This window comes from Streptopelia decaocto (genome assembly GCF_964273445.1).
Source record: "Streptopelia decaocto genome assembly, chromosome: 7".
NCBI classification, from domain to species: domain Eukaryota; kingdom Metazoa; phylum Chordata; class Aves; order Columbiformes; family Columbidae; genus Streptopelia; species Streptopelia decaocto.
The window spans coordinates 36,922,097-37,043,992 of NC_138661.1; the positions used below are offsets into that span (position 1 = coordinate 36,922,097).

Genomic DNA, 121,896 nt, shown 5'->3' on the forward strand with positions numbered 1-121,896 from the left:
CAGGATGTTTCAGTCCCTGGTGTAGAAGAGTGGCTCCTGCTGAAGGACAGGGCTTTGGCAGCTCCCCTGGTTCTCACAGCCCCAAGGCTTTGCTCTCGCACAGAAGTAAATTGTAGAGAACAGAAGGCAGTGCCAGCCCTGCTGCCTCCCATATGTGCTGCTCCTAAAGCAGAGAAAGTGGACAAGAAATGGAAACTGCCCTCAGGGTCAGAAGTCAATAACAAAAGGTAAACGGTTACTGGTTCGTGACATGCATTGCTGTGCACAGCACTCAAGGGACATAGGATGGTAGCAATTTTCAGCTACGGTGTGTGGCTTTATTTTAGCCCAAGATGATAGGCAGGCTTTCTACTTTGGGAGTTAGTGCATTACTTAGGATGGTAGCTTTTCACAGAAGAAGTTTGTTTTTAATGTTTTCCAGTGCAGTCACTTTGTTTGTGGGGAAGCAGGCTTCTGCTGTGTCTAGTAAGGAGAAGTTTGCTCTCAAGAAAAGGTGTCCATGCTCTGAAAGTTTTGTCCAAGGCTTAGTTTCAGGCAGGTCCTGAGGCTTGCCTGGAAACCCCATGGTTTTTCATACTGTTGTGACTGCAAAGGATGCCATTATTTTTAACATCTTCCAGCTGATATCCTTGGCATAAGGATGATTCTGCAGTTTTACACCTGGTCCATGCATGATTTGCTATCTACCTGGCCTTAGGGTGGCCACAAATGGAAGAAATGAAGGAGCCATGGGCTGTAGTCAGTCACCTGAGAGCTGGGTCTGAGGTGGCCTGTCAGGGTGACAGTCACCACGAGAGGGGCCAGGTGGGACCATGAGGTCGGCAACTACATGTGGTTTGTTGAAAACCTGCAGTACTTTTCTGTCCACTTTTCTGCCCTCTTCTTCTATATTAAGTAACTAATCTACCTCTTACTGCAGGCTTAACTCTAAATCTGAAATGGAGAAAGAACCAACTGAGTACTCAGGTCTGTGAGTCCTTTCTGCTCCTTTTTTCCACCAGTATTAACTGCAGGATACGCTGTAGTGCTGGAACCAACTTTTTAAAGTGTTGGCAGATCTGGCACTTCAGAGGAAGAAAAATTATAAAGGCTATTTTGTGGGGGTAGCAGAGGCACCTTTTGCTAATTCAGAGGTGTTGCAATAAATAACTCAGCAGGATCACATGTTCTTACTTTGCTGTATTATGAAAAGTGCAAACTTCACATTGCTTAAAATAATAAATGAACTCTGCTTACCCTTGAGTTCTTTTTGACTGCACCCCTGTCTCTAACCTCCTTCTGGAAATCACCCAAAAACAGAGGAACAGGTTAATTCTGGAACATTGTTAATTCTGCAGGCAGGAAAGAGCTCCTGTTTTTTTTGATATGTCAGTGGCTGCCTGTAGGAGATGCCAACCCCTGCTCCTCCAGGATCAGGAAAAGAGGTTCTGGGCTTTGTTGGTGTTTGGGTTTTCTAAGTTCTACAAAATAGGAGTAAATATTTTTAACATCTCCATTTTAATAAGGGGGCTTGAAAGTAAGTTTCTTATGGTGGGTGTGAGAAAACTGACTTTGTGCAATGGGATTAGGCCCTGTTCAAAAGACACACTGGCTCTCCCAGCCCTGATGGACATACGGCTGGAGGCTTCTGTTAGAGTCCCTGCTTAAAGCACAGCCACAAACGTGGAAATAGCACATGTGGCAGAGATCCGTCTTTGGGAGGGTTCACAGGCATTCAAGGGCTCTGGGTGACAGAGGCAAGCTGTGCTCTTAGGTGCACTCATCTCAGTGGCACGTGAGGCAGTGAGATGAATTAAAACCACATGGTGAGAAGGCATGAATGCTACGTTTTACATAGCAAGATAGAGGAGCAAAGATTGCCAGAAAGAAGGGATTGCAACTCACTTGGGAAATAGCTGCTGCTTTCATTTCTCCTTTCCATTCCCGATTCTGCCAGAGACACAACACTCATGCTTGCTGCGGGCCAGAAGAAGGTAAGGAGGCTTCACCAGGAATGAGACTGAAAAATAGGAGGTGCTCAGAGAACAAAGGGATCTACAGCTAAGGCCCTCTTTTCCTCTCCCCAGCTTACTGCTGCTGAGCAAGATGCAGTGAGAAAACACAGCTGGGTGATACAGGGATGTGACTTATGGTTGTTCTCCTTTGCAGGTAGCTGTGTGTATGCAGTGGCTGCTCGAGGGGCAGAAGTCAGTCTTTTTGTGCTGGAAAAGTTTTGGGTATTTGAGTGTTGCCTGGCAGAGGCTGGATATCCCTGCAACTCTCAATGGACTTCGATGTTCAGTAACTCCTCTAGCCTGGAGCCAGCAGCCCTCTAGATCCCTCTCTGATAAGTCTGCAGTACTTCAAGCAGATGCTCTGACCCATAATGGGGTGCAGGGAATAGCAGTGAAGCCAGACACTCTCTCTTTCTGCTTCTGCTCCTAAATTTCTTGAGTTTTCTCCTCAAACCCAAATACAGAGTAGGTATGGATTAATGTGGAATTTATTTCAGATTAAGAGAAACAATGTAGGCTTCCTGTGCAGGCAAATCTGGCTTTCTTCCTTATGGAGGGTGAATGAGGGCTCCAAAATGAGGACAGAAAATTCCCAGCCATTCAGAGGTATCTTGGATGGGTAAGTGTACTTATCATATGTGCTAGGCTTGGATGGGAAGGAGTAGCAGGACACACTGTATTCAGAGTTTGAAGCCAGCCTGCAGTAAAGGAAAAATGAGTTTGTTTGGAGAGGGAGATGTCATAACCCCTTCCTTTTGCTGATGCTGAAGGAGCTGGAAGAGAAAGTGTCCACCGAGCCCATGTTCTCATTTTAGCTTGTAGCTGGCTCCTGTTGTGGGCAAGGGGTTAGGTTTGGTGGCTGCTCATTACACAGAAAATGCCTCCACCTGTGATGGGCTGCTGCTGAGTAATAGCTTCATTTCAAAGCTGTAGTGGTGGTTGTGGCCTCAGGAACCACCCCCAGACCTGTATGCAGCAAAGGACAAGTGTGACACCCCTCCCAGCTAAACCTACAGGGACCCAAAGTCACGGGAGCCACTGGCTTGCCCTTGCAAGTAGACACGAGCCCAGCTTGCAGGTCTGGGCTGACACACAGGAGCAGAGAGCCCTGTGCCCACTGCTTGAGCTGCTCCTGCATTCCAGCCTCCCCACATGCCAGGGCAGACTTCTGCCACCAGGCTTTCATCCAGCAGCAGCAGCTGGAAGGAGGAGAGCTAATGAGCCAGCCTTGGGAAAGGCCATTGACAACAGGTGTGAGAGCCATCCCATCCACTTCCTAAAGGGACACCTGTCCCCATGGTGCTCTGTCACAAGTACTCTGTTTGGCTTCTCAGCACAGTGCAGGCAGGACCCACTAGTTGGCTGTCAGAAGAGTTGTACATGGGCTCTGCTTCATTCCCAGACCTGGACAGAAGAGACGGAGAAGGAAGAACAGCTGTTTTCCAGGTTAATTTTAAAGGAAGAGGAGATCTTGCCTGGACACAGTCCTGTGTAGCCTCATGTAAGTGTTCCTGCTCCAGCAGGGGGATTGGACTAGATGATCTTTTGAGGTCCCTTCCAATCCCTAACATTCTGTGATTCTGTGTAATAGCTGTTGTGGATAGTGCCCTGCAAAGGAATAAAGCACCCTGATAAGTTGTCTCTAGGCCTCAGTTCTGGTGCATTCCCTGTACCAGGAGGTTTGGTCCTGTCTGTACTTGAACAGGGCTACAAAGTCAGCAAACAAATTGCTTTACATGAGGAATGTCTTCTTCCTTTCTCTTCCTGGTCCTCCAATCTCCCCAGCCCCAAACACAAAGGGCAAGCCAGCTTCTTTCCACCTTCCCCTCCAGCCCTCTCCATCAGCTTTCTGTTTGCTCTTCGTTGGCTAATTGTGGCTTCCTCCACGAGACGGGAACTGGTGTCACCCTGGCATGTGGGGCAGGAGCTGGCCAAGGAAGAGGGAGCTGGCCTCACTGTGGCGGAGCCAGGCATCCGCTTCCCCCGGAGAGTGCAAAGGAGGTGAGACATGGCCTGCAGACCATTGTAGCTGCTCATGCCTTTTTCATAATGCTGGCTTTCTGTCTAGAAAATATTACGCATCCTACTTCAAAACTCTTACAGACTTGAGCATTTCATACAGAAAATGCGCAGAGATGGGCAGTGAACACCCCGGGCTGTTAACCAGGCACTTTCCTTCCCATCACATCTCACCCCACAGGTGGTCGTGGGCCAATCTCTGTGGGTGCAAAGGTGTGCAGGGAGGTGCCTGGCACCCCCTCATTGCACGCCCAGCAGCGCAGACCCTTTTGAGGTCTGTGCCCAGTGTGTTTCATGGGGCAGGCTGGGAACTGGTGCCGCTGCCGAACTAGTCTGAACTTTTGCTCTGGGGAGTTGGCTGACAACATATGTCCATTGAAAGCTGCTAACTAGCACTGAATCCGACTCATCTCTCCCCAGCCATGTGTTCACACACGCATACATACATCTGTGCACATGCATACATATGTGAAAGGATAATGTGCGTTAAATGTATATCTCAAATGTGTATAAGATAAATACTTCATAATGAGGGTTTTTTTTTTTTTTTTCCTGAAAATAATTTCTAATTTTTCCTCTGATATTCTATCCTCATGGGCAGAGAGCAGACTGGAAGGTTTTACTTTCAGGTGAAACATGATGTGCCTTATAACTGAAGAGGTGGTGTTATAAAGAAATACTTCCTGACTTAAGGCACTGAATACATTTTAATTATTTTGCAGAATAATTGGCTTGCACTTATTACAGCTGTAACAGGATAGCCAGAGAAGCGGAGGTTGTAGCTGCTACTGCAGCAGGAGACATCAATTATGGAGGAAGGAGGATGTGCTGTATAAGGTCAGGAGACAGGAGGACAGATGGTATTATATTCTGCTTTTTCTCTGTCTGCCCAGGTGATGTTTGCCATGGTAGGGTGTGAGTTCCCAAGGTAATACAAAATGAATCCTGTCGCTTTTCTAAGGAGAAATGGGTCAGTATTTGCCATCCTTACAGCCCAGATATCACAGCCTGATGTGTTATGGATGCTAATTCTGGTAGTGAGGTCATTACTTCAGCTCACTTTCTAGAGGCTGTGTGTGAAGAAACGTGAATTATGCAGAAGCGGAATGTGAGTATTCATCTTTGGGTAGACAGCTGTGCCCAAGACAAATCAGATTTTATTTCATGGAATCTCCTCTTCCTTAATCTTCGGAGATTTATTGAAAAGCTTAAGGTTAGGAAAGACCACTACAGTCTCTAATCTCTTCTGTCTCTCACAGACAAGTATGTTTTACCTGCTTATCACTGGGTGAATTTTAGTGTTGCTCTAATCTATGGTGAGAAAGGTTTGGGAATGAGATCTGTGGCACATTGTCGCTGGAACTTACTGGCGATTTCCCCACCTGCATGAATGCTGCCTGGACTGACACACACCTGAGCATGCCCCAGCATGGGCCCTCCAGGAGGTGTTTGGGAACAGCAGCCTTTATGTGCAGATAGCTCATCCAGGTGCCTTGCGGGGCAGGCAGGTTATCTATTCCTGCCTATAGTTTGCTTAAATATCTCTGTGTCTCTGCTGTGCCTTAACTGTTGGACTGGAGCTGTCAGAGGTGAGTGTGTGGAAAGGGCAGGATGATTAATAGAATCATAGAATGTCCTGAGTTTGAAGGGACCCACAAGGATCATTGAGTCCAGCTCCTGTCCCTGCATATGACAACCACACAATTCACACCATGTGTCTGAGGGTGTTGTCCAGTTTCTTCTTGAACACTATCAGGCATGGCGCCATGACACCTCCCTGGGGAGCCTGTTCCAGTGCTCTACCAACCTCTGGGTGAAGAACCTTTTCCTAATATCCAACTCAAACCACCCCTGGCACACACGTGACCTCAGCAGGCCCTTCTTTGGGGAACATGTGCTCCTTGGAGGCAACACATTCAGCTCAAAAAGCTTCAGCTACCCACTTGCCCATCTGGCTTGCTTTCCTATGAAATGAAGTGTTGGCAGTTACTCTGTCTCTCCCACCTCCCCCCAGTTGTGACCGCTGTCCACCAAGCTTAATAGAGACACAGAGATATCAAAGATGATCTGACCCTTTATGTTTCAGAGCTGAAAGTAATATAAACTTTTTTTTTTTTTTTTTTTTTTTTTTTTTAATTCATAGCTGAAGAACAGTGGAATTTGCCAAGCAGGGTCTGGGCTAATCTTGTGCCTCAAGGTGGGAGCTGCTTCTCTCACATCCCACGCCAGTGCTTCAGGAAATGTCTCTCAGTGGGAGGATGGAGGAGAGTGGGGCCTCTGGCTGCAGGGTGATCCATGCTGTTCACAGGTAAGGCACAGGGACTTGGCAGGGTTTGGGTAGTTCACAGACAAATGATAACAACCATGGTCTTTAGGGAGCAGCTGGACTGCAGAAGGCAAGATGTACCAAGGGAGGTGGGAAAATGTCCTCTAATTCCTTAGCTGCTTTTGAAAGGCACAACAAGGAAGCTTTAGTGCATTTGTAATTTCAACCAGAGTCTTAGGAACCTGGCCTCTTGACTGAAGTGGAGAGTTGAGGGTTCCTCCTCTGTAGTTACTCTCATATATGTGATCTTGAAGGAGTCACCTGAGGAATTGTGAGCTATTTGTATCACCCAGCTTTCAGTAGAGAGCCTCATCTTCTCAGCCTTTTTCTGTAATCTCATTTTATACCTTCCTCATCCATGATCTTGGGCAGCTACCAGGCAGGGGACAGTGGCTCATCCTGCCTGGATGTGCACAGAAGGTCCCAAGGTGCTAACAGCAAAACTGCTGGAGCTGATGCCCTGTGCCAGGAGTTCTCCTTGCTTTTTTATGGTGGCAGCAGACCTGGACTCCTTATATTTTAATCTTGAAAGAAGAGTTTTTTCACCAATGACTTATGTCGCTCTCTTGCAGCTCAGAGGGCTGCCCCTGTATAGAGTGAGCTGTGGGGCTGGCAGGCCCTGCAGCTCTGCCCCAACGGGACAGCTTACGTGGTAATGAGACCCCCCACCTTCTGCTGAAAATAATGCACAGCACCCTCTGAAACCCTGTTCCAAGACATATGTGTTTCACCCAAGGTCACTTCTTTTCTGGGCCAGACTTAGGGCTTGGTTAATTCTTCACAGTCACTTAAAAGCTCTTCCTGTGTTAATGTTCTCTCTTTAGTACATGGTGCCAAATATATCCAACCATCAAAACCTTTTGCTCTCAGAGGGACAGGTTTGGCATAGGGGGTGTTTATGGGAGGGGGATATGTCTGCACAAAGCTGAATACCATTTTTCCTATGTTTGTCTTCCCTTGCCACCAAGAGGCACCTCAGGGCAGGTGGGAAAAGTCACACTGCACTTTCATAGCATCTTGGTGGCATTACTCTCCCAGAAACAGTAATAAAGCAGTGGCCTGTGGGCTTGCAGTGACGGTTAAGCTCCTCATTTTGTTCCAAGTCCTGGCTGTGTTATCTGTCAGGAAGATAATTCCTTGACCTTGTGGTCAGGGGATGAGCGCTTTGCTTAGTGATTAAGCCACTGCAGTAGATAACACACTATGTTTAATCCCTTTGGTCACTGGTCCCAGGAAGAGGGGGGGATGCAGAAAGGGCTGCAAAAATACAGAGGCTTGCAATAGGTCTGGAGACCTCAGAAACAGTGGCAACAGAACAGAAACTGTGACTGTATATGCCCATCCTCCTAAGTTAATTTGGTGGCAGACTAGGAACAACCAGCCTATCTAGGGCACTATTTTATCAAGTGATAGAGCCATATGGTGCAAAAACCCGCAGCCATCTGAGGGCTTAGGCACGTCAGAAATCAGGGAGTCTCTGTGTGTATTGATCCTGTCTGCTAGCTGGCATATATAAAAAGAAGGTTTATAATTATTTTTCCTCTGCTGTGTCAATGGGGGAAGGGATTCCTGAATAACCAAGTAACCCTTGCTGACTCGAGCCAGGGAAGGATGAGATACAGCCTTTTCTGCTGCTTCAAAGTTGTGTCTGGGATGTGTTTGTGAAGCACATGGCTGGCGTGCTGGAGAGCCCCACAAGCCTGCCTTGATGCCCAAGCAAGTGCAGCAAATACTTCAGAATGTGGAAGTACGACAAGGTTTCAGGGTTGTACAAGTCATCAAGGGTTGAAGTCCAGTCCTCTGGTGATATTTAGGGTCCTGCCTGCAAGTGAAACCAGAGTCAGAGGTTTGACCGACAAGGTCTGACCTAGGAGGTTTCATCCTCCCAGCCAGCCGTCTGTCCCCCTTCCTGCTGAGAGTCTGCTTCTTGCCCCTGCCAGAGAAGGAGAAAATGGGGACATGAGCCAACATTCAGCCTGTCACTGGTGAGGCACTATCTTTCTTGAGGGTGACCCATTGTTTTTTGAGCAAGCCTCTCTTCCCATGCCATCACCACATAGTTGAGCATTATGATTTGCCTTCAATCTGTCTTTTCCCTTCCAGAAGGTCCCTGCCTTCCTTGGAAACAGCTCCAGCCTCAGGTTGCCTTTGGGTGTGTTGTCACCTCTGTTCGGACACAGGAATGTGCTAGTTGTCACCATGTGCTTGCCTTTGGGCAATTGACCTTATCGGGCATAAATGCAGCCCTGTGGTCTGGTGACTGAATCGAAAGGGCTGCTTGCTGATAAAGCTGTTCATGGATCTGGCCTTTGTGTGAAACTGCCAGCCAGCCCCACAATCTCCTAATGAGCATGTCATGGGTCTCTACCAGCCCATGTCAGTTTGATGTTAGATGTGGTATGTGAGGAAAGAAAAAAATAGAAAAAACAGAATTAAAACAAGCTTCAACAGAAATGTGCTTCTTCATCCTCTGCTCTTGAGCTAGATACCTCTCTTGCAGCTCACCCTCCTGATCCTAGCACGGACCCACCATAAAATCCTTTTAGTGACAGCTCACATTCAAACACTAAGAGAAATGCTCCTCATCACCCTCTGCTTCACAGGAGCCCCCTGTGCACCCTTGGCTGCTGCCTGAGAGCCCAAAGAATGGCAGGTTAGCTCAGGCTCCCTCCTGCTCTACTGTCACAGGGTGCTGCCTGCCAGCCCCACCAGAGCAGCACCCACGCAAGCATGGGATGGGAGAAGGCACTGAGCTGGGGTGCTTCAGAACACATGTCCCTGCTAGTGTTATGGGAGGAGTCTTCGACAGGAAGGAGACCTCAAAAAATGCAAAATTCATTGTGACTCTCATCTAGGATCCCGGTCCTATTTTTGTTAAATTGTCCACTTGTTTAACTCCTCCATGCACTTATCCCAGCCAGCTTCATGGAGCTTGTTTCTCTTTCTCCTCCTTACTCTCACCACTCATTCAGGACTTATTTCTTTGCTGTAGTGGTATGAGAGCCATCATCACTGGAGATGTCTAAAACAGCTTTTATACATTTCTCCACTCACTCAGCTTTCCAGCCGCTCCCAAACCTTGTTGGAAAACACCTCTTCTTTCTTACCTGTGGTCCTAAGTACCTTCCACCTTTCTTCATTCCTTGAGGGTATCTGAAATGTTGTGCGAAAGGAGCTGTTTGCCATGCACATTTCTGTTGCACGAGACCTAGAAACTGCATCACCTACGATTTGAAGGCTATTTAAATCTCCCATTTTGCCATTTCTTTCTTCTCTCTCACATGTACCAATTCTTTCCTTTCCTCTGGGAAGACATTTTATCGCTTTGGATTTGTGCCTCCAACTTCTTCCAGAAGACAGAAGACATTGCTAACATGATACCCTATACATCAGATACACTGACTCCCCAGCCAGCCTTGCCTGCTTGCAAGATGCCTCACTGTACCTGAGAACATTGTGGTGTGTTGTCATGGAGAGGATCCAGGCAGCGTTGCTAGGTCAGCTGGTGCCATGCAGTATGCGAGTTTATAAAGTGCTGGCATCAGGATGGAAGGACAGGTCCCCTGCAGATTCCAGGAGACTCTGCAGAGATTCCCCTGGTAGCTGCATTACAGTAAATTTTCTGTGCATTTGGGGACTCATAGGCTGTGACTGAATCACGTGGCATCTGTGTTAGAGCACAGTGTCTTTGCAGGGAGAGATCTGCAGGTTCCCAGAGACTACAGGAGCTACGAGAATTATATAGAGTAGGACAGTGTGGTCTGTTCAGGGACACTTGGAGAGGACAGTAGCCCTGGGTGCGAACATCACTGCCATCGTTTTCTACTTCCACAATTTTTTGATCAACCCATAAATAAAATGCATTGAAATACCTGACTGCAAAGAAGTACGTGCAAGTTCTTAGAAATGCTGTAGGAATCAGAGAAAACAACTGTTACAAGACAGAGTGCCTTCTGCCTGGAAAATATTAGGACTCGTAGCACCCAAGAAATGTGAGTCAGAGTGACAGCTACCCTGCAAAATGATATGGAGTGTATCCACAGCAAACCTAAGATGTCAGGTGCTCTATCCAGTGTTGCATAAAGCCCTGAAGCATCCCTCGGCCTGCCCACCCGCCTGGCATTTTCTGAGAGCAAGCAGGTCAGCTCTGGTTTTCTAACAATCCTCCCTGGTGCAGCAGCAGGTGAAACTTCTAGCAGAAAAAGCAATATCACAACTGAGAGCTGTTATGATATGTCTAAAATTCCCATCATGACAAGTCATGCATGCCTATACAAGCTAATTATGAATTTCCTGGCAGAGCTCAGGATGGGTTGAAAAGCCCATAAAGAGAAGCTGGAGAATACTGGACCAGTTAGGCCATCCTAGGCTCTGCACTGCTAAACTGCTAGGGGTGACTGAGCTAGCCTGTTTAACACTGACTTGGTTATATCCACACCTCACTGTCAGTCATTGCAGTGGTGTCTGTATCTCAGACAGACTGCAACCCCACCCCAAAGCACAGGCAATGATGACTGCAGAAAGGAAAGCTTCTCTCTCATGCAAGAAGGGGCACCACTTCCCATGCCAAGCACTGGTCTAACCATGGAGGGCAAACACCTGATTTCTTCTAGTGCTGCTAGTGCTCACCCCATTCATGTTACACAGTCTGGGAAAGCAATGCAAGGGAAGCAAATTAGCAGTGGTGCTGCTATTTAAGTCAGACAGTAGCATCCCTTTGCTATGCCACAATACCTTAGTCCTTCTGTAGGTTTTCAATCTACACTGCCCAAAGCTCAGCTTCAAACAGTTCCTGCAGTTGCCCACACACAGGCATGCCTCCGTTTAAGGAAGAACAGAGCATATTAATTGGCTTGAAGCCTCTACAGGCAAGTGGAGACTTGGCTGCACCTTGTGGCCGGCTCCCCAGGTACCAAGCTGCAGGTGTGAACTAGGAAATAAGGACAACTTCAAGCTGGTGGGAGCAGAAAAATGTGCAGAGGCGCTTAGTGTTTGGATGAGGGCTGCAGAAATCGCCCCATGAGAGCGAAGTGTCACTGCTCCATTGGGTTTCATGTCACACGTGGGTTGAGTCCACCCAGGAAGGCTGTGAAGCGGTCCCTCCACAGTGAAAATACTGCTTTTCTGTTCATGGATCTCACTTTGTGTTTCTTTGATCTCACTTTTTTTCTTCAAGTCTGAGGAAGTAGCTGTTACTGAGAGGTAAATATGTAGTGTGGGCAGGAGACAGGTGCACAAGTAGCAATGCTTGTGAAGACAATGGGTTCTCTCCTAGGGTCTAACAAAATGAGTGCAACTTGGCACTTAACAGAACTCCCAACTGCTAGCATAATGCTCAGGGCTTTTTTCAAGAGGGAAGGGAAAACATCTTTCTGCTTTACCTACACATTATGTTTTGAGTTCCCTTCTTCATTTATTTTCCCACCTCTCATAAATGATTAAATAATTGTCAAAAATAGCACTGCTTACTTTGGAAGTGATTAAAAAATAAATTATCCTATCACTCTCTTACAAACCAAAACATTACTACTAGCATCTGACAGAGCCAAATCTCTTACTCCCTACTGTTTAGCTTGCTGTCTGACAAGGTGCCCCTGTGCCAGCTGCTCTTCCCTTCAGCTGTGCTGAGCTGTTTAAGCAGACATTGCTTTGCAAACACCCAGGAACACAATGTGCAGTATGGGGTATTGACAAACTTGTCACCCAGCCTAAAAATAACAACTGTGATCTTCCCAACCCATTGCCTGGGTACAGTGTAAGCAGGGGGAATTTCCACCAAGGTCTTGGAAGCATAACCTATCCCAAGCCACTATGACTGAAATGAATAATAAAAAGGTTAATATATCTAGACTGTATTAATTCCTGGAGTAACTGCTGGCTCTATGTAGGTAACTAACGGGATGAACTCTGCCCTGTAACTTTAATGTGCCGAAAGTAAATGTTATTGTATGCTGTCATACATACGGATGTAAGCAATTCTAGTTAGCCAGGATGGTATAAGGAATCTCAGTTCATGCCTGTTCTTTCATTTCTGCTAATGCACATTACTGCTAATGCACATTTCTCCCACCCTGCCTCTGTCCCGAGTTCCCAGTGCAGCCCTGTCTGTGCCAGTCACCTTCAGTCCCCTCATTTAAAAGCCTACAGATAAATTTCATTCCATTCCAGTGCTTCAGGGTTTGAAGGCAATGCCCAGAAGTGGTGGCTGAAACACCATGAAACACCAGCTGCAGAGCAGGAGCCACAGGAGCTGCCACAGCAGGGGCACAGGGACGTCCTTCCCTTGCAACCAGGAGCGGTTCATTAGAGGGCTGCTAGAGGAACACGGAGGATGTGAGAGCTCCAGCTAAGAGTGCCAGCATGGCCCGGGGCATGTCACATCAGTTCTTTCTGCTTCAGTTTTCCCGTACTTAGGCTGCTGGCAATAACTAGTTTAACTCACAGCCAGGTCCTGAGATTGGATGTGGGGAGCTGTGTAAAGCACGTAAGAACAAAATAGCACTGGCAGTTTAGTTTTGTAATACAGGATATTTCTTACTGCCAGAGTGGATTTTTAATGCAGGGGATTTCTTGCTGAATGGCAAGCATGTAAGAGATGAATGCACACTTGCCAGAGAATTATTTGGGTCCTTTCAGAGTAGAATGCTACAATAACAAGCTTGTGTTTCACAGCAAAGAGCAATGCTTCAAGAATGGGCTAAAGACAAAGAAGTCAGACCTAGAACTGAATTTTTTATGCCCTCACGTTAAGAGGCATACGGGATGTGGGGCACATCCCATTATGAAGGCTCTGAGCACTGGCCTTCCCCAGAGTGGTGGTTGCTCTGCATAAATGGAGAATGTGTTTCCAGGTATCATGTACAGAAGAGTTTTGCATTTTTTGCCTCTTCCCAGTGTTCTCCCTTCAAAACACCACGTAGTAACATCTCACCAAAAAGAGGGACAGAGCTGCCTCCCGCCTAGAAGCAGGGGCATTTTGATTTTCTCCCCATGTCTCAGTACTGGCTCTTCGCAGTGGGTACTACTTGCTTGCCAATGGCTTGTGGGGCTGCACTCCCACAAGAAGTTGCATTAGGGGCCCCATCACCTCCCCTTAGAACATGCCTGTACTATGCTGCAAAGTAGTGTCACGGGGCTTATTTCCAGAGGGACTGTGATAAGCCAGTGTCTTCCTGATCTTTGCCTATGATAGCCTTCTTTTCCAACTGTGACAGCTAAGTCCAGTCCTAACTAACTTAATTCCCTAGGACCCTGACTCAGCAAAGCATTAAATGAGCTTTAACTTGTATGCTCTGAAGGGAAGCCATGTAATCTGAGAGCACCTCTGTCCCCCTGGATGCCGTGGCTGCTCTAATCCCAGGTCGGCAAAGCAAGACTGTCTGCAAGGAGAGGCACAGTCATCACCTGCAGTGTGCTGCACCTAACTAGTTGTGTGTCTCATTCTTATAGTCCCCAAGTGTATCTGCTTTACGAAGAAAAACAAACAAAATATTAAAAAAACACCAAAACCACATACAACCCACCCCCCAAAACCCAAACAAAACAAAAAAACCCTTGCAAAATGGCATTCTAACTATTACATTTTTGTCTTGACAGAGGAAGAACACCCACAGCTGAAAGCAAATCTCTTATTTTGTGTAACAACCGGTGGCAATGAGAAGCCATCCTCAGGTAGGACGTAATCAGCCTGTCTCTCTCTGAGGTTATGTCCTGGAAAATGTCACTTCCTTGAAGAAGTCACTTCCCTGATGACAATGAGCAGAGGTGGCTCTGGGGCTGTTTTTAGTAGAGCTTCTGGAAAAAACAGTGGTTGATGGACTTTGTATTGCAAATTCTGTGTTTTCCACATCTCCCTGTCCAGGTTTGGCTTAGTGAAGACATGCACATGAAAATATGTCCCCCCTCAGACCTGTGTGCACTGCATATTCAGCATTTGTTTAGTGAACAGAATTCCCCTGACATCAGGAGAAATTTTAGCACAGAACAAGCTTGGAGCTCCATAAACATCACGAAAGAAACACAGTAGGTAACCAAGGTGAGAAATCTAATCCTCACATCTCTCTTATCCATGCAGTGAAAGAATTTATGATAAACTGGGTTCAAAAAATACCTTGTAATATATTAATAAGTGGTGGTGCAGCTGCTCCTCCTAACAGCTTTTGCGTGTGTCTGCCAAATTCAACCTTGACAGAGAGATTGTTTCAGTGATGAATTTTGTGAGAAGAGGCAGCATGCAGAGGAGACTGTTGGCACTGTCACTGGCACTGAAGGGCTCCAGCTTTAGCCCCAATGCTGTTAAAAGCTAGACAATCCACACTCAAAATGTATGAAAGATTCAACCAGAGGTCAGGGAAAATAAACTGGTCTTTAATGATTCTCCCCCATGTGTGAGTTCTCTGACGTCTAATACAAGATGAACTCATTCTGCAGCCTTGGTTTCAGTGAAGTGAGAATCACAGGGCACCTGTCTGTGTTGTAGACTCTTCCAATACTGTGTGCTTGATCCCGCTGTCTCGCTAGGCAAAACATTAATATGTAATGATGGGAGTTTTACCTGAAAATGAATCCCAGGACTTGGTCCTGTAGTTCTTTTTAGAGGTGCATCCATGTGTCAGTGTTTGGCTTTAGATTTGAATGTTTAGTGGCATTAGATTCAGTGGTTGTCCCATTAGGTCTATGGGATCCAATGTGAAATGGGGAGCTAGACTCCAAGTGTTTAGCAATTGAAACCTGGGAATTTGATCCTTGATGGATCAAAGATGTGTTATCGATCACAGAAGTTTCCTGGCAATTGTTCTTTCGTTGCTGTTGCTTTTAAAGCACAGGTATTTCAAGGTCTAGTGGTCATTCCGCAGCATGCACGCATGTGGCCTAGAAGCAATTATAATACAGCAATAGCCTAAAACATGTTTTCTAATCCCAGGAGAGGACCAACCTAAGTTATTTTTCTGCAGGACCTAACCAAATGCCAGCAGCTGCTCCTCTGCTCTAAATAAGCCGTGATCTACTTCTGAGCTGTGAGACAATATGTAGCTTGCTTTGATTGTTAGTTCTCCCTGACCTGCAGCTCAGTATCAAAACCATCATATAAGCCTCATCTAAAAGGGCCGTATTTTTCACATGTGTCCCAGGGTTTAATTTCTGTTCCCACAGAAATCCAGGAGTAAAACTCCTTCTCAATAAACAGAAGCATAAGCAGACCCAAGAAATACCTCTCATGTATCTGCTCAACTTGCTGACTTAATTTTCCATGCTGCAATTTTAAACAACTTATAAATTCCATTGACTTTCATAGACTTCGGACTAGAACCACAACAGAAATAAAAAAGTATACATACACAGATCAATGTATTTTGGAAAAAATATTTCTTCTTAGATTGCACATTCAAAACTTGAGCTGCACACTGCATGATACAGGAACAGTAGTTTACCAATCCAGTCACCACCGTGTAGGTGTGTTTTGATTAGTTTGGCTGTAGCCCCAAGGTATAAAACTCAGTCAGCAGCAGGAGATGGACCCCAGGTATAATTACAGTCAGTGGCCAAGACATCTCCTGGACTGTACAATGTTCTCAGTCAACACTAGAAATGCCCTGACAGAGGGAGGTTTGGATCAAGCCTTCACGTAGATTGCAGTAGACCACCAGGTGAAAACTGCTGTTTCAGTCAGAGCCTGTGTCTGCTCATTCACCCACCACATTTTGCCTTCTTTCTGCTGTTTTCCAGCTCTCCCCATTTGCCATCTGCTAAATGGACCAAACAGTGAACTTCAACCACAATGCGATGATGAGGAGCAAGAGCCCTTGGCTAAAAACAAGATGAAATGTTGGCTATGCTGGAGTCACTGCAGGTTTTATCCCAATTCCAGTGCTGTCAGGGAGCAAGGGAAGTTTTGTGCAGGCTGGATTTGGGCCTCTGGACACCTCTTTTCTAGGTCTTTGCAGCTACAAGGGCACACACGGACCACTGCAGTACAAACAACACGTGAAGACAACTTTTTTATCAAGGACATTCTCTGGTGTTACAGCAGGACTGGTTTCACTCTTCAGACTGATTGCTGTTTTGAGGACGAGGGTGAGGGGACAGACTCCGAGCTGGAAACAGTAGCGCAGCTGTCTTTCCCACAGCTACCAAGATTTTTAGATTTCAGTGTTAATCAGTGCTTTTCACCAACGGGTATGTTTTACTTTAATAACCACTTCAAATAAATAAATAAATAAATAAATAAATAAATAGACAAACAAACAAATAAATAGTACTTTGTGCTTTGTTAGCATCACTTGTCCAAAGTCTTTGAAGTGTTTTTCTGAGTGTTACTATTTCCTGCAAGTCCCAGCAATCCCAAGAGCCTGACTCTGCTTCCATTTATATCAACAGGAGCAAGCTCAGCCCCTGGGGACTTGCCTGGGATTACACAGTGAGCCAATGACTGAGGGAGCAAACGTCACTCAGGTGCCCTAATTCCTCCTTTTGTGCTGCCTGTCCTCAACAGCACCAATTGTACCATGATTCAAAGAGCAAGTTGCATCAAAATCAAAGAAAATCCCCACTTACTTCATTTTCAACACTGTTTGTATAATGTCTCCAGGCTTGCAGGGTACCAGGGTGTGTTTGGCTTACTGTTGCTGCTGTTCATTTAACACCTTCCTTAAAGCCTTCTAAGAGGTTTTTGACCTGCTGTCACCTCCTGGGAAATTCTCGTAAGCAATCTATGCATGCAGGACTGCATGTCTGTGCTGTATGTCAACCTTCTGGTTTTCTCTTCTTCTGTGCTGTATGTCAGAGACATCCACAAGGAAACAAGATCCTGGCCGTTCTTGCTGCTCCTCCGCGTGCCAGGTCTGATGCCGTCACCACAGCAACCCAGCACAACATCAGAAAAAAAAACATCAGGGAGCACCTCATTTGGATGTGTGCTAATAACTGCAACCCAGCAGAGCATAAACGTGGAAACCTGGAGCAGACACTGTTTTCTTGAATACTGTGCAGGGGGTAGGTAGGCTTTTCACATTTCCAGGGCATTAATGGCAGAAGGACTCAGTTCCCTCTAACCCATATTGAGTTAGAGTTATAAAAAAGCTGTGCTCCTCATCTAAGAGAGTCTGTAATGTACCTTATTTTGTGCATCTACTCTTTCTTGTGCCCTATATAAGAATACAACTGTTAGCACCAGTGGACAGACAAATGCTGCCCTGCTTAGTAGACTATGATAAGAGCTGGGTAAAGGTCTCATTGTATGCAGCTCATAGAACCATTATGTTGGAAGGGACCTCTGGAGGACACCTGGTCCAACCTCCCGTTCAAGGCAGGCCAAGTTAGATAAGGCTGCTGAGGGTCTCCTAAAGTTTTGAGAGCTCCCAAGGGTTGCAATTTCTTTATGTAATCTGTTTGCAGATTTCTTTTTACAAATGATTGACAAGTTTGCCACAAAGGCCAGATTTCACTCATTTTTATATCCTAATGAACAAGCAGGTTGTGCAGGTGCCTGTCAGTTTGTGGATTGCCCACAAACTTCTCTCCTTCTCCGCCTTCTCTGAAAGAATAAATTGTACAGATATTTGTAAGAGAAACTTTGACAGGAGAAGGAAAGGTGAGGATGCCTGGCAGGGGCAACAGTTGCAAACAGCAAAAGTGAAATTGTGTTGTTAAGCACTTCTGACAGCTTCTGCCCAGCTCTGATCATAGTGTCTACTTACATGGTGTTACAAAGTCTTGATCTGTGCTTTCTCTTGCTCGGTACCAGCAGCAGGTGCAGGGGCACCCAGGAGCAACCGACGTTCTGTACTCCAGCCCTCCTCACCTTTGGCATGGTAGGGCAGCTGCTTTGAAAATGCAGTTCCGTAACTTAAACCAAGCTGCCTGTCACTCAAGCCAGAATCAGCTGGGGTGGTTTTGGTTCTTAGACAATAGGCTCTAGTAGTCAGTAGTTTCTGCTGTCTGCATTTCCAACTGAAAAGAGTGCAACTGTAGTCAGCTCCAGTGTAGACAATCAATCGGTAATTCACAGGCTTCAAGGAGACTACTTGTGCAGCCCTCTCTGAGAAAATGCATGTGCTTGTGGGGTGAAGGACATTAAAACTCACTTCCCCTCTATAAATATGACTGAAGTCAGTCCTTAAAACATGCCTGGAACAAAAACATATTTTAAAAAGTATGTGAAATAGCTGCCATGTTTTTGTGCGGTACCCTGTTCCCTCAAAATAATTAGGGTTGTTGTTGGTTGCTGTTGTTTTTTAAATGTTAATATGAAGGAGCTTTCTGATGCCTTATCATGGACAACCAGTGATGTACCCCTGCTCATCCATGACAAGACCTTTCATTTCTTATTCAGGTGGGCATGCAGTTCTGCTTCCAAGGCCATCTTGTCAAAGGTGCGCATGTTCGTCTCCTCCCGTACTTTTTCCCGGACATGGAAGGATGCCCGAGCAACAGACCTGGCATTTTCTAAAACAGTCTTCTTCTCCTTGAAGATCTGCTCACTTCTCTCCAGCTTCCTCTCTATAGAGAGGAGGATCTCCCTGCGCCGTAAGTCTTCATACTGTTCCACCTTTTGCTTGTTCATCTTCTGTACTTTCTCCTTCTCCAGACGGCTCAAGACCACCTTGCGGGCTTTTTCTTGGACAGCCTCTTCAGCCACTTGGGCAGCATGCTGGAGCTTTCTCTCTGTCTCTCTAGCCAGGGCTTCCAAGTGCTCTTTCTGCTCTCTTTCCTTCTTCTCTGCTGCCAGTTTGGCTCTCTGGATTTGCATATCCTCCCGCCTGGCCTTCTCCCTCAGCTCCTGGTTTCTCTTCTCCACTAGCTGCTCATAGTTCTCCTGAGCCTTGGTCAAACTCATCTCCAGGGAGGCCTTCAGCATTTCCTTCTCTTCTGCTTCTTGCTTGGCCAGTTCCTTAAGCAAGGCCTCATGCTTCAGCTTCTCTGCCTGGTTGAGCAGTTTCTTCTCCTTCTGCAACTGCATCTCCTTCTTCAGCCTCTTCTGCGCAGCCATGGACAGCTTCTCTTGCAAGAGCTGCTCCTCTCGCTCCCGGTGCTCCTTCTTGCCATCCTCCTTTGCCTTCAGGTTGTGCTCTTGATGGAGCTTCTTCTGCTTGTCCTCCTGCACAGCCCTCTCCAGCCTCTCCCTCCGCAGCCGCTCCTGCTTCTCTGCTTGCTCCCGCCACCTCTCCTCGCACACCAGGCGCTGCCTCTGCTTCAGCAGGGTGACCTCCTCCTGCTCCTGGCTCAGCCTCCCCCGCCGCTTCTCCACCTGGCTCTCCCACATCCGCTGGCCCTGCAGGAGAGCCCGCTGCTTCTCCTTCTCCTCCTGCTCCTTGCGCTGCTCTGCCAGGCGCCGCTGGCTGTCCCACTGCAGGTGGGCCGCCTGCCGCTGCTCCCGCAGGAGACTGGCCTCCTGGTGCTTGGCGATCATCAGCGCCGCGATCTTCTTGTCTCTCTCGGGCACCTCCGAGAGGCCCTTCCTCCTCTTCACCTCCCTGACGATCCTCTCCACCCTCTGGGCGGTCTGGGGAGAGTGGCTGAGGTCGCCCAGGCTGAAGCTGCGCCCCAGCAGGGCGCCGTTGGCGGCGGCTCCCCCCCGGCCCCGGCCGCCCCCCTTGCCCCCGCGCTCCCGCAGGCTCTCCCCGCTGTAGGAGGACGAGGCCCCCGACTCGGAGGAGGTCTTGCCCCAGCTGCCCTCACGGCGCTTCTGCAGTGAGTCCAGCGAGTGGCTCTTGGCCTTCGCGCCCCCCGCTGCCCCGGCCTTCCCCCCGCCGTGGGGACGGGGCCCGCCGGCGGTGGCAGCGGCGGCCCGGGGGGCGACGCGGGCGGCGGGCGAGGGCGGCAGGCTGCCGAGGGGCGCCAGGATCCGCCTCTTCTCCTCCCGGATAATCCTCTCCCGCTCCTCCCGGCACTGCTGCAGCTTGCGGCGCCGCTCCCGCTCGTAGGCCTCGTAGAGGCCGGCGGCCACCCGCATGGAGCGCCCGGGAGCCTCCCGCAGCAGGTCCCCCAGCGCCCGCGGCAGCAGCTCCACCGGCCGCACGGCGCAGCGGGCACAGGCCTCCAGCGACCGCGGGCTGGTCAGCACGTACCGGCTGCCCTCCGCCGCCGCGCAGTCGAAGTTGTACAGGTCCAGGTGCAGCAGCGGCGATTGCTCCCCGGGACGGGCCGGCTCTCCCCCCGCTGCTCCCGCCGCTGCCCCCCCGGGCGCCGCCGGGCAGGGCTGCGGGGGAGGCTCAGCCGGCGGCTCCACCATGGCTCGGCCTGCAGGGGAGAGAGCGGCGGCGGGTGAGCGGGGCGCAGGGACCCCTTTTGTCTCCCAGGGAAGGCGCAGGGGCAGGGCGTGCAGGAGGAGCTGGAGAGGGGCCGCGGGGGTCTGCAGCGGGGGTGCCTGGGCTGGGGGAGTGCAGCTGGGGCGCGTCTGCAGAGAGAGCAGGACAGGTTGCAGGGGGTGTTTGGGGGGGCACAGTGTCTGATGGGGTGGGGTGGTTTTGGGGCGGGGGGATGTTTGAACGGTCAGTGGGCGTGTTGGGTGTGTATGCTCAGGCACGGTAGGGTGATGGGGGAGTCTTTAAGGTGCGTGGGTTGTGCATGGGGATGTGCGTGGGGGCGTTTGAGGTGATGGAGGTGTTTGGGATGACGGTGGGGTGCGTTCAGAGTCCCTGCAGTATGTCTGGGCTGTAGGCGCAGGCGTGTTTGTCTGTGAAGGGGGGTGCCGGGGGTGCATGGTGTCTGCCTGGGCCAGGGGTGCGGGAGTTTGGGTGGGGGTGTTGGGCTATGAACGAGGATGCCTGTGATGCTCCGGGTTTGGCAGAGCGGCGGGCGCGGGTATTTGGGGCGGTGGACGGAGGTGTCAGGCAGGACTGGGTGCGGGACCGGGACCTCCCCCCGGGCCGCTGCCCACGGCGCAGGACGGAGCCCCCCGCCCGCCCCGGTCCCCCGCGGCACTCACCGGGCGGGCGCGGCGGGCAGCCCCGCGCTTTGTCTCGGTGCCGGCAGCCTCGGGGATCAGGCGGGCGGCGGCGGCGGCTCCTCCATGGCACCCCGGGCCCCGCGCGACGCCCCCACCTCCGGGGCGGTGGCGGGCACGGCGGCCGCCCGCAGGCTGCGGCGCCCCGCGCTGCCCGCTGCAGGCCCCGCGCGGGGGGCGGGCGGAGGCGGGCGCGGGGGGAACCCGCCCCGCAGCCCCGCGGTGGGGCCGGGCCGGGCCGGGCCGGGGGCAGCGCTGCTGCCGGGCGGGGATCCCGCCCCTCGTCCCCCCCACCGCGAGGGGCCGGGCCGGGCGCTGCTGCGGCAGGAGCGGCGTCGGGGCTGGCTCAGGCAGCGGGCAAACGCCCAGCCCGCCAGGCGTGTGTCCTTCCCTGCAGGCATCCTCCATCCGTGTGCGCATCCCTCCATGCCGGCGTCCTGCCTGCACCTGCCTCTCCGTGCACGCATCCTTCCCTGCAGACCTTCCCCATACGACCGGCATTTCCAGGGTCGTGCCCCCTATTTTGCACTGTGCCTTCATGCAAACAAACCCATGCGTATTTACAATGAATATAAGCGAGGATAAAAGGGGTGTAAGAAGGAGGAGGGGATGCTAACCCGGTTTTACAGATGGCAAACTGAGCCACAGGGAGATGAAGGTGCCTGCCTTGGGCCACCGGGGGGAATTCGTTCCAGAGCTGGAAAGGAAAGGCACTGCTCTCAAATTTCAGTTCAAGGCAGTTTCCAGCCATGAAACTCTATTCCTTTTAGCGCTAATGCAAGCTATTGCTTGCTGCAGGGATGTGTCAGGACTGACAAAGGGGGAACTAGAGTGACATTATAGGCAATACAATACACCTTTTCAGGCACTCACTTTGAACATGCTGGTTGCAGTTACTTTGATAGATCCCACGTCTTTACAGGGATCCTGGGCTCAACAGCCTCTGTGAGGTTGAGGAATGCCCTGCTCTAAAAATATTGTTCAGCAAAAAGGGGATTGTTGCTGGCTGTGGAGCTGCAGAGCATCTGTGCCACGTAGTGGAGCAACTCTGATTTTGTAAGGCAGAGGACAGTAGTAGCAAATGCACCATTAGCCACTGTGTTACAAGTTCAGTGCTTTTCAGCAATTTCTCATTTAACCTCTACAGGCACAGCCTTAATCTGTTTTGTTTTGATGAGGAAGGACCTGGCACTCACCAAAGGACTTCCAGGATGGCCTAGGACAAGGATACAGAGCAAAAGAAGGATCCAAGAAAGGCTTAGGGAGTCCTTGGGAGAAAGCTGAAGAGCTGCAGGTTGGTTGTGATTTCAAATTGTACAGGCAAAGACTTTGAATCGTGCTCATCTCTGTGCTGATGAATGCAAACAGTAATGATACATCTGCAACAACTGGGCAAACTCCACCAATAAACCATATTGACTAATCTGATCTCATTCATTCATCATCATAGTCTGCAGGGGACGATTATAAAGCTTGGTAATTAATTATGTGAAAAATCCTCAGGCCAGAGAACAGCTCTCTGCTGTCTGAAGAGCCCAGCTCACTGGCTCATGGGGCTAACTATTAATACTAGCTGTAGCACTGTAGCTGTCAAGCTGTGGCTGTGTTCCCTCCTTGTGGAAAACGCTAAGCTGGTAAGTGTATATATCAGGTAAGGTGTGGGCTTCTTGGGGCTTTTGGCAGGTTGCTGTTTCAGCCTCCAGTGAGGCTGTATTTGGGGCTTGAACTTTCAGGCTTCCTGTGGATCTTTAGGAGTCCCATCAGTGTTCTCCCAAATGCAATTGGAAGGGGATTTATTGGGAGATTTTAGAAGCAGCTGGACATGACTTTAGGAGACATTAACACACACTATCTGAACATGGAGTCATATCCCTACCTCATCAAGACTACAGGAGATTTGGGATGGGGCAGGAGGAGATCTGTGGAGAAGCTCAAAAGTATCACTGCTAATAAGTTATTTTCCCACACACATAAAACCTGGTTCTCTGTTGGCTAGAAATGTCTAGAAATCCACACACTCAGGCAGAGCAGTACTATAAGGTTACACTCTTTCTTTAGTAAGTATTTTCCTTCTTTGCATTGCTGTTAATGATAGCAAGAGAAGCAGGGCAGTGGAAAATTTGGACTACAGATTGTGGGGGTGGAAATATTTGTATCACTTCAATAAATTCTTCTGTATGCTCTTCATTGCACATGTATTAATTTCTTTCTTCACATCCAACTTTAAAACTGCTTGTGCCTGGGTTTTTCCCTGCTCTCCTTGTGAGAGCTATTTCACAACCTACTAGAGCTCATTGGTAAAATGTTATTCATTACTTTCAGCTTCAGTTTTTTGTCTCTTTGTTTTATCTTCCCTAGCAACTAATTTGTTCTTCCTCCTGCTTGGGTTTATGCCTTACAAATGTTTGTAAACTGTTTCTATATCCCCTCAGAGCCAAGGAAAACATATTGTCTTTGCAAATCAATCCCCTGTAGTTGCACAAAAAGCTATCACCTTTCTTCTGACCTCCTCCCAGTGTGTCAGGCTCTTCCAGCAGCCGCTGCCCTGAACCGAGCAGTGGGCTCCTGCCCAGCACTTGCCTCTGTGCTGCGTGGCACAGGATAGCTGTGTGCATGGTCCTGGTGCCAGTGCGTTGCCTTCCTCCTCGCTTGCATCTCCTTGTGTCCCCTTCTCTAATTTGCTAGCCCTCCTAAGGTTTACTCAACACAGTTTGATTTTCCAAAACTTCCCCAACTCTGCCATGGGGAACATTAGTTGGTGAATTATCTCCTCCTTGCTAAATAGCTTTTGTTTTCCAGGCCGAATCCTACCTCCATCTACTTTGCATTTTGTACTCTCTCTTTCTCAAGCTGTGTTTACACCGTTGATGGGAGGACCCTGACCTAGCTATTGTTTAGCTACTCTAGCTCTCACCCTACTCTCTCCTGTTTAGACTCCTCCTAGTTTTGTACCAGAATATACCTGCTCCTTATTGAACTGTGAGGATAGCCTTGTGGAGAGGAGACTGCAGCCCTCTGACATAGCTACAAATTGCTGGTATCTCCCAGGCATGGGATCCTTCCCTTTGTAGCTGCCAATGGAGCATGGGCACCCAGTGCATTCCCAAGCGTATCCCTTCCCTGCCCAGAGGCAGCTCCTGCACTCCTCCCAGATACACCAGAGCCTCTCCAGCACAGCCTTCCTCTGTCAGCTGGATGGTTTAAGAACTAGTTTAAAACTTTAATGAGAGGCTGAGGTCTTACTGATCCCTTACCTCATGATACCCTTGGTCCCCTCCCTCTAAACAGCCCCTTGCCACATGCCATAATCCTTTGTTTACAGTCTTCCACCTGAGTGACTTGGCGGCCCTCTCTGAGCTAGTGCTGGACATGAAGTCCCATGAGATTTTACATACTGGCCTTGCCTGGTAGCCGAGGCCTGAAACCCAGCACACCACAACATCAGTGTAACAACCTGACAAAAGCTAAAGTCCTCCTCCAGGAGATTTCAGTCTTGGATCTTTTTATCCATTCCTGTGCTTTGCTTTTTGCTTTTGTCATTCCCTGCTTCTGCTCTGCCCACAGCCCTGCATGGCCTGCCTGTCCCTTCCTCTGTAGGATGGCTATTTGCTTTCCCCCTTCTGCTGCTCAAAGTGCTTGCCTGGGAGATGCAGGCAAAGCCTCCCTCCTTCCCTGGGTTGCAGGTGTTGTTCTGCAGCCACTTGCCAGGCTGTTCCAGTGAGCTTGCAGCACCCAGGGCAGCTCAAAGTAGCTGCTCAAAGCCAAGGCACCATCCCCTCCTCTCACAGCCCAGAGGCTCTGCTTAGTGTTGTCATCTGTGGCTGAGCTTCATCCACTTCATGTGAGTCTCTAGGGAAATGGAGCTTCTGGCTGGGGCAGATGTGCAGAGCAGAGAAGCGGAGAAAAAACAGTGCAAGAGGAGGTAGCTGTAGCTGACGACATATGGCGAGGAACAATGCAGAGGGCTACTGCCAGAAGCGAATTGTTTGGCAGCCACTGGGGACAGACTTGCATTACAAATACTACGTGCTTCATTCTGAAGCTGGAGTCTAAGGCCAGCATGTGAACCATGCTGATGGTGAGTTTTTATTAGTGTTCATCTTGCTGGGTGACACTGTGTTGCGTGCTATTTGTTGTCTCACCAAAACCACTTGGTCCTTGATAATGAAAAGGTTTCACTGGTCCCTGGCTGAAAGGAAATTGATGCCCCATCCCTGGAGACATCCCAGGCCAGGCTGGATGGGGCTCTGAGCAACCTGATGTAGTTGAAGATGTCCCTGCTTATTGCAGGGTGTTGGACTAGATGACCCTTGAAGGTCTCTCCCAACCGAAACTATTCTATGATTGTATGATTCCATGAGCTGGCGCTCTCTGTATTAAGGACTGGCAGCAGTGTTGCTGCACTGGTGGTTTCTTGGGGTCATAGTGAAGAGGTCTTTACTCGGTTTCGTGCAAGTATTTGGGTAAAACCTGTGCAGTCACCAGGGCTGTCTGAAAATATATGTTAGCTTGGCAGAGAAAATTCTGAAAATGAAGGAAAAATACTTGTCACTGCATATTTCCATGGAAACAAGTATAGAAGTAAGAGTGGATTTTATTTGCTTTTGGGGATATTGTGTTGTCAGTGATTATTTTTCGAGAAATGAGAATACTAGCATATTTTGGCCCAAACTGAATCCAAGATGTGGCTGTTGAACCACATACACTCAGTTCTCCTGTCAGGCTTGGCTTTGTATGGAGAGCTCATGGGTCACGAGGGAACTAGGGAACCCTTGCACATAGTGAATCACAGAGGATAGGTCTGGCCCCAGGGTCACAGAGCAAACTTAAGATGAAGTAAACAAATACATGAATCACTTCGAAATTAGTGTGAAGGAGTCTTTGTTATATGTGAGGCCAGAGTACACTATTGGAGTGACTACAGACTACATTTCCATGAGCTACTATCCACACATAAATAGTGCGCTGACCCAGAATAGTCTCTAATAATCAAGTGTCATCTCAACAGGAAGATTACATGGTAACTCTAGTTACATTTTAAAGCTGAAGCTGAAAAGCAATTATGTTCCATTAATTTACTTGAAAACTGTTGGTTTTAAGCAAATGATCAGTCTTGCATGCTGCTTCAGTTTCCAAGCTGTGCTATTTATTCTAGCACAGCCTGGAAATCACAATGTGAAACTATTGGAGAACAGTGGGAAATACAACATTGCAGGGGAAATAAAATGCAAAGTGTAATCAAACAGAATAAACTGTTAGATTAAGACTACAGATTTAAAATTATTTTTCTTTTAAGTAATCTGAGATGTTTATTAGCTGAATAGTAAGAGATTTTTTTCTCTTCTTGCGTGATTTCTACCTTGACCACAGCATGGATTTTATCAGTTAGTTATTTTTAGGAGAACTGAATAAATGTCACATTAGTCCTTCTTTTGCTGTCAGAAGCCACACCAAAACATAGTTTTCCAGGGTATAGTATTTAATGTTCCATTCTAAATACGAGCTTCTTTTGCATTCCTAGATTGTACTTGTTCTTGCCAAGGAGCTCACAGACAGAAGGAAGAGATTCGCTGTTTGTTTCTGCTCTCATCTGGGAGTGAGATGCTGCAGGGAGCACGAGAGAGGGGTCAGGAGTAGGGAGCTGGACCCTTCCTCACTTTGTTAGCCACATAGCTGTGCATATGGAGTGTAAAAGAGATTTGGGGGCCTTTGCCCTCAGCCTGCATTTATGTACATTGTGGTCTAAGGAGAAAGGCAAAAGAAGTGTTGAGCCCATGACGCCTGCCTCCCTAATTCAGGAGAACTGAAAGACGAATATGACACCCGTGGAGGCAGAGCGATCACACACAGGCAGAGTCGCATCATGCACCCACATGGGGTCAGCACAGTGGTCGCCTAAGGCTGAGTTGCCCCTCCTGTTCTAACACTGTTTAACAATAACCTGAGCTACCCAGTCTGCCTTGACTACAGCCAACCCCCTTATGAATAATGCTGCTTAATTACAGGCTAATGTCTGCAGCTGAAGCCTGCTACTCATAATGACAGGATTACATTTAAATTCCTCAAAATTATACCTATATCTGTATGTTTAGACTGTGGGGGGGATAAACTCTTTTGTTCATCTACAGCAAGAGCCTGATGCCTAATTCTTTAGGCACTGAAGAGTATCCATGCTGAACCCCAGAGGCCGTACCAGTTCCAGTGCAGTTAAGATCCCAGCATCTGAACCCCATGTCATCAAAACCTCCCCAGGAAGGGAAACTGTTCTACCTGAAGAGTGAGAGACTGCAGATAGAGACACTGCCAGATTTTTCTTTTCCCTTGGGCTGATATCTGGGAATTAAGCCAGCTGGAAGACTGCTGGAAGGAAATCTTCCTAACTCTGATCATATTTGCAATCAGTTTTTATGCCAGATGTTGCCTCAGAAAATATGAAAATCAACAGACAGTAGTTTTAATATGCAGCTTTGCAACTTAAAAAGGGCTGAGTTTTTATAGAAAGGAAAGAAAATGAAGATATACTGCTTCCTTGAGGTGTACCGCGTCACTGTATGTAGCCAAACAATGCAGCATCATGTGGAAAGAACAGATGGGAATCCAAGAAGTTAACAAATGTCCCATAACAAAAACCTACTGTGTAACAGGAAAGTTTTCTGCAGCTGCCCTTCATTTTAAAGAAGAATTAGTCAAGAGATGCCTGACTTAATAGAATTTTCAAAACTGACAATAAGAGAAGAAGCCGAGCATAAATCAGGCTGCTTTTCACAGGAGATCCCAGAACATGAAGTGCTCGTTGGAAAGACAGAATATTTGAGGACAAGGGGAGTTAGGCAGGAACAGGTTCAGTTCTTTGTTTTGTCATTTTTTTAACCTAAATAAATGCTATGACTGGATATCTTTGAGGATCTGGGCCTCCCCCTTCCATCTGTGAAGAGGAATAATTGCACCTTCCCTAAGCAATGCAGAGCCAATGTGATAATGAAGCCATATATTAAATATATTAGCTAAGTTTGGCAGTAAGAGGATCTCAAGATGGTTGGAAGGTAATTTAAATCAATAATGGGATTTTACAATGAAGGAGATTTTGTCCTTCAGCCTCACTGAAACAGAATCCCTCAGACAAGCAAAATGGTATCCCCTGTACCTCTTTCTTGTAGCACATTGGCAATGACACAGCTACAAAAGGCAGCCTCCCTTGCTGGAAACACCAGCACTGTTGAACAGATACTAAAGGGGGCAGGATGGATACTTTCCCATACCAGTTCCGTAGAACTGGTATTTCATATATATAACTATATAGGTCAGAGTCTGTGCTTTCTCTGCTTCCACCAACAGTTTCACTGGACTCAGTAATTTTGGTTTTGTTGTGCCTTTGTTTTTCCTCCAACCCTCATGCTTTTTAGCACAGTGTAAGGATGAGATTAATGAGATGGTGCTGGACAAGCTGGTACAGGTCCACTGTAGAATACAACATGAAGATACCCATGCAGGATGGCTGCTGTACAGTGATGCTGTGCCCAGGTGAATCGTTCTGCTGGGATTTGGGTGTAAATCTGTTGGACATGGGGTAGGTGCTGATTGCAGGGTAACTCTGAGCTACTCATATGAAGCAAATGCTAAGAAGTCCAACATGATCTTCTGGTTTATTAGGCAAGGTGTCTCTGGTAGAGATGAGGGTGTACACCACCAGTTTGTGAGTTACTGAGGACACCCTCTCCAGAATGCTGTGTGTTATTCTGGTGTTAGGAAATTCTGCAGGCGGGACCCTGGTGTTAAGATTAAATGAAGTTTGAGACAGCAGAATGAATCAGGATGATCAGCAAACCAGTAAGCTAGCCTTATGACAGGACACTACAAGAGCTTCAATCTTTGAGCCTGTAAAATGAGATTTGAGGCAAGATGTGGCAGATCTTTAAAAATACACAATGGACCAAACAACTTGCTCAGCTGGTGCCTTTCAGGTATCCTGCATTTTGCTGTGCCCAGGGGCATGTCACAGCCAACCTCAGAAATGCAGGCTCCGAAGAAGCTGTTCCTGTGAAAACCAGAGTGGTTTTGTTGTTGACTTCAACACGAGCAAGACCTACAGGAAACTCCCTGTTCCTTGCTCTGAACATTTAGCCCTTAAGTGAAGTGGAATTAATACCATTGTGCTGTGTGGCTTGAATCTAGCTCAACTGGAGCAGAAGTCAATTTGCTGTATTTGAAAGAAAATTAATTAAAGCCTCGTTTATTTCCCTCAGAGAGAAAAGCTCTGGGTAGTTTCCAGGAGATTTTTTTTTTTTTTTTCTGAGCTCCTTTGGTACAGGCCTGTATGTGCAGAATAAATGTCTTACAGCTTCAACCCCCAAATCCCTATAAGCTCCAGGCTGTGACCTGGGTCTTCTGGCTCCCACAGCGGTGTGACAGCCCCAGTGGCTGCTCCTAACTGTGTGCTGCATTTCAAGGCACAGAAAGGGACATTGTAGCTCAGCACAGTCAATGTTGGCAGTACTCCAAGAAGGGAAATGTCGTGGCAGGGATGATGCTTATAGCCTGGTTTAGCCTCACCTGCCTCTTGTTGGTGGGCTATGAACTACACAGAGAGTAAAGCGAAATGGAGATGGTGTGCCAAGTTTCCTGTTTTACTGTTGTTTTTCCCATGTTGCTTTGGTAGTCTTTTGGAGTTGAGCTTTTCTATTTACATCTAGTCTGAATATTAATAAATGAGTAATGCTCTGCTAAACATGAAAAATGTGTATGGGTTCCAATGTATGATCCTGGAAGAATAACAGGGCTGGCAGAACAGGAGATGTGTGCAGAAGGGAATGGGAGAAAACACAGCAAAACAGGAGAGGTAAACCGTACAGAAGGTTAATAGGCTGCGGGGATTTCAGGAGCACTTAAAAACTGGTTTACTGCTGTACAAATCCCACTTCAAACAAGTTGCCAATTAATAGATCACAGAGGTGTTATCAGCAAGAAGGTAAAGGAGCAAGACCATGTGTGGCAGTCCTGGATGCCCAAGTGGGAGATGCTGTTTGCTCGAATCGTGTCTGGCATGCTGCCAGCTCCAAGGAACAAAAGGCACCTCTGGTGTGATGCCAGCTACCTACTTTCCCACCAGAATCTGGACATGGGGGATTGATGGAAGCAGCAAAAGGAGAGTAGTTCTCCTGCATCTTAGCAGTAAGAGTTACAGAGCGGTCTTACTGAGGAGGAAAGGTCTGTGAGAGAGCCCTGTGAAGCCAAAGAGTCTTCGGTGGCTGAGCTGGGTGCTGAAGGATCGCTGTTGCATCTTGTTCTTGAAATGAAAGTGTCTCAGTCTTTTGGCTTGTTGGCTGGGCAGCTCTGCTCACGAGAGATCGAATGGTGTGGAGCAGGTACAGCCCTCCCTCCTTGTCTGCAGGAGCACAGAGTGCTGGGGAGGAGGATGTCTTACAGGATGGTAATGTCACCAGGGGCTCATGAGCAAGGGTGGGTTGTATCACAGCCTGAGATTATGGTATCTCTTAGGCTATTTTTTCTCCTTTGATAGTGCCGAGACTCTCAGGAGACATTTTCCAGCTGAGCACTACCATCAGGAATCATGTTTTACTTGTGGCTTCTCTCTCAGAAGGGAAATGAAATTGCAGTTGGGGTCATGTTAGATATGCAGTGCCTGGACAGACATTGATATCCCGTCCATTGGGATGGAAGGGATAGGTCGGTGTTTGTGTCAGGGTGAAAGGTACCATTTGTTATCATGAGGATGTGAAGGGTTTCCAGCAGTTTGAAGGAGAAGATAAGAACTTCACGGCTGGGATTAAAAATATGTGTTTTTTATAAGAATAATCCAGTGGCAGGTCTGGATCGAGAGTGCAGCAACTGTCCCTGTGAGGAGAAATATCAAGGCATGCAGAACAGCATATGTTTGCTGCACTGGAAGAGGTGCTTTGTATTGCTGTAAAAAATGGCCTCTCCCCAGGACATAAGCAGCTTGGACTCCCCTGTGATCCACTGATGCAGGCTTGCCAAGGGGACCAGGACGAAACATGGTGTGGGGTGCCCCACTGTCACCATGTACGGGCTGCTGTCTTCCCCCATTCCGTGCCAGTGGGTCACAGCCCAAACAAATGCCCTTTGGCATCTCTGCCAGGAAGGAGTGTATTGATGGGCTGGGACATTTGTGATAGTTGTACTGCCTCTGCAGAATAAAAACAACATCCATAACCACCGGATGAGAAATTGTTTAATCAGATGGGGCTGCATGAAGTAAGTGTGCTTTGACCTTCCAGTGAAGTTTGGCAGCTTTCATGCTTTAAAATTTCTGCTACCCAAAATTAAAAAAAAAATATCAAAAATCAGTTATTTATTTCTTTTCATTTACATTCAAGAAACCTGACAGCCTTTGAACATCAGGATAATTAGTATGAAAATACCTGGGTTGAGACTGTAAACTTTTCAGCTGGGGGAGAGGCACTCTGGTGGTGGCAGCTCCCAGTCTTCCTTCATTGACACGTGTGTAATAAAGGGAAAATATCTTACCTCCCCATTCAGAACCTGAAGCCCAAAAAGAAAATAAAACGTAGGTCATGGACACAGGGTCGTGAAAAGGGAAGGTACCTGTTTTGGGAGTGATTGGTGGCATTTACTTCCTCTGAATCATCGGCTGTTGGCTAATGCTGGAAATAGGATATAGGATTAGACAGATTGATGCAGTATGGCAAATCCTATGTAAAAGGCATTAGTTAATGTCTATGTGATACACCGGACATACAAGATAGTCCAGATGCTGTTTTCTGTGGTTCCACAATACAAACCAAGCAAACAAGCACAGTCACATTAGTGTATCTGAGGCTCCAAAGGAAATATGTATGAATGAGAACTAAGGAAACAAAGTAGCATAGAAATGAAAAAGTACCTCTAAAAATTTAGAAACATTAACTAGTTGAACCCAAAAATGTGACCAAGCCTCCAGTTAGAGGTCATTTTAGTGAGGATTTGTCAGGAGCTGCACTTTCCCGTGTGCATTAATGCCACGTGCAGAGGGGGCAGTGTGGCAGCTCCTCACTGCTCTTTTCTTTCAGAGGTATGTGGGTTTCCAAACTTTCCTTCTAGGTCCAGGAGAGCTGCACCAACGGGTCAAACCGGAGCAAAATGGGAAGGTGGAAAAGACAGAGTGAAAACATTGGCTTGTGCCCAAGATTTCAGAAAAGAAAAAAAAAAACAAACAGCTGTGTGAATCAGCAGGTTTGTGTGTAGCTCTTAGCTCTCACTCTTCCTTCCTGCCTTCAGGCATGTTTTCCAGATGACCATGTAGGTTTTTCCTGCTTTTTGGTTCACAAGGGGAGTATTTATAGGGAATGTTTTGCCATGGATGATATTACCATCTCACATCTGATCAAGTGATGGTAAGACATTTCTATAGCCTATTATGGGCTTTTACTATGAATGATCACTGTGCTAATATAAATAGAAAAATAAAAAACTTCCCTCCACCTTTCCCGTAGAGCTACATATGCTTCCCACCACATATAAGGAGAACAGCTCACACTCTGTAGCAAAATGTGAATAATGTAACAGATCTATAGAAGGTAAATGTTAATTCAAGGAAGACAAAGGAAAGCAAAGAAAGAGCTCCTTCTCCATTCCTGCGTGCACTGTTGGATACAGAAGCGTTCTCTTGGGAGGGGCAGTTAATAGCAGATGAAGAGGCAGGAGGTGGCAGGAAGATGCAGAACTTTGCCCTACACCTGTGTGTACCAAACCGTTCTGAGCGTGTTCTCCTCCTCCAGCAACGGCTCAGCCTTGTACCTTCCCACCAACACCCTGCGTGCTGGTGCTGCACAGCAACTCCGAGATATCCCGTCTGCCTGGGAAGGAAGGGTTGAAAACGCAAAGAAACTACTTGGATGTTGCAGCAGCGTTCTCTCCTGCCGCCGCTGAGCAGTTCCTGCTCCGGGAGCAGCGCAGGAGGAGGCCGACGGGGCCCCGTCTCCCCGCAAAGCCGTTGTTCCCAGCGCTGGGCCGGGAGCAAGCGCCACGTGTCGGTGCAGCAGCCGCCGCTCCGCGGGGCGGGGGCTGCAGCGCTCCCGCGGGCCTCCTGCGGCCGCGGTGCCCGTTTGCGGCGCGGCTCCCGCTGCTTCGCTGCGGCTCGTACACCAGAGGCGGCAGCAGCCGGTGCTCCCGGCCGTGAGCTCTCCGGCGGGGCCCAGCCCCGATCGCAGCCCACCCGCGGCGGCAGCGCCCCCCACCGGCAGCGCCCCCAGCGGCCGCCGCGCGGCCCCTTTAAGGCCCGCCCCGCCCCGCGTGCCCCGGCCGGCGGCGCGCGGGGCGGGGCGGGGCCTGGCGGGCGGCGGCGGCGGCGGCCGGGGCGTTGGGCGGGCGAGACGCCGGGGCGGCCGGGGCGCGCGGCCGCCGACCTTCAGCCCTGCAGCTGCGGCACCGCCGCCCCGCACCGCCCGCCCGGCCAGGCGCCGAGTGCGTCCCGACACCCCCCGCCGAGACGCCCCGAGACTCGCCGCTGAGCCACCCGGTAAGTTACTGCGGGGGAGGGTGTGCGGCTCGCTCCGGAGGCTGCGCCGCGGAGGGGCTGCTCGCTCAGTGCGCGGGCGGGGGCAGCGGCCTGGCTCCGGCGGGGCGCGGGGCCGGGCGCCGGGCCTGCCGCCGGCGTGCGGAGCGGCGTGCCGCCTACCTGCGCGGCGGCGGGTGCTCGGAGGCGGCAGGCGCCGGCTGGGGCGGAAGGTCTCGGCGGCGCTTCCCCTGGCGCGGGGCCGCCCCGCGGGGGAGAGACCGAGACCGAGACCCGCTGGTCCCTGCACGCGTGTCCGCGGGACGGTGTTCGCTTTCCGTGGGGCTGCGTGGGGGCCCGTTCCCCGCCCGGGAGGTGGGCGCTGGGTTGTGCAGCCGGGGCTGTTACGTAATGTCACCTGTGGTCCCTGCGTCCCTCGTGTCACAGCCGTGTGTGGCCGCCAGCAACAGCCGAGTTGTCGTTTCTCTGAGATCTGCGTTCTTTACAGTGAAATGTTCAGGCTTGTGGATCCGCCCTGGCGTGGGATGAACCTCTGGGATTTAAAAACCCCGAGAGTAACAGCCGAGAAGTGTTCATTGCTCTCTTCTGGCTTTTCTTAGTAGAGCTTGTGGGTGCACAGAGAGACACTGAAGAAAAGTGGTGTCTGAAATGAAGGTATTAGTGAAGGCACTCCTGCAGATGATTGAATGTGAGAAACTTTGTATACACTAGGGCTTCATCTTTGGGTTCTTATTTCCGGTGCCTTAACAGTGCCTGCAGGTCAGAGCTTCCCAAGCAGCTGCCTTTACACGTGTGGCAGTGCTTAAGCTGAACCTGTACAACAAATATATCCTAAATCCCCTGGAGGACCTGGAACTCAAAAATAGCCATGCTGGGCTCTTGACAACTGAAAAGCAATAATGGTTGTAAGTATCCCTGAAGCTGAGTAAAAGATGAAAAATAGCATAATAAATAGTTCTTATTTCTAGCATATTTACTTAATGCAAACAGTGATACATTTTTTCATCTTTATAGTCTTCTTTTAAATAGATTAATGCAAATATTGTAGTTTCAAGTGGGCTTATTCTCAAGATGGTTGTGTTATTGTTGTGAATGGACTTCATCTCAGTGTAGTTACAGCAAAACAGGTTTTGTTGGGTTGAAGGAAGTAAACATATAATTTTAAAATATGCTGAATTTGTCTTTGGAACGGTTGAGAGCTAAACTGAGCTGATGGGCAGAGAGGATTTTGCACTTGTCTGGTTGCGCTTCCTAGTGGCTTTTTGTGTGTCTTCCCATAAATGCTATTATGTAATGGTGCTTCTCTTGGCAGGAGTCTATTGTCACCTAATTCCTGAGGTTTCTGAAGCAATGCAGCTCGTTCAGGAGAGTTGTGGTCAGAACAATGGGAGGAAAAGTTCTTAAGAGGAGGTTTTAACCTCTTATATTTTTCATGTGGTAGGACTAAGCTCAAGACATCTGGATCTCTTCTGGAATGTCTTTACTGTCCTCTGTTCAGCTTGTCTTTCTCTTCTGTGCTGCACTACAGATACCAGGCGCTAGCTTGCTGCTTGCATCCTGCGTCAGAGCTGGGAAGACATTGCCTCTCTCTTTTAATAATAAGAATTTTTATACTTCTCTTTTTTGTGTGGCTTTTTTTTTTTTTTTCTGTTCTGAATAGAAGCAGAAGTAATATAGTTACTTTCAGAGCACTTTACTGTTGTTTAGAAAAAAGCACTTGGGATAATGGAGAAAGTGGACTCTCCGGAGTCTGCTTCTCTAGTTAGAACTTGTCTATATACATCAAAGGGAGGCAAAACGTCTAAGCAGAGAGAGAATTTGCATATTAAATGCCTGTGCTCTTAAGGATTGGTGCTTTTGTGTCTGCAGTTTATCGCTGATTTCATCCCCTGCCTTCTCTTCAGTTGTCTGTAATAAATCTCTTTGCAAGCCTACCTTCTACTTTTTATGCTGTGCTGTTTTTGGGGGGCATATTTCTATGCAGAGAGGATAATTCTTTCCAGTATTGTAATCTGGTGAACAGTTGGGACACTGGCAGTTTTATAGGTCACGCTTCTGTCTTTTTATAATTTTCATGTTGTTTCTGGTAATGAGTCTGTAAGCAAAACTCGGAGAAGAAAATAACTTGTGTGTGTTTGGAGTTTCATCTGCCCTCTTGGATTTACCTGTCCTGTTATATAAATGAGTATTTTATGCCTGAAAGTAGAAGGTATGTTTAAGGGGCTACTAGGATGAAGAAAATGTGCCTGAAAGACCTGCAACCTAATCTAAGTAGCTTTTGAGATCAAAGATAATTGTTATCACTGTGGTGTGGCACCTCATGGTAGAGCAGAGTAGCACATGAGAAGGGAGCCATAACATCCTCTTAGATGAGTCTTTGTCAAAACCCAGGTGGTGCCCTCATCTTCCTCCTTTGAGCAGATGCTCCAGTGAAGTCTGGGTCTGGGAAAGTACTGATCTGGAGGTTGAAATTTCCCAACCACAGTATTACGGTAGCAGAGACTTTGGTTCTGTCTCCTTTTTTCTGCTTGTCATGCAAATTGACCACCTGTGCTCTTTGAGGACCCAGTGTCCTTGAGCTGTTCAGTGCACCATGTCTTGCTGAAACCGTTTCCAGACAGTTATCAGCAGAGTTTATATTTAGTGCAGCATGTGAAAGCAGACTGAAATGGCTGCTGGAGCTCATGAGCTGCCTGGGGAGGCAACAAGCGGTGGTTAGTGAAGTCACTAAGTGTGAGTCCTGCCTGTAGTGTAATGATTTTGATGGGGTTAGTTCTGTCCTGTGATGATGCTTGTTCTCCGCTGTTTTATTCCTGCCTGGAGAATTGTTTCAGCTCTCAGTAAGAGCAGTCTGCATGGGTATTAAACTCAGCTCCTCAGCTGTGCAACCTCTTAGGTGCAGACTTGGGTTTCTGTGTCTGAGGTTGTTCCTGTTGCATCATTTCTGCTTTTTATCAATGTGCTCACTCACACCACAGCCATCTACTGCTATACCGCCCAAACAAGGTCTCTTGTTCTGCTTTCCTGAGAAAACAGATGTAAGCTGCTGGCCTCTGTCAGTCCAGGAAGGTTTGACGCTGCACACAGAGTCTGTGTCAGGCCACTGCTGCTTTTTTTTTCCCTTTTGAAAGTTCCATCTCTTCTTGCTAACCTGACATCCTCCTGGAGAAGCCCATTGCTTGCCCATACGAGCATGAAAGGTCAGTAGCTTGGAAGTCTTGCTCCAGTGTTTCCCAGTCTGTGTCCTGTCATGCTTTTCTGCCTCATACAAGGGCTCTCCCTGCAGCTCCCCTGCCCTCTGAGCCACTTGTCAGCTGCTATAACCAGCTGATCCCAGCTGATCAGGCTTAGCTGGGAGAGTGGCAGTCTTTCACTGGCAGGACTGGGCCCGCTTGCCTGAAAGACTCAGGGAGGGGCGAGAGGCAGCAGGAATTGAATTCTGCTTTAGGAGTATGTAAATAGAAAGATGAAGGCATTTCCTAGAACAGGAAAGGGAAAATTTAACCCATATGTAGCAAAGATGCTTGCTCATAGTGAGGTATTGTTACAGTAGATCTCTCCTGCCAGAAATACAGTAGTCTGCAATTATGTTTATCTAGTTGTCATGCCAAGTGTAATGTCTTTAGAAATCCAGCCATAAACGTTTAATCTGTGTTATGAAGCTATTCTGGATTCAGATGGAATTACTTCAGATATAACTGTGTAGCCCCCAGCACAGAGAGTAGCAGTTAGGGACAGGCAGATGACTTCCAAGAAGTGCTCTCTATCTTTGCAAGTCCTTCCTGGGATTCACCCAGCTTTGCTGTTTGGTAGTTAAGCAGATAGTATTTTCCTTGACTCTGCTAGCAGAGTCACTTGCTGAGCAGCTGCAAAAAATTATTTTAAATTTAATCAGTGGAAATGCTTCCTTTAAATTTCAGGAAGTGAGCTTTTGTATGTAGCAAGAAATGTTTTCACCCACCATTGGTATGCTGTTTGTTTTGTTGCTGAGTGGTGGCATCTACTCAATCTCACAGGAAGCTCAGTGTTCTTGCACGGCTTACTTGCTGATGCAGTCTGCAAACCAGGTATTTTCAGACCAAACCTACTGATGCTAATAAGAGAGCAGCGGAAGCCTGGCCTGTTGTTTGCTTGCTTATTTATTTATTTCAAACTGATGATATTTGTGTGTGATAATTCAAGGTAGTTTATTGAGGAGGCTCACACTGTTGAAGAGCTGCAGGACCAGAAGTTAGAAGTGTAAAACCCCTGCCTCTTTCCCACTGCTTCAGTTGTCCCCTCCTCCAGCTTCTGCCTTTCTCTGCCTGTGTGTTGAAGGGTGGGCAGGCTCCGAAAGCCAAGCATGCACTGAGAATCTTCTCCACAGCGCAAAGGATCAATGTGTCTCAGTGTGTCTCATGGCTCTGGTGGCTCCCCAAGGGAGGGGACCTGCTGACCTGGCAGTCAGCCCACCCAGCAGTGGATTTGTTTCCTGGTATAAGTGAGCATTGGGTGGAATGGGTTGGTCATTGCCTCTGCAGCAGTAACATTGCAGGCAAGATAAACTACAGCTTTTGCATCTGGTAGAGCAGGGTAAAGGGGGAACTGACTTCTGGAAGCGTTTTTATGGGGAAGATGAAACACTGCATCGTATTTATGGTATGGACTAGAATGGATTTCAGCCCAGCAGCGTTGGGCTGAACGTTCCATTCCATTTCCTATGGAAATTCCATTTCCATAGGAATGACTTCCTTGTAGATGCATGAGCTTCGCTAGGCTGAAATGTGCACTATTTTAACCTCATGCTCAGAAGTGCACCAGTTTTGGTATTGGGTGTCTCTGTCCATAGCTTCCTTCGCTTACACTTTAGAAGCTCCAGAATAATTCTGAAAATTTCAAAACTGTTTACATTTTCCCTGCACTCATTTTCCCCCTGGTTTGTAATTAAATGTTGCTGTGGTTTGCTGCTCTTCCTGTTTTTTCCCTGCATTGATTTAATGGGGTTTTGTAATAAAATGAGTGGGAGCAGAAAGAATCTGATCAAAACCAAGTTTGCATCTTGTATGGGAATGAAGACAGACAAGAAGTTTTGTTGAAGTATTGGGTCTCTTTCTGCAGGACTCTTAAGGGAGCTTAAGAGGGAAATCCTTTTCATACATCAATCTTGTTTAAAAAGAAGGGGGGGAAAAAAAGGGTGAGGGTGGGGGCGGGCGAAGAAAAAAAAAAAAAAAAAAAAAAGGACAACTCCCACCACCACCTGAACCAGACAACAACCTCCCAAACCTGTAAGTTCTGTAAGTGAGCTTGAGAGTGATATTCTTGCACTATATAAAAATATAGATCTTTCAACAGTTAAACTTGCAACTTGATTTTCAACAATAGGTGTCAAAAGCAGCTTGCTTTGAAAGGAACTATAGTTTGTATGTTTAGTTTTAAATGCACAGATTAGTGAAATATTTGAATGTTTCTGACCTATTTAAGATGACCGGGATTTATTTTCTTCTTGGTAAATAACTTCTGGTAAGTCTTCGAGGAGTAAATATTGAAGCAGCCCACACTAATACAATTATACTGTGGGATGTGCCAGAATCTCCTTTGGGTATTAGTGTCCATTTGTGCCAATCACTCTCACAAGGCACTTTATTTCTTAAACCTAGTAAAGTGCTCTAATGTTAATTAAAACCCCTTAAAATGAGGGGTAGGGGGAAGGTAAAGATGCATACTGGGTGTGTGTTGCTCTCTAATGAGCCAAAAGGCAAAATAAAGCTAATGTGTGGTGAAGAAGACATAATGGTTATTTATTATCCTCTGCTGTGTGGGGTTTCATTATACTTGAAAGCTGAGGCAGAAACTTCCCCCAAAATAGCCTGTATAGGTTATCTTTCAGTGTTGGTATGGAGCCTGAGGAGAGCCCCTTCTGTGCTGAAACACCAGCCTGGAAGGGTGATTGACATCTCTGCTTTTCATGACAAGTGTCAAAGTCACAGAGCATTGCTCAGAGGGCATGAAAGCTTCACTTCTCCATCTGCTGCCGCTTATGCTGCTGGTGACCCAGTGGCCATATGTGGGATCATCCCAAAAGCTTTAAACCCAGCTCCTTTCTGAGGGCCCCTCACTGCTTTTGAAAGTGTAAAAAGGGCATGCTGCTGGCTTCAGGAGAGGGAGGCTCCTCTTTTCCCCTTGGGAAAATCTAGTGGTACATCTTTGTAAAGCTAAAGCATTTTTGCAGAGAGCTGTGTGATCCTGAAATGTTTCGAACTGGTTCTGTGACGTGCAACAAAAATATGCTGGAAACTTGTTGCAGGCTTTGCGAGCAGAGACTAGAAAACCTAATAAGCCTACTAACAGAGATCCATTAAAAGCCTCTTCGTGGGTATGGGGACCAGGATTGTATGACTGGGGTTGTCTTTTGATGTATGGCTAAGCTGAATGAGAGACATGAAGAGGAGTTTGCTTGGTTTACTTTTGATTTCATTAGCTGTGAGAACTTCCATCTCAAGTGTGTTTCTGATTTGCTGTCTTGCAGGGCTTGCACACTTTGAGACTCAAAAAGCTGTCATTTAAATGTGACAATGAAATGTTTAACAACAAAGGAGATCCTTAGGTAGGCTACACAAAAATTCCTTTCAGCTGCACGTTTTACTTTCACTTTTGGATGACCAGTTTGCCCAGTTTTTAGTCCGTTGCTATGTTTTCCGAAGTGGAGAAGTTTACCTTATTAATAACAATATTTTCTTTTTAAGTTTTGGAATTTTTAGTATTAATTCTGAATAAAAAGGGTGTGGAGGGATAAGAGGACAATAAAACATACCAATTTTTTTGACACCATAGAGATACATTTCCTTTCTCCTATGCTTCTTTGGGAAGTACGCAGTATTTGTGATTGACTAGATTTTTATTTGTAGAGGTGTATGTGTGTATCTGGCTGATCTTGATGTGGTTCTAATCTGTGTTTTTCAGGTAACTTCTCAGAAGTTTGTCCCATTGAAAAAAAGACAAACCAAAACAAAAACCCAAACCAAACAAAATCAACAAAAAAACAAACAAAGCTTGAGTGCTGCTGAAAAACGTTTTCAGTGACACTCTGTTTGAAACTGTGATCTGTTCTCTCCTTACACTTGCGATTTTTTTAAACAGAATAAGTGAGGGTAGTTTTTAATGTTCTTTGTTTTTTGGGTAACTTGTGCAGTGTATCTCAAACCCACATCAGACTTTTGCGGGTAATGACTGTACCTGAAACAGAGCTGTTTGCCTGTGTCCTGAAAATATAATAGAGCTGCTTCTACTGCTTAGCCGTCAGCTCTTTAGTGTGACAGAGTGCCCTCCTTATCCCATATGTATTCACAGCTAATACTTACTTTTTTGTGTATTCCTAGGTGTGTGAATCAACCTATCGTCACTGAATCATCACTTTAATCATACTAACTTGACAACCATTGTATGCCAGCTTGTCTCAACACAAGGTAAGATGAAAGCTAATGCCATTACTTTATTTTTCCTGTCTCTTTGCTTTTTAAACCTGTATTTGTCCAGATGCTAGTGACTTTGCTGTAGATTTAAGGCCAGAATGTGCTGCCTGCATTGTCCATGTTCTCCTCCTGCAGCAAGACAGCCACTAACCGTTAACATTGCTTCCTATTTTGAAAACTAGTGTTCAACATTTTCTTAGGGTCTGACTCCTTTGTAGCCATGCCTTAGCATTTTTCCTGACACCTCTGTTAACCTGCTTTTTGTGGTGTTCAGTTTCCACAAGTTGTTTTTTCCCTTGTGTGTTTCATCCACTTACCACTCCCTGGTTTTGCTGTAGGAACTGTTGAGCTCCTGCCTTCCAGAGTTAAGCATGCATGATAAGCCACCAGTGCTGATTTTTTTCTCTTGAACAGAAAATGGGTTTTGTTTGGTTTTGTTGGTTTTGTTTGTGTTTGTTGTTCCCCCCTCCCCCCCCCAAAAAAGGTTACCTTTGAATACCTCTCACAGAAGGATCATACTTGTGCATTTTGTGTGTTAGTGGTAAGAAACTACCTGGATATGTCTTTTGGAGAACTAAACATAAAGCTGTTTTTTGGACCTCGGTCTTTTATCCCCTTTTAGAGAAGGGGTGTAGACTGGGGGTGGAGGAGGAAATATCCTTCTAAGCTTTCAACAAGGTTATTATTCAGTACTCTAGGGAAGTCCTAGTGCTCAGGAACTAATGTGAGCCTTTGTTCTGATGCTAATCAGAATAGGAATAATTCCTGACTACACCCTCAGATTCCTCTAGCAGTGCTGAGGCATTAAGCTCCTCTGCTACCACTCTTCCTGCTGTGCTGGCTTGTTGTACTTGATTCCTGCAACTGCTATCTTGAGAGCAAAAGCTGGAGTTTTGACGGCATTTCACTAGGAGTGCCCATTTAAAACTTCTGAGATTTTTTTTTGGGGTGCTTCTGAGTGGTACTTGTATGCTTGAGTTAAATAGGTAACTTGGTGTATATGTGTGTCTTTTTTATCATTAAATAAGAAAATAACTTTTTGTTGATGTTGTTGACACTTTGGACTTGAATATAGCAGCATCTTTTGTTACATGTTGGAACATGAAACTGAAAGAATGCATGTTGGCATGTAGCTCAAACTCAGAAGGTATTTTTCCTTCTATCTCTTCTTTCTTCCTTCTTTGGCCAGAGCAAACAAATATTGTTTCTCAAATGCTTTTAAATACCCTTAAAGAGACTAACTTCTGACTGCTAGTACAAAGAGCTCTTTAAGTTTTCTAGGATGAACATGTATACAACCTATATATTGTTTTGTTTTATGCCAATGATCTGCTCCCATTCTAAAGACAGACTGCACAGTAGTGGAATGAGTAGCTTGAAGCCTAGGTATATAGTGAAATATGACTTTGCATGTAATGCAACACACAAAAATAGTCCATTAAAACTGTCTCTTCACTAAATCATCCTTGTGCTTCTAAAAGTAGGTTTCCTGGTACAGCCGTTTGGTTTGCAACAGTGGGTTCTCTGAGGATAGTTGGTGGCAATCCTCTGTGGATAATCTGTCCTGAGTCTGACTGAGCTGGCCTTCTAGTGAATTTGTAAATGAGTTAGCTGTCTTTCACTAGGGGCTGTTCACTCTGCAGGGTGGTTTGAGATCTTTTTTAGTATTAGTACAGAGTAGAGGGACAGGAGGGTTTTAAACAAGCTAAAGAGCTTCCCTAGAAGACAGACTGATACAGTGCATCCACGCAGTTAGCATCTGCATATCAACACAATTATCTTGGAGTGTTTAATTTTAATGGAAAGTGTTTTTTCCTAATACAGAATTGGAAAAGGCCTGAAGTAGTGATATAAATCTGATCTTGTTGCAAATTACACAAGTTTTGGCTATGTAGACATAGTGTCTAGATGACCCAAGCTCAAAAAAGCATGTAAGAAGGTATTGGGAGGAGGGAGAATGATTTAAAGTGAAACTTACTTTTTTGCTGGTGACTGTATACAGGTGGGGAGTGCGTGTTACAAAGGTAGTCCAATGTGGCTCCCTGGTGCAAACCTGTGTGGAAGCATTAGCTACGCAAAGGGGTTTATGAGCACTTCCAAACAGGAATTGTTTATTAAGGTTGATTCTGTTGACAGTATCCTGAAGAGACATCACTAATAGGTGCAATGTGACACATTTTCTGTGGGTAAAATTATGGGCTGGGTGTAACTGCCTTTGCCTAGAACTATTAACCCAGCAGTTGTTAAATCCCAGGAAATGCTCTTTTTCAGGGTGGTGATTGCTTTTATGACCTGAAAATAAAAACTGGAAGGCAAATGTGTTTTGTTTTATCTTTTCTTTACTCTCGATTGGCATATGCAGGGCATTTCCTGCAAATGAGTGCCCTATACTTAGACTTACTCATATTCTATCACTTCAACATCTTGCTCATCTTTTACGATTTGAAACAATTATCTTGAAATGGGGGGGTGTGTGAGAGACCGCAGAGAAATTGCAGTACACAGCACAGGATTCCTCTCCCCAGTTATTTTTAGCCTGTGAGGTGAGAACAGAAGGACAATGGCAAAAGCATTTCTGAACAGCTCCTGTGCAAAACTTCCCATAAGGTCTTGAACACTCTGTAACCTGTGCTTTCTTGTCTATTCCCTGCTTTATCTGCTTGAACCATTTGTAATGTGGAAAACATAGCACCCAAATGCTTGTAACAATGGTGTCTGTTCGGGTGTGGGCCAACATTCACCTGCATCCCTTCATATGTCCTGGGGTTTCTCCTTTGTGTATATTTTAATTTTTGTTTTATTCTGGTTTTTGTCCAAGTTGGCATTTCTTTTTCTGGCAGTGTGCCATAGCATGAAACTCTGGGGGCATACAACATTGTTGGTATTAAAAATTAAGGAAGCGGTACAGAATACTTAAAATTGATTGATTGTTTGTTTTTTGTCTACAAATATATATATATATATATATATATATATTTTTTTTTTTTTTTTCTGCTCCACTGATAGATAGGAAGCCAGAGGGAACTTTCTCTGCCTTTTTCTTTATGTATAAGCTGAGGGTATGGAGCCTAGATGAGAGCGATTTGGGGTTTTAGCAGGTTTTTTTTGTGTTTATTTTAAGGTAATTTGAAGACCAGTTTAACTCTTGTGACTCTCTAGTTTAATCTCCAGTAGACAGGAAGGAAGAAGGGTCTTCAGTAGTCACCATGTCCTGGAGACAATACGTTGTTCCACTTAAGCTACGACAATCTCTTTTTCCCACCACCTCTTAACGTTCTTCTACAACATTTTGTGGAACAGACACTTCTTGATTTTAATTTTTCATCTGTATTTTCCCCTTATTGTGAAGCTAGAGTTTTTAATTAGCATAGTGTAGTCATCAGCCAACACATTGCAAAAAGGCCGTTTGACTTCTGGTGTGACAATTTGCTGTGTGTGAGATTGGAAAGAGGAGTCCCCCCACCTGCCCAGTAGCCTTGTGGTCACTGGCCAGTTCTCATCCAGCTCCATTACATTAACAGCCAGTTGCATTTCTGGGTAGAGCTCAGCATCTTCAGGGGTGGTTGAGTTGAAGTAGCTGGTGACCAGGTATCTCACCTAACCTTGGAGTGGCAGGTTGGAACCCTGGGTGCTATTTCAGGCTCTGACTGTAGTAGGGGGTCAGGCTCTGGCCATATGCTCCTTAAACAGGAGCTGCAATGAGGCAAGCTGGGTTCACAGGGATGTATATATTGATGTGCTTCTCCTTTACAAGGATGAGTCCTTCAGGTGAAAATGATGGCATGCCTGGGGGAATAGGTGTTACCAATGTGCTTACTGTGGCTGTTCAAGGAAATTGGCATTATAGCTAACCTATCAACTCACTTGCTTAAATCCTCTCTTCTCTTTGCCTTTCCAACAGAAAGGGCTCTTCAGTTCATGCCAGAAAGCAGTCCTCCCTAGTTCAGCAAATCTGTTGTAGAAGTCCCAAGAAAAGACAGCTCTTTGTAGTGGGCATCAGAGCTATTAATATGTAACTTGCTTTTGGGTCAAGGGATTTGCCTTTGTGTTGCTACAGAAATCTGTTGTAGTAAATCTCCTGTTTGAGATGTATGTCACCTGAAGATAGACCTGTTGCAGGGTCAGAATCTGTCAGTGCCTGTGCTTTTTGTTTTAAATGATTCGCAGGAAACACTAAAACCGGGCTGCCCTACATAATGTGCTAGGCAGCACAGGGTGGTGGGAAAGGAGATGTATATTGTACTTGCAAGACTTTTGAAAGGGCCTGAATGCTGTGACATTGGAAGGAATTGAAGCATTTGAGCCACTGAATGTTAACCACTGGCTATAAGATGCTTCTGACCTCTGACAACAAGGCTAAGAAAATAGTCCTGGTTACCCCTTGTAAGTCAATCTTTATTGCTTCGGTTGAACTGTGTACTTGTGCCCCACCATCTCCCACACTGTACTAGTGTGTTGGTTGGTGCTGACTAAAGAGGAGGACTTGAATCAGAAATATTGTTTCCTACAGAAAGGTACATGTGCTGCAGCCTCTCCAAGTGCTGTGCCAGATGACCCTTGCTGAGTTTATAAGGTGTTTGGTTTCTTTTTTTTTTTCTCTGAGGTACTTGGTGGTAAGCAACTACATTTGCTGAAGCAAGCTGGTATTTTATAGTCCTCCTGTGCTGTGCATTTAATTGCTGCATAACTGATTCATGCTGTCTCAAGTGTACATTGATTTTTCTTTTTTTATGCCAACTGTTTAACAGGCTTCTAGTACGTAGGGGAACTTTGCACCCTTTTTCTGCATAAAGTAGTACTTGGAGCTGTTGAGAGATATTTTTCAGCTTAGACAATACAGTACTGTGTCTTAACAAGGGTATGTGCATATCCTGAATTCTGTGGAAGTATAGCTGGGCACTGTCTGGCTGCTCAGATGTTCAGGGCGTCATTTTCTTCCCTTTCCACACCTCATGCTGTGTGCTCAATTTGTTTAGTCCCTACAAGCAGTGTATTTTATAGAATGGATACAGTAAAGAGCACAGAGAGGTTTGTTTTTGTTTTTTCTCCAAGTGATGAAGATCAATAGTAAATGTAAAATCAGTAAATTCTATCTAGATTTTTTTTTTTTTAATTCTCTAGCACTCATTATTACCTTACCCTTTCTTGCCTTTGAGTTCTTCTGTCTCCTTTTTTGTTATGGTGCCAAAAATATTTTATGTGACGATGGTAGAATTTGCTTTAAGTGCAGAAGCAGCCTGTTCTGCAAGTTGAAGAAAATTTTTTGACGTAGGTGAGTTTAAGGAGGAGCTGATAAGATATTTTGAGCAGGCTTTTTGTAGCTGACTTAACTCATTAGTTATACTGGGATGAGCCCATGACTTCAGTAATTTCAGACTTACACTGTGAGGGTCATTGCAGTTACACCCTCTGCCTCACGTTTGCAAGACTACTGTGGAGATCCTCTACCCTTTTTGGAGAAAGGAAGAAAAATAAGAATATTGCAAATAGAGCATGTGAGGTCACTTGGCAAGTATGCTCAGCAGCATGTGACACTCTACCTGTCAGCCAGGAATCAGATGCTGAGCAAGGTATTTGAGTTACGGTGCCTGCAAGAACAGAGACTGACAGCTCTGGAGGCTGAGGCTCTATTAGTCCTTAAGAGGGGAAAAAAAAGGGGGTAGGGGTTAAGAAAGGTGGTTAGCATAGACAGCATTAATGCAAGCTTTTTACAGTGCAGTGAATGTTGTGTAGTTTTTGCCTGGGCTCCTCTACATGCGTCCTGCCTGTCAAAGCCTCTAGCATCTGCAGGAAATGGAGCAGTGAGCTACATGAGCTTATTTTGATCGCATGTGAATTTTTGTACACCAATATGTAGGCAATTTTTGAGGGTAGAGCAGTTTCCTCAGCTGTGTATCTGTCTATAATCAAGATGTAAGCTACAGTGTGCTAGGTGGTGCTTTTGGGTGCAGACACAAATCACAGTTTCAGACCAGCAGCATGCAGTGGAGGAAGGCAGGGAAAAAAAAGTACAGAAAAACATGCAGAAAAATTAAAACTGAACTAGGCTGTTTCTTTTATGTGAAGCTACTCCTAGGAAGGTGATGATCGGAGTACCTTTGGGAAAACAAACCTTGCAACAATATACTGGTCTCCTTGTGTTCAGGAGCTAGTTTGGGAACAGATTATGTCACTTAGCTTCCTGGTGAGAAGGAATAGCTTTGGTTGTGAAAAGTCAGACTTGTAAAAGTTGGACCTTTGAAGCTACTGTAGACCCAACCTCCTGCTCAGAGCAGGCACTCAGGTTAAGTAGATGAGGATACAAAGGGTGGTCTGGATGTCTTGCATAATGGCTTGGTCTATATTTAGTAGGTGAGTGTCCCTCATGAGACCTTCCCTCAAGAGAAATGCTGAGCTTCGTTTGAAATTAGTTCAGTCACTGCTGCTAGCCAAAGGACATCAGAAGGTTCAGAGGAGGATTAGAAAGGCTTCTCTGTTCAAATCCACGTGTTTAGATGATATTCAGCTGGCTGCTGAGGTCTGGACTTTGAGGCCCTTTATTATCCTCTCTGTCTTTAAAGAACCTAGATATGGGAAGAAATGGTAAGAGGTTGTAGGTGTCCTCTCAAGAGAAGTTGTGGCATTTGTTTAACAGAGGGGGAAGGAGGATTTTTTGCCTTGAGTTCTTGTCTTGTATAAAGAAAAAACATACTTGCTGCTCGGATGTGTCAACCTCTCTCCCTCCTTTCCCACCCTCTTTCACCCTCCAATGAAAGCATGTATTCCAGGATGTACATGTCTTAGAATTTCCATCCTTATGAATGTGATGTTTTGAAACACAATTGCAATCTCTCATGCTGTCCATGGTGTACCCTGAGGGTATGAGTGTTATTGTATGACCATAGGTTTTTGCCTTGTGGCTGTGTTTGGCAGCCTAATTGTGTTAGTTCAATCCAATTTACTTCGTATTAATATTAAGAGCTTAAACTACATTCATTTTCTTTGGTATTTCCATGGAGAAGACATTGCTGGGGTGACACTTGCACTTGTATAACTTGGCTGTGTTTTATAGGTAACACTTTGTAACACAGGATGAGTTTCTCTGTCTTCTGGAACAAGAAGAGCTAAAATAGCTAAACTACAGAAGCAAAAACTCATCGAGTGAAAATGATATGTGGATTTACTTCCACAATTAATGACTGTTTCCAGTGTAACAGACTGTAATGCATGGCTGCTGCATGCCTTGCACTATGATGTGCAACTTCATTGTGTTGTGGTTTTCCCAACGTGTGGCTGTAAGGTTGCCAGGCTTTCAGCTGCTGGTGCCGGGTTGTGGCAGCCACGCCTGGCCAGCAGGAGAGGTGGTGACCTTGTATGCGTGTGGGGCATGGGCGGCTGTGGGGAGGACCAGAGTTTATGTACAGCATGGGATGGGGTAGCAGGTGTTGGTGTTACTGCAGCCGGACACAGAAGTCTTTATTCATTTAGTCATTCAGTTGCAGGTAGGAGCCAAACTTGGGAATATGGGGCTGCTGCCTGGCCTGGAAAGAAAAACAAAGTCTCGATGCAGAAATGCTGTTCTTGGGTGGAAAATGTGAAGGTAGAAAGGTGCCGAGATGGGTTTCTGCTGCTGCTGAGCTGGTAGTGGCTCCTGGAGTGTCTTGCTCCTGATGGTGTTGCAGGCTGTGAAGGTGCATGTTTTGCTGTAGTGGGCATTAAATCAGTGGCTCCATTTATGTAGAATGCAAACATGCAGTGATAACCATACCACAAAGGAAGACTTTTATGAATCTCTGTTGAACAGAAACCCGAAATACTTCCTCCAAATGTCCAAGTTAAGAGTGTGTACTCATCTTCGTTCTATGGGAAGGTAAATTTGTGGATCTCTTCCCGCAGTAACATGGAGATAAACCTTCTCTCCTTTTGCATCAAATGGAAGCCCTTCCTTGCCAGGATTAATTTGTGCATGAGAGCTGCTGGGACACTCTTGGTGTTCAGAAAACAAAAAAAATCATGTTGTTCTGGGGTTTCTGAATGCCTAATGAGCAGTGCCTACTTAAAGAGAGCAGTGCATGCTTAAAGAGGCTGGGAAATCCTACCTTTGTCTGAAAAAGTTCTCTATATCTGTTCATGCAAGAATATTAAAAAGTTTGGAGGGTGAAATGTTAGTTTCTCTGTTCAGGTGATGGTGTGCTTATTTATATAGGCATGGTCATTTTGATATCCCACAGAATAAATCTGGATCTTTCAGTTTTGAAGGCTTGGCTCTACTTCTGGTTTTCTTCTCTGTAGTGCATGAAGTAATGAGCAACCGAGCTATCATGAGTCTAAAGTTCAGACCATGGCAGAGCAGCTTGGGGGAATCTCTTAATACCTAAAGCTCATTTTAATTTGCAGAGGGGAAAAAATCCTTTAATTACTGGATAGATGACAAATATGAGGATCAAAGTGAGACTTTTGAGGCAATGTTTAACTGCTTGTAAGATGGAAGTAATCATGGCTCTCCTTGCTAATGAAGTTTGCTGTTAGGACTACAGAGCTGAGAAAGCAGACTTGGGAAAAGACAATGTGACTTATTTTTTGTCTGCTCTGTGAAATACCAGCCTTTCCCCCTTGGCCTCCTTACCCTCAGCAGAGGACAGGTGCCATGTGCAGAATCACTTTGGCCACTGCCACTTCCCGCAGTCTTGTGTGCTTGCGTTGGGGTCACCCACAGGACTGCTGCTCTGCTCTGACCTTCTCAGGCTTCCACTGCTTCATACCCCAGAGTGTAAAGGGGACACCACATCCAGCTCTGGATTCAGGTGATCCTAAAGTGGATAGGCTGTCTTAAGTTCCACACAGGAAAAAAAAAGAATTTGTTTGTCTCCATAAAAATCCACCTTTCCTGAAAACAGTAGCACAGCTGCTGTGGTTTGATCACTGTTAGCCAGAAGCAGAGTTTGTGATACCGGACAAAAAAAAAGTCTGGAAATGTTTGTCAGGGAAGTCTATATTTAATCTCTCCCAGTGGCCTTTGACTTGCTTAAAGCTGTGCTACCGTCTTTCTGATTTCCAAGGCTGTTGATTGTCCCCTGTATCTGAAAATGCATTTCATTTGGTAATGATTTTGCTAGCAATATGTCTTCATTTTTACACAGAAGAAATGTAGATCTTGCTAGAAATTGATTGGGAGTAACTTCTGGTGGCATGGGAAATCTTAAATAAGAATAATATAAGATGTGTGCTGAAGCCTGAGTTGCAGAAGGCTTTAAGGTCAGAAGCCTACATCAAGCTTTCAGCTTGCATAGGAGGTTGCAACACTCATTGGTGCACTGTTTCTGTTGCTCTCTGTTGCTAAATGTATCTTTTTGTTGTAGGATCATCAGTAAATGTAATGCATAAGGAGGGCAAAACATGGAAGAAAATGACACTTTGTCCTACAAACTTATCATCAAAAGCTGGCTTTTATAAACAGAAAGATTAAGTTCCTGGTCCTAAGTTGAGACTACTAGCCACTTCTCTCAGTAAATACTTAGCCTGGCAACAGCTAAAATTCAGGTATTGTATCTATTTCCCTCTGGCACGTTTTGGCTGTGAGACTGTTAACCAGGTAGTTACTGTCTGTGTCTCTTCTGTGCTACATTGCTTTTCCCCTTACTGCTTGTGAGGAGGCTGAAAAAGCCTTGTTGTCTCAGCAGTGGACTTGAAGTCCTCAAGAGCTATGCACCAAGCACCCAGGAAACTGCCTTTTTGTCTTTCTGTAGGAAAATTCTTGGCTCTACTTGAGACACTTATGGATTGCTTTTTGTGTAGGAGTGTTCATCTCAGAGTTTCTTGCCTAAATTCCCTTCCACAAGCAGAGTGTGAATATAGGGTTGAGATGTGTGGGTCAGGGCAGCGATATACCTGGACTCAGACTGGAGTGTTTTAAAGGATGGAGCAGGGAGACTGGGACATGTTGTGACCTGGATGGATCTTGGAAGTAATGCTAGCACTAGTTAATCTGGCCTGTAATTTTCCATCCTGTTTACTCCTGACACTTGATTGTCAGAGTATACTTTTATACTCTGTGGCTTGTGGCTTAGGCTGCTCAGCACTGCTGCAAATCCTTCTAATCCTTTTTGCCATCCATCTCTTGTGATGAAAACTCAACTGACCAAGTGAATACTTGAATTTCAGAGAGCAAGTGTGGATTCAGGTTTGGGAAGAATGAGCAACCAGCAAATGTGGCCAGAACTTGTTGGGACCGAGGGCCTCTTACAAGAGCTGAATTAACTTGTGTGGTGTATCTTGACAGCTGTTGATGCACTTTGCTAGTTAGTACCAGGGGTCTTATCTCCTTGCACAACACTTTGACAGCTAAATGATATCCACCAACAGATGCTCAAATAGAAAAAGACCTCATTGATCTATTTTTTTAAGAGATAAGGAAGATGCATTAAGATTGTCCCTCTTGACTTCTGTATCCTCTATTATAACTTAGATGCATGGCAGACCTGTATGTGAGGAAGCACTGATGAAGCAGCAGCTTTTCCAGCTGGTGTGCCTATATTCTGCAAGATATTAGAAAGCACTGCTGCCACATGTCTGGCATCACATCTGTTGAAGAAGTGTTATTGGGTGCTCCAATCTGCACCAACTGTGTTGGTTGCAGTTCTGGGCAGTGCTTTCAGGAATTGAAGATGGCTTCAGGATAGCCGTTGAGATTTACTGTACTAAACCATGCTTACCACTGCCAAATGCCTCAAAGCTCCAGAGCATTACTGTAATCTGCTAGTGACAGAACTGGTCTTTCAGTGTTGCAGCTCTGACTGGGCTGTGGATAAACTAGGCTCATGTTAGGGCAAAGCATAACTCCTACAGGAGTGTTCTCATCCTCTCATGAAAGGTGCTCAAAGTTTGACTGTCTGGGCCAGAATACTGGCAGCATTGGTTCTTCAGAAAGCCAAATCTGGGCTGGGGATGATGGGGCTGAAACAGTGGAAGGGGAACAGGCATTTTCTCTCTTATCTTGGAAGGAGTGACCAATTACTTTTGCCTTTAAATATGAATGAACTCATTCTCTCTATCTCAGATACTGACCATCTGGTGTTTCTGGTAAAAGTAGCAGATGTTCCTCTCTCACTGTATTTTGCTTTGTTACACAAATTCTCTTTGTTTTCTTTCTACCCTGTCTGCAATGTGCTGTTACAGTGTTCAGCTCCAGTGTATCAGGTGTTGCTCTGAATTTCTAAATGTGCATTTACAAATAAGACAGGGGCAGCATAGAATGTTGCCTGATTTGTGGATCTGGGGTGGGGAGGGGCTTTGTGCATGGATGGGTGGTAACTGAACCCCGTGTTCTGGGTCAGTATGCACAGCTGAACAGTTTCTCCTTCTGTTTTGCTATTACTTATGGCCTCTGCACTTTGTTCTTTGACATTCTCTTTGGGCTGTAAGTCACCTGTGATGGTGCATTTGTACAGTGCTGCTTAGCATGTGAGGGTTTGTAGTTGTCACATTCAGTGAGACAAGGTGGTCTTGCAGGAAGCTTTAACTGCAAAATACTGTGACTTGCAGGTAGTTCCAAACTTAGTGTGGCCCCTTGGCAGAGCCAGTCAATGGGCCACACTGTTTTAAGTCTCTGTATGCGTAAGCGACTGAAACCTAGAGGATGGTTTAATGGAGGAAGGGTGCATTTGAGGACGTCGGGATTAATGGCAGAGTTATTCAGTTATGATAGATTGCTTTACAGTTTTAATGCTCTTTTTGGAAGACAAAACCACAGGAGTGGAACCCGCTGATAGCCGTGTTTGAGAGCAGGCTGAGGTTCCTTGAGAATTGTACTGGGGCCAGTTACAAGAATGCAAGGAGGCTCAGCAGTTTCATCTTTGTCCTTGATCAGAAGAGGAACAGCTGCACCGCAGGTGGTAAAATGCAAGGAAAGGCCAGATAAATGCTAAGACAAAGAACAGACAGAGATCCCTTCTTAATGTCTTGTTTGTATTAAGAAAGTTACCACAGTCTTCAAGGTTCTGCCAGAATGTATACCCTTTGAACAAGCGAAAAAGGAAAAAACAAAAACTTGAACTTGGCACAAGATCAGTGTTTAGGATGACTGGAGCTGTTATGTAGTGAATCTGTGCTCTCTGTCCCACTGCTCTCAGTAGTTTACCCTGTACTGCTGTTGCAGCACCCTGTTGTCTGTGCTGCAGGCATGCTTTGGCTTAGTATCAAACTTTGAAAGATATGTTCAGCAGCAGCTCTTCATCTTAGCCAGGAAGGTGGTGTATGCTTTTGCATAGGATCTGTCTCTCAAGGAAGCATGACTAAACTTGGGGAACAGTTTAAAAAAATAAATAAATACACCCCCACTTCTCATTCACTACCCCCTTGCACCCAGAAACAAACAAACAAAAAAACAAAACAGAAAAAAAAAAACCCAAACACAAACAACAACAACAACCAACCAAACAAAAACCAACCACCAACTAAACACAAAACCTACACACTTTCTGAAAGTACATCTGGCATGGGAGAGGAGCCAGTTTGCTCCAGTTTTTCCCTGGAGCAGGGGGTTCCTGTGTTCTCAGTTGTGGTTGTTTAGGGAAGCCTGATGCAGGTATCTGTAAGGCGGTGATAATCGCTTGCATGAAGGAATGTGGCCTCCATTACTAGTCAGCAGCTCATCTCTGCACTGAGCTCCAAAAAGCAGGAGTACAGCTCAGCCCTTGGCAAGGGCGTGGTGTGCCCCCACAAGTCCCAATAGGTTGCTAATGCTGCAGCTGCACAGGACCTTTGCAAAATGCACAAAGTAACTGCCCTCAAAACCTCGCAAACTCATTCCTATGTGCCCAGGAGCGATTTTTTCAGTAATGGGGAAGTCCTGGAGACATATTTAATGAGTTCAGCTGAGGAAATAGCACAGGGAACTGTGAGAGGGGGAAGGCTTGCTCCTGTGTGCAAAGCATGAACTGGAGTGTGTGTGGAGGTAAGGAGGTGTGGTAATAATCTTAAGAAGGAACAAAGGAGAAATGAAAGCAGAGAAGAGGCTGTGTTAAGACATGAAGGTGAGGGGAAAGAGCTGGAAACTGGAGAGGGAGAGCCATTGGAAATTCTTAGTCTTTAGTCCTTTCATAAATCTGATTTTTATAAATTAATAAATATCAAGCTTGTGTCAGTGACTGTAGCTGCTGAAATAAAATGGGAGTTAAATATTTACTGATAAGAATCTGAGGGAAGCCTGTTCCCAAGCAGTCTTCCTCTTTTGATTCTTGCTTCTGAGCCAGATTATTGGCATGTTCTGGGACAGAAATAACTCGTGTATCTGAGGGACCTTTTAATTTCCTTTTCAGTCTTCTGAATCCACTGTAATAAACAAAGAAAGCATTAAGAACAGGCGTGGTGCAGATTTTATTGCATGTTTGCAGTAGACAGAATAGCTCTGTATTTCTGAGTGTTTATATAGCAAGAACCAGCTGTGAGAATAAGATCACAGGGAACCAGTCGTGGTTCAGATTAAAGAGGTGGTTTCTCTGCAAGTGATGGTAGCTCATTATATCTTTGTAGCAGTGGTCTTTTTTTGTTCTGTGTTTATACAGCACCTAGGACAGTGTGGTCTGATTCTTAGGCTTAGGTTTCTGCCTCCTTGCCTCATTAGCATTTGCAAGGCAAAGGAAGTGCTTGTGAAGGGCTCTTTTTGCCTGGTGACATACCTATCACTTACCTGTCCGAAGCAAACCTTTGTCCTTTGGCATGTGCCCCAGGCTTCCTGCCTGCATCTCTTCCCTTGCAGTGACTTCCGTAGAGAGTCACAACTAACTCTAATGTATAAAAGAGGATGTTAAAAAGCATATGCTAAGGAGAAGGGGATAAGAAATGACATTCACCCAAGAGGCTTTTGTTGGGTGAGGGGATGACGGAGGTGCCTGCAGTGGAGGAAGAAGCAGCATGAGATCAGTGGGCTTTTTATTGCACGCCACAAAAAGATCCCCCAACTAACATATGATCTAACCTTGTCTTCCTGTGTGTCTTACAAGAAATGCTTTCTGTGTAAGGCACAGGAGAGCCTGCTGTAAGGAAGCATGTGGCTGTCATTTATTTCAGAAAATGTGCCTCAGCATTCAAACGTAAGGAAACCGACCAGATAGGCCTGTGGTAACTGCAGCCTTTATTGCCCACATTTATGCTATTTAAAGATTGGTCTTCTGCAACTTTATTCTAGTGAAATAACAGGCTTACCTAAAGTCTGCTGTCTGCTTGTAGGTGAGGAGAATAAGCCAAGTGTTTCTAGGGTTAGGCCTTCACATTTCTCAAGTCAACATAATTGTATTACCCACCTGATGGTAAGCTGAAACCCTTCCAGAAGGCTTCTAGAGCTCTGGTTTGACCACCAGTAAACAATTTCTTATGCAAGTCATCTATACACAGCAGCCCGCAGTTCAGTTGTGGTTTTAAAAAGAAGCATTGATTATGTTAATCACTTATCTGAAGTTTTTCAAGACTGGTTCATTCCCCTGCTGCACTTCTTCCCTCATTTTTTTTTCCTGGTATATAATAGTGGAGGAAAACAGTTTCTGTCTAGGAAATAGGGATTCAAATATTTATTGTATAAAGAAGCAGATGATTCGTTTTTCCTCTTGAAATGAAGGTTTGCCAACACTGGGTTAATCTTCTTAATATCTGAAAAATAATTCCAACCCTTAAGATTGGCCAATTCCATGAATCAGACCCTCCCAATGTTGATGTTACTAAGACAGTAACATGCATGTCCCCTCTTCCAGTCTCCTTCTCCGGCTTTTTTTCAGGCTTATGCAAAGTCTGAGAGTCTCATTGTATGTATTGTGCATCTTTCTTATATTGCAATGTCTTTCACATTACTATAATAGCATAGGTCTTAATTGACCAGTCTCAAGCGTTTTGCGTGTAGACCTGGGTGAACACTTGTAGAAGTGAACTGAGATCCCTCTGCATATCATCACCTGTTGGTGACTGGTTTTTAGGTGAGCTCTGTGGCCTGCTGCTCTCAGGAATGTGCAGTGGGTGTTGAGCATTAATGTGCTCTGAAACGATGTGGCCCTCACAAAGGCTGATTCTTTCCTCTTTCTGCATTTCTTGATTCTCATCAGATCAAGAGTCTGATGGTCAAGCATATTTTCTCATAAAGGAAAGCAAGCAACATTTTAAGGCTGTACATCTTGGAACTGCTGAGAGTGCAGATCATCACCTGCTCTGCTTGTCTCCTTGCAGGTGGCAGTACCTGCAGTGTTTGCAAGGAATAGTTTAGTGTTCCCTTGACAATGGTGATCTTGAGGGTGTACCTGTCAATTCTACAGAGGCCTCTCTCCTGAGAGCCTTTGCCTCTGAAGAGAGCCTTTGCCTCTTTGCCTTTTTATGTCATGCCATGCAGCATTCTGAGATTGAAACTTACTGTTTGTCTAGTGACAAAACCCAACAGCTTTCTTTGGTCAGAAATAAAGATTTCTGAATGTGAATGCCTCTTCAAAGAACTGAGACTCCTGCCCTGTTACACCTGTTTCAAATGTAGCCTAAATATAATTAGCTTCTTCAGATTTGGTTTGTTTGCAAGGAACTATTGAAGATTATTGATGCCTTTGTAAATAAAGCATGGCTGTGCTTGACAGTGATGATGGAACTTAACCTTGGTCACTCAGAAGTAAGTTGTTGGTCTCTGTCCTCCCTAGCAGGTGGTCCTGCCTTTCCAAAGGGCTGGTAATAGTGTTTAACTGGGATTTCTTTCCATTTGCAGAGGTTGTGTGACAAAGCCTTTGCAGTGATTCCCAGCAGCTATACTCAAGCAGATGGTGACGCGAGGTGGTGGGGCTGCTGGAGAGAAAGGTGGAGGCTGCTGGACTGTTGCTGGAGGCCAGGAAAGGGGATGTGGCTGTTGGAGAAAGGGCTACTGATAGCTATTGTGCTCTGTACTATGAGCTAAGGAGGGTGGTTTCCTCAAAATGTGCCTTAGAGCATCCTGTGGAGCCTTAAAGGAGCTATTTATTTTCCACAATGCAGGCTTTTCTTTGTCCTCCCCCCACTTCCCTCTGCATCTGAAACAGTGACGACTTCATGAGGAGAGTAAGTCTTGGAAATGCAAAGGGGAGGCTAAGAACATAGTTTGTTGTCCAGAACCAACTGTTCCTTACATCTGTTAAATGTCATGTTCAGCTCATCCAGAAAAGCAGTTCTAGGTGAACTAGAATGTGTATAAAAGCAGGTGGAGGCTTGCCTTTTCACAAAATTAAGCTTGTAAGTGGCCTTTTAAAAGTTGCTGGTGGAAGCTGGGAAGTTGCAAATTACAGACCACCAGCTTCTCCGGATGCTGCTGCTGTACATGATGTTTACAATACAATCTTTCCTTGAACTTTATAGGTGGAGGTACAGATGACATCTGTTTTTCTCTCTCTGCATTTAGTGAAAATAAGTGAGGTTAACTTAAAAAAAAAAAAAAGCTATTTGTAAGTTTCTATGCAGGAGCTCTTTCTGGAGACTGTGCATAATATTGTTGTTGTTGTGGGTTGGTTTTTTTTTTTTTTTTTTTGTTTTTTTTTTCTTGTGGGTAAGATTGAGAAGCTCAGTTAACCTGTGCATATGAGACAGATGCCAGTCTGTTGATGTTTAGACCTTTCTGCAACATACAGGTTTTCTTATTTGTGAAGGATGCCTTATTTTAAGTGGTTGTTCTGTTTCTTTTAAACCATTGCTCTGCTGTTACTTCCTATTAGCTGTTCGAGAGATGCCAGAGAATTGTCAAGCAAGTTTCTGATACTGATGTCAGGCTCTTTGCTTCCTTCCACACACATGTGGCATTTGTCGAAACTATAACAACACTTGTGTCTCTGTATGGTTTTTATATAAAATGTTTGGCCTTAGAGGAAGAGGAAAATGGTGACACTGAAAGATGGAGCGAATGGATTTTGCCTGTTGTTTTGCAGCAGGGACTTATACTGCAAAAGAAAAAAAGAGCATTGGTGAAGATGACTGCTGACTCTTGAAAGACTAAATTGCATGTCAGATTGACAAAATGGGGAAAACAAATTTCATCTTAAGAGTACAGTAATAAAGGGATTGGGTGAATTCCCTTTGAGAAACTCACTTGAACATAGATTAAATGAAAATGAAAATCATCTGCTGTTGAAAGACATTTTAAATCTTTGTCTCACAGTTTGGCAGGTTTTGCATATTAATTTTGCTATCTTGTAAGCTCTTGTAGCTGATGGCTTTGTGCTGCTGCTTGGATCATTATGTTGCAGGTAAAAACATGAAGTGGGTGACTTTTAAACTAGCTTGCTTTATACTAATTCTAATAACCTTTATTTAATCAATTCACTCTGAGGGAACCTTGTCTCCAGAGACAGGAAATTGCTGGAGGATTACTGGCTGTAGCAGGACCTTTGTATTTATTTGCAAAATGTCTGGGAAAAAATAAAATGTAATCAGTCTTCCTTTAAAGGAAGTTGGAGTTGCTGTGCTTTACCCCTGGGGCTGAGTAGAGGTCACTGAGAATTCTGTGGTATAATGTTTTTTCCTGCCAAGTAGTTTGATAATTTGATGGCTTGCATGTACTTACTTGTGCAGGATGCTTGGAGGCCCATCAAAACCCTAAGCAAAGCAGAGAGTGAGTGACCTGTTTCCCAAGTTATTCACTTAGCCGGTAGTGGCTTGACAAAGTTGTTTCCTGCTCTGCTAATACTGAAGAGTTAAATGTGCCTACTCTAAAATGTTCTTTTTAGGGGGAATGGAGAAGAATGTTCCACTTCTTAGCTCTGTGTGCAAGATGAGTGTAGGGAAGAGGTGTCCGGGGCAGCATGTTCATGTGCCCAGCCTGTTGACATTTGAATATAAGCGTGCTGGAGAAGTAACAAAATGCAGAAATCCAATGAAGACTCTCTACTCTTTTCCTCTTCTTGCTTGTGTTTCATGGCTGCTTGCCTGGTAGCTGGCCCATACAGGGGGTAGAGGACTATGATGAGAACCAGGAGAGAGTCAGCACCTGGGAACCATGTGCTTGGCTGAGGGACAGCAGGCAGTGAGTCTTGCTTTCAGGGAGGGAGCTGCCCAGGTCACTGGTAGGATACTTTGCTCTAGCTTCTGGTCCCAGTGATAAAGAGGCATTGCCTGCTCCTTTATCTGGGGTTTATCTTTGCACATGTGAGTGTCCAGAGGGAATATGATCTCTGGGAGGGGTTTCACTGGAGTTTTGGCGCAGACTGGACAAAGCTGTGCTTATGCGGTTCTGGGTGGTCTAGTGAAAAAGCCAAGGTGTGAAGCAGAAGGTTAAATAATCTCTACCTGACTTCTGCGTGTATCTCCTTCTTGCCCTAGCATTGGCAGGTGAGTGATTCTTGCCTGTGTGTCACAGCACTTTGTAGCTTTTCTCACTGTTGCGTGAAACTCAGATTTACTGCCAGGGCAAGTTGCTGACTTCTGCTGTCCTGCTTTGTGCAACTTTTCCCCCTCTTTTGACTTAAATTTCATTTGACTTCCTCTAACTAGGCAAGCCTTTGTTGCCTTTGGCTATCATGGGGCACTCTCACGCAGCTTTCTGGTTTTTAATCTACATGGAAAACAGGCTGCTCAGAGCCCTGATTTAGGGAGAGGGTTTAGGTCTAGAGCAAATTTATGCATAGTAAATTAGTTCTGCCACATTTTAATATGGATTGAAGACTGAGCTGTGATTTTAGGAGCAAGAAGCCTGTGCAGTTACTTGGCCCAACATGTAGTACAGGCTACTTGCTTAAGTCAATGGTTCCACAAATTGTAGATTTAAGCAGCAAAACTGAGGTGGGAGTTTCTTACCTCTCCCCAGCTGCTGCTTCCACTGGCCTCAGAGCTGTGTTAGTGCAAGGACCCAGTTTCCCCAAAAAACCCAAAAAGTTGCATCAGTGTTGTGGAGGAGATAGTTAGCTGCAAAGTGGGAGTGGGAACAGCAGCATGGGGGTATCTGGTCACCCTTCATGCAAGACAGCAGCACAAGTCTGTTAGTGCTCAGCTGGTGGAGGGACACACCTCAGCCCTGGCCCAGCCTTGCAAAGGAGCAGTACTGATGTACAAGCGGCATACTACATTACAGGTCAGTAAAAGCTGAGGAACTATTGCCGCTATCTAAACAGAGCACTGAGAACTGCTGAGTGAACAGTTACTACCAGGCAGTGTTCCTTGGCTGCCTCAAGACCCTTTGCCCAAGGATTGCTTTGAGTTTCTGTTCTGTAGCAGCTCGGCAGGAGCCCTTCCTTGAGGAGTGGAGGAACAGTGATCCTTGTGAAATCTGCAGGGCGGGTGCTGTGGGATGGGTGCAGGAGGCTGTGGCTGTGCTCCCCCTCCTTGGTGCTGCAGGTCAGGGCATCCTGGGTCCCACTTCTGGGCTGTCCTGATTTCAGCAAACAATATCCATATAGATTTATTTTTCTTTTGCAAATAGGCATGGTTTGTAAAGTGTAAATGTCACTGAGTCAAGTGAAGGAAAAGTTGACGATTCAAATTGACCTTCAATTGAGATGCAAATTACAGGATTTATTTATGACAGATTTTATCCTGCAGACTCTTACTTGTCTACTCTTCTCTCCAGCGTGCTGCTTTTCTCCTGCTTCAATCTAATTGTGGAAATATTAACATGCAACCCTGGAATGGTGGCTGTAGGTCTCCAGGAGCTGGTTTGCCACCCTATTAGAAGTGGACCTGTCCTGGGTTTTTTTTTCTTAGAGTGCTTTGTCTCAGTGCTCTGTGTGTGTGTATGTCCACCCATGACAAGTAATGAGCAGCAATCCTTCTTGGAGTGCCTCTCTGGCTTGATGCTCCTAGCTTGTGCTCCTCAAATCAGAATATAATTACAACTGATCCCTTGTTAGAAAATCAAATTAAGCATAGCCCATTGAGGGAAGCCAGTTAGAGAGAAAAGGCTATGGGGGTCTTCTGCCTAGCGATGTGTGCTCTCTGTGAGCTGGTAATTGCAAGAGTGATTTAAGAGAAAGGAAGCTGTTAGGATTCTATTTCTCACCCCCATCTTTTCTCAGCTCTCAAGTATTGACTTTTGAGATTAATTTATGGCACTTTGCCTAGAGTCTGAAAGCTTCAGGTTGAGTATTGGTGCAGATGCTGGCTGCTCGTGAGGGTTCCCAGCCTGGGAGCCTGCCTGGGCCACCTTCTGCAGACGCCCTTGACCACACAGGAGCAGGTGTACATGCAGGTGTTGTGCTGGTCATCCTATGCTTTGAGTTGCAAGGGGTTTGAATGCCAACGTAAAATTTGAATTTTCCTTTTTTCAATGGTATGCTGGCAAGAGTGGTGTGGCTGGGCGCTCTGGAGTGAAATATACCGGTTGCCTCTGTGATTGATCTCTGCCACAGTGAGGGTTTGTGGCAATATATGGATATCTGTGATGTTTGCACAGTGCATCCTAAATACGAAAAGAAATAGGAAACAACTAATGACTTTTCTGCTACTAAAAAAGAAAAAGTGAAATAAAGAGATAATAGATACAAAACTGAGCTGTGGTGCTGAGACCTTTTGAAGGCCTGCTTCTCTTTACCCTGCCTTATTGAGAAGCAGTCCTGTGTTAGAATGCCAAATTCTGTCTTGAAATCAAAACTAGAATCCGAAACTGTGCTTTTTAACTTTCTCAGTTGGTCAATGATAGGTTGGTGGAAGATGAAGTTTTTGAAGGACTTAATGGGCAGCCTTATTTCTCAGAGTTTTTGTGTTTATCTTTGAGAAGACCTTTGTGCTGTCAGGCATCCAAACATTAAGGCTTTGTTAGCCTGGAAGATTCTGATATTACAACATGTCTGTTGTGGGAAACTTTATATAGAAACTGTGATACAAATAATAAGCACTGCACAGAGATTGTCATCATCCCTTGCAAGTGGGTGACTGGATGTTTTCATATCTGGGATAGCAGCTTCTAAACTTGAGTTGTGTCTCACAGCTGTGGTTTTCAGAATATACATAAGTCCCTCCATCTTCTAGTGTAGCTCCTTAAATGTCAGACTGGTTCACTGAAGTTCACATATAGAAGGCTTTGATAGGAAAAAGATTTCCCAAATGAGTGTCCTCTTCAAATGACTCTGCAGCCTGCTGTTTTTGCAGCTGCGTGTGTAGCAGACTGATGCTTTTAGCCACATCAGTTGAAAAGAAAGCACAAGTGGTAAGGATGGGGAGAAGCACATTCTAGTAGTGAGGGATTATAAAATAAGTCTTTATTGTACATGGGTTGTGTGATGCATTCCCTGAAACAATTAACACAGCTGCATAAATGAGAAAAGCATTCTGGATGTACCAGTGAATCTACCGATCCCCTGCTGCCTTGAGAACCCCATTCTTACTGAAAGTAACATTTCAAGCTTGTATGTGGTTTCAAGAGGTTCTGCCTTTGCATGGCTTTTCTTTATTCTCCTCCCCTGAAGCCATTTCAGTTTACTGTGAGTTTTCTTTTTTAGGACTTATTATTTTTGGAAAGCGTTCTGGAACATTTTGTGCATATGGTCCTCTGTAAATGTGCTGTTGTACTGATTAAAGCTAAAACTATGAAACCTAGTCTTTCTGATGCAGTGTGGCAGGGGGAAAATGCTGAAACAGTAGTTTCCAAAGGGAATGCTTTTCCAAATAACGACGTATTAACAAAACAAAACCTGGGAAAGATTGCGTGTGAGATGTATTCTCTACTATCCCACAGTCTCTTTCTCCCATGGATTGCATAGATGCTAGTATGCTTAAAAAAATCCTTAAAGCAGATCCAATGCTTTTTTAATAACTGGTTTCTCTTTATTCACTGGTGATGTGACTGCATTGCTATAAGCATTTTTGTAATAGCACAGACATCTGCGATGCGTTGGTGTTGTGTGCATTAACCTAACTCTTCACCCTGGCCCTCCTCGGCCTTGCTTCTCCTTCCTGCTGTTCCCTGGAAGTTCAGTGCTGGCCCATAACCAGCTTCTCCTTCCTTATTTGGAGTGTGAATGGAATTTTCATCTCTTATCGTTCTCCTCCCAAGTTTTCTCTTTTAAAAAGTTTCCAGTGAAATTTTGTGACTTTCAAAGAAACTTAAAATTTGGGGAGCTAATGGTATCTTGAGCTTTCTCTCCAACTTACCGAGGCAAGGAGAGTTGGATTTTTTTAGGTTATAAAATTCTAATCTATGACTGTGTCAGACCTGGCAATACAACCACAGTACTTGGAAATGGACAAGGATCTTCACAAGACTGAGACTGTTTCTAAAAATTTGTCTCTGACTCTGTTTCTAAAAGTATGAGAGTGATATTTGCAATAATGGAACCCGGATCCTAGAGGAAGCTCTGCTAGTTGTGGCTGCTTCACTGTGTCACGGGGTGGGACACCAAGTCCATGGAACAGGAAACATTTCATGGCTTCAAGGCTGTGATGTGAAACAATGTAACTGCATGTCGATGTATCAGAGCACCTTGCCAACAGTTTGTCTTCTGCAGTTCTGTGTCTGAGGGAGTCCATCCTAAAATGAAGCGTGTGTTTTGGAGGTCTGTTCTGATGTCTTCTTGGGATGGGATTTGCTGCAATAGTGCACAGATTTATTTAGAAGACCAGTGTGGCTGCCTGGTTAGTTCTTAAATCTTTAATATTCCATGCAAAAGGATGGTTTAGACTGTAGGAGACACAAATCTGTGAACTATGACTGACAATGTAGTAATGGACCTTTAAAGTGTAGAGTGAAAATTTGCTTCCTCTGGTTTCCTTGAGGGACCCAGAAGCCCTTTGCTTGGCTGACTTATGCCAAATGAATTCATCATCTATAAAAAAAAAAGTCTTTAAAACACATGCACACATCTTTTGCCTCTGTCAAGAGGATACTGCATATAAAATTGCTGGGAGCCAGGTGTTGGGATGTGAGGTGTCGTTTTCTTTCTGGTGCTTCCTGGATGCACACATGTATTTTTTAAAGAAGCTCTAGGCCTCTTTTCTTGTTAATTTTCATTGTCTGGATAATTAGGAACAGAGGAATCTGGCAAGCAAGGCATCTTGAGCAGCAGCAGCAGCAGTGTCTTGGGGTCCTTGTTATGCTTAAAAATTGCTTTGTGCATCACACTGGCCTGAGGAGTGGTAAACCACTTGGGATTAATCTACAACTGACTTCAGAGCTTCCATCATGCAATGGCTAGTGAAAGGTGCTGAATACCACTCCTTTCTCCCTTTGGCAACCTTGCACCTCTTCTTTGCATACATCGAAAAGTCTATTCCTTCCTTGTTCCTCACCTCTAAGGAGACTATTGGAGTTGTGGTTTGATCCACTTGGGAACATCTTTGAGCCTGCTGTTTATTTCTCTTTGGGCTGCAGCAGGGAAGAAGCTCATTTGCAAAAGTTTGTACCGAACTGCTAGCATGGAATGGAAAGAGATGAAGGAAGTGATCCCTGCCTTTAGCCCACAGGAGAATATGCTCAGCTAACCTCAAGGTGAGGAATGTCAAGTGAGATAAAGAGGCAAGCAAGGGAGGGGTGTGCAAACGCATGATCGAGATGCAAACAGGACGTTAGACTGTGACAGGAGGAGGCTGTGGAACAAGCTATGCACATTGGTGAATGGTGAATCTTGCATGTTTGTTCACTTGGGATAGGAATGCTGGTGTCACTTTCTTAGTTGTAAGGGATCGGTTATCCAGTAGTGAAAAATCCAGTTTCCTGTTTTAAAGCCTGAAGTGTGCCTTAGTGGGACTGTGGAGAGTTAGGCATATGCCATGTACCAGAGATTAAAATGGAAATTCAGAATTTAGCCTGTCCAACCAGCTTCTCTGAGCAAGCTCTAATATTCCCTCTTGAAAATGGGAGTTGTTGGTGTTTTAGAAACCTTCTTGAGAGAGTGGAGGTGAAAGCTGAAACAAGATATTTACATGAAAGAAACAGCTGAATTTACAGGTCATAGGTGAAACCCTGTGGCACAGTTGGGGAATGAGGAAGGAAACCCAATAACTCAGGTTCCGCTACAGGCTGAAATCAGGTCTGAGTCTGCAGGAGGACATGTGCTCATTCCAGTGTCCAGAATAAGCAGCTCAGTCTGCCCTAGTGACTCCTCCCTGGAGCAGGGGATATGTGCAGTTCAGCCCTCTGCTTTATGATGTACAGAAATCTGCTGCTTTTTAATTCAAAAATAAAGCTGTAAAATTTAGCTACCAAACGTGTATTCTAAATAATTTGGTTACTCTGTATGTGTATGTTGGGGGGGAGTGTTACATGGGTTGTTTGGTTTTTCTTATTTCTGCTCTTCCACCTTTTCTGATTATCCTAGATAATTGAGAGTTGGCTGTGCTGAAAAGTCAGATGATTAAATTTTTCTAAACTGCCTGCAGGTAACTTTGAAAGCTTTTTTTTTTTTTTCCTTTGTGTCTAGTTTTACTGAACACTTCAATTGAACTCTGAAGTTATCCCAAAATGTTAAAAATACAATTGTATTTCTAAAAGTTTTCAATTAAACTGGCTGAGTTACAGAAAGTAAGTAGAATTAGGGATTTCTTTCCTCTGTTGGCACTTGAGTGTGATTTTTCTGTGATTTTACTTATTAAACAACCAAGAGGATGACTTTTAAAAAAGTTTGACTGTGCATTGCAAAGCAGACAAAATAAGGATATAACAAAACCAGGAACTAATGGTGAAGGCTAAATCCTCTGAACCACACTGCTCACATTAGGTTTGACCTGCAGTGTGACCCTGAGGTGAGAACAATCCTTGTGCTTGGCCTTCCACAGCGTGTGCTGTGCACACCCATCGCTCATCCCACTGCCAAGATCTTTGCTGGGTGCGTTCAAGAGATAGCAAAGAATTTCTGAATATTATTCTGTGAGAGGAACACTACGTGGATAAAACAGAGATTTCTGATATGTGTATGGATAACTAATTTTCTTTTTGGCAAGTTTCGAATATGGTATTTAAAAGCAAACCAGTAGCATTGCAAACATACTGAACACTTCCCTAAACAAACTGTGAATAATCCAGGTTGAAGACCTGTTTTCCAGCAAGGCTGACACAGGACATAGCTGTGCCAGGCATCTTGAGCAACTGGAGAGCCTCAGACTGCCCTGTCCACTTCCCTGTCATCACATGGTCTTGGTGCACCAAAACTAACCGAATTTGGTTCTCTTTCATGTCCTGAGAATATGGCCTTCCAAAGAACACTTTTCCATTGGGACCTTGGTGTCCTTCTGTGACAAAATGGAGGAAAATCAGAAAATTAGTCATAAACTGGGGAAAATGTATGCATGCTTATGAAGAGATCTTGGATTGAGGGATATGAGTTGACAGCTTCTGAAGGTCTAGAAGATAAATGGCAGAGGTCCCCAAACAGCTTAGCTTAGAAAAGCTCCTGCCATGTGTGAGTGCATCATGTTTGGAAAGGGCTGATTGTGGTTTAAGGGTGAGTGGAAAGTCTGGCCTGTGTGGTTTCAGTGGAAACTGGTTCAGGGGGCTCACGTGCAAGCGAACCACTGCTTATTGTGTGAGCAGGGCTGGCCAGGCAGCGAGGGGGACTAATGCTGGAGCATCACTGGGAAGGTTGCTTGATGACAAGACTTCAAGGAAAGAAAGAGCTTGGGGTGGCTGTTACCTGGGAGCAGTGAGTACTTTTACCCTTGCTCATAGCATTCCCTGAGAGGGTGTGTGGCTATTAACTTTGTGGCCGTAGAAGATGGTTTATTTTCTTATCCATATTTAGTAGGTGTTTTTCTAAGTGCACATTTAAATGAAGGAAGGAAAAAAACCCACAAACCTCCATTGACTTGACATACTGTTAACAGAGAAGAATCTCACCTCCTTATTGTATTTATGAGAACTGCTGCCTATACTAAATATTATCTTTGGAAAAATATCTGTTTAATCATCCCATAACCCTTCAGCCTAGCCTGTGGCATGTGAAACAGGTTTGTAGTGTACTCGCTCTGTATACTTGTGCTACTGTCAGCTTCTGCCTCATTGTTTCTAGGATCTATTGAAGAAACCAGCCTGTTCCTTAACGCTGTGTGTAAACAGGGACTTGCTTTGGTTCACTGAACCCTTGAATTGGTAAGCTGGGAGTATGTCCCTGACAAACGTGTGTGCTCTGCAGTGCACTCCAGTTAACTCCTGGAGGTGTAGGCCTGAAGAGTTGTTATGAAAGCTGCTTTCCCCTGAGCTGTAGGTATAAGGAATGTGCTAAAACAACAGGCAACTTTCAGAGAATTGAATGTCTGTCTAAATAGCTTCCTAACCAAATAACTCTGTCTGGGAAGAAAGGATACCTCCTTATCTAGCCAGAATCTCTTTCATCTTTTAATTTTACCAAGCAAAAATCAAGGCTGGGAACAAGTTGTGTAACTTGTCTGAAGCCTGGGGGAGGATCCTTGCAGACAGTACCTTTGCCCATTGTCTCCTAACAATTTTGAGGGGTTTATTGATGCTATCTTCCACTAAATGGTTTTGCTGCCTTTGGTTATCCTTCAAATCTCACACTGAGCTAAATCAGCTTAGTGGTATGTTACTGTAGGCATAGCAGCAGCAATTTACAGCATTCCTTGTGGGGCAGCCCTGTGCCTCTGACAACAGGATCCCTGATAACCTGGGACTAAAGTGACTAGTTAGCTGAAGAGAGATGGGGAAACTGTGCCCGAATTTAGAAGAAAGGAGAGAAACAGTGGTGTGCTTTAGAGTAATCTATTAGTGAATCAAGAATAAGCAATAATTGATTCCCCTAGAAGATATTATTGGTTTAGGTATTTCTAACTTGGTTGTTCAGAGACCGGAATTGGACTGCTGGCTCCCCCGTGCAGTCTTTGGGAGAGGAAAATGCCTCTGGGGCAAGGTCAAACACCTCAGGCAGCTCAGCAAATTCAGTGATAATTGCATACCCTCTTCCGGTGGCTGCTGCTATGTCACCTGAAAAGCACCATTCCAAGTGCAGCGAAGGCCACCTTCAAAGACACCTTGGCAAGACTTGTAGAGTTTGTAAGACTAATGAGGCTTCATTAAATTGGAATGGGGAGGACAGACCTGTCTTGATCTAATCAGAAGGGCCATTTGCTGAAGGTGGTGCATTGCTTTGTCAGAGCTGTAATTTGGTGTGAAGCAGTGACTTGCAGAAGAAAGCAACCAGCTGTTGGCCTGGCGTACAGGCCATATGCTGGCCTCTTCCCATTGAGTATAAACTTAAAATCCATGCAGGTGATCAGACTTGAGAGGAACAGGTAGATGTACAGACTAGCTGGCTTGGCTTTCTTCAGAGAGGAGTATTTTTTCATTCCATGGTCTTAATTGTTGTTGAAGAAATTCTAGCAGTTGAGTGTCAGCATCCTTATTCCTTTCTGTATGGTAGGGGTTTGGTGAACAAGGCATTGGCTCCTTGTCTGTGGAAGACATGAAAAATCTATAAGATGTGCTACAGGCATGGAATGGGATAGCTTCATTTCTGTCCCTCCTTCTCCAAATGATGCAAGAAACAAAAGGGGTAGACACAGAGTTTATTGTAGAATCAGCCCCAGATTTGCCACATGGCACTTTAAATGTCATCTTGAAATGACATTTCAAGGCGGGGGTGTATGCAGACAAAGAGTTCTTCTTTGGTAGAGACTAATTGACTTGAAAGATCCAAATTTTAAAGAGAGCCCTTTTGTGAAGTAAACATGAGCAAAGTAGTGACATGGAATTAAGGAAACCCTCTTTTCATTAGGGTGTCTTCTAGGTTTAATGACAAATCTACATGTTCCCTCCTGTAATGCAGCTTCTTTTTTGTCTGAGTAACTGGAAATGTGAGTTGTGGCTGTATGAGTTCTGTGTTTCTCTGGTTAGTGTTGTCATGTTGACTTAATCTCAGAAGTACTTAATCTGAAAGTCATACTGCCTTCCCTAGTAGCAGGAGCACTAACCCAGGTTTCCCATCTGCTTTCACAGGGTACTGAAGAGTACAATACCCACCTCTGCACCTCATAAATTTGTTTGGAGTTATCCAGCAGTTTTGAATTTCTATGGGAAACTTCAACTAAAATAAAAGAAAAAAAAATCCTCCCTCAGTATGAATATCATTTAACTGAAGCAGCTGTGGCTGAATGGGATTTCCCTCAAAATTGAAAGTATTCCTGTGGTGAAGTGTAAAGAAACCTAAATTTCTGCAATTTTGTTTTCCCTAAGAGCTTTAGGTCTGTATGTAAGGAATAACATGATATAAGTGTTGAAATGTGTCTCTATATTTTGTCTGGTTGGTTGTTTTTTGGGTTTTGTTGGGTGTGTGGTTTGGTGTTTGTGGTTGTTGTTTTTTTTTTTTTTTGTTGGTTGGTTGTAGGGGTTTTTGGTGTGGTTTTTTTTTTCTGTTTGTTTGTGTTTTTTGTGTTTGTTTTTTTGTGTTGTGTTTTTTGTGTTTTGTTTTTTTTTACTTCATCAGTTATCTTTATGCCAGTTTTCTCATTTCTCCTTTATAAACCAGTACACAAAGATTTTTAGTCCCAACTTTCTGTCACAAGCATCAGAGTCATGCGTGACATTGTTATTCATCCAGGTCCAAAGTTGCCATTGGAGTTCTTGCAGGCTAAAACCATACTAGGTTGGTGGGACATGTATTCTGCCAGGTCTTTTTCCTTCATTAAAAATAGGAATTCAACTTTGCTTTCTTGATTTCTCAACTGTGCTTTGTGTGTTTGTGTACAAGTCTCATTTTGCTGTGACAGTGTCTGATAGGCTATGGCTGAATCCCTCAGTCCTCAGGTATGAGCGGTGTCACATCCTGCAATTTTAATTGCTGTGCTCTGTACTGTCAGAACATTATACCTGAGGTTTGCAAGCTGTTTCACATTCCTCCTCATAAGCGTGTGTTTGCCTGCATGCCAGCTGGCTGTCAGGTTTGCTATCCCTCTCCAGGTGGCTGAAGAAGCATTTGATTTATTTATCCTAGCTGTCTAATATAGTCTGCTGTATCTTGGAGACCTTCTGAAAGGTGGTGGGGGTATAGGAAGGCTGGCTCTCTTGAAGTTCTTTTGAAACAAATTCTTCAGATGCTATATCCTCTAGTGTTGTCTTGAAAGGAAAAGCTAAAATTAACTGTAAGCTAGGCAGTCTTCACACCTGAAATACTAGAGAGTGAGTGAAAAATTCTGTTCTCTCTATAATGCTGCTCCTTTTTGTATTTCCTATGGGAAAGGTTGCTTTTTCTGCTCCTGTTACCAAGTATTCACAGTTCACAGGGTAAGATTCCTAAATGCTAGAACATTCAAAAGGTTGCTCTTCTTTGTTTCTGAATTTCCCCTTTTCCTCCCCTCCCCAGATGTTGTTCACATTTGGCTCAAGACTTACTGTTCCTTTCTTTTTGTTTTTGTAGACCGAGGTGCTTCTGACCAACCAGATCTTTTGGGAATTTTTTAAAAAGAAACTTTGGTGGGTAAAAGATGTGCCATGGAATGGTAGCACCAAAGAGCAACACAGGATCGTCTCTTGCCTTGACTAGCCATGGGTTATTTCTTCTGCTAGTTATCTTTAGTACCTTTATCTTAGAAGCACAGGCCTCAGGTAAGTGAAACCTTTGCATATGCTGCAGGGAGGGGGAGATATATGTATAAGTATGGAGGTGGCTTTATATTTTTATGGGGAAGCTGGTGATGATTGATGCATTTGTACATATCTTCCGGTACTCACAGGAAAAATTCTGTCCCTACTTGTTAAGCAGAGAGCAGTGTCTAAACTGAATGAGTCTTGTGTATTAGTAAATAAGTGCTTGTCCTTCACCATTTCAATTGCCCCTGCTTTTTTCCCCTCCATTCTCAGCCTTTCAGTACAGCTGGGGGCACTTGAACTGTCTCAAGAGCATCAACCACATTTTGGTGGAGTGAGATTTTAATGTAGACACTAATCTGTATGCCCTGTAGCAACTGCTCATGTGAAGCGGTTTTGGAAGCACAGACTGTTTTCAGCTCTTTGCACAGCTAATGAATCTGTTCAGTGTTTCCTTGTATACTATCTTGTGATACCTAACCGCACCCCTTTTAGATCCTCTTTGCAGCTTGAGTTTTTCCCTCTTCCCTTTCTAATTTCTTGATGTTCATCTGATGGACAAGCATTGTGAATAATGTAAATAGCAGTGCAGTGGTATGATATATAAAATCTCGGTAGAGATGAGGGGATCTGCCTTTTAGAAATGAGTGAAAGAAGAAAATATGCTAGATAGTCACAGAGTAGTACCTGATGTGAAGTATGTGCTTATTTACCCAGTGTATCCTGAAATAAGGAGACTGAGGGGAGTCCTTATTGCTGTCTACAACTACCTGAAAGGAGGTTGTAGCATGGAGGTTGTTGTTCTCTTCTCCCAAGTAGCAAGTGATAGGACAAGGGGAAATGGCCTCAAGTTGCACCAGGGAAGGTTCAGATGGGATATTAGGAAAAAATTCTTCACAGAAAGGCATTGGGACAGGCTGCCCAGGGAAGTGGTGGAGTCACCATCCCTGGAGGTGTTTAAAAGGTGTTTAGACAAAGTTCTTAGGGATGTAGTTTAATGCTAGAGCTAGGTTAGGTTATGGTTGGACTCGATGATGCTGAGGGTCTCTTCCAACTGAAATGATTCTATGTCTTTTCTCTCAGACCAGCCATGATGTAGATTTTGTCTGTAGGAGATGACTGATCATAAGTGGCATGGGATGGAAGGAGTAACTTTGTGTGCTCTTCCACAGAACTTTGAAAGAGGTTAGTTCTAAAAAAGCGTGTAGACTTGACTTCAGAAGCAGTTGCAATGTAGGACAATAGCTTGCCTTTGAAAACAAACCTCAGTTCTCAACATAACTCTAAAAAGTCCTATTTATTTGATGTATCATGGCACCTGAAAATATCCCGCGACCAGCACTCCTCAACATCAGTGAAGCTCAAGTTGGCCTCTATGTGGTAGAGCAGAATAAATGTTAATTGTCAGATGCACTCAAAGCTGAAATGATCCTGTGTGGAAAACTCTGCTGGTGCTGGAAACTGCTGGAGGAGGAGTTGATCTCCTTTTAGTATTTCTGGCTCTTTGGGTTGGGAGAGGCTGCTGAAATCAGATATCCCAGACTTGTATGTCTTCCTGTCCTGATTTTGGCTTTTTAGGTAATGAGGAATGGAGTGATACACAAGAGAGAGACAAACTGTCAAGAATGCATAGTGTGAGTGGGAAAGGGACAAGGTCTTTTTGGATCTGGTCTATCTTTGTTTTTTCCGGTCTTGCTGTTACTGGTGATAACATCACTGCCTCATTTCAGATATAGGCTTGTCAGATATGCTACCCAGCCTGGGGCTGGAGTGCACCATTCCCATCTGAAAACCCACATTACACACTGTGGCACCTTCTATTGAGTCTGTAATCAGTATGCAAATACCTCATGCTGCACAGTGCTGCTGGATGGGGAAAGGCAGCCACAACATGTCAAGCCTTTCTAATATAATTTTTGAGGCATCCAGTCTCACTAACGAAAGTATTAGTTAAAAATGTCAGAAGACCCGAGAGTGGTTCTGCATTGTTTCCCTTTCCGTGTTCCTTTTGCTTCAGGATCTAAAATGAGCTGTGGTAAACTGATCAGGGCAGATCATCAGCTAAATAGGATTATAGTGGCCAGGCATGAACCATTTCCTGCAGGGGAAGTGGGAAAGTGAGTGCATGTGGAGGGGAGTCCAAGATCATAGCACAGGGTGAGACTTGCAAGGGAAAACAATCGTGGGGAAGGGAGAGGGTTCACTGAGGAGTGCTTGCATGTACAGGTTTTCTGAGCCGGGGAGGTAGCAGCCCAGCTTCTGGGACGAATGGAGGTGCTTGGTAATGTGTCATGGTCCCGGAGAGCTGCACCTGCAGCAGTGCGCCGGCCATGAGTAACATTAATGAGCAAGCCAGCCAAGAAGCGGAGAGCCAGATGGAGAAACAAAAGAATACTGGCAAGTGGCTCGGAAAATCATCTTTCCCTCATCTTTGTCCTCCAGCCACCCTACCATCCTCACTTTATTACTTTACATAGCCAAATAATTCCAAGGAGGCAGAGCAAAGCGATGTTAACATGAAACAAGAGACTGTATTACATCTCTTGGTGATAATGCTTATCTTGAATGCAGGACCAATGTGACATGCTCACAATTTCTACAAAAGCTGAAGAATATTCTCATAAAGACAGACAAGCATGGCCACAATGGCTGGCTCACCTCTGAGCAGAGCTTGTGATTCCTGTGTTTAAAACTACATGATGTATAGTGTATTGCAATAATTTTGCTGTTTAGAAATTCTACTACTTGAGTTCCAGGAGGCTTAGGGATATATTCATGTTCTGGGCAGGAATGCATTCTCTTTGCCATGTGTTTATGTAGACAGCAGACTCATTTCCAGTCAGCAAGCATCTGGTCTGTCCTCTGGTAATAAATTGTTTTTATTTATGCATAGATTTTTAAAAAAAATCTTCAGCACTTTGTCTCAAGCCATCTCTCCAAATATCTCGGAGTGCTGTGAGATGAATATAAGTTGTTTAGCCACTAAGCACACTGCAGAATTTGGGTAAACTGCTCCCTTTTCACATGAAGATTTTCTTGGGAATATAAAAATAGCTGCTGCACATATTTTAACACAAAACAAATGCAGCATTTGGTGATGGGCAAGCAATGAAGCGATGTCAGAAGAGGAGGATTTATGGAAACTTCAGTGCTGTTTAGAAATATGTTTTTGATCTCTGTCACTGTTGTGCCATTTTTCCTGTCTGGCAAGTTCTCTGGGATTAGCTGGGGAAAATAATGAAGGAATGAGCAGGCAAAGAAACTTGGAAAATAAGGATCTGAAATGCTGAGTCTTAGTTCTCATCTGTCTCTTCTTTGAGGGTTCATCTGGAATGTAGATAACATCTGGGCTGCTTAGTAGAGAGAGATGGGGTATTTTTGAAGAGTTAGAGAGGACTAATAGCAATCATTTTGTCTGCTTTTCTATAGGTGAGTCTTTTCCAGTATTCCTTCATTGCTGTGCTTTTTTTTTTTTTTTTTTTTAATTTTTGAATTATTTTTTCTCCCTCCCATCTGCGGCCCCTAAGGTTATTCCTAAGCTCTCAAAGGCCTTGTGTTTATATCTCATTCGCAATGGTCCGCCTGACTGGCTGGGCTATTTTTGGAAGAATGGCAGTGGAACAGAATAAGTTCATTAAGTTTTAACATGTAGTCTCTCAAATACTTTGAAAGCTTCCTCTCATTTGTATTGCAAATGTTGTAAACTGTCCTGGATTCATAACCGGCTCTGCCAGAAACCTATCAAAACATAGGTTGGGCCTTTCATTATTGATAATAGCTTGACCTGATGCTGGGAAATACAAGTAAAGGTGTTGGTAAAAGCATTAAACATCCTGAATTAAGCAAATATCAATAGACACAAAGAAAATATTTTAAATATTAACCTTTAAAAAATAATAATAATGCAGGCTCAGTGAATCCAAGTTCATTTACATTTAGACACAGCCTGATTGTTTTTTTTGTGTTGACTGATCACATGTGAACTGCTATAAAGCTAGCTCTTTATTTTTCGGGATTGCCATTAAAGTGATAAATTGAGCTCAAATAAACTGAAACAACTTCATTCGTATGTATTGTCTGTGATGCAGACGCAGCCAATCTGCTGTTGTAAGGTCTTTTCAGTGCCAAGGTTATTCTGCACTGAAGCTCTTGGATACTGCTGGTATTTGTTTGCATTGCACAGAACAGCTTGTTAGAGCGCACTCCAGTCATTGAGCAGATTCAGACTTGTTTCTGTTCTTTGGGAATCTATGCAAAGCAGAGATTTCCTTTGTCTCTAATTATGCAGCTGAAAGGAAAGCATTTACACAGCTAGGGATGAATTCCATGGTCATGAAAACAAGGACACTACAACACTGGATGGCCAGACAGAAATGGGGGGGAGGTGTTGCACATGAGCAGAGGATCTTGATTGTAACCTGCATCTTTCATGTAAGTGTGCATTTGGAGAAATTTCAGAGTCAGCCCAAAGAAGTGTGTAGTTAGTTCTCCATTGAAAGGAGCGGGAGCAGGTTTCAGGTGCAGTTCTTCTTTCCAGTCCCTTTGGAGAGCTTAGTGAGAGCAGAGTGGTACAGAAGAATGTGGTGAGGGGCTGCAGAATAATGGCCAGGCTGCAAAGGTGGCTAAGAAGCAGAGACAGATACACCCAGAATTAGAATATTCAAATAATAAAATTCACACTATTACTACACTGATCCAGGTAGCGTTATTTAATCAACTGGCTTGAAGGGAGTTATAGGAGTCTTAAGAAGCCACAAAACTTATTTAATTTTAACCATTTCTAATGGTTGAAGGATGAATTAAAGCAAACGTAATAGTAACCCGGAATTTTGCTTTTGTCTGTCCTAGGTTTTCCCAGCAAATCCAAAGGACCTGCATGTGAGTAGACTTATATTCACTGCTTTGCTGTGATAAATGAGTGTGATATTCTACTGGTTAATGTTTTACTTTTGTTGTGTTGGATAGGCTAAGATCCATCTCTATGCCCTACTCCCATTTTTGTCCCTTGTGTTTGGGAAAGATGACTGCCCTCAGTTTGAGAGAGGGTGATCAACTTCATATGTGTCACTGTGCTTGAAAGGATCCCTGTGCCTTCTATAGCATTTAACTGCAAATAACTCAAGAAAAAACAAATATAATAAATATCTCATTTCAATGTGGAGATGCTGCTTGTGAGAGTTTTGAGAGGCTGACAGAGAGGATACAGAGGACAGAGAGGACACACTGGGGCAAAAAACCTTTTTCTTTCCTTTAATCAAGAAATTGAACATCACAGAGCATGAAACTGGATATCTTCCATTGGATACTCGTATTTTTCATTTCCTGTGCTTGGAAAAAGTCTGAAATCGTTCCTGTATGTATGTTATGGATGTATGTAACTTTGGGAGATATTGGGAAGCATATTTGGCTTCTATATCTGTTCTAAATGTATAAAATTTTTATGTAAGTCTTTGAACTCTGGAATTTGATTTGTTCAGTTTGAACTTTCCCTTCTCTTCCAAAAAAAAAATTGAGTACAGGAAAAGAGTCTGAGGGGAATAGATTCATAATGAAGTATTTAAAGGTGGGGAAGGGGAGTTTTACCACCTACCAAATTTTGGTCTTCAGAGAGTGTGAGACAGGAAAAGAGCTAATGGAATCCTCTGAATCCCAGATTTTTATCCAATGCCTGAATTTTATTCCTGGCAAGACTGGCGTCACACACACCTAGTATTAAAGGGCTTGAAATTCTTGGCCATGGTTGCTAGCAGAAAAATAAGCTGATTTGGGGAGTAACTCAAGAGTTTTCTGGTCCAACTCAGCTTCTTGGGCTAGAAAGAGAAAGATGGGAAACTGGTAGGAGGTTTGTTGTAGAGGGAAGCAGGAGGGGCACTGAATGGCATGGATTCTTCTTCAAGAGAAGGTGTTTGTGAACTTCAGTCCAGGTTCTGACTCATCACCATCCTGGTGTCCCTTGATGATTGCTGCCTGCTAGGTTGAAGATAGACTTGTCTGTCTTCTTATGCAGCTTCCTTCTCTCGCTGAGTCCTTCATCTCTGTCTACTGGAGCCAATCATTTGGGAAGAGTTTTGGATTGTTCCTAGTGTCATGGGAAAAGCCCTGACAGCGGGACAGAAAAAAGTTTGCTTGCTATCACCTTCTGCCACAAGGATTTACCACCTCCTGTTTATGCTGCCAGCTGTTACTGCCTCTGGAGCAGAAATGGCAGAACAAGAAGTGAATTTGCTCTGGAACTCTGGCAAATTTCAGCCTGGGCTGTTACTGCAAATACTGCTGGAATAGCTGGTGTGTGGTAGGTAAAGCTGTGAAGTAGGTATGTTCCTCTATGCTTACATGAGTGATGAGAGGCAAACGAGTGGTAGGGCAGGGGGGGTAGCCATAGGCTGTTGGATCTTCAGCCTTTGTGACTGAATCTGTCAAGGACCTGTGTTAAACCCAGCAATCTGTACCTAGAATCAGGATTGCTAAAATACTGCTGGTAACAAGCTGCAGATAGTCAAGAGTGAAGGTAAGGTGCTGAAGGCACTTGAACAGCAAGCTCAAAAATGCTTGTATCTTCGAGAGAGTAATTGGAACCCAGTGACAGGATTATGGCATTGTCTCAAGGGGTTGTACCTCCTTATCTGTGTGCACTGATCTGCAGCTAAAAAAAACCATTTTCCTATTAGTGAACTGAAACCTCTGGAGAGTGTTATCTTCCTCTGCAAGCAGGAATTCCCCCGAGGCTCTGCTTTTTGCAAAGCCTTGTGCTGAAGTTGGAGGGCTGTCAAATAGCATGCTTCCAGCTGTTGTTGAAGGGATTTGAAGTAACCCCTTAGGTATGGGGCTGCTTAGATGAGTTATAAGATGTTCTAGGTGGATTAGGCTAGAGGGGGTTTGTTGCTAAACTGTTGAAGAAAAAAAATAGCTTTTTGGCCCAGCCTAGTGTAGTGATCCTTTTATTATGGAAGGAGGAGGGGAGCTTTTGGAGTTCCAGTGTTGGGAAGACTGCCTCATCTCAAGAGGTTGTAGGGATGCTCCCTCACTCCTTGTGTGCCTTGGCCTGGCTGGTGCTGGATGAAGATGCCTCCTGTGTTCCTTTTCTAAAGGGCAAATGCCATGAATGAAAGGATAAATGCATTTATGCTTTTGGCATGGTAAGAAGCCTTTCAGGGGAAGCAGAACCCAAAGAATTGAACAGTAGGGTACCAAAAGAGCAACTTTAAGTCCTCTGGGCTCAGCATTTTCTGTCTAGCCACTTCTCTTAATTCAATGGGGAACATATTTTGTGTTTGAGAGCAGAAAGAAATATTGCTGCTGCTTTTGAGATGTATTTTTTTACTTTGCCAATAAAGGGAGAAGCATGTCTGAAATGTTGCCTTGCTGGTGGCTGTTGTTATGAGTTTTCAAGCCATAGACAGGGAAGAAACATGGAAGGCCTGACACATGCAGAGTCATACTAGAAAGCCAGAGGTGGCTGCTGCTTCTCTGGCTTGAAGGAATGTTTTCTATATCATAAGACCAACATGGTTTATAATAAGTTTTATGTCAGACATACCCTAAGGCACCCATAAAACTGTCCATCAAGAAAGGGAATAAAACTGTTTTGTGATCTTACCAATTTTGTTGTTTAGGCAATTTTGCATTTTCTTCTGCTTCCTTTTCAGCAGAGATGTCAGCTGCTGAGACAACAGGCAAAGTTTTTCTGTTTTAGGTAGAACTATAATATTTGGAAGGAAAAGGAGACTCTTCAGGCATAGAAGAAGACTAGAAGCAAATGGAGATTTGTAGGAAGGTGGTAGGATAGATTGAAGGTGAATAAGGATCAGGGGAGAGTAAGATTCTAGGAAGCAGATGAAATGGACAGAGGAGTGCAGCAAAACAGGAAGGTGAAGGTTTCCACAGGTGAAGATGTGAAAAAGATTGTGGTGGTTTAAAAAGCCAATTAGTGGGTTGGTAGTTAAGTAGTGTAAGTCCTGAAATAAGGTAGTGTTTTACTTACGCAAGCAGATTACAGTGGTTGAGAGTAGTATGGCCTTGGGAGGGAGGACTCTGGTAGAAATATATATGTGTATATATATGTGTGTGTGTGTTTGTTTTTTTTATGGTTGGGTAAGAGTGTCTTAATGCAGGAGGATGCAGGATATGCCTTTACAATATCAGGCACTGAGGCTTTTCTATATGCAACAGGAATGACTAATGAGACACTGGCAGAGAGTTTAAGAACTTCAAGGTTACGAAGTGTATGCACTGCCAGGGACTGAAGCTTCAGGGCAGGAATCTCCTCACAGCAGGAGCAGAACAGGGTGGAGATGCCAGTTGTTGGAGCACTGACTGGGTCTGCCTACAAGTGCTCTAATGTCATTGCTGGGGATCTGGCAGGGAGAGTAGCTATGAAAGGCCATATAGCAAAAATGTGTGCAACAAGGCATAGGGAGGAGTTTCAAGTGGAAGCTGCTGCCATGTTCAAAGAAATATCCATGACTTTTTCAGAAAGTTCTGCTTTTCTTGGTCTGTATTCAGTTTTATAGTTAAAAGCTGCTTTGCTCTTCTGCCTCATCCTGCATTTGTTTGGCTGCTACACCCACTGTAGAGGAACCCTTCCTGTAGACAAGATAAACCTGTTAAAGCTGTTAGACCCTATATTCTTGTCAACACCCAGGTAACACTCCCTGCTGGTGGTGATGCTTTCCAGGTGGGGTCGTGTGTCACTCTGTGTGTGGAACAAAGATATATCAGAGTGGGTTAGGGACTTCTGGTGCTACCTCTGTGCTGGACCACCAACATCCTGGAGATTTATCACAAGGAGACTTACCTGATGCTGCAGAGGCCTTTAAGAATGTGCTTCTGGTATGTCATACAAACCCCACAGCTGTGGATTTAATGCTGTCTGGGAGGGGAGAAGTGCATGTTTTTAATGTTGTTTCCTCTTGTCCAATCCACTCCTACCTTCAGAGCAGCTAACTTTGAAACTCGGAGTCCTGGAGATGTGCCTGCTGTGCAAGCCATCTCCAGTAGCTCAAGTTTAGGCCTGCTGACATGCTTCTTGAAAAGGACCAGTTGTCAGAGCTGTGCTGAGCCATGCATCATGCTTCAGCACATCTTCTCTTGAGTGCACGCAAAGGACCATAACTGTAATGCTTTGTGTTATCCTAAAGCTTGTACTACTTCCATTCTGTTGCTGGTTTTGCTTTCCCTAACAAAAGTAACCTTTGAATGCTCCTGGAGAACAACCTTCAGGATTCATCGTAAACACTTCCTTGGTTGTAATTGACTGAGGTTATAAATTGCTAAGAAAAGAGAAAGGCTTTATCATTTGAGTATTTAGGTTTTTCTGTCACTTTTCTTTCAACTGAGGAAATTATTTATTTTTGATACGTAACCTGAAAAATCTAAACATGGTCACAAGCTGCGATGAGTTTGCCTTTGAGTGTAAGTCTTAGTGAAATCCATGAAAATGGCAAGTTTGTTTTTCCAGTTCTATCCTTTAGTGCTCCACTTCTTTATCTTTCCCAACAAGCTCATCCTGTTGCAAATGTTATTGACAGTAGCCCAAAGCAGAAATTAGCTGTGATATTGAAATGTGCTGTCCTTGAGCTAGCATAATTTCAACATTCAGGTCTTCCCACTTTTAATCTCTTTATTTGCATTTACTTCTCAAATACTTAAATGTTATCTTTAATGTGACAGTTTCTGCTTTGATGGCAGCTGTTTCCTCCATGGCATTTAGTAAGCTAGATTCCACTTTTGGAGTAGTTGGGGAAAATGTACAGTGCTATCACTAAGTCTGTTTCCATCCACTGAACTCTTAACTTAATTAGCTGCTTTAAATGGAGGAAATTTTTCCCCTGACATTAGTTAGTTAGTAGCATCAAGGGAGGGTGTCTGCAGAACCAAAGCTTTTGTGTTTTTCATTTTAAAATGAGCTGGCTTTGGCAGCATTTCAAAGCTGCTTGCCAGTGTGCACCCTGCACAAATAAAACCAAATGTGTCTCCCTTTCCAAAGCGGTCTGTCACCTTCCTTCTTTCTGTGGCAACAGATGCTGACCTCCTCATTATGTGCAGAGGTACTTCTCTGTAGGCAGGAGTTTAAACACCTAAGCAGCAGTGAGATGATTGAACTTTTCAAGATGAAATTGTTCTCATTTCTTTTCTGGTAGAGGGATTTGGGGCTCTTGTATTATTTCTGCCATGTTAGAGTAGCTTCACCTAGTCTCATAGTGAAGTGGGAATCACTGTAAATGCAGCAGTGTTTGTGAATGGTGAACAGTGTAGTTTTCTAGTTAACCTGTATTACCTGGTGTAAGACTTAGTTTGATTTTACTTCTCAGCCATTGTGGTGATGATCTCCCTTTTCTTCTGCAGTGGGAGGCTTTCTAGGAGATGGTAGGAAATGGTAAGCTGTAGGAAACTTTTTTGCAGAAAATTCTATAGCATTTAAAACAATCAATACTTGAAGTTGGTTTTCCCTGGTCATTCCATGACTGTTATTGGAGTCAATTAAAACTGAATGCTAAATTGAAAACAAAAAGAAAAGCCCTCTGGTAACGATCTGTCATTTGTTACATATCACATGGTGTCAGGATCAAACTTGTGGTGCCTGGTCTGGTGTCTGACCTCCCCACAGCAACTAGTTCCAGTTGCTTTTGCAGGGAATGTGACTGTTCTCCATCCCTTTGGAGTAGCTTTCTCCATGGGAGGGTGTCATGGAGGCACCCCGAGGTTAGTTTAAGGGACAACAGGGTCCAAAACAACTTTTATTAAACCAGTGAGAAACAGGGTTTTAGCACTCCAAAAGCAACTTGAATACAGGTTCGGATATCAGTTGAGGAAAATTATTAAGGGACAGCAACTAATACAACAGGCGGTCCACAGAGTGTATGCACATGGCTTCACCCAAAACAATGCCGGTGCTGTCTCTGAGTCCGGGAGGAGCACACACTTGCTTAAACACGGTGTGGGATTATTTTAAAGAGATACGCGTACTCGTAGTGAGTGCGGAAAGTGTACACTCGCGATTGTGCAAGGGTAAATTTATAATACACTTGCAATCCTGCGAGGCTTAATACATGTGCAAATGTGCACGGAATATTACAGGTGCTTATGTGGAAGCACGGGAGGAAAATACACTCACGATTGTGCGAGGAAATAATTTATGCATGTGCTCCTATTGAGCATGGAAAGTTACATGTGCAAATGTGCACGGAAAGTACACGTGCTTGTATTAAGCACGGAAAGTACATGTGTAAATGTGCACGGAAAGTTACACGTGCTTACGTGGAAACACGGGAGGAAAATACACCCGCGATTATGCAAGGGTTAATTTTACATGTGCTCATATTGAGCACGGAAAGTTACACGTGCATATGTGCACGGAAAGTATAAATACACTCCCAATCCTGCGAGAAGTTTTACTCACACCCGTGGCGGCACGGCAAGCGGAGTCTCCGTCCCGGGGGGGTCTCTCGGCGGCAGCATCTCGCTCGTGCTCCGAGAGACCTGCGACAATGGGCGGAGTCTCGACGAGAGTCACGTTTTTTTATAGCCTGATCAGATCTGACTGCAGGCATTCCAGAAGCTTCTCTGCACCCCCACCCTGGCTGTGGGTGCCCCTGAAGCCTCCAAACATCCCCCACACTGGCCGCAGGTGCCCAGCGCTCCCTGGCGCCTCGGCACTCCCTTCTCCTAATGGCCCTGGCCAGGGTGCTCTGAGGCCAAACAAAAGAAGCTGTTAGCCTCAAACAGCAGAGAGAGAGGGAGATGTGTCTATTCCTTCCATGATGGAGGGAGGGGGAGAGAGGGGGGTTTGCATTCTGCCACAGAGGGGTTCTTCTCTGAGGCTGAACTGGTTCTTGGGGCTGTAAGGAGATGTGTTTATGTTGATCAGTGTCTTTGAGCCCTGCTGTCCTATACCAATATCTGTTATGCAGAGTCTAATGACCAGCTGTAACGATTTCTACTGCCATGCTATTGTTTAGCAGTAGCAAGAGAGCAGTTGGGGACCTTTTTCCTCTTTTCACGTCTTCCTGAGCTCATCTTTGTCCTTGCATGTGTGTTTAGAGAACACAAGGCCCCAACATACGACTGCTGCGCCCTGGGCCCCCACCCCTCATGCATGAATTCATCAGCTTGATCTTTCCACCCCTGCTCCTCGGGAGGGTTGGATGGCAGCTGCAGCTCCTATCAAGCATGATGCCGGGCAGGGAGCTTTGAGGAGGAGAGTTACAAAAGGCCCAGCTTAAATCATCTGTGTAAGGGCACAGCCAAGGCTCTGTCACCCAGGCCCCACGCTTGTCTTCTGGTGCTATGGTTGTAATGACATTAGCATTTCAAAAATAGGATTACCACGGCCCCCAGGTTCTGAGGGGAGGATATTTTGGCTCTTACTTGAAAAACTGCTTTCTCTCTATCTCTGCTCTTTTTCCCTTGTGTGTGGATTCTGAAGGGATGGTGGAGGTGCCCATAGCATGTTAAGAGTGGGTTGCTGCTGTTGTGAAGAAGCTGGTTGTTTGTTGGCCTAAATGTGGAATTGTTGGAGTGAATAAAGGACTCAGCATTCTGATTCAATGTGAATCATGCAAAGCCATTTATTACAGAAACAAGCCTCTTTGTATATGCAGTTATTTCCTGATCACACGTCCACCGTCCAAGCATGCATTAACTGGTTGGATATCATCTATGTTCATGAACTGTCCATGCGCCTGAGTCTCACTGCTGATAGGTCTGTTGATTTACATCGTGTTGCTGCCTTGTAGCTGCTGAACTGTTTTACACAGCAGATCCTGTTTTCAGCTTTCCAAGGTGGCCTTGAAATTCCTTTGGGCCTAGCTAGTTCAATAACAAATCTTCATCTAATAGAAACCCATCCACATGGAATGGTAGATGTGAAGTTGTTGTTGCTGATTCCATTCATTTTTGCTAATGTGGAGTGACTGTCTGAGAATTTACTAACTGAAAAGTTAACTAAAGGGAGTGACTTGAGATCACAACTGTATGCTGGGTAAGCATCATCCTGAAGTCATGCATACAGGAAGAAGCTAAGGTAACTACACTGTTAACAGTTTGTCTCTTGTATTTCAGTGAAAGGAAATGGGCAGCACACACATCCTATTAATTCTCTGCCTTTCAGGCTTCTCATGGTACCAAAAACACTTTCTGTGCCCAGCATGGGATTTCAGGGTGGTTCCTTGGAGAAATGGTTGTGTGTTGGTTGTTTTGTTTTTGTTTTTGTTTTTTTTTTTACAGGGTCTTGTTTAAAAACAAAAATTCCTCAAGTGAACCTTATTTCCTGACATTTGCAACTTGATTGCAGTATCCTCACTTTGGATCAATGTTCAGCTGATCTTTGTTTTTCACTAAGTTAACTTTCCCTTTCCTATGTTGTTTGTGTTGAAAACTTGCATTAAGACCCTACGTAAACTGGACTCTAGTGGATTATCCCCTCAGTTGCTGTCTCCTCTCTAGTTCTATTATCTGTAGAAATGATAGGTCAGGCCAGGCAGGTTGGTCATCTGGACCCTGGGGCAGGAGAGCAAAGGGAATTGTCTTATTTGCCTACTGGATAGGGGCAAGAATATTTTATGCAACCTCTTTAACTGTGTATGGGCCCTAAAATAAGTAGCTGTCCCACAGCATCTGAAATAGGGGCCACTTGACTTGGCTCTGTGAGCATGATTGGAGGGCATGTAGCAGAAAATGCTGGTGGTTGCCTGGAGCCTTGTCCTGAACTGTATTGCTAGTGCTGTGTATATTGAACTGTTGAATGAGAAGACAAAGGTGTATTTTGAAGAGACATTAGTAAATGCATAGGTTGAAGTGTTCACAGGCCTTTGCATGTGCCCATGAGGACTTCTCTTGCATGTTCACCAAGTGGTTTTGCGAAGCTGTGCTGGCCTGAGTCACAGCCCTTGCTCTTGAGACAGGCAGACAGAGACTAGCTGGAAGATCTGCCTACCTCTTCTTGAGATGGCAGGCCTGGGCCCTAGATAAGCTGTCCCTCAGGTTATCAAGGAGGAGCAGCAGTAGAGTTTCCCATGTAAACACAGCACAGGGTATTTGGTGTGCTGACGAAGGGAGGCATTGAACTTCTCTGTGAAGACAGGAACTGTGGAAGGCCTTCCAGGAGTGTGGTGGCTCTGACGAGGAGCACGTGCTTATTCAGTGTATTTCTAACTGTACCATAATCTCCTAGTGTGTTCTAACCTGCTTATTTCTGTAGAGCACACATCTATGAGCTTCAACAAGGATGGAGTGTCTTAGACATTAGATGTTCCATTGAACATGCACTGACCGATGGTGGAGCTCTTGTATGCCTGATGCCTAGGTGAGCTGGACAGAAAGCAGAGCCACAAGTCACTATCGTCACCCTGTCTTGTCCTCTCCTTTCTTCTGTTTCTGCAAACACACCAGCAGACAGAGCTATGCAAATCTGCCAGCTGTCTCCTTGGGAAGTTAGTCACTTAGTTGTTCTGCAACCAGCACTGGAATAGGCTTTTGAATTTGCAGTGGAACTCAGGTGCACTGCACTTTTGTGTGGCTGGTTTTGGGATGTGTGAGTTTCTTCTTTTTGAAACACTGTTTCTGGAAGTGATGATAGAAATGAAATATTCAGTATTTTGGTGGAAGCAGGCTGGAGAAAAAGTAAAACAGTAAACGTGAATGCTCTGAATGGAAAACCTAGGAACTAAAGAACGTAGGAAACAACAGCCTGGTTTCTGAGGGGCTGATCAAATTTTAGGATTATTGGGGGAAGAACTCTGTCATTCTTTTTAATTTCAGGGCAATTACTGTCTTAAGGCTTGCAAGAGAAAGAAAAGGGCAGCAAAAAAATAGAATTAATAATTGCTGGTCATAACATTTAGTGGGATGAGAGCATTTAAAATTATTATGGAGTGGGGGAGTGGAGAAAGTAGTTTGATTCCCCTTGCTCCCTGTTTGGATTAATGAATTTGGAAATAGTAGCAAACTTGTGGTATTTTTCAAGTCTACTTTTAACAAGACTGCAAATTTTAAAAGAAGGGGCAATTCAGTAAAAATAATTGAGGATGTGAGTAAGAACTTAACTGCTATATCCCCTGTTGCAAGTGCTTTGTGTATGTAGATGTTAAGAGAACTGAATATCTTTCTGATGTACTGGGATGGGAGAAACCAGAGCAAGAAGACAATTCTAAATGCAGGGAAGCAAGTGAGATACCAACTTTTGAATAGATCCTTATAATAAAGTTGTTCTTTCTTTTGTTCTTGGCAGCATAAAATAGAGTCAAGGAAAGGAAATGGCTGAACAGAATAATGGGATTCTGTGTAACAAGCGGCAGGAGAGCATGAGGTGGGAAAAAGGAGATGGGGCAGAATACCAGAAACAAGGATCTTTGTATAATAAAGCTCGTGTCAGAAATTCCTTCCTTCGTGACGGTATAGTTTAGTTTCCACTGAATTGTTTGCTCTTTGTCAGCTTAAACTGGTCTTTATAAAGTGATATGGCAGCTAAGCGAGTAAATAGCAAAGAAAAATAGCATTGCATCGTCTTTAAATTAGGGAAGATTTCTGGTGGGATGGCTCTGATGTCAGATACATTTACCATCAAATGGAATTTTCTGAACTGCTTGTGTCTCACTGGTAATTGCTTGGGAAAGGATGTCTCAAGTCATGCAAGCACTGCTGAAAATTTTGCTCAGTGTGTTCAGCAGTCTGAAAAAGTGATTTAGTATTTTGCTACTTAAATTTGCAGGCAATACAGTACTGAAGGAGAGCTGAAAAATTCCCATAATGACCAAGTAACATGAGATTACTCTGAGTAACAGAGCAACTGGACATCCGTGAAGAGAGACTGAAACTAGCTTTCTCTGAAAGTTATTTGACTAGTAAGCAGACTGAGGCAGTGTTTGGAAGAAAGAGCAAATCCATACAGCAGAGTCATACGCCTTTTCATTTCCTCTTGGTGGGTATGTACCCACAGACAATACTCATTATCTGTACTAGAATTCTATCAGCAGTACAAGAGAGCTTCTTATTTCTGGCCTATCCAGCTCTGTGATGAGAACAGACACGTTGCCAGAGCTGCTTGGGACCTGAATGCTGGTGGAAGGAAGCTTTATTCTCTAGCTGCAATTCTACCCAGAAAGATGCTTCTCTGTTGCCAGTTTGCCCAGTAGTAAAAGGCTCTTCTGTTACTTTCAGTGTCAGCATAAGCCCCCATGTGAGGGCTCCACAAGGTGTGATTTATTAAAAAATAGTATGCTGAATAAAGCAGTTTTATGCAGCAATGTTGAGGCAGTTTCTTGTGTTTTTCTGAGTGACCCATTTTGTCAAGTCATGTGTCAAGAGGAGTGTTTCAAAGCAACATGCCATGTTTTGATCAGTCTCATCAGGTGCTCAACCATGGAGGAAGCATGTCCACTGACTGGAACCAGCACAGATGTTACAGGACAAAAGTAGCTGTTCATTCTTGTCCTAGAAGCACCTCTTGAAAAAACAACCTTCCTGTTTCTGTGGGCTACTGCAGCCTTGGAGATCTCCTTGACTATGAAATAGTTCTGTCTGTGCAGGTATTTTGCACTTCTAGACAGGAACCCACTGCAGCCCGGTGGCCTGTGATTGCTCAAGAGGACTTCCCACTGCCATGAACCTTGGTTTTGAATGCTTTTGTCCATTTTTACTGAGGAGTGCTGTGTCTCTTTATATTGTCCTATTTTTGTGCCTCCAGTCACGTGACCTCCTCTCAGAATGGAGCACTATGGAAAAACTACTTTTCTGGGAGATTTTTGCAGAGTCTAGACTGGTAATTTGTTGCCAGTAAATGTGCTAGACTGGAAATCTGTTGCCAGTGAGATTAGAAGTTTTCGAGCAATGGTCCTCAGAACACATAATAGTAGTCCATGTTGTTTTGCCTGTCACACAGTGACAGCTTCTTACTCTCAAACTGCTTTGTGTTAAAATAGAGGTTTAAATATATTCTTGCTTTCCAGTGCAAGCAGTTTCTGTAATAGGTGGAAGTATGTGCCCCTGAATAAGGAGAGATATGATCACAAACCACTTCTGTTATGGACGAATGCTGTTGTTCAAGTATATTTTACATACTGGGGTAGTTTCATTGCTGATGAGAAGTTTAAGAAGAGCAAGAAGGAGATAACTTCAAAAAACACAGCTACTAAGAAAAAAACATAGGTGCATTTGGGTAGCCTGCTCTTCCCTGTGGAATTGCTGCAGCAGGCATGCGAGGCCTGGCAGTCTGGTTGTTGCAGGGTAGTGTGAGATCAGTGTCCTTCCAGAGCAGCAGAAGATGTATTGTGACTTGTTTTCTGTTTATCCTGGGAGCCAAAGAGTAAATGTCAACTATCTGTTTGTCTCTTCCACATTGAGAATACAAGTGACAGTGACAGCTTTGATGTGCAGTAACTGGGTTGCTGTGATTTGTGTTCATGACTCTTAAATTCCGATGCTTGTGGTGGCAGGGTTATGAAAGTAGATCGTGGCATTTAATATAAGACACGCACCTGCACTGACCTTATTAATGAAGCCATACTTCAGGGTAAGAAGAATGGGGAGAAAAAAGTCCAGTGTCTTAATCCAGGTCACTTTCCCAGTGCTTGGGACACCTTTGCCATCTTTGTCCTCAGGTGAGATGCCAAGAAAAAGAGAATGGAGATGAGCAGTGGATCTGTTTTTTGAGGAACACCCTAGTTTTTCCTGATACTAAATTCTATTTCTACTTCTGGGGAAGTCACCTTTTACTTTTGGTGGGAGTTGACACAGTATAATGCTGTTTAGCTACAAAACAGCCTTTTTCACAAAATTAGCATCAGTTTAAGAACTGAGAACCTGTTTATGGTTTGTTGCTGGGTAACCCTTTGGGAGAATGGAAGTCTATTTCTTGGCAATCCTATGTCTTGAACTTGTATTTTAGAAACAGTAACTTTGAAATCCCTTGGCACTTGTTTAAAGACGACTAATCCAGAAGTTTTAGAAGAGGGGCTTTTGTACTTTGATCCTAACGTAAGATCCTCTTGTGAGGTTTTAGAAGGCTTTTGCGTGCATGCACAGAGGGAGTGTGGTGTTAGGAGTATTGTCCTCTGCTCTCCATATCAGCTCTCAGAATACAGCTGTTCTTATGAGTAGCATCCTAGATCCTAAGTGTGACCAAAGTATCCTCTTCTAGAAAGTCAATAGGAAAGTTGAGTGGACAAGAGGCAGAATAAAGGATGGCACTGCAGGCTGTCAGCCTGATCAGCACTGTGAAATTAAATGCAACAGCCTTTGGACAGTCTTTGATTATAATTGAGTTGGTAATGGGATGAAACTTCTGATAATGTCTGTGCTTGATGGGCTGTATCTGTTGAGAGGGAGTAACTCCTATGTGCTGAGCAAATTGTATAGGGGTGGCAGATATTAGAATAAAGTAAAACTACCAGAAATTTGAAAGAGTGGGCTGTGAAATCATTGTACCACCTCTTGTCCTGGTAGCTGCCTGCTAAACATGGCTCTGCAGTGCCTGTTGCCTTGCTGCCAAGACAGTGGGTTTTCTGTTACTTGCTTCTCCTAAAATACTTCAGATCCCATTTTCCCCAATCATATGGAGGGGATGAGGAAACAAACCAACAAAGCCAGGAAAGTGCTCTGTAAAGGGAGATACTGTTTCAGTCTTTAGTATCACAATGTCTTTGCAATACTTGCTGTTGATCCCTAGGCTTCCTAGATGGTGGATGTTCAAGACATCAGGTGCTCTTAACAAATTTGGCCCAAGTGACCAAGTTTGGGTTTGAAGCTCTCAAATTTCTGTCTACATTATTACCCCTGTAGTGCTTATTCTTGATGAAATGTGCATTCTCTGAAATTCTCTGTATTGGTGTGAAAAAGAGATCGGTTACAGAACAGCACCTGATAGGCTTAGTAAAAGGACTCCTGCTTTTTCTCTGGAACACTGTTTTATGGTCTGGATGCTAACTTATCAGCATCAAAATAACCTCCCTCCCTGCTGTATTTTCCCCACTAGTTCTCATGCGTAAGACATCAATATCTGTTATTTAAGCATTCTCAAGGAGTCTGCATACACAGTTGGGAGAGTTCCCAAGCATGTCTCTCTGGGGGGCAGCATTTCTGATATTTTTAGCATTATTTCTTTGGGGCTTCCATTTCCTTTGTGTGAGAAACTTCACTAACTGGCAAGAGGTTGAACCATACAGTAAATGGATCTTAAAGTTATACGGGAAGCTTTCACTTCACTACCATGAAATCTTTAAGTGCAGTGTGGGCATTCTCACTAAACCCTCTGGTAGACGGAGCTGGAAAGACGTCATGGTGTAGCCTGGCATAGAATTACAATATCATGAAGATGGTTGGTGTAGGGGCACTATCTGTGTACTGTTTATTTTTGCTCTGTCTGGGGTCTTCATTTATGTCAACTGGGGAACTCCATCTGGCTATAATGCTTGGTGGTTTATTGCCTCTCTGCTGATCTACAATACAGAGGGTGCAATGGGAGAAATTTGAACATCTGCAGGGAGAAAGAAAAATGCATTAACTTGTGGGTCATCTATTTAAATAAGGAGAGACTTTTCAGTTCAGGGAATTCATGGAGTGTAGAAAGATCCTGAATTCTATAGGGTACATGGAGGTAATGCTGGGTCATGGCCTAAAAATGGCGGTAGGGGTAGTGAGTTAGTTAGCATGGGAAGTGTTCAGATGCAGACACGGTGACTGAGAGTGGGCTGGAGTCAGTGGGCTGGTCTGCCCTTCAGCTGCCTTTCTGGAAGGGCACAGGGCTTCTGAAGGCCCCGTGCCACATCTACCAGCCCTGGCTGGGTGTCTTGTGCCTCAGAAAAAGTGAGCCTGGATTGAACCCTTTGTCTGGGGAGCCTCATGCAATAGGTGCTTTCTTCAGCTTCTGGAAGAAGTGACTTGGTAACATGCATGGGGTCAGCATTTAGGCTATGGGGTGCCTTATATGTCAAGGGATCTTGTGGGTCTTGCATTTTTCTTGGAGTTGTCAGATGATCTACTTGTGAACTGCCTCTTCACAGAAATGTGGCTTGCTGAGTTGGTACCCAGAGCCTGCAGATGTCTGTTTGAAGCCAGGCTTGATGGGCAGAATCCTAGTGAGGCCTGGGAAGGTAAGAGTAAGGCAGGCTCAGGAGTTGGATCTGAAGAGGGAGGGAAATCTAGCTGCAGAAACTTCACCCTGACAGTGGTAGGAACACTGAGGTCTTTGGTGAGAGTACACTGAGGAAAAGAACAGCATAACCTCTGCCCTCCCCTGGTTTAATCTTTTGATTGTATCAGCACTCTTACTGGGAAAAAACAGATACTTTTTTTTTCTTCTTCTTCTCTCTCTGGGCTGTGGGGGTATTTTAGATAGGAACACTGATATTGGGGAAGGGCTGGGATTTGGATACTCACTTCCTGCCACATGTGTTCATGTGATGATGTGGGAGGCAGATCTGGGTCCAGTCGTGGGTGCGAGGTCTCCCCTGGGGTGTTCTCAGCATTCCCCCGAGCTCTGACCCCGGCTCTGCAGAAGCTGGGAACACACATGAATTTTCCCCTGTTGGTGCTCAGCAGAGTGTTTCCCGTGGCACTCAGGCACGCTGCAACAGCTTCCTCTACTGCCTTCCTCCCTAGAGAGCATCTGAAATGCTCTTTTGCTGTGTAAGGAACTTCCTGAAACTGCTTTGTTCTTGCATAGTTTGGGAAAGATTATGTTGCTTTTAGCTGATGGGCTGTAACTTTTCCTACTGTCTTGGTTGTCTTTGCTTAATGTTTCCTTTCCAAAGCTTGAGTCAGAAGGTGGTTGTGAAATCTGTCCGCTAGATCAGTGTCTATACATATGTAGTCTGTGTTGACCAGAGCAGTGGAAGGGATTTTCATCTTCTTTAGAATTGTGAACGTATAAATAAAACTTTCATTTAAACTATTATTTGTCTTTTATAAGGCCCTCACACCTCATGCTGTTTCTCAGAATATCATAGATTGAGCTATTATAGTAACATTTTAGAATGTAAAGTTAGCGTTTTGTTCTTATAAGTCTTCTGTCTCTCTCAGTGAAGACAGGATGGTTCTGCAGTTCTTGAAACCAAATTTGAAATACTGTCTTGCTGGATTGAAAATATAGACAAAAAGGACCAAGTAGTAATGTAGCAGATGCTGTTATTATCCACTAACATTTTCACTTAAATATCATAAGCATTTACCTGAAAGGATAGTTTAAGAAAAAAAAAAAAGCACACAAACCTGAAACACCAAACAACAAAACAAATAAAAACTAACACACATGCCCCAAAACCTCAGCTAACCACACAATTTCTTTTATGGAGCTAGGTAATTGAACCAGGAATTGAAATTGTCTGAAATGAGGGAATGCTGCAACTGAGCACAAATTTTCTCCTGTGTGTTTGATGGAAGATGACTGAGGAGAAGCAGAAGGATTTGAGGAAGGAGGAAGCAAAACTGTAGAAAGCTGAGGAGGGACTTGAAATTTCTCCAACTTGATACTGTAAACGCTGGCTGGAAAGTGCATAGGACAACAAGCAATGAAAATAGTTTTGTGTTGGTTTGGTTCTTGTGGTATTCAAGGAAACACAGTTTTGTAACAGCATCTGCGAATCAACTGAGTTATCTGGAAGAACCTGGCCTGCAACAGTCTCTTTTCAATAGGGCAGTGTCCTAGACCCCAAGCTCTGGCTAGCAGGAAATGGTAATTATATCATTTGGGCTTGGCCTGTCGAAGTAAAGAGTGATCTGGGTAAAAAGTTTTCATCAAGGTGTGATTCTGGGTACTTCACGCAGCCAAAACTTCATCAGGCATTTTTACACCATTTTTATCCTGTTAAGTGTATGTTGCACTGAGAAATACTCTTGTTCGTTTAGCAAGAGCTGCTCTGACATGACTGATGCTGTATAGGTAAGATGTAGCTGAAGGAAGCCACTTGGGAGAGCTGAGCAAAAAAGTGCCTCAAAACAATAAAGGAAACTTAATGATGTGTCACAAATAATATAAAAAACAGCTGGCACAAATGCAGCTTTAAGTTAAAACCAGACAGTAACAGTGCAAGATGGTAATGCAGCACATGCGTCCCTAGCCATGTGTTAGTCCTATGTATGGCAATAAAGGTTGAAGTAAATTGCTGGCCAGAGAGGCAGACCTGGGTGGAAGAGCTACTGAACTGTGAAATCCTGTATCTGGGTTGCCTTTCTTTGTATAGAAAAAGAAGACACAAATATTAAAGCCTTCAAATTAATCTGTAAATATTTGACATTAATTAAATTGGTGACAAGAACCCTTAAATCATCACACTGAGCACTCCAGACTCCCTGAAACCACATATTCACAAAGGCAGGCAGGAAAGTTCTCTGAAGAGGGAAGCCGAGGCAAAACCTCACGTTAGTTATTGGTGGAGCATGTTTCTAGGCTCAGGTCCCTTGTGCCTAGGCCTTAGTTCCAGCTGCTAAGCTCCAGTGTCTCCCCCTTCAACCTCTAAGTCAATGATGGACTGGTTTAGGCTGGCTCTGTGGCAGTAGGTGGGAGCTGGAATTGTGTGTCTCCAAGGTTCTTGAGCCTCCGTCAGGCCAGCTGTCGTCCAAAACCACCAGGAAAGCTGCAAAAGCAACCCCGCAAGAAAGTAGTATGAGTGTTGGCCTTTTTTTTTTTTTTTTAATTATTTTTGATATTTTAATTGTTACAGAAAAAAGAAGCTGTCTAGATTGTCAGGGAATATAAATAAGAAGCAAAGAATGTATATAGTTTTGTGTTTCTTGTTGCTTAAAACCAGCAAAGTGCAGTTTAGCAGATCTGGCCTCTTTCCTGAAGATTTTGTTTTGAAAATAGTTATACTGTGGGGTTTTGGCTTGTGTATGTTTTATAATCTCTTTTTATATCAAACAGAAGGAATGTTATTTCATCTCTTATGTTTGTGTCAGGCATTCAGGGCTACAAATGGGTCCTGTCTTGGCAGTTGCTACCTCTAAACTTTTTTATATTATGTGCTTTTTCAACTGGATATTTTGGCTCGACTGTGCTTTGATTCCACTGGCTATAGTGAAAGCGTCAAAGGGCAAGTAGTATTTCAAAAGGTGAGAATTCCTTCTGCACGTCTTTTCTGAATGCTTTTTTGCCAGTTGTGAAAGGAGCTTATTTTTTGAACAGTTTAGAAATCCTGGCTTGTTTCAGTTCAGCTTTGTTTACCCTGTAGGTGTTTGGGATGAGACAGAAAGATTTTGTGTTTGCTGCTAGGTATGCTTTTGACAATTTGCTAATACATCTTGTTAGGCAATTTGCTAATTCATATCCATTGAGTTGTTTAGAGCTGTTGGTAGGTACTGGGAAAATGGAGGTATAAAAACAAACACTTTGAAGCTATTACATCTGTATAATGAGACAGTCTTCTCAAAGGAGGTGGCTGGAAATCTGAATTCTTTTATATGCTGCATTTGTAAGGATTATACTAAGTTGCCATTTACTTCCCATGTGCTATTTGATCCCCAGCAGAATCTGAGTGGGTGGAATGTGTGGGACTCTGCCTGTTCTGCAAGAACTGATGATGTCTTCTGTGACTGGTAAATCAAAGTAGCAGCAGCAGCATCCCACCAGACCTTGATGCCTCTTACTAGTCACGCTCCAGTCACGAAGCAAGCTTACTGATAGCTTCACTGTGTCACCTCCCTTCTTCCCAAAAAACATTCTGCAGTTACTTGCGTTGCCAGTAAAGAGAGAAGACTACATACTGAGTGGCTGTTAGTTTTAGTGGAGGTTATATTGGGTCTGACACCATCTTTCCTCCTCTCACCTCGCTAGCTCTTAAATTGCCCAACACTCTTAAAGTATTGTGCAGTTCAGAAAGGTGCAGCATAGCTATCTCTTCTCAGTAGAAGAAACTTGTTGCTTTGCTTTGAAGCTTAGTTCTTCAACTTCACTCTTTGTGTCTTAGAGCTTTTGAATTATTAGAGTCTGGATTGAGTCTGTGTCAGCTAATCACATTAAGAAAATGTAGCTGAGAATGGTTGAACTTGGAGCTTAACTGGGAGTCTCTAAGACTTCGTGGTCTTTGGAAAGCTAGGTTTGCCACATGGAGTACTTACGTCACCCTGTAGCTTGAGTTGCCTCCCACGTTGAATAGTGCTCAAGTAGGGCTATTTTTTTTCTGTCAGATCCTGCAGAGAAGTTGCTTGCAATGCTGAGCTCCTTTAAAACCAGTAGAAAAGATGACTTAATATTTACAGCTAGCCTAACCACATCTAAAGTAAAAATATGAAGTGTGCTTAAGAGAGCCTTTCCAGTGAGACAGGACTAATAACTCTTTGCAGTTCTGCCCAGCCAGTGGTAAATTATTTGAGTGCTTGTTCTGACAAGTCCCATGACAGAGATGAGTCATTCTTAAAGGATAAACAAATCTGCCTAGATATTAGATTCTGATATGTTCAATGGTCCTGAACAGAACCAAAGGTCAAAAGAGAAATGGCACAGCAGGGTGAAAAAGTATTCTCCAGTGTGTGTTGATGTATTAGATTGAGGTTTTGGGGTTGCTGCCCTTACCCACCTTTCCCTAGCAAAGTTGTCCATAGACCTACTGCAGAGCAAAGCTTCAGCAACCTGGGGCTTTGGGCTCCCCAGTTGGGTCTTCATACAGATGAAATTGAAACAACGCTTAGCACAGAGCAGTCTCCTGTGTGCATGCCATTGCTGGATCAGCCTTGGCCAAACTTCCAAATTAGTACTTTTTGGGTAGGCTGAGTCAGAGGCAAAAGCTGCTGCTGCTGAAAAGATGAGAAATGAATCAGCTGCAAAAGACTCATTAGTGAAGGAAGGAGGCAGAGCTTTAAAGTGACCTGGCTAGTGCAGGGATATTTCCATGCACACGTAAGACAACAGGGCTCCTTTCTAAAGTTCTTACTTCAGAGATTCCCATGTCCCCTTGGAGTTTAGGCCCACTTCTTGAGCAGATTCATGACTGTGCAATGACCTGTGTCAAGTCTCAGGATAAACAACAGCAGAACTGATATTAGAAGGTAGACACGAGCTGGCCTGTTGGGCAAGGGAGAGCTGGTTGTTGTGTAGGTGGGTGGTGTCTGCCTGAGTTCCACCTCCCAGGAGAGCGATGGACTCCTACTGCTGCTGGTATTATAAGCCAGGTAACAGGAGTCATCCAAAGCTTGAGTGGCTATGCTGGAGCCCACAGCAGGGACATATATTGGGAAACTGCCATAGCAAGAACTTTTAAGGCCTTATTGGAGAAAGGTACCTGGTTACCATGCTAGGCTGGAGTTTTGGAAGTGGAAGCGTTTTGTAGTCATCTGGAAATCCAGGAGCAAGTTAAGCCTCCAAGGCACTGTGAAATTGCAGGCCTCTTGTTGCTTGCTGACAGTGATGAGTTTTGCTCTGCTGTACCCTGGAGGTGTTTCCCCTATGTCCTCACCTAGCATCAGTAGAGGGACTATTTATTTCAGTCAGGACTTACTGAGTAGTCAGCACAAATCAGTCAGCTCTGTCCTGTCCAAACCTGGTGTTCAAAATCAGCATGAATATTTGGTAGTTACACTTTTTGCTATTGTGTCTCATTGTTTTTCCTGAAGAACCAGATAGTTTTCCTGAGACCAAAGCCTGTGGAGTGTGTATCAGGCTTTTATCCTAAACAGACAGCCTTGGGGCATTACTACATGCAAATTGAAAACCTACCTAGAAACAGCCGAGGAAATAGCAGGGTAAATGTGCAGGTTACCTCTGAATTGACACCAGTTTTTAGTTTTGTACACTTCTGGAAAGAGGTGAACAGGGACAAGATCAAAGCTGTGTGAAGAGTGAAGCTGAAGTATAAAATTAGCACTAGTAATTGAGGACAGTGGATGTTGAGTTCAAATGCCATGCTAATATATTTTCTACTAACCTGCCTCTACACAGGTGCTGTAAGTTCCTGTGTAGCTGCCTGTTCCTTTTTTGAAAGAATATAAAAGTATTTTGACACTTTATCTTTTTTTTTTTTTTAATAATCTCCTTGTTGCAATATAAAGTAAGATTTAGAATTGGACAAGCTGCCAGTGAGGAGAAGAGATGCCCCTGATGAGTGTTAGCTGCCTCTGCCCAATGCAACGAACACTTTTGAACTCTTTACGCTTGTTAGTAATCAGAATTTCAAACTAAAATCCACACGCAACTTTCCAAGGGGGACCCTCTTAATCATACTTTTGAAGAGGGGGGGAACCCACAAAACTAGCTGGGTGCTACTTAGGACAGTGAGTTTGGGTTTCAAAAGCAGAAACCAGGACCCTGGAGATCACACAAAGCATTGTTACAGCACTTGCTTAATTTCCTTCTCCAAGCACGTGGAAGTAATTATAGGGTGGATGGAAGCAGACACAAGGAGGCCGGAAGCAGTCTTGGAAAACAAATCAAATGATACATGTGCCACTTTGAAAGCTGCACTGTGCCCAGGGTGGAGACCAGGTTTCAGTATTGACCTGCCTGTTCTGCAGCTGCTTGTACCACTGGCTCCAGCTGCAGCCCAGAAACAAATTGTTTGTACTGTCCTGGCAGTATGGGGGGCTGTAAAGTACTGCTCAGCTGGTCTGCATCCTTACTGGACCTGAGCAAGCTGTGTGAGCTTCCACATACGTCATCAACAGCAGTTTTTATTTTATTTATTTATCCATGTGTGTATAACAATCAGACTGTTTTATCAGAAGATCTTAAAAACAGTTCTGCAGTTGTTCCCAGTTTGTTTCCCCCTCCTTGTTAACGTTTCCGGAATTAATTCCTCAATCCTGGCTTTGTTTAAAAGCAACAAGTTTTTTGTCTTATGATTTGGTGTTATCCTGATGTCCAGAATGCCCGGTGCGGATGAGAGCCCCACTGCAGCTGGCCCCGTGCAAACATAACACAGAGCCAAGTCTGAAAAAACTTGGCAGTGCTAGTCTTGGAGCCTGTGAGGCTGAATCATTTGGGAATGTATCTGAGGGGGGCACATTACAGGTGGGCCTATTACAGGGAAAATAATACAGTTGTCATAGTGAGTAGCACTCTTCTAGGGAGGCAAATCTGCTGCTGGAGTGCAGTTGTGTTTTGGTTGCTGCTTTCCATCAATGTAATCTTCCTTTCACAGATGTGGTTCTTTTGCTAGCCCTGGATTGTGTCTTGATTTTTCCCTGCATAGCATACAGCAGAGTCTGTGGCCCTGTTTTGGAGGGGGAAAGGAACTTGAAATGCATAACACTTTTCTGCTAAAATTTCAGTGAGAAAGGGAGTTGTCTAACTGAAGCAAAGATTTTTTTAAGTGGCAAACAGAGAAAAGTACATTTTATATCAAGAGAGTCTGTAGCACTCTAGGAGCAGAAGTGGCAGCTTCATATAGCCTAAACATTTTGACTCTTGTGAAATGTAAATAGAATTTGCACTTTAGAGCAAGCTTTGATGCTAATGGTTTTCTTTTTAGGAGAGAGATAAGCCACTGGGGGAATTGGGGTGGGGGGGGAGGGGGGAATAATATTTCTAATAGAAAGACAGACAAGACCCATAATTAATGTTGCACTACCAGGCTTCCTCCATGGTTGGCTAATCACAGCTGAGTGTTAATAAGCATAGAGTTTTTTTTAAATACTGTTGTAACATGTTAATTAAGATAATTTGGCTCCATGTGTCTCTTGAGTTACCAGATGGCGACTGTATTGGTGGAAGGCTGCAATTAGAGTCTTTTCTTTCTTCCTTTTACTTCCCCTACCCTAAAAAGGAAAAAAAGGAAAAAAAAGAGGCAGTTTTGGAGTGTACGGTATGGCTGTGTGAGGGGTGCCTGTTACTGTACACAGTGCGAGTGCTTGTGTCTAATTATATAAATGCACAGCTATGTGATTATATATACAAATCTTTTTGCTTTGGTTTCTTTTCATTTACCCACATTATGACAAAAAGAAAAATAAGCCTCCTCTTCAGACTATGTCCTTGCTGAGGAAATTGTAATTTCCCCATAGAGGCTCCAGTCCTGCTCAGTTTGCTCTTCTGTCATTGACTTCAGAGTATGCAGCATCTGGAGTCAGTAAAGACAGAGGACTTATTTTTCAGTGGACTTTGGCCTCTGCTTAATACACAGATCCCAAAAGAGGGTTATGTTTTGCAGTGTGTTTTTAGGAAGGCTTAAAATATTTTAGGGGCAGGGTCAGCGAGAAGTGTGTGTGTTCACAATGGAGGCCTTTTATTGACTACTGCCTCCTGTAAGTAAAATATAAAGAGGTCCTTTAGCCTCAGCTGTTGTGACTGGGCCCCAACAGCAGCTGCTGTCTCGGGTTTGTCCCTCTGGGAAGCGATCCATCTGCTCATGTGCTAGAGAAAGCCAGAGTGCTGAAAAGGAGAAGGTTCAAAATCTGTTCTCCCATTTCCAGTCCCCATCTCCACCCCAGAAATTACAGACCAGTGGAAAACCTGGGCATCTGGTAATCTGTCTTTTATGGTGTGAATGCTGTCTCTGGCTAGAAACCCACTGAATTCTCAACTGTTTCCAGCTGGCAAAGGATAGCGTCATTCTGGGTCCCTTTTCAGACGTTGTATCTGCAGCTACTCTGCTTATACAGTTAAAACATGCAGCTTAGCAGACTTGTGAGCAATAAGCAAAAAAAACCCAGATGCTAACACCTTCATCTGCCTGAAAGAGGAGCAGAGCTTGCTTCACCTCCACCGGGAAGGGCCCACCTGTCCTCCGGGGAGAAGGCTTTCTAATGACTACAGGAGGCTTTTGTGTTGGAATTTAATTATGTGGGCTAAAAAATTTCCCCCTCAAATGTCCTCAAGATGCTGGATATGTCAGGAGGGGGTAAAATCTAAATATGATTCCCAGAGCAGATCATTGCTGTGCTTCTCAGAGACAGCCTGCAAAGAGAAACCCCACTCTAAAGTGTGCGGCTCTTCAAGTTCAGTGCAGACCTGCTGTTACAGGTGGTGACATTTATCCATGAAATACCCGATGAGCCATTTCCTAGCCTGATATTGGTGGTAATCCAAATGCTCGGACTAGGGAAGACAATGCAGGAGCAGAGGCTGCACAGTGGGAAGCTGCTGTGCTGAAAGCTTATGAGTGCATCCAGGCAAATATCACTGGTTGGAAACCTGGAGGTATTTAGCGCTCAGAAATGGAGCTGGCACTCTGACTAGCTGGAGCATGTGGGTGGAGGTGACTGCTTTTGTATCTTGTGCATCTACCACTAAAGCGCATCCCCTTGTCATTCCTTTCTCAACAGGAAGGAAGGTGTGGGTGAGGAAGAGGCAGAACTGTTGATCGAAGCCTATCTAGGTGCTTTTTCTCTGCAGACCAGCTGCCTGGGAAGTGGTTTTTGCTTTGGTAAAAGATGGTATTTAGTTGACGTAGCTAGTCTAAAAAGGATATGAAATGATACAGACTTGCTTCTTACTAAAACCAAACTGCTGCTGAGGGAGGGGCTTCTGAAAGTGGTTTCTGCTCTTTATAGGCTGGTTTGTGTGCACAAGGGAAGAGAGGAAAAACAAGGGTGTTGCTGTCTGAGTTTCCCACTGAAAGCAAAGCTGGCTGGTTCTCTCCCCCCATCATCTCCTTCTCTGCAGGAGACTCCTGGAGCCAAACACCAGTCCTGCCTCAGGCAGAAAGAGACCTTATGTGTGACTGAAGGCCCTGGTTTAAGAGAAGAAAAATCCTGACCTAAAGAGGAGCATGTAGAAATTTTTTTTATTTCACAGTCACGGTGTTATTGCAGCCAAGCTGTTCTTCCTCTGCTTCCCTGGAGACCAAAAAAGCAGGAGGCTTGGGTTAGAGGGGCCTGATAACTAGCTGTATACTCTTTGAGATGAACAGGTATATATATAATATATGTTAAAAATACATAAAAATATATATCGTGTATTACACATATATATATTTGTTGTTTTTTTCTCTTCGAGGTAGCAAAAAAACAGCTTTATCCCAGACTCTTCTGGACACAGGGGGTAAAGTCCTTGTGATAAAAGCAGCTAACTCAAACAGTGGATTTCTCGTCTGCTAGTTGGGAAGGGTTTATAAAATAAATGCTTGCTGTTGAAAATGGCGTGTATGCCAGTTATAAGCATTCCCTTAGTTTTGATGCTGTTTTTCTAGGTTTTTCTCCCAGTAAGTATATAGTGGGGCTTCAGTTCATCATTTGCTAGGTAGGGATGCCTCCAGGAGGGAGAGCTAAATTTAAAAACATAAGATTTTGAGTTGTATGAAAACTTGATGTTGTGGTTCAACCCCAGCCCACAACTAAGACATGATAAGAACTTGCTCCCTCCCACCCTTCCCTGAGTGGGATAGGGGAGAGAACTGAAAGGGAAGGGATAAACTCGTGGGCTGAATTAAGAACAGTTTAATAAGACAGCAAAATAATAATATACTAATAATAATAATAAGTGATACTCAATGCAGTTGCTCTCACCAGCCAGTGACCAATACCCAGCCTGTCTCACGCCAAGCTGCCAGTCCCAGAAAGGAGAGCAAGAAAGCGAATAGGCAAAAGGCAGAAAGGCCAAAGGCCAATTGCAAACTCGCAAAAGGCTGAACTAACACACAACTCAAAATGGAGTGGAATGGAACCAAACTCTCTAACGAAATGGAAGTGGAATGGAACTAACAAGCTGGAAAAGCCAACTCCAGTTACATACATAGCATGGCACTAATGGTAGGGAATATTTTGTTGATCAGCCTGGAAGGCAAGTTAGGTGCTGTCCCACTGTGTTTCCTCCCAGCTGCTATCTGCAGCCGGACAGCTGGAAAAGTCCTTGATCTCCCTGACAACAGCCAAAAACATCAGTGAATTCTTACTTTGTTTTGTACCTACTCCAAAACAGTCTAGCTACTGAGAAGACAGTAAGTCTGTCCCAGGGAAAAGCAATGTCATCACATTATTCTCACACTAAATCCTAAGCAAAAGACCATGCTGGCTACTAAAAAGAGAAGTTTCTAGCTGCATGAAGAAAGTTAACTCAATTCCAGTGTGTTCTGTTAGGTGTAAGCTGAGGCACTGTGGTCTGTCTGCAGGCACTGGGAGGCGGATGTGTTGCCTTTGCTGTTGCTCAAGAAGCTGCTAAGTGAGTTTGGCAACTCTGGCTGGTTACCCTGAGGCTGTGGCTAAGGACAGCAGCAACACTATTATCTGGTTGGGTCACATTCATGCTTCTCTGAGTACTGCTGACAGAGGTTGGGTGTATGTCCAATAAATAGAGGAGATCCAAGAACTGGGCTAAGGGAGCGGTAAATAGTTTCCTTATTGGCTTACTAAACAACTGGGAGATTAGTGGAGAGGTTGGGCAGTGCCCTGCTGGCAAGAACTGAAATGCTGCAAAGAGAGAAAACAATGTCTCTTCTCCTATTCACAAGTATCTCCAGAGCTCTTGCTAGCACATTCATTCAGTTGCTTCCTAAGGCAAAACTGATGTTCACTGTCACCCCTGGGTAGGATCCACGGACAGCACTCTGTTAGAATTGCCAGAGTCTCTAGAAGCCAAAATGAGCATTATTACTGGTCTCTGACTTGCATTTTTAGCCCACTGGCTGCATCAGCTGTCAAATTTTTATTGTGAAAAAGCATTATTTAAAAAAGGTGAAGGTTTGTGTATGAATTTATAAACAAACAGCAACTAAAAAACCCCAAACACCTATTGCTGAAAGCCTGTTCCAGGCACCAACTGGAGAGAAACAGTGAAGCTGGCTCTATTATTTTCAGCATGGTGTGAATTAAATCTGAACCTCAGGTCTGAGATGCTGAAAATGCACAGTCTCTGCAGAAGGCTTCAGACGGAGCTCGTGTTTCGGATCACCCCTTTAGCTGTTGCAGGACCCAGCTTGAACAGGGGAGATGGAGGATTACTCTCCAGGGTGCTTTAGAGAGTCTGGGGCTTTTTGAAGGTCCTTGTCAGAAGTTGGCAGTAGCATTTGCAGTTCCCTCTGTTGTAGTAAAGCGATACAGACCTGCAAATTACCAGAGTCTCCATAGCAGGGACAAGTACCTGGATGATTGGGATATCTTTGTTTTGGATGCTTTTCTAGATGTGCTGGTTTTGTGGCTAGTGGCAAGTCCTGGCTGAGAGAATAAAGGTGGTTGTGTTGTGTTCTGGAGAACTGGAGGCTTGGACAGAGAGGTGCTCCTTGCCCCTGTGGGGTGTGCTGGAACACAACTTGGAAGAGGGTAAATAGGCAAAGGCAGTGACTGTGACCCAGAGGGAATCCTTCTATGTAACAGGAGATAAGCAAAGAGGCAAAAAGATATACTTTAAGGGAAGACAACCTTGTTTTAAGCTACTCCACAAAAATCCTACTGTGGGGGAGTCAAGGAAACAGAAGACAGATACAATGAGGATTCTAGGGGAACTGATCCCAGCATGAAGGAAACTGTACGCCCTTTAGTCCAGGGACAATTTAACTGGGTGCTTCTGTGTTGTGCTTCACAAAGATGTTTGCTCACCAGGCTGGACATGCTGGCACAAGACAGTCATGACAGGTTTATCTAGACTAGCTAGGGGAATATTCATCTTGTTAGGTCAGGAGGGTGTTCTTCATTTATAGGATTTTTTGTTGTGTGAGTCTTGATAATATCAGTTAAATGGAGTAAATCTTGTAGAGCTTAGAATATTTAACTTCCAGTCTTCACATGCCACAAAAGTTGCAGTTATGTCTGAAAGGCCAGGAGGTGTTAGTGTGTCCAAACAGGCCATGTGTTCAGGGGATCCTGCTGAGAAATCATCATCTACTTAAGTTCCTTCCAAAATGCTTCAGCACTGACACGTAAGCTTTGTCTGACACTGCTCTGAGGATGATCACAGGTGCTAGATCACTTGTGTAGCCAGTGAGGAATTAACCTGAGGCTCAGTCCAACTTCCTCTTAAAGTTGCTGGGATTTGGGCTCATATAAACACTAGTGTCAGTTTGTCAAAACTGCTCCTTTTTTGACTTTAGTGACCTTTGCACCTTGTTGTGGAGAAGCAGAAGAAATGTTACTGGATTTTTAGTGCAAAGCATCCCTTTGTTAAGCAATGTTATACCCATCTATCCAACCATGTAAGGTGAGCAATGCAATGGTTTGTTCTTCCTCAGTTACAAACCTACGGTTATGCACTCAAGCAGATGATGATTAATAGTTATCTTGTTCTGTTTTGTTTTTATCTTATAAGAATACATTCAGTTATGGAAGATTTGGTTTTTATCTCTGTTTGGTCAGACTGCCTAGCAAAAGAGGTGAGTGACTGAAAAACAGTTCAGGTGCCTGGAGCAGAAAAAAGGGGTGTAAGACCCCTGCTAGGATCCAGGAGTAACTACCTGAAAAAAGAAATGCCAGGCAGCCAGGACTGTTGTGAGGTGCCTTTTGGTCACCCTTTGTGTGATGATGTGCCTGTGTGAAGAAAGTCAGTACCAGGGAGCTTTATAATTCTGTGGTAATTCTGTCAGATTGAAGTATGTTTTAATCTCACATTGTATGTGTAAGTAGAGTGTGTTGTACTTGATCCTCACCACAACAGGCTCATCCTTCCTGAGCTTTGGAAATCTCCTGCTTATCTGTGAATTTCACTCGCAGAGATCAAGGCTCAACTGTGTGTCTCCTGTGGCTTATGTTCTGAGTACATAAACGCCCTCACTTTTATGTCAGCACACAAAATGCCACATGCTTCCACCTGTGGTATTATCTGTGACCATGGCTTGGTTTCGTGTCATTTTTATATTGTTAGAAATGCATTTGTAGCTCTGTATTGGATTGGAGTTCAGGACCACAGCTCAGCTTCAGCTCAGCCAAGACATGGAAGATCAATTTCATCCTTTGGTGATTAAGTTAATCAGTTTGGCCAACTGACATCTCTTATTTTCTCCATAAGAAGCCATGTTCCAAGCCCTCACAGCTGTCTGTGATTTTGGTAAAAGGGAAAGCAAGTGGAACTTGCTACTAATAGCAGAGCCATGGGAAAGGGAGCCAGTGAAGGTACAATCTGATAACGCTGTGGATGCAGCAAAACAGAGGATTGTTAGTGTTGTGTTGTTTGCTGTCAAGTTGCTAACAGATAGTCAAAGAACGTAAGAACAATTAACGCTTCTTGAAGGAGTATTTTCTCATGTGACCTAAACAGAAAAATTTCATGCGTACAGATGATTTGGTGGGAAACTGAGTGGAGGTGCATACTGGCTTAATATCTTTTTAATTGCCTGTATATTAAATAGCAAGTATTTTGGAAGAGTATTGGCAGAAACCCCGGTGTATAACTATTTCTGCCTGTCAATCTGTAAATGACAGTTTCTTTACCTCTGAACAGAGTTCAGGGATGTTCAAAACATTTGGACTTCCCATCAGTTATCTCCTTCCTGTTTTCCAGCAGTGAATGCTGGCGGAGAACCAGCTCTCTCAGGAGGTGTCATAAACTTCAGTACCTCCTAGAAACGAGGCCTTTGGGAGTAGAGCTCTGCCCCTGTCACACACAGTGCTGCAATGCCCGAACCACTGTTTCTGTGCATCCTCAAAGCTTGATGCATCAAGATGCTGGGAACACCTTTGCAAGCCTAGGTTGTTGGTAACTCCCCAGGAAGTTGATAATTTCTGTAACTTGGCTCTCCTTCTCTTCCCTGCCTGGTGTGAACCTTTGTTTCAAGATGTCTCATAAGCTCTGGGATACTTCCAAGAACATGTGTTTCAGGGAGGGAGTTGGTGAAATTCCTGCTTGTTTCTTTGTATTTCAAATATAACCCAGTGCCATTGTGAATCTAGGCTGATCCTGTTGAGAAGGGTGTCGGTGGTTACAAAATATGTACTTAAAGTGTCCCACAAATTTAGAGGATTTTTTGTAACATTTTGAGAAGCTTCAGTGTATCCACTGTGTACCACACACCTTTGCAGCTTGGAAGCAGTAAATTTGAGGGTCACAGTTTTGCTGTGTCTCTTGAAATCTGCCCAGCTTTAATTGGGGCTGAAATATTGAAAAACCTTCCTCCATGATTGAGTTCACATGCTTCAAAAAGCATTGGTGTGCCCAATTAGTATCCAAACAGCAATGCCTTAGCCTGGGGCTGGGCCACACGGCAGCGTGCAAACAGTGCTGAGGGTTAAATGCAAGCAGCCTGTCTGGGAAGCATGAGCTGGGAGGAGAGCTGGGTCAGGCTGCTCCCAAACCCAGTACCGAACCATCACAACACAGCTTCTGGATTGCCGTGGGTATTCCAGTGCTGCAAACTTGGGGCATAGGCTTTGCTGCTGTTTGGTGAGATAAAGGGTTGTGCAGAATCAGACTTTACCTTTCTTCTGTTAGCCCCAGTTTAGGGCATGCATATAGAGGCAACTGAAGAAACCCATCATGGAGTGTGTGAAAACTGAGGGTCCTGAAAACTCAGAAACAGGTCACCATAGTGGAAAGCTGCACTGTCTGGCCCAAGCTCTCCCAGTGCCTGTGTTACACTGGGCTGGGCCCTGGTGTAGGTACCTGGTGGAGGTACTGAGCTCTGTCAGAGATGCCAGGGAAAGGGAGCTGGTCCAGCAGGGACTGGAGCTGTTTGTCTTCCTCAGTTTTTCAGGCACCACCAGTCCGTCATCTTGCCCACCCAATCCTTGCCTGGGCCACCTCCACCAATCTTTAAAACCATCAGCACTGCCTAGTAGCCGTCTCCAAGGCTGCAGGCTCTGGGATGCTCTGTTCCTCTGAGGCTACCTTGCAAAGGACAGTTCAGGTGGTCTACTAGGGGAGGTGGGATTGCCCAGAGATGCTCAGCCAGGTTGAGGCTGCCTGATCCAGATCTTCTTTATCTATTTTCCCAGCACATAAACAATGTTATTCCATCGGAGTGAAGGTGACATTTTAAAATACTTGTGATGCTTTTTCATGCTGTGATGACAAATGACCTAAAGAGATAGGGGGGGAGGGGAAAGAGGATGTAAGTGATTGTGCACTCTCTTCTCTGTGTGAAGAGGACAAGTCAGAGACAACCAACTGAATACACTTATCAGCTGCTTTTCCTTTCCATTTGTGTGCCAAGTGGCCTGTGGAGGTGAGGAGGAAAGCAATTTGCAGTTGTGTGGCTGCACGACTCCTGAAGCCTCTGTCTGAAGCCCTTGTGTGAGGAGGCCAGGTCAGGTTTCTGTAAGTGTATGCAGTGATATTTCCAAACCTTTGAGAGCACTACTGCAATGTAAATGAGTGCCTGTTTCTTGTTTGCTGGCTGACTTGTACATAACTCAGAAACCTCATCAGTGTAGGTGGCCCTTTATGATAGAAGGGGAACCGAACAGTGAGCTGCTGCCAGGTCCAAAAGGGCTCCTGGCACAATGGCCACATGTGAATATGGCTCAGGAGAAGGGGGAACAGAGGGAATGAGCTCGGTTTGCTGCAATCAGTTAGCAGAAAGATGCTCTGTGTGACTCCCAAGCAATGTCAGGTAACTCCTGAGGCATAAAAAGGTGCAGGGAAGTTGCCCTCTCTGCTGCTGAGTTTCAGCAGTTGCTGTGGCAACAGTAGCTTTTCCCCACAGCTCTCTACTACTGCCTAGAGAAGTACCTGTTGCACTGCTGAGAATATTTCTGGTGCTCAAATGAATCCTTGCATTTTAGCAAGAAACCTCTCTCCTGGACTGCAGATGAAACAGGCAGGGCATTTGTCTATGTGCCTGAATGTGAAGTGTGAAATGAATCTGTAACTTCAGCTGATCCCAGCTGACTCTAAGTGTTGGATAGACTTAAAGTGAAAGCAAGTTCTGGCCTCATCAAAAATGGAGGAATGATTGCAGAAAGGAAAAATAAACAAACACAGAAGAGACAACAGTTAATACTCGTGAGGTGTGGGACAGTGGCTTCTCTGAAGCTTATTGAAGAATAAATCTTCTCAAGAGCAAAGTCTTCTTGAAAAGCTGCTGCTTAGACCTCTGTTAACCTTTTCTTTCAAGGAGTAAATTGAATTGCAGTTATAAAACTGGCAGAACTCATACCAGAGGGCTTTTGGCTTTGCTCAGCATTTCATCTTGGGGTTTACTGGCATTTACAAGGCACTATCTATGATGCACTCACACATGTGATTAGGTTCAAGGGTCACTTGCACTGCAGCAACATAGCAAATTTCTCCACAGTGGAATGAATCTCTAAAGTGTTTAAATCTTGCCCAAAATCCAGTTACTTTAATTTTGCCTAGTTGTTTCTCACTGTTTGTCCCACAGTAAGTGGGACACTTAGAGGCAGAACGTGGGAATGTGTGCTCTAGGGGTTAAGGGCAGGCCTGGATGACCCTGCTGTAATGGAATAGGGTGAGTGGGCTGGCTGTTTTTCCATGGCCCAAAATATCTCGAGGCATCTTTGATGTATTTTCTTTTGTGAAGTTTGGGAAGCTGATGTGGATTTAAAGGAAAAAAGTCTGGATTTCTCCCTCTTTCAGCCAGGCAGATATGTGGCATCAGTGGATGGTGTTGGGACTGTCCTATGGGGTCACTCTGACCTGCCAGAGGAGAGGAAATTCTAAGCAATAAAAATATCCTGGTTTCAGTGCAGTTTCCTCATTTGTGGTTTGGTTTTATTTGAATGGCTATTGAAAATTCTACAGGAAAAAATCTGGAATGTGCTATGTCTGTACCTATTAGTCAGGATAGGGGAGATGCAAGGAGAAATGTGAAGTGCGTTCAGCACTCCAGACTTCACATAGGTAAGCAAGGGGATTTTTATAAATGTCTTGGTGATAGAACTAATTCCTTTTTAAAAATAGGCTAGAATATTTGGTCCTACTGTGTCAAAACTCGGTTCTCCATACTGTTGGTGGTGCATCTGTGTAAAATAGCTAAAATCAGTGTGCTCTTACAGGCTTCCAGGATGCCTTATGGGGCAGCTTTGTACCTTGACACTGTACCCATTGTACAGTGAGCTGTTTCCATTCTTCATTTGTTTCAGGAGGAGGTCTCACGCTTTTTCCATATCAGGCTAATAGGAAAGCCTGGTTGTTAGGTTCCTCCCAGTCTCTAGTGAAACAGCTGTGGAGAAAAGATAGCACCAAGGATTTTCTGGGCCTCTCTCATGTGGAATCTATGTTGTGTCACTGTTCAAAAATATCACCAGTTTGATGCCTGCCAACTAGAATGTGCTACTGGGAGAACAGTCAGTATTTAGCAATCACAGAAGACCTGTCAGAGGTGAAACTGAGCAGTGTTCTCTGCCATTGTGTAAGTCTGTCTTCTCGGTTTTGGTAGTTTCTTAATTCAGTGGGTGTTCGTAGGTGGAAGTCTGCCGATGTGGCGTATCTATTGTGCAACACGTCTTACTCTGAGAGATCCCTCATGATGCTATCTCTTTTTTCCAGATTGTCCCCAGCCACCACAGCCTGAGAATGGAGGCTATAAATGCCACCCCAGCCCATGCAACAACCCTCTAACTTCAGGCAGTGTCATAGAGTATCTGTGTGTCGAAGGTTATATGCTGAAAGGAGACTATAAATACTTGACCTGCAAGAATGGAGAGTGGAACCCAGCCATGGAAGTCAGCTGCAGGCTCAGCCCGGGTGAGTGCTCCCTGACTCCGGTGGGAAACTCAGAATTGCCCTTGCATTGGCATTTACATGATCTTTAAACACTGAGCCAGTGTGATGCTGAGGAAGTCCATACAGCTGTGTCTCATTGCTCCAGTGGTTTCATAAATGTGGCTCACAATCACAGCTCTTTATTAAAAACGTCTCTTCTGTAACAGCCCATCAGATGCAAGCTCAGAGCTCCTCATGCAAGGAAACAACCCCTGAAAAGGGCTATAAAGGAGGCAACTTGTTACTTATGAGGAGCCTCTTATTTTAACAGTTCTCATCCCAGAAATGGGGGAGGCCCTGACTCAGGGGTATCAAATTCATTTTAATGGGGGGTCACATCAGCCTCGCAGTTGCCTTCAAAGGGAGTAGTTACATTTATACAGTCCTGAAATTGCATTCAGCCCTTTGAAGGCAACTGTGAGGTTCATGTGGGCCCCGGTGAAAATGAGTTTGACACTCCTGCCCTAACGGAAGCATTTTCCATGTGGTCTGTTTTTGCTCCTGATGGGTGTGACAGTGCACCTCTCTGTGTCCACAGGTATATGTGTATGTAGAGCCAATCTTCCTTGCTAACACATTTACTAATTGTTGGCCTCCTGTGGCCAAGAGTTCAGTGGTGCTGCTTTTCACTCTACTGGCAGGAAGAAAGGACATTGCTGATAAGTGACTTCTGCGTCTCTCCAAAAGGAAGTGGACAGCTTTTGTTTTGTGGGTCTCTCTCAGCTGAACAGGAACTCCTCCATCAAAGCAGGAAAGTAAAAAGGTTTACAGGCAAATATTCATCATACAGCTCTTATTTTACCTAGAGTTGTTCTGGTTTTAAAAGTATGAATACTGGACAAAGGGAGAACTCACTCCCCTCTTCAAGTTTGGCTTGTTGATAGTCTTACTGCTCAGTCATCCCAAGTCAGCAAGATGTAAACTCTAGAATTAAGTCTTATAACCCATAAAGCAAAATGTGTTAGCTTAATCGGAAGGAAACAGCAAAACACCTCTTTCAAGTTCTTTATGGAGCTCACTGCGTACCTGTGATTGCTGGAACATCCTGTCCTGTCCCAAAGACTCTGTCTTCTCAGTGTCTCTGTCACGGCCTCTCCAGTAGCCCCTTTCTATGATGTATAAGGAAGAGAACTGAGAGTTTGCCTGACAGCAACTAGATCCTTAAGAGGCTTTTCAAATTCAGCATAAGCTTCCTTCCCACAGTGGTCCCCCTTCCCCTTGCAGCACTCAGGATGGATGACAAAGCTGTGTTATTGCAAGTAGTGTCCCTGGGTGGCTTTCCTGCATGGTGGTATTTGGTCTACATCAGAGCTGAAGGGATTGTGTTGTGATAAGCAGAAATCCTTCAGATCTCTTTAGCATCCCAAAGGATCAGTGGCCTTATAAAAAATATGGGACCTCAAAAGTCTTTTCCAGTGGAAAAGCCATTGGTCTCACAGCATTGGCTTTGAAACAACTGGCCAGGGTCAGAGACATCTGAGGTTTAACTACTGGGTCTCTTTCACAGGGCCGAAAGGAGTAGGAGTTGGGAGAATGCAGAGAGAGAGGCAGTAGATCCTAAAATCATTGGTAATGGATAAGATCCCACCTGTTCCATATAAAATAAATGAAATCCTGAGCAGTTATCAGATGTTTCTCTGAGCCTGTTGGCTCCATACCATTTTGACATTATATTGTGTGAGTTAGTGAGCATGTTGTTGGAATCTGAGATGGTGATTATGCCAGTGTGTACCCTTGGTAGTGAACAGTTTTACAGCATTGTGTACTGATGCTGAAAATGGAGCACCAATTTTTGCCTACTCTCTTCTTTGTCAGTGTACTCAAAGTGCCCTGGGTAATGTTGACAATGGAAATCCTTACTCAACCTTATTTGCCATAGGGAAAAATGTACCAGATGTTGTTTTTCCCTGGGGAGAGGTCAAGCTACTTCTGAAAAGTTTCAGGAAAATGAGTTCAAAACAATTTTGCAGAAAAAGCAAACTGGCTTTCCATCTTACATGCCTGTTTTGGGCATAGATTTCAGGCTGTAGTCTTAAAGACAGTAGTCCTCCAGCTTTTTTCTTCTTTTTGCTTGCTCTTCTTCCCCTCATCCCTACCTGCAGGCATGTCCTGCATGCCCCTGCAGACTGAGACCTGTGCTCCTGAAGAATGTGTTGAATGTAGAAAAAAGTAATTGAGGAGTTGCATACATGGGAATGTCCTGAATGTGAGATGAGTGATAGGATTTGCCAATGAGGAAATGAGGTTTTTCAGATCTCTACTAAAGACATAGATTAAGGACAGAGGCAACACATAAATGTGGTTATTTGCTCTAGGGAGGTGAAAGGACTAGTATAGTATTCTAGGCACGATATATAGTGTTCAGCAATACCAGCTCCAGGGCATTCTCTTTCCATTCCCAATTTATTCCTGTCTTGCAAGGGACCTTTAAAAGCCAAATTGGTTCCTGTACAGTCACACAGCACGGCTAAGGAAGAGCAGGAAAGAGTAACGTGAACAGGGCACATGTATCTAATGTCATCCCAGAACATCTGCCTTCTCTCTCTGTTCCCTGGCATGTGTTTGTGTGTGAGAGATACTGGATACTTATTGTATCTTAAATACACCCAGCCAGGTGACTTCGACCCCTTCCTTTGGGAGACTGTTCTATTAGCCAAGAAAACCTGTTATTTGGAACTTTCCCTATTGTTTGGCCTAAAATATCCTGCTTATTGTGCTAGATAATTATTGGCCTTGCTGGTGACATCAGGACATTTTTTTAGCTTTTGCTTGGCCAGATCTCTATATAATGTGACCCTTACTACCACCTATCAGTTCCTGTGGCCTGCTTGCACTGCTTTTCTGTTTGCCTTGTGTTTTTCCAAACAACCATTTTATGGGAGTGTTTTAGTTTAGGTTCCCTTTCCAGCTGATGGAGAGCTGTCAGCTTGAGCTCTCAACTGTCCTCTAAACAAGATATCTGGTGTGCCTTGACTGTGTGGGAAGCTTGGGCTCCTCACATGTGCACCCAAGTGTAAGTCCTGTGAGAAGGCAATGTGGATGTTTTTCCTTCCCTATGACAGTGATTTAAGGCAGTGGATCATTTTATTATGTGTTCCTCTTGGTTTTGTAGAAAAGGACTCTCCTCCAGCAATTGGAGTACCCACGCTGTCCATAGTAGCCTCCACAGCAAGCTCCGTTGCCCTGATTCTGCTCTTAGTCGTGCTGTTTGTTTTGCTGCAGCCAAAGCTGAAGTCATTTCATCATAACAGGTGAGCGTAGCTGGGGTTTGGAGGGGCTCAGAGGTGTCCTGTTTCTTTGCAGCAGAAACCCATTAGGGTACATTTTTAGTCCTTCATTTTGGAGCAACTAATCTTGCTTTTCTGCTCCTGCTGTAATCACCTCAGTGGCACCTCTCCTCCGTGGTCCAGCAGGAGTCTGAAATGGTGCTCTGCGATACCCAGCTGCAGTCCCCATTCTAACATGCCATCTGATGAGTGGTTTCCTTGCTCTTTTTCCTTGGCCTTGAATGTGAAAAGTTATGATCCCTGCTAGTCCAGCTACAGGTCAGTCTCCTGCCTCTTCCAGCCTTGGATAGCTGCTGAAGTATGTGTTTGGTTATATACATGTATCTTCCTCAGTCTGAGATCCTGTGGACATGAATTCTGGCAGTGCTGCTGGTTAGATACACACAATCTGCTGTTGTTCCCTGCTGTGAGAGGAGAACCCTCCTGGCCTGGGTTTGTGGATGAGAGGAGGGACCCAGCCTTAACAGTGCTGCCAGCTGAGGTCAACAAAGTCACTGTGGACTCTCTCCTCCAAATCAGCTACTAGTACTCTTTAAATAAGAGCAGGGAGCATGGCTGTCCAGCAGTGGGGAGGCTGAGAGCTGGGGCCCTGGATTATGCTCTTTTCCTAGGAAGTCCAAACCACTGGAAAATAAAAAAATCAACCCTGGGACTCTGACTCCTGAGTGGAGGTGATTCACACTGTGCCAGCTTAAGAGCTGCCTGCCCCACCCCACCAGGGGTTACCTTGCCAGCAGCAAAGGTGGCAGAACAGGCAGCACTGGGTGTTGCAGAATATAGCAGTGTAACAAGCTGAAATCACCTGTGGTCAGAGTCCTTTTTTATCTGCAGGCTGTGACAGCAGAGGGTTCTGAGTCATGGTCTTTGTCAGATTTAGCTGTGGAGGCAAGTGAGGTGGGAGGCTTAGTAACCTTTTCAGCTCTTGCTGCTAAATCCATCAGGCACTGTGAATTACAGCCCCTGCTCATGTTGATGGCAATTCAGAGTAGGGCTGCAAGGCCATGCTTGCTTGACCTTGTTAAACCACCATTCATACTTCTGTTGTCTCCAAAGTAAGCTAATGGTAAGCATTAGCGTTCTGCTGTGGGAGGTTACTGGAATTCTCAGTATCATATATATAAAAATATAAATACTCACCTTGATTTTTTTTCTTTTTCCCCCCTCTCCCCCCTCTCTGTTTTTTTGAGGCGAGACCAAGGTGTGTCTGGAGATCAGGTCTCTATCATGGTGGATGGTGTCCAAGTGGCCCTGCCATCCTACGAAGAAGCGGTGTATGGCAGCACAGGGAACTGCATTCCACCCTCGGACTCCCGAGTGCAGATCGTGCTCTCAGAGGGAGCTGGGCAGAATGGAGCCAGAGAGATGCAGCAGCAGGACCAAGGGGCTCACAATAGCTTTGAAAGAGAAGATGAAGCCCCCGGACATTCTGGACTGTGTGAAGCCAGTGGCTCTCAGCGCTCTGAAACTGTTCTTGTGCATCAGGCTGCTACCTCTTCCTGGGTAGCTGGCACGGCTAGCAGTAGACCTGTACACAAAGAAATCCAAGATTCAGAAAGCAGTGACATACAGAGCCTTTTATCACTCACTTCCTCCGAGGAATACACAGATGGTACGTGGCTTGGGCAAGAAGCACTGAATGAGACCCTTATAAAAGCAGGTTCTACAGCTGACAACCTAGGATGAAAATGGCAAGGAATGACCCTATGTATGTCAGGCACCAGAGGAGCTTTTGAAAAGAAGTGTCCCAGTCTCCATGGCATGTTTCACAACTTAGATGTGCAAACAGTTATTTGATGCCTTCATCTGACATCTGTGGTGTGCTCAGACAGAGAGCCTAGGGCAGTCTGGAGAGACTGTTGGGGTTCTGCTACTCACTCTTCTTGTCTTAGCAAAGGATTTGCAGAGAAATGCCAGCCTCTAGCATAATAGTGCAAGTGCGGTAAAATAGCTGTGTTTGTGGAAGACAAGTTGGGGGTGTGGGAGGATATGCTTGGGATACAAACCCTTTGTGATGTTTGGGCTTCTTCATTTTTAGACCATTTTAGTAAGGAGCTTACTGCCATAGCACATATAGTGCAGCAGGTCTGGCCTGCAAGAAAGACCTAGAAGGGATGTGCTTGAACTTACTGTACTGTGCAGAAGGGCAAGTCTGTTAAATAGTCAGTGCATCTTGTGTTCTTGACTTCTGTTCTGCCCTGAAGGACTGGCTTTACAGTGCCAGAGCTGATATGAAGCTGCAGCTCAAAATTGTTTCTGCAGAGACTGCTGTACCTTAGGCAAGAAGTGCAACTCGCCTGAAGATAGCTCAGGGCAGAACTTCTCCTCTCTGTGGTTTCAAGCCCTACAGCTGTAGTAATGCCTTGCAGAACCCTTACGGTAAAAACAGTTAAAGGAGATTTCCCCTAAAGGGTAGAAATGGCAACGTGTCCCAGGATGGGCATTAAACCTCAAGTGCGTAAAGAGCAGAAATCCGAAGGTGGAGCTTAACAAAAAATGTCTGCAGTGTAGAAATTAGAGGATGTTGCCTCTGCACTGTCTTTTTTTATCAGTGCCTGGAAACAAGTGTTGCCTCTCAGGTATGTTGTACAGTAGCAGGTTGACCCTTGCAGCAGGAGGCAAGGGTCAAAGTTTGTGCTTATGGCTCAAAGGTGAGGAAGCTGCAGCTACTGGAGGAGGTTGTATTTCTTCAAGTTAGGTAAGGGCAGGTGTGATCCTTATATTTCCAGCCATCACTGTTACAGTAAGACATGTGTCTTGGACGTTCTGAGGAGCTAAATGATTGATGAGGTCATGGGAAAGAAGGAAACTGTTACTGTTTAGGGAAGTTATTACCTTCTGCTAAACAACATTGGTAAGGCTTTACTGAGAATACTGTATTTTGTTGTGGGGACCCCCAATTCAAGAGAGATGTGGAAAAACTTGTCAGGCTCTGTTGGAGGCCTGCCAGGATAGCCAGGGGCCTGTGGAGACTTTGGCTTGTTTAATTTGTTGAAGAAGCACCTGAAGGCCAAGCCAACAATTGACTACAGTTACTTTACAGGGAGTTGAAAAGACTATGGACTACTGAAAAGACTACTCTTCTCAGCCAGATGATATAACATGGGGCAATGGCCACAGTCTTTAACTTGACACATTCAGGTTGGTTATTAGGAAAATATTTTGTGCTAGGAGTGTACTGCAGGGCAAGATAGGGCAACCAGAGAGTTCATGAAGTCTCTGTCCTTAGAGATTTTCAAGGCTGGAGCTGGCGATGGTCCTGCTCACAGGGGCAGGTTGGAGCAGAGCCCCTCCAGAGGTCCCTTCTGCTGTGCTGTGATGACAGGCAGACCACTGCATTACCATGTTACAGAAGTGAGAGCATGTCTTACTTTCAACAGTAGTTTTTCTGGTGTACGTTGAACTGCAAAAGTTTGACTACTATTTCTTTTTTTCTCTTCCCACCATTCAGATATTCCCTTGTTGAAGGAAGCATGAGGCCTGCTGTGTTTGCCTAGCCTTCTCCCTCTTGGATTTCTTCTTCCTCCCCTCCCCCTGCCTTCAGGACAGAAGCACTCTGTGCAGCCTTCCCCGTCCTCGCAAGCTGTACCCTGGATACCTCCAAGCAGAGACGCCCTCAGCTGAAGATCCAAAGGATGTTGCCAGGTTGCCTCCTGGATGCACCAGTGGGGTTGATGCAGCGCTGGCTTCCCCATTCCATCTGCATCAGGGGCTCAAGGAACATAGTGGATTTGAGCTCTCCTCTTCCCCAGCCAGATGTTTGACAGCAGTCTCTGAAGAGCTGCTCTTTTCTTGTGCCTTTCTCCTCCTCACACCGGCTTGTTGCAGCTTGTCAGCCTCTCTAGCCCTTCTTCTGCCCAGAGAGCAGGGGCTAAAACCGCTTGCTCACTGGGTGCAGACACAGTTTATCTATACATATATATGTTATATAGGCTCTTCTTCCAGCATCCTCGTTGCAATAGGGCAGGACAAAATGCTTCACTGGGACTGGAGCAGGGCTTGGGAGGGATCCCAGTGAAGGGGCAGCTTGTGATGTCTAGAAGCACCTCAGATGAGATGGGCTGTGTGACAACTTAGCTGTGCAGTAACAGTTCATTGAGAATTGCTAGAGCGCTGAAGGCTGAGAAGTCCAACGTGTAGGAATGCCCTCTGACCCCTTCTCAAAAAACACCTCTGCAGGAGTCCATTTCTGAAAATGACTTTTGTCTCTTTCTTCCATCTCTGCCTGTGCAGCCCACTTGGTTATGCTGTGTTTCTAGAAACAGGGACTGTACTGCCAATAAAACAACCCTTTCAGCTTTGGTCTGGTGCCAGAGCAGCTCCTGATGTTAGTTTGTAGAAGAGCCTTGGAGAGTGGCCAGTGGTTAGCAGGGTCCAGAAAGCTTGGAGGATGTGACTTTGAGTTAACAAGCCCTGTGTTAACCATGAGTTAGCCCCATTCCCTGAGGCATCAGGACTGGAACCAAATTTGTGGCCCAACTCTTCTGAATAAGCTGTGTGTCTCAAAGCTTTTCCAGTTAAGCTGGTTCTGAGCTAAAGCTTGGGTTCCTTTTGGTCAGATCTTCAGGCAGAGGTAACACTTCTCAGATGTAATCTGGAAGTGGTTCAGGTGTTTGCAAATGTCAAGAGCAAAACTGCCTGTAGGTAGGGAATGCCATTGGTGAGATCCCAAATTACCTTTCCAGCCACATAGGTACCTTGGTACTTGAATCCTGGGTAGCCACATCTCAGAGGCCAGAGTGTCTTCCTAGATTTGTACATCAAGAATCTGCTGTTTTATCCTGATAGGCTTCAGTGGGCCCATGGAGAAGGGCTTCTTCTTTGTGGCTGGGGGTAAGGAGCCTCTCTTCAATACAACACTGTTGTCTGTTGCTGGGACACCATAGCTTATTCCTGAACCTAAGTTTTGAAGATTGTTTCAAGTTCTGGTAACAGGGAAAAGAAAACCCAAAAATATGTATACCTCTGCCCCCACCCCCAGTTATCTATAGCAGGTCAGAATATCCTGTTTGCTGTTAACAGGACTCTCTTTTTGCCGGAAGCCGTGTTCATTTGGGGTAGGTGATCCAAACACAGAAGCATTGTCGTGGTTGTAAGGTTCTTCACCAGGGAGGTCTGGACACTGCATTCCCTGGGGTGGGTTTCAGCAGGAAGAGTTGGCTTCTTAGATGCATGTACCTTGTCATAACTGCTTTGAAGTAACTAGGGGAGTGTTTGCCCTGTGAGAAGCTGCTAAATTATTGTTTGAGTTGAAGGAGCAAATTGTCATGGCCTTACACATCATGAGGTAATGTACAGGTAAATAGGGATGCTGTCTTTGCTGCTTTGCATTTGGTTTTTGAGCCTCACCATCCTCATCCTTGTTTCAGGAACATACTGTCACAGGACTTGATAAAAGTGACACAACACCTTTATGTATAAAATTACTGTGGCTTCGCTCCAGTTCCTGGAAATGAGGATTGGCCACAGTATCCAGCCATGCGCCCGCTGCTCCGTTTCCTGATCCGAGGATACCTGGGACAGTGTGTGCCTGTGGATGGAAGAATCCTATTTTCCCTATCCTTGTTTTAGGAGGATGCTAGTAATTGAAAAATACAGTATTTCAAACTTCCTTCCTTATTGCTCATGTTACCTAGCATTAACACAAGGATTTGATAAATCCAATTTGGGTATTTTTTGTTCAGTTTGGATGATGAAAATCCCATGTCATCTTACAGTGGGACGCAGTCTCTCAGCACTGTAGAAGGCAAACATTGTTTACACATCTGCTATTGGAATTTTAGAAAATAAGCATGGGAAAGTTTGAATTTAGTTTTTAACTCCTACATTGGAAATGATCTAAGCTTGAGCAAATTGTCTCATTCACTGGTTTCATCAGGGATTGAGCATGTGTCGTGATAAGGAGTGTGGAGGGAAGAGTATGTGACTCTTTTCCTGCTACCTAAGCAGCTCAGAGCAGGAGGAGCTGCTCTGTATGTATTTAAGGTCATGTCTACTCAAACTGGCCCTCAGCAGTCAAGGTTTAGAAGTCAGGTATATGTTGTCTTCCTGCAAGAAACATCCTTTAACTCAGTGCTGGCCCCGGTTGGTGGGAGAATCCTGCAGGGAGATGGAAGCTGATCCCAGGCCTGACCTTGCCCTGGACGAACACCTGCTCTGCCAGCAGACAGCACGTACTGAGCGGCCCTGCCTCTGCTCTCTGCTGTTGTAAAGCAAGCAGCCGCCAGTTTGGGAGAGAAAATTCAGTTTGCGTGGGGAAGAGGAGGAAGCAAGCTGCACAGAAGAGGGAGTGCTTACATTTTGTTTTGTTTATAGAAATAGTGGGAAATGACTTAACTAAGGAAAAAGTGAGAAATGCAGAGATGGAGGGAAACATGCAAGCATAGATTTTGTGATCAGGCATCAACAAGCAGCTTCTGCTGGCTCGTTGAGAGGGTAAACCAGCAGCTCCCAGGCCAGTCTCTGCCATGCTGGCTGGCGACCCCCGCCGGTGCTTCCAGCGCTTGCAGAAGAGCCCGTCCCCTGCAGCAGCACGGGGGGCATCATGTTCCTCTTGCCCAAGTCCTCATATGTAGAGTTTATTTTCATATAAAATGAGGTAGAGTGGCTGGGCAGGAACCTGAGAGATGTCTGCTTGACAATTCTTTTTTAAGGGGCAGCGGGGAGCAAGGCCTCACTTTACTAATTATCAAGTGATTGTTACTCATGCATGTTTGTTTTCATTCTGTGGAGGCTGAAGAACTGGGAAGTCTTTTGTGCAGAGATTTTGGAAAAACTGAATTGCATAGTCCTGTCTTTACTTACAGGAGCAAGGGCTGAGGCTTAAAGATCCATCAGTCATGAGCTCTGCTCTATCTCAGGAGTGTTCATTGCCCTGAGCAAAGAGCGTGTCCTCTTTGACTCTTGCCATGGGTGGATGTGGAGCATGGAGGCTCAACCTTGAAAGATGTAACATGGTAAATATTTTTTTTTCTTTTGTGGTGTTTGTTTGTTTTCTTTTTTGTTGTTGTGTTTTTTTTCCCTCTGATGGGGCCACAGCCTCCTTACCTTTTTTCCCCCACCTGTATCTGGCAAAAGAATTCAAAGGGAGGCATTTTTTTATTACACACTCCTGATATAGTCACCTCATATTCTGTCATACATGCTGGATCCTGTGATATTCAAGAACATTAAAATGGTCGAATTACATTGGGAAAATAAAAATAGCACTTATTTTAAAGGTTTCTTTTATTTTTGGAATCTGATAGGTTAAAAAATTAAAAGGACATTTCAGAAAGTACTATGTGCAATAAAAAAAACTCCTTGCTCCCTTTCAGTTGCATAGTTCTAAAAAAATAAAGTGCAACCTACTGCAGTGTTTACAGCCCAAGCATTGCAGAACTTGGACCAGTGTGAGAGCAGCAGAAAGTGAAGCTGCAGTAAGCCCCGGGGAGCCTCCTCCCCAGCTGCACGGGGAAGCTCAGCTCGGACAATGAGCCACTTGGGTTGTGTTGGAGCCTCCTGCCACCATGCAGGGAGGCAGTGACACGGGAGAGAGAGGTGGTTTTGTGTGTTTCACAGCTCTGTCTCCCCATCCTTAACTGTAGAAGAGGTAACAAATGAAGTTGGGAGGAGAGACGTGCTGCAGCACGTGAGCCTGTGGAGTTGTTGCTTAGTTAACTTCATGAGTTTGGGAGGGAGAATTGCTTAATGCATTTTTATCTTTTCTTTTTTTTTAGCCACTGGGGAACTTGCCATGTAGATGAAAGCTTACTCAGCACTCAGCAAGCGTGCTGCTTGTTGTTAACTCCCGGGACATGTCCCCTGAGGTTTCTCCTTAGCCTTTCAGCTCCAGTGTGGTGATTCGTTTAATGCATCTGGAGCCTTTATTTGGCCATTTCAGCACACAAAGAGTCAAGTGTGTTAGGATGAAATATGTTCCAGTCATTTTGGGAGGAAACCTCCTGAGATGCGCCCAGAGGTGGATGACTTGGGTCAGTACTGAGGAGTGAGGCTAAGAGGGTGACACGCTCAGCCGTTGGAAATAATCCAGGATGGTGAAGTCATTTGCAGCACAGAAGAGGGAACATAAGGCAGAGGTAAGGAAGAGCTGTGACTGAAAACAGGGATATGCTGCTGGCTAATGAGCTAATGTGTTCATGACCAGGTTGTAAGGAAGCGTGTGCTTTGTTTAGATGATTTAGCAGACACCAGCAGGCTTGCTGTATTTAAAAAACAAAACAAAACATACAACTGATGGGACACACTGAGATTCCCTTGTTGACCTTTTTAGAACATATTTGTAAAACCTGGTTTTACTGCTCTGATAGCGGTTGTTACACAAAAAAAAAAAAAAAAAAATCCTGCCTTATTACTTTGTCCAGATAACAAAATAAAAACAATTTAACATTCTGGTTTCTGTATATAAATGCAATAAATCCCATCCATTTGCACATCCTGCCTCAGACCATCCTTGCCCTTCGGTCCTTACCAGGGAGCTGCAGACTGACTTGCTCTTTGTGAACACCTTTGTTTGCAGAAGAATGTCATTAGAAATGTTGTTCTCTGATGGGCTGTGAAAGCATGGAGTGGTTTCCTAGAGCAGGCTTCATTTTAAGGTGTATTTTTTACAGGACATAGGCCTTTTTCCAACCCTTCATCTCCTCCTCCTGCCCTTCCACACCAGGACAGAGCGCACCACCTCCCATATGTCTCTTCAGGGCCCTGTGCTCAGCACAGCTCCCGAACTCGACCCTCTGCAGGTGGTGTATGGACACATGCACCCAGGTTTGGCTGATTCTCTGCATATGCTTTCCATAAGCTGTGCTTTGGCTTCTCTCCTGCGGTGGGCAAGGACAGGGGCAACTCAGTTGTGCTGGAGAATGTTTTTGTTCTGATTCTCAAATTTGCTTCCTTCCAAAAGAAAACAAAGCAAAGGTGTCTGTGAAACAGCTGTCCTAGAATGCGGTGGGTAGACTGCCGGTAGTTGCTGATGCAAATGCAAAGGAAGCTTGATTGCCTTTGTGCATTAACCTCTTTTTCTTCTTTCCTGTATGTGTTTTCTTTTTATCTGAATTGCACCACTATGGAATTCTTTGCAGAATGGTACTCCATATATATGTGGGATTTAAAAGCAAAACCATTATTGATGCTGTGCAGGATGTCAATCAGTTTTATTTTGCTTTATTTTATATATTTTTTTCCTGGTATCCTGTACGTTGCAGTGGGTGTGAAGATAGTATTTTAATATTTGTACAAAGTTTAATTTAATTGTTCTATGTATATAACTGCATTTCTAAATTAAAAGAAAAAAGTTCTTTTGAAGTGATTCTGCAATCTCCTGTGTATTTTTTTTAACTGCTTGGGCCTTATGGGCTGGAGTTGTAGGATTAGAGAATACCTTGCAATACCACAGGGAGGCCTCAAGAAGATGCATTTTGGTGAGTGTCTGGAGCAGCTGCTGCGTGGTTCTGCTTGCTGGGCTTGGAACCTGCATTGGTGAGTACGGCACCAGTGGCTGATCACTGCTGGGGTGTCTCCATCTCTT

General features: G+C 44.7%; 2 protein-coding genes across 3 annotated transcripts; one reads left to right on the top strand and one right to left on the bottom strand.

Moving 5' to 3' along the window:
- Window positions 1-15,724: 15,724 nt before the first annotated feature.
- CCDC177 (coiled-coil domain containing 177) lies at window positions 15,725-21,432 on the bottom strand. The gene is made up of 2 exons (XM_082058563.1): window positions 21,266-21,432; window positions 15,725-20,577 (listed from the first exon to the last, which is right to left on the bottom strand). Exon 2 carries the CDS (start codon window positions 20,567-20,569, stop codon window positions 18,656-18,658), a length of 1,914 nt encoding a protein of 637 aa, XP_081914689.1. The 5' UTR covers window positions 20,570-20,577; window positions 21,266-21,432; the 3' UTR covers window positions 15,725-18,655.
- A 12,174-nt stretch (window positions 21,433-33,606) lies between these two features.
- On the top strand, window positions 33,607-121,678 carry SUSD6 (sushi domain containing 6). Of its 2 annotated transcripts, XR_014184527.1 has the most exons (9): window positions 33,607-33,779; window positions 41,132-41,218; window positions 70,474-70,661; window positions 75,492-75,521; window positions 108,871-109,068; window positions 112,199-112,337; window positions 113,561-113,982; window positions 115,822-119,326; window positions 120,089-121,678. XR_014184527.1 is itself a non-coding variant. In XM_082057428.1 (8 exons), the coding sequence occupies exons 3-8, from the start codon at window positions 70,541-70,543 to the stop codon at window positions 115,845-115,847; spliced, it is 936 nt and encodes a 311-aa protein (XP_081913554.1). In that variant the 5' UTR covers window positions 33,607-33,779; window positions 41,132-41,218; window positions 70,474-70,540; the 3' UTR covers window positions 115,848-121,678. The 2 variants fall into 2 exon arrangements, 1 of the variants encoding a protein (XP_081913554.1); XM_082057428.1 differs by having other exon boundaries at window positions 115,822-121,678.
- Window positions 121,679-121,896: the final 218 nt, after the last annotated feature.

Excerpts from the sequence above, each read along its gene's own strand:
- CCDC177 (XM_082058563.1), bottom strand. The coding sequence starts at position 20,569 with ATGGTGGAGCCGCCGGCTGAGCCTCCCCCGCAGCCCTGCCCGGCGGCG.
- SUSD6 (XM_082057428.1), top strand. The coding sequence starts at position 70,541 with ATGTGCCATGGAATGGTAGCACCAAAGAGCAACACAGGATCGTCTCTT. Across the intron at positions 70,662-75,491 it reads CTTAGAAGCACAGGCCTCAG|GTTTTCCCAGCAAATCCAAA; the intron begins GTAAGTGAAACC and ends TGTCTGTCCTAG. Across the intron at positions 112,338-113,560 it reads AAGTCATTTCATCATAACAG|GCGAGACCAAGGTGTGTCTG; the intron begins GTGAGCGTAGCT and ends TGTTTTTTTGAG.